At 48.3% G+C, this 142,923-nt stretch overlaps 1 protein-coding gene across 1 annotated transcript; it reads left to right on the top strand.

The window, feature by feature from the left end:
• The first annotated feature begins 32,084 nt into the window (after nt 1–32,084).
• FGFR2 (fibroblast growth factor receptor 2) lies at nt 32,085–134,373 on the top strand. The gene is given in 15 exon segments (NM_001003336.1): nt 32,085–32,345; nt 67,200–67,369; nt 78,556–78,679; nt 95,723–95,913; nt 97,043–97,190; nt 100,613–100,815; nt 110,134–110,285; nt 113,620–113,741; nt 116,055–116,165; nt 117,775–117,965; nt 125,185–125,307; nt 125,860–125,930; nt 127,593–127,730; nt 129,329–129,434; nt 132,673–134,373. Coding segments are annotated over 15 exon segments (2,124 nt in total). The 5' UTR covers nt 32,085–32,236; the 3' UTR covers nt 132,838–134,373.
• The last annotated feature ends 8,550 nt before the right edge of the window (nt 134,374–142,923 follow it).

Here is a 142,923-nt window from a genome sequence, read left to right as displayed (position 1 = left end):
GTCATGAGGAACAAAGCCTAGATCCAGAAACCAGGGGTGTTCAGAGCCCGGCAGCTGCCAGAAAGGGGCTCTGAAGACTTTAACACCTGCAGGCTTTAACATTTCTTGACTTACCCCACCCCAGGCTTTAGGCAATCCCCCCTGCTTCCATACACTTTACCCACATGCTCTGCAGCATGCTTTGCTTTGAGTTAGGATAACTAATGCACAGGTGTTATCTCCCTCCTGGATTGCACCCCTCCTTGTCCTGCATTTGCACCCCCTTGAGCAGCCAACACAACCCCCAGTTTGTACAACCTGTCCTTCAGAATGAACGCGTCATGGGAATGGGTGACCATATGCGTATTTAGTTGTCAAAATAGAAAACTTCTTTTCCTCCTCCTTTTCCTCATGATGATGATGATAGTGGTAGCGGTGGTGGTGATTTCTCTTTTAAGATTTTATGCGCTTATTCACGAGAGACACAGAGAGAGGCAGAGACATGGGCGGAAGGAGAAGCAGGCTCCCTGCAGGGAGCCCGATGTGGGACTCGATCCCAGGACCTCAGGACCACACCCGATGAGGGCCCCAGAGGTGGTGATTAATGATGCATTTCTTTCCCCAAAGTTGGCTGCATTGATCACGCAGTTCATCTGAATCGCTGACACAGAATCACTGAAGAAGTAGGGTTTTCCCAGCCAGTCACCTTTGTCTCAAAAATGAGTTTTGTTGTAAACAGAGGTTTCTTTGTTACATAGTATGAAAACCTGATCCAAAGCTACATTCATCTGGGGGTTCTCCAACCCGGGGTCCCGGGTGCTCTAGGCAGGCGCCCACCACAGTACTTATCAGTTTCCACAGGACCAGCCAAGACCGTGCCCAAAAAGGATGTAACAGTCCAAAGACAGTGGGACGCAGGAAAGCATGTGTTCTGCTTGCGTGGAGGCCTGGGGGACACTTGACTCCAAGGGTCCAGCTTACAGTGTCCCAGGGGGAAGGTGACCCCAGAACCACAGAAGCCAAGCCAAGACCCTGAGAAGCAGCAGCCTCCCTTTAGAGATGTGACATCCCAACTCCGGGGGTGGGAGGTTGTGAAGAAGGACGAGGTGGGGCCATCAGGGAGGCCACAGCAGGCTGGAGGGAGGCTTCTGCTCCTGGCTCGGGGCCTCTGTTTCCAGCTTTTGGAAGGAAACTGTTGAAAATGAACCTGTGGGGCCCCTAGGTGGCTCAGTCGGTTGAGCGGCTGCCTTTGCCTCAGGTCATGATCCTAGGGTCCTGAGACCGAGTCCCCCAATCGGGCTCCCTGCTCAGTGCGGAGTCTGCTTCTCCCTCTCCCTCTGCTGCTCCCCCTGCTTGTGCTCTCTCTCTCTCAAATAAATAAAATCTTTTTTTCTTTTTAATGCATCTGAATTTACTTATTTCTTTTTCCTGCACATAAGCTCTGCTCGCCCTGGTGGCCAGCGCTGACCTAGAAGCGTGGGGCGTCAGAACCCGTTCCCACCCCAACTCAGACAACCGCGGTGCTCTGTGTTGACTCCCACCCTCTGGGTGGCCTCCCTCCCCCTGGCTCCCCTACCGGGGGTCCCCACCAGCAGCAGTGGCCTGAAGGGAAGCCCACATGTGCAGGTTCTGGCTGACCGGGGAGAAGAAAGGCAGGAGGGTGGATCTGCTGAGAGCCCAGTGCTGGAAACCCCAGGTCCCCTCCGCCACCAGAAAGGAACAGAGGAGTGTTTGTTATTCTTTAAAATGTGTCTTTCTAAGCATCTGGCAAGTCACCATCTATAAAGTAAAGCTCGTTCCGGTGAGGGGAGGGTTTGAGTGATAAAGCTGACTATTCACCGTCTGGCCCAGTGTGTTTGACTTGAACGACCGTCAGAAGGATGAGTGTGTACTTGACATTTCTCCTCAAGTACAGAGTCTAAAGCGTTGCCAATCCGTCTCCAGGATGGGAAACTAGTAGAAACCTCTGTGTGTTCACCAGGGACTGTTCAGCTACAAGTCACCCAGCATGGAGCCACTTTCCGTGAAAAAACTCAGAGATCTGAACTTGTTTCCCAACCACACTGGGGTGTAGACTCCCAGCTCCCGATTCGAGTTAGGCCACTTGATCACTGTGTCACCATGGACAGGTCGCTTGGCCTCTCTGTGCCTCAGTTTGAACACTCGTACAGAGCAGAGGGTCCGACTCGCACGTGTGCAAACCTGCTTTAGATGAGACTTGGGCAAACAGTGGGTCAAATCTAGCTTTTGCGTGGCTGGCGAGGTAAGAGAGGCTTCTACACTTTTAAATCAGTAAAAAAAAAGTCAAAAGAAGAATATGTTGTGACATGCCAAAATTACATGATTCACATCGTGCTAAGTGAAATACGCCAGACACAAAAGGATAAAATACTGCATGGTTCTGCTTATAGGAGGCAGGAGAGGAGTCAGGTCCACAGAGTAGGATGGCGGGCCAGAGGCTGGGGGCAGGGGCAGGGGAAAGGGGGGTTAGTGTTGGATTTGTGTGGAGTTTCGGTTTGGGAAAACGAAAAAATTCCAGGGATGGATGATGGTGGGTGGAAAACAATGTGCGTGTGCTTAATGCCACGGAACTGTGTGCTTGGAAATGGTTAAAATGGTCCATGTATGTTACGTGTGCTTTATCACAATAAAACAAGGATATGAAATTCAAATTTCAGCATCCATACATCAGGTTTTATTGGAATAGGACATGGCCAGCCGCACCCAGATCATCTATGATGATCCTTTCACTACAACTGTAGACTTGAATAGCTGCAGCAGAGACCGTGTGGCCCACAAGCCAAAATTATTTCTATCTGGCCTTTTGCAGGAAAGGTTTGCTGAGCCCTCGAGTCCTAAAACACACTCCTCTTTGGAAAGGGGGCAAACCTGACATCAGGGCACTTATTCGGAAGCTGTAATCCCCCTTGGGGAGCCTGGGTGGATCTGTCGGTGGAGCATCTGCTTTCGGCTCAGGTCATGATCTACGGGTCCTGGGATCGAGCCCCACATCGGGCTCCCTGCTCAGTGGGGAGTCTGTTTCTCCCTCTGCTCCTCCCCTCCGCTCTTTGCTCTCTCCCTCACGCTCTCACTCTTGCTCTCAAATATATAAATAAATCAAATCTTTAAAAGAAAAAATGGAAACCTTAACCCCCCATATTCGGGCATCTCTGAATTCAAGACATCGTTCATGAAGGCCGAGTGGTGAGATAGAAAGACATGGTGCCATGGCAGGGGGGATGTCTAGCTCTGCCATGAGCCACCTGGGTGGCTTTGGGCAGGTCCTTTCCCTCTCTGGGCCACAATGTACTGAGAGAGGAGGGGGTGCATGCGGACCCCAGACACACAGGTGTGTATCTATCTCCAATCAGAGCCACTTCTGAGCTGCGGGATGTTGGGCTAGTCATTGTTCCAGCCTGTGCCTCAGTTTCCCCATCCTCACAGGATTAAGGAGTGGATCTGTATAGTTTGGGATGATGAAAAAGTTCTGGAGACAGGTGCTGGTGCTGGTTGCACAACAAGGCGAATGAACCTCATGCCCACGAGCTGCACACTCACAATGTCTAATATAATACATTTTATGAGGTGGACATTTTACCACAACAGTGAGAAAAGAGTGGATTTCGTACACTGTTCAGCCTTGTACCTGGCCTGCAGCAGGCGCTTCATAAATACGGATCATCTGTGCAATGAAGGGTTGAAACCAGACGATGAAGAACTATGGTAACACTTGGGATCTGAGGGGGGGTGTGCTCTTTGGGTCCCAAATTTATTGCACGATCGCCCTCTCATTGATTGCTGAAGGCAGACTCTTCCTGCCAGCGCATTCTCCCGCAGGGCTGGGGCTCAGTGATGAGCGGGGAAAATTGGGCAGGTGTCAGGACTTTCCTCCCCGTCGAAGGGAGCCAACAACTGAAGGAACGTGCTCGGGTTCTTCCGACTTCACGAGACCCAGGTGGCCAGAACGGCTTCCACCTCCCTTGGGCCCACCTGCGCTTCCTCGATGAGACTCAGCCAACAGCCAGCGCTCAGTGGCCCCGCACGAAGAGTTTAGGATGGGGAGTTATGGGCGAGGTCCTTGCTCACTTTCTCCTAGTAATAGGAGCAAAAGGTTTCCTTCGGAGAGGACTAAGAACATTACTGCTACAAAATTAAATGTCCTAAAACCAACCCTGCCAATGCAGTGACTATTTTTTGTAAGCTTTACCAGCCTCCGCATTTTTTTTTTTTTTTGTTGTATTTTGTTTCTAAAATAATCAGGTTACAGCTCAGGGCGTCTGGGTGGCTTAGTGGTTGAGCATCTGCCTTCGGCCCAGGGCGTGATCCTGGAGTCCCGGGATCAAGTCCCGCATAGGGCTCCCTGCATGGAGCCTGCTTCTCCCTCTGCCTGTGTCTCTGCCTCTCTCTGTATGTCTCATGAATAAATACATAAAATCTTTTTTAAAAATCGGGTTACAGCTCAATTAACAAGGAGTGATCAGTTCATTTCTTTGAGAGGCTGGCACCGTCTCATGGGTCCGTCCTGCCTAAACACGGTTGGAACAGGCGGGGAGGACAGTAGAGTTGAATAAGGCTTCTCTTCCTGGTAAGCCTTTATCGCTGGTTTTTGAAATCATCGTAATGATCGAGGAGAGAGCCAGCTGAAACCCGGCCGCACCGCATCATTACCCAGGGAGCCTTCGTGCCTGGAAGCTGACCAACGAGAAAGGTAGGGCTGAGATGCGCGCTCCTCAGTTGGAGCAGGCTTAGCTGAAAATCACAATCTGGGCTTGCAAAACGGCAGCTCAGATTTCAGGCTTAGAGGCTGCCCCAGTCTGTAACCATCCATGTAAACAGGTCGTAACCTAATTCTGTAGATGAGCATTCCTGCAAAGGAGAACGTATTTAGCTGGGAGGCCTCTGCCCAGACTTCCCCGGCAGCCTGGCTTGGGAGTGCTGTGCGCCTTTCTCTGTCCTCGGATCCTTCAGGACAGGACCAAATGCTGAGAAACTTTAGCCCGTTTAAAAGAAACTCAGTCCATATGTAGACCCCGGACAGGACCCCGAGCAGGCTGGAGATTTAAAAATGTGGTGATCGCACTTTGGGCCATGGGAGGGGGAGTGGAGGGGGACTGGATAATTTTTCAACAAGTAAAGGCATGTGTAAGACGTAGATCTGAAAGAAATTTTATAAAAGCATTTTTTTTATGAGCAGCATGCTAAGTGGACCCGTGTAGGGGGGAAATTTGGTGGTAAGGGATTTTCTTCTAGATGGTACTTCGCGCCTCTGTAACAGAGCTGTGCTGACTGGCCACAGCTGGCAGGGGAGGGCAGCAGGATTGAGAGAACAGGTAGGCCGGTGGGGACAGTCGGGTGGGGTTTGGTGGCAGCAGTGCTGTGCTGGTAAATGTTTAACAACTGGCTCTCTACAAGGGGCGGGGGGGGGGGGGGGGGGGTGGGGAAGCCCTGATTTATAGCACTTGCCGATGTCTGTGGTGTAAATACTGCTGCCACAGCCACATTCAAACTGTCCATGTGAGCTCTTCGGACAGGGCCTCGGCGCGAGGTGACCCAGGAGGAGCCAGCTCCATCACACCCATGACATAAAGAGCGATTCTCCAGGATTTCAGAAAGAGATGGACGTGTGCACAGGGGAAAGAGACCTGGCTGAGGAAACCCACTGGCTGTGAACCGGAAAGCTGTCGCCCATCACTTTTCCATAGAGGTGTAGGACATGCCAGCAGGGATGCTCGGGGCCCTTTCTGAGAATCTTCATGTCTCGACAGGGGAAAGTTGGGTCACTGTCAGTTTGGATTGTCGGCAATGAGACAGATACAGAGAACGGTGACGTTCAGCGAACTTGTGTTAGAGAGGCAGCACGACCACCGCGGTGCCAGGCATAGCTTCTCCCTCTACAGAGCTCAGACTCCAGAAAGAGACATAGAGTTATATTAATTATGCTATGATACAGGGGAAGGAGCAGTGATTTCTGCCCAAATGTCTGCATCGTGCACCAATGATCACGACGCATTGGTGAGCTCTGAAACACGCACCCCAAAGAAGAGGCAAGAAGTTGTTGGAATTGGAACCGACATCAGCATGCCACCCACCACTCGACTGTTGGAAGCCACACAGTGACATCCCATACTTCAGTGGAAGAGAGTCCGGGAGACCGCCTGCACTTACCGCTGTGTGGCCTTAGGCAAGTTTCTTAACTTCTCTGAGGTTCACTGTCAGGCTTTGCAGAATGGGACCTTGCAGAACCGCAGGGCCAGAGACGGCCTCCTCAGAGCGGTGCTCAGCAGCACTCCTGTTGTGGAGGGCAAGGAGCTTGACACCTGCAGCGTGACTCTGAGCTCATGCCCTGCTAACAGGCATTGTGGCTTCGTCCCTCTTCAGATCCCAGGAGTCACTAACTTGATGCATTAAATAAATAGGCTGGTTCCGATAATCTCTAGGATCTCTTGTATGAAACAGTGACAGTGGGGGTGGCCCCATGCCCTCCCTTACCTGGGACAGTCCTGGTGGACACCTGCTGTTCTGGTGTAATTGTTAAGGCGCCCTATTTGCTACCCAAAGTGTCCCTATTTGGCCAATAGTGTATATGGTCACCTTCCACAGCTAACATTTTTCAAGTATTTGCTACTTGCCAGACCATATGCTTTATAAATTTGATTTTGTTTAATGACGTTACTTTCATTTAATCATTTAAACTTATGAATACATAAGCTTGGGGAATGTAAAGTCATGCAAAGTGGCAAGTGATCACTGAAACACAGACCCAGATCCTTCCGTCTGAAGCCAACGTCTCAATCCCTTTCAGCCACCATGCTTCACTGCCTCGATGTTGTTCAGTCACTCAACAAATATTTATAGAGTGCCTGTGATTCTATTCTAGTCCTGTGGTTCAGAAGACTTTTCCAGAAATAAGTTCAAAAGGCTGTGCATGTGAAGTTGGTTATTGCTCATAAGTAAAAGCATCATTAATTAGGTCTGTGCCCACAGCACACACTGGAGGCTTTTGTGCACGTGTGGTGCCTACACGTAGCACATCTAGGCTTCAAGGAATCTTGCAGTAAATGAGCTTTGCCTTTTCAACTTGGTGCTTTGGAGAGGCCAAAATAATGTGAAACATTAGCTTAAGTAAAGTACCAATTAAGTAGGTGTGTTTGGTGCAAGGCATGTTTCTGCTTGATAATTGTTCTTTATCATACACAGATGTGGGTTAGATTCCCAGAGATGCCCAACCCTGATGCCAAAGGAAATCAGGGAGACCTATCGGGGCCTTAAAGAGACAGAATAGCCTTTTCAGGTACGACTGGTTTTGCGTGATGTTTTTACAAGGCTTCTCTGTGACTCCCGATCGCGGTCTTTTTCTCCGACTACCACAGATTCATTTGTGCTGCATTGAATCCATACAACTGCGTGCCAAGGCTGACTCTCGACTGCTTCCTCCATTCAAATCCCCAACCCAGGACCCCCATCTGTTGGTCTGCTTCCAGGCTGGGTCAACTCCAGGCTTCTAGATCTGACTTCTCATTATATTAATGTCAGTTTCCTCTGATTGCACCAAATACTGCAAGGAAAGCAGGGCTGCATTATTGGCCCCACGCACAGATGGGCCTCTAGGGCCAGGAGGTTAAATGCTTGTTAGAGATGTAGCTGGAGCTTGAAGCCTCATCGAGCCCAACCTGCTGCTCTTTCCACAGCACCCAGAGCACCTGAGGACCCAGTACACAATCAGAGACTCAGTAATGGAAAGAGGCAGGTCCAAGTGGATAAAACGGCTGGGTGCTGAGCTGCTAAGGACAAGCTAGTTGGCTGGGGTTTGCAGCGTGTACTGTGTTCCGTGGTCCCTGGACCAGCAGCAACATGAGCTCATCCGAAACCTGGTGAGACAGGCAGCATCTCAAGCCCCCGCTCAGAATTAGTGTATCAGGCCACATTTTTTAACAGGATCCAGAGGCACTTTGGGTGCTCATTGTAGTTTGAGACCGTCTTTAGACAGTGGCTGCCCACCTGCAGAAAGGTGGGGCCCAAACCACAGGGATGAGGCCCTGCAGGTACTCCTGACTTCCATCATTTTCTTTTCTTTTTCATTCTCGTGATCTGTAATTATCTTGCTCACTTATTTACTTGTTTACTGTCTGTCCCCTCTGGAACACAAATTTTATGGGGGCAGCAAAGACATCGTCTTGTTCAATGCTGAGTCCCTGGTGTCTCACCCAGAGCTCTGCACAAGGCAGGTGTGCAAAAAATATTAGTAGGCTGACTGGTCGGTTGGATGAGAATAAATGAATGAACGAACGAATGGACAATTGAATATGGAGAGAGGTGATAAGGAAAGGAGGAGGGAGGTGGATTAGCAGACAGGTGGCCATCCTTTTCTCAAATCCCCTAAAAGCAGCTCTTGTTGCTTGTGAACTATTTGTCACTATTTGTCACAAAGCTGCCATTAGTAGAAATGGGTGACATTTACAGATTGTAGGAGGTACAGAGTTGTCAGTAGGATCCTTCAATCACCAAGCATTGTGGTTGTCACATTTATCCTAGCAGGGAAACTCCTTTGCAAATGAAATCCGATGCAGAAACCCCACTTAGATGACATACACAACCAGGGGCAATAGGGTTCCAGATCAGAGGACAGGTTCCAGATGCCCGGTTGGGGCTTACCAGGTGCCCTGCATGGGGGCTCACCCCGGCATCTCCTCACTTCCATCCCTCTTGCTCTGACCCTGGCCTTCTTCAGAATGCAGCACAGAGCACCCCGTTTCCCCTTCTGTCACGATGGGGCTCGATGGTCTGCAGAGTGACGGCAAAGCTGACAATGCTCCTCAGCACAGAGCAGTGAGGGCAACAGCCACGATCTCTGGGGCCAGCAACCTTCCCTGGCCTGCACAGGGTAGGCTTTTACCCTGCTGACAGGTCCCCAGATAACAGTGTGGTTGGGGACCAGCCCCTGCACCCCAAGGGAAGCCTCCCCCTGCCCCCAGTTGCCTCCCTGTTGCTCAGTGAAAGAGCAGGGCCAACCGGTCCTTTCCACTCACATTTGCAGATAAGGAAACAAAGTCAGAGAAGGGCAGTGGTCTGCCTTTGGCCCCCAGTGACGAGCGGGCATGAGAACTGCCGGCCCCTGGGACAGGCCCAGTTCTTCCTCCACCTCCCCAGGCTGGGCCCCTCTTCTTCATAGGCTAAAACTGAATCCCCAGTGTGATGATATCTGGAGGTGGGGCTTTTGAAAGAGGATTGGGTCATGAGGGTGGAGCCCTCAGGAATGGGATAAGCGCCCTGGTAAGAGGCCTGACGGTGCCCTCCGTCCTCTACCACAAGAGGACACAGCCAGAAGGTGGTCATTCAGGAAATAGAAGATGGGCTCTCATCAGACTCGAATCTACCAGCACTTGATCTTGGACTTTCCAGCCTCCAGAACTATGAGCAGTATGGATTTGCTGTTCAAGGCACCCGGTCTAGGTGTTTCTGTGCTAGCGGCCCGAGCAGACTAAGACAGCGGGTCACCAGAATGATGGGCTGTAGAGAGGAGTGACGGAGGAGGGGCTCGCTTCTTCTCCATGGTCAAGTGTCCATTTACTGGTGTGAGATTTAGATCGTTGTAGGATATTTGGTGGCTGGGTCATTTTATCAACACGTAGCACTGTGCCGACCAAAACGCAACAGCAGACCGCATTACTCCTCAAATCACTTGTTCATGATGTATTTGTTACTTTTTCAGACAGGACTTTGGCCTATAGTTGCGGAACCTTGTTAGAAGAGAAAACTTTTCTCTCTGTAGTGTTCCAACTGTTCTCTCTTTACATCTCAGGTCGAATTCGTAGGTGTTCAGGATGTTTTGAAAGTTATCTAGGTAAGTCTGTGGGACCAGCGGAGTTGAGGACCCCTACTCTTCTGCTATCTTGCCCCGGTCTATAGCCGCAGAACCGAATAGGTGGTGACTTTTTGTATTCAGACACAGGACTAACGACACGATTCGCATTTGCAGCAAGAGGCCGTTCTACGAGGCTCTTCCTGCTTGGAATTATTTATCGAACACCTGTGCTCCCACCTGACCACAAGCTCCAGGACGACGGGCTCTGGCTGCCCAGCTGCTCAATAAATGTTGATTGAATGACTGAATAAACAAATCTAAGTCAGTGGAAGTTGTCTGGAGTTTCTTGGTTATTCATTGCGTGTTTGTCCGTGCGTTTTATCAAATGCTCCAATTACCTCCCAGGTATGCCTTGACATAGAGACCAACCGTCTTTTTTGTTTCATTTTGTTCGATTTTAAATGTGCTTTGGGAACACCTCGGAAAGGAAGGCAGAAGAATATATTGAGACAGCTGGCTGGTGACACCATTAGTCACTGTGGAGAGGGGGACACATGGCTGCTGTGGCTGTCCCCGCACCCCTGGGCTGCAGTCAGCAGCTTTGTCTTTATGTGCTCTGGAATTGCCTTGTGGATGAGAAATCGCTTTCTGGAAATATAGTGTGGTTTTCACATTACCGTTTCGGAGTCCTTTGAAGCTATTTCTGATACCCACACCCATCCCCCCTGCTCTTCCCAGGAATTGATTGGATTGGCCTCCTGGGCATGTGGGGCAGGGGGGAGGTCCTCAGGGGCCCAGCTCAGAGATCCCTGCCGAGCTTAAAGTCGTATCTGTAGTCCGGGTACGTGAAATCGGGCAGGGATGGGAGAAAGGAGGTTTTTTTTTTAAAAAAAAAAAAAAAAAAGGAAGTGTGTGTCTCTTTCTGAGTGTTCTTTCTCAACGCAGATTTAAATTTACGCGTGTATCCAACCCTAGGCTTCAGCTTCACTTGATTTAGATCACAGCACTGCCACATAGAAAACGGCTACTGGAACTCGTGTTTGGAGCTTGGGACTGGAAGGTGTGGAGAGCAGTGGGGTGCGGTCACTAGCAGACCAAAGTGGGCATTGACAATCAGTGAGAGCTCCTCGTTTGCATCAGGAACCTCCAGATCTAACGGAAAAGAGAAAAAGTGGCAAGGCCAGGACAGTGGGGCTTCAAAGCCAAGCCATCTCTCCCCCATTGAGGGAAAGGTGGAATGTTTCCTTGTTTCCATGACTTTGTGCCTCCAGCCATTGGTCTCCCAGCCACTTCAGTGTCAGTCCAGGACAGCTGTGTGTCTGATCCTTCCACCCAGGCTGCTGTGAGTCCTCAGCCACCAGTGGTGTCTTTCGCACCATAACAGCATGGCCAACGTGGAGTATCACTCTCCATCCCCCAACAGCGGCCTCCTGCAGTGGATTGAAGATGGCCTCAAATTCTCTGCCATTCCTCCCATCAAGGGGTGAAGTCCCTTCCCACTCCCCTTGGCTTTGGGCTGGCCTGACTGCCTTGGATGGAAGGAGGGTGATGGAACCTCTGGGGCTGGGCTTCCACAGGTCTGGAGCTCCTGCTCAGAACCTAGCACTGCACCATGAGAAGCTCAAGCCCGATGGGAGTGAGTGTAGAGAGGGAAACTGAGGCTCTCTGTTGACAGCCCACCTGAGCTCCTGAACACACTGCCATCTGTGTGAGTGAATGGGAGGGTGGGCTTTCCAGCCCAGTGAAGCTTCCGGATGAGTCCACCCCTGGTGACACCACTGGAGAGCAAAAGACCCCCCAGCTGAGCCCAGCCAACCCACACAACTGTGAGGATAGCAACCAGCTACTGTTTAAGCCACGGCATGTTGGGACTGTGTGTCCTGTAACAATGGATCACTGAGAAACCCAAAGATGGGCTTGCTAAGAGGATTTCTGAAGGCTGGCAAAGGATTTTCCCCATTTCTTACAAAGGGCAGTGTGTGGCCAGGATATACATTTCCTTTTTTTTTTTATTTTTTTCATGATATACATTTCCAATGAAAACCATACCTGGATGGTGAGTTCTTCAAAGTCAGAGCCAAGGGGGTCTTTGTAGACCTCATCGTCCATCTTTCACTTCACAGGCAGCAACGTTCCCGGTCCCCGTGCCACTTGGCAACCTCTGTCCCCACTTTGACATCAAGAAGCCTTTCTTTTACTTGGTGATCCCCTCCAGCTATTTTTGTGATATGGATTGCACGGTACTTTCATACCTTCCTCCCCCTCCCTCCAATCAGCCAGCAACACCCGGATGCTCTTGTCAGCTGCACCGTGGTGCCTATGACCACAAAATGCCAGAGGTTGTCTTTATTCATCTTTGACATGAGGGAAAGTTGGGGGAGGCTCGGGGGGAACCAGGACCTCAGTGCTGTCTCCTCTCGGTTGCACGTCTTGGGGTCCTCTTTTAGCAACAGCCCAGATGTCTCTGCCAATTCAGGGATGACCCAGAGTCCCCAGAGCTAAATGGATATTAATCCAGTTTCATATCGAATAAGCCTGCATGGGCAGGATGCCTGGGAAGGGGAACAGCAGGCTGGGCATCTTGCCTTCCTTCTTGCCCCCTGGGTGAGCCTCCCTATGATGTCTGTTGTATGACCTCGACCTTGATGAGCCCCTCGACTAGCCCTATGCTGCCAGACCCAAATGCAACTTTTGCTGTTGTCTTAGGTTGGATTCTTGGTGCACAGGAACCTTACTTTGGCATGTCCTTGGGACTCACATCCATGGAGGAGTGTAGGCAGTAGGACCAGAAAAGTCAACCGTGATGTGGTCACGGCAAATCCCTCAGCCGATGGCTCACGTAACCCTGGAGGTAGGTGACTCCTCATAGTCTCTCACTGGGTGAGGGGCTGGGCCTTCCTGGGGCCCGCTCCAACAACTAGGGTAGCCAAATGTTAAAGGACTGAGGGGCTTCCTGGCATGCGGGCCTTTCAGTCCCTAAAGGAGTTGGTCACCCTGCCAATGACCAGCCATTGGATATGGGCTTCCCAGGAAGTGTCATGGCCTTGGGAGGAGAAGGGATTCATGTCTTCAGCACCATGAGGGGCCTGGTTGAGGGTCATGGCCACCAGCACTCACAGCACAGGCTCCTGGGTCCTGAGGGAGGACCAGGCACCCCTGCAGTCCCCACCATGGCCATTTGTTGCCTCACCGTGCTCCTGGCTGAGTGTGAGGAGCAGGTGAAGATAAAGTAAGAGCTGTAGCAGCCCAGGCTTCTCTCTAGGAGTTGGTGATAGTGGCCCTTCTGTGGGCACTGTGGAGGGGTGGGAGTCAGGGTCTAGGTTAGCAGAAAGGTGAAAATCTCTGTCAAAATCATCCTTGGAAGTCTCTGGACGAGGGTCTGTCAGCCGGTCTTCCAGCACCAGGCTTTCCTCTGACGGGAGCCGACCTCCAGTTGTCTGAGCACCAGAGGCAGTGGTCAGTTTACATCTTGGAGCCACATTGTCAAAAAAGGAAAAAAGAACGTGAGGCTCTTCTCAGGGCCCTGAGGTACTGTGATGTGGCGCTCAGGAGCTGGAGGTAGCGCTTCTGGTCTCTCACCTTCTGGCCCAACACCTGGAAGGGTGGGGCATAGGGCCTGCATCATTCAAACCCTCTTCCCTCCCTCCTACTCTCTTTTCTCCTTTCTTTCCTCCAACCCCCTTTCCAACACAAAACGCCGACTCCTAGGTTAGCAGGTGGGTAGGATGCGATTCTGCTGAGTGGTGGGAAGACCCTCCATAGAGGCAGCAGACCCAGACTCAGGGGGCTCTTCCTACCACCGACTAGGTGAGACCTTAGCCAAAACTCCCAAGACTTCTCTGGGTTTCTGTTTCCTGAAAGCTGGACTCTCTACCCCTTGAAGGCAGCCACTGTCTACAGCCAAGAGCAGCCAGGAGCAGGGTCAGGTCCCACTCAGGTCCTCAATAACCTGATGACCCCATGAATGAATGAATGAATGAATGAATGGCTGCCCTATAGGGTTCCCGGGGACTCCGTAGGGAAAACGCACTCTGCAATCTGGTGCTGTAGGAATAAATGCACTGTCTTCATGATGGCTCAACTCAAGGCAGGAGGTGATGAAATCTCCAGGTGCGTTCTTCTGGCCTGAGACTGAAAAGGAGTAAAACCCAAGGCTGAATCTCTCCCCTCCTCCTCTGAGTGGAGGTCCCACAAGGGAACAGAGGCAGGCGAGGCAGGCAGATGTGGTCAGAGATGTCTCAGGGTCGCGATAAAGACGAGGCTCCCGGCTCAAAAGCCCCAGGTGGCCCCTCACCTGGCTTACCCGACCTCACCTGCTTTCAGCGGAGCTGAGGCCATCGGCAGCAGATGTTGATGATCACCTCCTGGATCGTGTGAAGAGTCACCTGGCCTGCCTGGATTGTGCCTGGAGATATACTGGAAGGATCTGGGGCTGGGACTCTCCCTCCCCCACATCCTAACAGGGAGTATTTCCTCTGAGCGGAACTTCCACACACAGGCCCATAGGAGGGGATCCATAAACTAGGTTTATTAACCAGCTGAAAGGCGAGCAGCTCAGGACCCCGGGCTCTGACGCTAGGAAGATTCAAACATCACCACGTTTGTTTATTTTTTTTAAGTTTCTGAGCGAATGTATATTTCTTTATGTTTAGAGATTGGCAGCCCTGGAAAATGAAGTTTATTTATCTACCAGATACACATCATATAAACAGCTGCAAACGGCCCCCCCCTGACCCCCCGCGGCTGTGGCTCTCGGCTCTGACCCATGGGACCCCACGCTCTTGCAGCTGAAAGGTGCTTGCGTTTTCTCCCGTGCTCTGCCCTTGGCCCGGCCTTGGGGGGGCGGGGAGCCTGCATGCGGGGACCCAGGTAGCAGGGAGAGCAGGTCTCTGCTGCAAGTGGGGGCGGCTTCTAGAATCTTATCCGGTTGCCTCAAGTCACTTCCATGTCTACACTTACTTGTTCATTCAACAAACTGATGTGGATCTTTCTTGGGCTCTGAGCAAGCCCCTGGGGGATACAGAGATGACCAGCCCAGACCCCGGGATGGGGGGGACCCTTACCCCAAAGGTGAGAGCCTCGGGGTGCAGCATCTTGGGGGAAATGGTGACTTCCCTCTGCGGCATCTTTTGACCCCAAGCAAGCCCACCCGCCTCTTTTACTTCCCCAGCAGCGACAGCTGTCCCATGTCCTCCCAGCCCCGTTCCCATCTGCGCTGGGGGAAGTGAGCTTAAAGACGTTTCCGGAAATGAGGAGAGGTCAGGATGCTGAAGTGTTTGGAAGTCATCCTAGAGGACGCCCGCTGAGGCCCCTGCTCTCCACTAAACTTCGCTTGTGGGACTGCTCTGGCTTTGCACGTGTTCCGATTTATTAAATGTGGAGCCCTCAACAACGGGGTGAGCTCCCCGGGCTGCTGATGGGATCCATCAAACCTTCCTCCGCTGCATTCGGAGGCAGGCGGACAGAGCAAGTGCGCGAGGGCGGTAAGCAGCCAATACCCAGAGCCTTGCATGCAATGCAGATCCCCAAAGAATTATGGCTCCTGGAAGGCTAACTTGGCAAGAGTGTTTGGATGTTATTGTTTTTCTTTCTAGGAAGAGCAGTTCACGTTTACAAGATGGATTATTATCGGGCCAGGAGCGGCAGAGGGTGCAATTTCTTGCCTGAAAATTACTCGTCTTCTGAACCTTTCAGCCACTGAGTCAGCACCTTGCTTTGTCTTTGCCTTCTCCCTGGTGGGGCGGGGCTTTCCCTATCTGCATTTCCTAATAGGAAGGCTCTTTTCTTGGCCAGCTGAGCAGTGGGATTTCCAGGCTGGTGCAACCTCTCCAATCTCCCTCTTTCACCAGCACAACCTGCCCATGGGCTCAGCACCTGAGGAGTGGCCTTCCAGAACATGTGGCATTTGAAGAGTGGCCGAGATGTGGGTTTGGACAGCCCCAGAGAAGGGAGGGGGGCGTCACAGGCAAGGCGGCAGCCTGGGTAAGGGGCTGGAGGGACTGCTGAACCCCTGATGGGAAAGAAACAGTCGGGAAGGCAGGATGGAAGGAGGTGTAACTTCTCTAGCTCTTCCCACATGTGCACCAGCCAGCCCCATCCGTGCCCACTGGGACCCAGAGCCTATGACAAGACAGTGGCCCAGTGCCAACTGCCCTGCTGATTAAGCACCAGGAGAGGTCTGGCCCCACCCTGCGTGCTTTTCTGCCATTACCTTGTGTTTTGGGTTGAATTATGTCATGTTGAAGTCCTAACCCCAATATCTATGAACGTGACCTTATTTGGAAATAGGATCTTTGCTGATGGAATCAAGTTAAAATGAGGGTCAGTAGGGACGACCCTCCTGCAGTAGGACTGGTATCCTCAGGAGAAGAGAGAAATTTGGACCCAGACACACAGGGAGAAGGCTGACTTGTGACAGAGGCAAAGCTGCAGGCCCAGGACTCCGATGACTGTCAGCCAGGAGAGGAGAGAAAGGATTCTCCTCTAAGGTTTCAGAGGGGGCATGGCCCTGATGACACCTTGATTCGGGACTTCTAGAAACCAGAACTGTGAGACAAGTCACCTGGTTGGTGGCACTTGGCCAACAAGCCTGGTTTTACGTGACAACTTCGTTATCTGACCTGTGGTTAGCAAATAATGGCCCCTGCCCTGAGATGGCCATTCTCAATCCCCAGAATCTGGTGACAGGACTTGCAGGGGACATGACATTAGAGTCACTGAGGTTCAGGTATGGCGAGCACCTGGGTGGACCCAATCTGATCTCAGGAAGCCCCTGACCGTGCTCTCCAGCTGGAGCAGAAGAGACGAAGCAGAGGGTGAGGTCACAGAGACCCATGGGGCTGCGGGTGCTGGACATGTGTGGCTCTGAAAATGGGGGTTGGGGGAGGCTACTGGGTGCCGGCCAGGCCAGGAAACAGCATCTGAGTCCTGCAGCCACAGGCAACCGCCTTCTGCCAACAGCCCGAATGCACCTGGAGCAGCTTCTTCCCCTAGAGTCTCCAGAAAGGAGCACAGCTCTGTCGGTGCCTTGATTTCAACCTGAGCCCTCCTAGACCTCTGACCTTCCAGAACTGTGACCTGCGAAATGTGTGTTGCTTTCAAGCCACTGGGTTTGTGGTCGCTTGTTCCGGCAGCCCTAGGACACTCATGTACCATTTATAAAACAGACAGAAGAACCATAAGCACACAGAGAGAGGTTAGTGACCTTGCCCAAGTTCAGACGGAGGTTCAGGGGAGAAGCCAGCATGGGGACGCAGCTCCGACTGGAACCAATGTCCACGACTTACCTGTTGGAAGCCGAAGAAATTTGTGGCAAAGGTGGATGACAGGTAAAGTGAGTCCAGAGACAGTGTCACCTGATGTGACGTGACAGGGGCTTGGCAGGGGGACCATGATCCCCAGGCTGGTGGAGGGGGTGGTACCCACAGCAGATGGCCACACTGACAGGGTCAGAGAAATTGCTGGGAACCCAGCAGGCTCGAGCAGAGAGCTGGCCCCTGACAATCAGAACCAGGTAGAGTGGCAGGAACGCAGCCAGAAAAATGGGCCAAGTGTGTGAGGGCAGCACTTCCAGCAGGAGGGTTGTCTGCCTCCATCCTGCACCAGAGTTCTGTTTTCCCCATAAAGGAACTCCCCGCAGGATAGCTGAGACCAGGTGGGAAACCACAGTGATGGGAGGGCTGTTATCACAGGCTTTGTGGCCACGTCCTCCTGGATCCACGCTAACCCTGGGCAGGAAGGCGGGAGCCAGGATGGCCAATGAAGTACCATTCCTTGGTGACATGGTCACTGGGTTCTGAGAAGTGGATGGTGGCCAGGATTTCTCCCCAGGGGCGGCCACGAGAGCCTGGCTGCTGAGGACCTGCCAGGAATGACTTCTCTGTCTGGCTCATGGTGAAACTGCCTGGTGCCTTAAATGTTTGGGGACTCATGGAGATTGTTCACTGTGGCAAGACTCTGCCCAGGGAACTGACCACAGCCACACATTTCATGTACACACTAGATGACCAAACACCATAGCATCCTCATACCGCAGTCGACACCCTGCTTACTACTTCATTCAAGAGGAAACATGCCCGGGGCACCTGGAGGTCAGTAGGGAGAGCCTGCAACTCTTTTTTTTTTTTTTTTTAAGATTTATTTATTTATTTATGATAGACAGAGAGAGAGAGAGAGAGAGAGAGAGATTGGCAGAGACACAGGAGGCGGGAGAAGCAGGCTCCATGCAAGGAGCCTGATGTGGGACTTGATCCCGGGTCTCCAGGATCACGCCCTGGACTGAAGGTGGCACTAAACCGCTGAGCCACCCGGGTTGCCCAAAGCAGTAATTTTTAATGTGGGTATGTCCCATGGAATACTTGTTCATACAATATTGGGGAATGGTTCTACTTAAAAAAAGTGCCTGTGTTTATCTGAAATTCTAATTTAATGGAGTGTCCTGCATATTATTAGCTCAATCTGGTACCCCACCCCAGGTGTTCTGGGTATCTTATTTGGAGGAGACAAGGCAAACACATATCTTGATTCCTATTTTGAAGCAGAGAGGATTTTTTTTTTTTTAACAAAGAAAATGTCCTTGTCCTCAGACGATAGAACAAAACAATACTTCAGTTGGATAAATGCAGAATCTGCCCATCATCATGATGAGCTAACACTGGAATGAATCTGTGATATTTAGAAGACTTTTATTAGAAAGTGAGCAGGGCACTCGGGTGGCTCAGTCAGTTCATGGTCTGCCTTCAGGTCAGGTCATGATCCCAGGGTCCTGGGGTCGAGCCCCGCGGTGGGCTCTCTGCTCAGCGGGGAGCCTGCTTCTCCCTCTCCCTTGGCCTGCCACTCTGCCTACTTGTGCTCTCTCTCTCTCTGTCAAATAAATAAATAAAATCTTTAAAAAAGAAAAAAGAAAAAGAAAAAGAAAGTAAACAAATCCTCTGCCCTCGATAGCTCCAGCATCTGCTGGAATCAAGACTCTTCAAGGTGAGTCTGGGATATGGTTACAACCAATACTCACAACCTATGAATAAGGTCACAGAGAGTCAGAAAGGCCAAGTAACTTACCCTGGTCACTAAGCAAAGGTAAGCAGTGGGAACTAAGGCCAGGGTTAGGACAGGGCTACAGAGAGGGAGGTCTGAATGCCTCTAGTCTGGAAATAGTGATACCAGCTAACACATACTGATCATTTGCCATGAACCAAGCACCTTACATGAAGCTGCCCATTGGATCCACAAAAACTCTGGTAAACACATTAAACGGGTATTATTCCAGTTTACAGAGGAAGATGTGGTAAGAAGGGACAGACACGAGGCCCCTTAGCAGGTGACCTGGCCGACAAATCCCATGTTCTTAGCCACCTCAGGACAGCAGAGGATATGACCTGCAGACCCACAGATCTCAAAAAGCTACTGTCTAAAATTTGAGACAATTACCATAATCTAGATGGGATGGCCAACTTCTCTAGAAGGATCGGAAGAATGGACCCCACTGGCCTACATTCCCAGTCCTCAGCTGCTGCACCACCCTGGACCTTCCCCCAGCCCATACCACCTGCTCCGGGAAAACGGACAACATAGCTAAGGGAAAAGCACAGGCTCTGAGGTCAAGCTCCCTCCGTCATGACCCTATGACCTTGGGCAAGCTCTGAATGTTCTCACTCCCCAATTTGGAAAATTGGGGTCATAGTGGTATCTACTTCACAGAATCCTTGTAATCAATATGTGATAATTCATTAAAGGTCATGATCACAGTTGTTTGGAACATAATAAAAACCCAATAAATGTCAGTCTCCACGCACCCACTCTGTGCCGGGAGCACTTGTCATGGTTCTTGCAAAGGGGGAGCCACCAAAGCTCTGAGTGACCTGATGGAGGAGCAGGGTTGTGGTCCCCCCTCTGGACAGAGTGGCTGGCAAGGAACAAAGATTAGACACAGAAGCTGCCCTCGAAGCCTGAATGACGGTCCCTAGGGAGCCAGGACAGCTTCAGGGATACTAGGGAAAAAGCCCAAAAGGATGGGGGTGCGTGGCTTTCAAAAGTCAGCCCAGATCTAGGCATGGACTGGCCTTGGTGGGAGGGAAGCTGGTCATCCTCCGCCTGGAGGGTGAAGGTAGCTCCCTGGCTTGAGGATCCAGGTGGAGAGACGCCCCGAGCTGGGGACAGAGAGGAGCCGGAGATGGCTTGGGGCCGGGCCACCCCACGCCCTGCAGGACGGCCTCCCAGCTGCGCTTCCGGAGGCACCAGGGTTCCTGCTGCGGACGCGCCTCCGCACTGATGGCTCATCACCTGCGCAGCCCGAACGAGTTGGGGGAGGGGAGGCCGGGGGCAGATGGATCGCCCCCCCCACCGCCTCCCCCCACCCCCCACCCCCCACCCGGGTCCCCGCCCCCGCCGCGCGCGCTCCCCGGACCCCGCGGCCACACGGGGGCGCTGACGCCCGCCGCGCGCGTACCTGCGCGGATCCCGGAGAACAAAGGGCCCCCTGGGGATGGAGCTCGGCCTCCCTCACCTGGAGCCACCTGCTCCGCACCCGGCATCTGGCCCCCGCGAAGGAGTTAATTTTTTTTGCTCAATGCTGCTCTTAGAAATCTGTTAAAGAAATCGCTCCTCCCTTGATGGCCTTTCTCCCCAGCTTGGGGACAAAATATAAGAGCTCTGGGACTCTAAAAGGGTTACTGGGTTTGTGGTTTTATGATGCGTCCTGCTCTGTATTCTCCGTCTCCTTCCCGGAGTTTACCAGGATCCTGGCAGCATCATTTTTCTCCCCTTTGGTTTATTAAAGTGAACTTCTTTTCACGTTTGGACCAAGTAGACACAGGCTGTGGGGAAATGGTCTAACAAACTAAACACAAAATGCGGGGTGGGGGGGCGGGTTGTGGAGGGGAGGGAGGAATGCACCCTGGAAATCGGGTCATTGCAAGGAAGAGAAATGTCCACCACGCAGCTCGGTCAGCCTTGCCCTAACACGGCTTTTTATTCTCTAACTTCAAAATATACCTCATCGACTAGGTGCAAAGCCCTGAGCTAACGTACCCGGCTGCCTTAATTGGGAAACCCCAAAAGAGGCTAAGTTACAATCACCATCAATCAAGTATCTATTGAGGGCCTGTGAGCACAAAAGGAGCTTAATAAACTGCCAGAGGCTAGCCAGGCAGTGTGCCCGGCCCTGGAACAGCAAGATGGGGGTGGCAGGCTAAGCTTTCTGGGTGTTATAATTTAGTGGTCCCCGATTAACCCCTCTCCCCCCAAACTGATGCCCGTGGTCAAATTCAAAGGGCTTTTTCCAAGGGCATTGCTGTCTTGGCTCAACCAGCCTTTCTCACTCTGGGTTCACGGCTCTGAGCATACAACTGTGAGTTCCTGAGGACTTGAGGGAGCAGGAGGCCTCCCAGAGAGGAACTGAGGCCCTCCCCCTACAGTAACCCCCACTGCTTCGAGTGGACCCCAGAATCAGGAGGTGATACTACAGACACCATATCACTGACATTCAGTCAACAGAAATATTGCAGTTGTCCAACGAAGACCTTTCCTGGGAATGTCCAGTCCATGCTGAGGAGTGGAGTTCCTGCTCCTAAATTCCTCAGGTAGCATGATAAAACAGCAGGAATACATGGGAATGTGTGTGTGTGGGGGTGGGGGGTGGGGGGGGAGTGTGGGGCTTGGGAGGCAGAAGCAGTTTCTGGAGACCCTCCTAGTTAAGGAGATCCCGGAGGAGAAGAGGAAGTCAGGCGCACTCTCCAGTGACAATTGCCTGTAGTACCAGCACCACGCAATTTGGTGGCCCTAGCCACGGGGTGAAATGTGGTTGGTGTTCCTGAAAGGCTGAAGTGTAAGTTTTGTTTAGTTTTAATTGATTTAACTTGAAATAACCACACTGGCCAGTGGCCACCGTATCAGATAGTATCAGTACAGCTCTAGGTGGGGGCGGTGGGCGGAGGGTGGGAATGGAGCAAAAATTGACAATAGGACATCATTGTTAATCTCGTCTCAAATGCCCCACATCGGCTAAAAGCACCTGCATATTTTCTCTCCAGTCTGCTGGGAGCCATTGTCCTGGTGGAGGTGGTGGTTGAGTGCAGGCTGGGGGTGGCAGGAAGGCACAGAGTCTTGCAGCCAAGCAGTGACATGCCATAAATTGTCCTTAAGCAGCAATGGGCCAGGGATTAGAGGACTTGACCCGGTAGATACCTACCGTTACCAGTAGGTGACTCCCCCTGGGGTCAACAGCAAGGTTCCTAGACTATGGTTTCAAAATACTTTATAGAGGATGTTGACTTCCTCTAACCTGGTTGCTGTTTGGTGATGGGTGAATGACAACTTTTTAGTTTCTCTGGAGGCAGCGAATGTTCAGCGCTTGGAGGGGCTAGAGATCTTAGACAAATTCATTTCTAAAAGGGAGACCTTAATTATGCAAAAGAGGGTGAGGCCAAGGAGTGCGAGTGCTTAGGGGGCACGTTCAAGGACCTTCCCAGAATCGTATGGTTCTTGGCAGCATTGGGGTAAAAACCCAGGTCTTGGATGCCCTGGCCTGGCGCTGTTTCTACTGCACAATGTTGCTGGTCAAATACCCTGTGACTTTGGGCAGTGTAGACATTACATGTGGCTGGTTTGGCCAACCAGTGAACTGACCAATCAATTTTGCTTCACAGATGGGCAGGTGCCTGGTAAGAACTCGCAGCATTGGGTGAGGGGGTGGAGGTGGGGTGTACCTGGGGGCAGTGTTGAGGCCAGAGTAAAATTTCCCCAATTATTCCCCCTCCCACTACTTTTATAGCAATGTTTGCTTTTCTTGAACCAGAATGCAGTCAGAGTTCTGGAATTGCCCGTTCATTGCTCTTTGAGTAACAGACCTGGTTACTCAGTTTTATGTAGCAAATATGGGCAGATTTTTAAGCCTTAATTCCTCAAACACAATTCTTTAGAATTTTCCATTTCTGTTTGTTTTCATAATATCACTGTTAAGAGTCATTTTATGAACCACAAACTTTGGCCCTTACCTCCCCCCCTATTTTGAAGACTGCAAATTCAGTTGACGAACTATAGGTGTGTGAAAGAGGTATAACAATCTTACGTACCTGAACTTGAAGGTTCTTGGAAACGTTAATATCAACAATGGCCCTAACCAAATTCTTAAATCATTTAAAGTAGGCCGAACCCATGGTGAGTGGGTAACTGTTCTCTTGAAATATTAACATTTGGGGAGGCAATAAATTCTAATCAACATATTTCAACTCTGCACTGGGTTGAAACCACCTAAAAGAAGCCATCACCTGGCATGGATAGATGAAAATGGTTGACTTGAGCTGATGACGATTGCAATGAATCCAGCCCCATTAGGAGACCAGACTTTGAGTTTCTCTGCCCTTAACTGTGGTGAGACCTTGAGCCCACCACTACCCCTTTCTGTACCCCACCCTTCTCCCCTGTAAAATGTGAGGTGTCAACGTGATGGTTTAACACATACTTCCTCACCTTTGGGTCTGGTCTCCTTAGGAAAACCTACGGATGTCACGGAAGCCACTTGGAAATCAAATGAACTGTGTAAGCAGAACATAGGGGCAATTTTAATTCAGGTGCTTCTCACGTTTATTTTATTTATTTATTATTATTTTTAAAGATTTTATTTATTTATTCACGAGAGAGAGAGAGAGAGAGAGAGAGAGAGGCAGAGACACAGGCAGAGGGAGAAGTAGGCTCCACGCAGGGAGCCCGACGCGGGACTCAATCCCGGGACCCCAGGGACACACCCTGGGCTGAAGGCAGGCACTAAACTGCTGAGCCACCCAGGGATCCCCCAGCTTCCTCATGTTTATAAAGAAATTCTTTCTTTGGGGCTGAATTGTTCACCAGTGTTAAAACATCTTCTATCTGACCTTACCCCTGCCTCTCTTGCCACCCCCACTGCTGGGGAGCACTGGGTACCAAGAAGCATCGCGCTGTCTTCCATTTGGATAATGGTTTGTAGGACTCAGGCTGCCTGCCCAGGCCACATTCCATCTCAGGAATCTCCAGGTAGGCACCACCAGGTCCTTCAGCCAGGGCAGAAGGTGAGGATGGGGAATTCAGAAGTCATGGCTCCAGACTGTGTTAAAACCAACTCCATAATAATATCCTGGTGGTGCCAATGGGTTCTAGACCCTTCAATGAAACACTTGAATCCTTCCAATAGACCCAGGACGGAAATATTAAGAATGGCTAATAATAATCATAGAAAACACGTTGCATTTCCAGAACCATGAGGAGTATTTAAATAAAAACAGGTTTTATCACACTTTCATTCACTTAAGCTTCTCAGTGACCCTATTAAATAACTACAAGATAGGTACCACCATTGTCCTCTTTTATCTGAGAAAATGGAAAACTCAGAGAACTTAAGTAACTTGTCCAAGGTCACACAGTCACTGAGCAGAGAGAGCTGCACCTGGCCTGTTAGAACCAAAGCTCCTTCACCTCAAAGTGAGGCAGGTGATCTGGAAAGACTTTGTCCCCAGGGAAGTCTTAGCTTTAAGATTCTGTTCTAAGTTTAGGAGCACTGCGGATGTTCGATATTCGATGCTGGGATTTATGATGTTGCTTGAGTTAAATGCCATAAGCTCCCTGAAGATGGGACCGAGCTGTCAGGGGATCAGGCCTCTCTCCTCCTCCCAGGAGTTAACTATGCTAAGCACCGTCCTTGGACTATTCTATATTTCTCCTTTCAAACGTTTCTTTTATGCTACGGACATTATTGAGATGTAGCCTAAAGAATGAAATTCATAGTTTTGCAGGGAGCTCAGAACAACATCAGAAGGGCTCATTAGCACTTAACACCAGCGGCCTTTATTCATCTAACTTTTCTATAGGGTGAAGGAACAGCCACCCATTAAAAAACAAATTATTAAAAAAAAAAATTCAGAATCTTTAGAGGAGAATGGCCCGTGGCTGTGAGGGCTCCTACCACCTCCCCCTCTCTTCCCCTCCCCTCTCCCATTCTCCCCTCCCCTCCCATAACTGATGGGTTAGCGACACAATTTGTTTCTTGAAAGTCATGGGGCATCGGAGTTCTGGTGTCCTCATTTTTCTTCCTTCCATTGATGTATCATTACTAGAGTGAAAGAAAGAAGGGCGTCTCGAGGGCTTTTGAAAAAAAAAAAAAGGTGGCTACTCAAGACATTTTGTAAAGGGGGAAAAATTGTGAAGAAAAGGGACCCCGGTGGGGGGTGGAGGGGTGGTGAATGTGGCCTTGTCTGGCGGTTCTTTCAGCAGAAACCTGGTGCTAGCGTTGGTAGTTCAGTGCAAACTGTCACCTTTAGTTCTCGCTGGCTTTTCTGCCCTCGGCCCTGAACCTCAACAGATTGGGGCTTATTTACCTATTCACACTCGGCCGGGGAAGCTCATTAATAGGCTTATTAGCAACACCATTCACGGGAGGCCATTGACAAAAGGGGTTCCAGCCACTTGAAGAGGGAAGAGAAAAAAAAAAACTGTCCAGAGATTATTTTCTCATTCAGAAGCCTCACTGGTGTGAAAGCTTTCCTAGACCCTCTGAGGTCACTTGAAGCCTAAATATGATGACAGAATTGGTTTTTGTAAAAAAAAGAAAAAGAAAAGAAAAAAATTCCAAACATGCTTTTGCTTCTCTCAAAACTGAAGAGTTTGCTGCTGTGGGCCTGTGGGCTTTGCTCCCTTAAAAATGAACACTCTTAAGGGAATAAGGGTCTTGTGATGGATTGGTGTCTTTTCATCCCTATAAAGAATAAATTCTGCAGACTGCATCTGGACATGAAAGTAGGTGTTCTGATTTGTCATTTTCGGCGGAAGCCTGCCTTTTTATTCAGTGTACATAAAGCTATTGATGAATGGGGTTAGGGACGATGGCTTCCTGCACCAGTAATTTATGTGAGAATGTGTTAACAGCATTTTCAATGGCTGACGGATAGGTCGCAGGCTGAGAAGGGAATCAGTCCCGAGACTCTTGATTTTCCCATCGGGGGAGAATATAAAGATGTAAGGGCCAGTGCCGGGAGCCCGCAGACAGTCAGCCACCCCGCTTCCTTGTGACCACGGGTCTGAGAACTGGAAAAGGTACTGGTGGGCGTGTTCAGAACCATCCAGGTGTGAGTGGGCAGCTGAGGCTCACCTGGCTGAAGTGTCAGTTAATTAAAAGGCTTTTTTTTGGGGGGGGGGGTGCAGCTGGGTGGCTCCGTGGTTGAGCGTCTGCCTTTGGCTCAGGTCCTGATTCCAGGGTCCTTCATCTGCTCTCTGCAGGATGGCTGCTTCTCCCTCTGCCTATGTCTCTGCCTCTCTCTGTGTGTCTCTCATGAATAAATCAGTAAGATCTTATACATAAATAAATAAATAAATAAATAAATAAATAGGCTTTTGGGACGGATCCAGGTTAGAAGACTTGACCTGGTTAAAAAACATAACCCAGCAGATGGACCGATAATTTTGCTTGAGATTCTATTATTTTTACTGTCGGATTTCCAAAATATAATTTCACAGCCATTTGCCCGAAGCATTTCAATGGAGTTGGTACTCCCAGCATATGTCATTTACATAAAAGTTTTCTGCGATGTAGTGTGAAGCATTATTTTCTCACGACCCGGCACCTTCAAAAAAAATTTTTTTTCCCCATCAATGTTATTGAAGTGCTCTATGTCGGTGACCCAGGAGCAACTGAATTTCTAAATGCTGGAAAAGTCGATTTTCCAGGTCAGTTTTGTACTCACTGCTCCACCTATCTCCAGGCCTCAAAAGCATTCTGAAGCACTTCTGGGCTTAATGACCTTTTCCAAGGAAAAATAATTAAGGTCTTTATCTATATTGTCTTGGACTTAAGCACCAAAGCTTAGGAGCTGGATGAGCGAGGAGAAGAGAAAGTATATTAAAAAATAAATTATCCCATAGACACAGCCACGTGAGAAAGGTAAATGGAAAATATGAACTTTAACCAATTGCAGCCTGCCATTCAGTCGAAGAATCTGATTTTGCAGTTGAAGAATCTAAGATTCAGAAGGAGGAACTGCTTTGCTCAAGGCCACACAGCTATTTATAGCAGAGTTGAGTCTTTAGAATCTTTCCAATTTCTTTTTATTGCTCCAAATATATATTACTACACACCCCCCTCCTCCTTTTTCTTTTTTTTTTTTTGGTTGCAGTTTTTGACTGCCGGATTTCAAAGTCAGCCTCTGCAGATAACCAGCTGTGTGGCCCTGGACTCATTACTCAACCTCTCTCCTCCCGTTTCTTTTATCAGAAACTGGGACTATTACTCTGCAGGGCGGTCGTGCCGAGAAAAATACCCTGCCCCGGGGGTGCCCTGCCCAGAGCAGGGCCTCCGTTTAGTGAGTGCTGGTTTCTTCTCTCACTGCTATTGTTTTTGCAGGACAGAAAAATGCAACGCCCTGCAGACGTTCCCAGGTTGCTTCCTCTCCTGCAAAAGTTTCAGTTGCATAAAATTTCCCCGCGCACCCCCCTCCGCCGCCGCCCCCCACGGCCGTGCAGTGGCTCCGGGGGCAGGGCGGGGCGGGGCGGGGCGGGGCAGGGAGGCAGGGAGGCAGGGAGGCAGGGAGGCAGGGAGGCAGGGAGGCAGGGAGGCAGGGAGGCAGGCATCCGTTTCTGGGGACTTGAACTAACACCAGGCAGCGCGACCGGCCGGCGGGGCCGTCGGTCCCCGTCCCCCGGGAAGAAGGGGCCGCGGCCGCACCTCTCGGGGCCGGGCTGCCGCGGTGTCGGGCGGCGCGCGGGCGTCGGGAGCCGCGCGGAGTCGGGGCTGCGGGGCGCGCGGCGCTGATTGGCCGAGCGGGCGCCGCCGTCCAGGAAACGGCTCGGGTTTCAGCGGGGGCGTGACCCGCGCGGAGGGGGCGGCGGCGGCGGCGGCGAGCGCGGCGAGAGCCGAGCGGGCGGGCGGCGGGTGCGCAGCGGGCAGCGGGGAGCGCGGCCGCCTCGGAGCTCGGGCGCCGCGGGGTGTGCGCGGCGGCTGCTCTGCGGGCCGGCGGGGCCGGGCGCCCCGAGGCCGCGGCTTCGCGGGCCGCTCGGAGCCTTCGCGAGTTGCAGCAAAGTTTGGCGGCGGAGGCGCGGAGGCGCGGGGGCGCGGAGCCTGCGTGCTTCTTCCTCGCGCTCCCGGACCCGAGGGCAGCCGGCGCCGTCATGCCCGCGCTCCTCCGCAGCCCGCGGTGCGCCTGAAGCCTCGGAGCCTGGGCGCGCGCAGGACCCGAGGAACGAACACTCCCCCCTTTTTTCCCCCTTTTTTTGGAGTTTCCCCCGACTTCGTCGCTTGCTCCATCCCGACTCACGCCGGGCGCGGGGACAGACCGGCCGCCGAGGAGCGTTGCCATTCAAGGTAATCGCCGCGTCGGGAGCCCCGGGGAGCCCCGGGGAGCCTCGGGGAGCCTCGGAGCATCGGCCGCCGGGGAGGCAGGCGCCGCGGGAGCCCCGTCCCCGGAGCGGAGGGCGCGGGGGGCCGGCACGGTGCAGCCCGGTCCCTGCCCTCCCTCCTGGGCTGCGCGGGGGACGGGGGCGCAGGGAGCGTGCTGACGGCGGGCACGGCCAGGTCTGCCTCCCACGCATCACCCCCGTCCAGATGTTGACATCTGCCTGTGGCGCTGACACCCACCCCCCTCCCTGTCAAACTCCGGCCGGCGCGATCCCGCGACCCGGGGCGAGCTGGTGGTTCGGCCCCGCAGGTCCGGGGTCCCCGGGGCGGGGGGGCGCATCCTCGGGGTGCCTCATTCCGGGGTCCGCGCGCCCTGTCCCACCCGGGCCGGGCGGGGGCGGGGACCCGTCTCCACCCCCCCCGCACCCCGGAGGGAGCCGCTGCAGGGGGGGGCGGCGACCCCTCCGTAGGGCCGGCTGGGCACGGGGTGGGGGCACCCTTGGGGCAGGAGGCCGCTGGGGTTCCCGGGCTTCAGGACCGGCGCCCCTCGCCGCCGCCGCCGTCGGTGCTCCTGGCGGGAGCGCAGCGCGCCTGGGGCTAGGGGGCGAGCTGGACCGACTTTTTCCAGCTCAGCCGGCGGCAGCTCGCGGGGGTTGAAAGCGCAGGCGAGTTCGAACTTGCGCGCTCGTCCTTGCAGCGCCGGAGCCGCGCCGGGGAGCCAGGCCGGGCCCCGGGAGGCGCCGGTGGGGCTCGGGGGGTCCCGGCCGGGCGCGCCCCGCCGCCGCCGCTCCCCTCCAAGCCGCGCTCTCGCCAAACCCTCCTGCGGGCCTGCCTTCCTCCGGCCCGATTCAATAAAACCTAGCCTTAAAAGCCAACCTGCTTTCACACTCGGGGCACCCATTATGTGTTTGGTGTGAAACGCTATCAACATTTAAAACCCCATTGTCCCCCTGGTCCCAAATCCCTGTAAATCTTCTACTGGCCGCAACTCATTTTCATCTGAAAAGCCTGTTTAGTTTGAATAGAAAAGCAATCAGGCGCCCCTCTCCCTCTCTCTCCCTCTCCCTCTCCCTCTCCCTGGAATGTCAATTAAAATGCAGATTTCTCTGAGCTCTTTAGCGCCCCAAGAAGGGGGAGAAAAACAGGATATTCCAGGCCAACAAATGAAAGAAATGCTACAATGGGAGCGGACCTGCTGGTGGTTAGGAGTTCCCCAAAGCTGCTGCAAGTTCTCACTGGCTTGCTGGCGTTAACCGAGGGGTGGGTTGTCGCCGGGGTCAGCCTGTATGTTGTGTTTTTTTGAGATTTCGGTATGTTGAGGACCCTCCTCTCCACCCCCTCTCGCCTCCGCCGCCCAGATTTGACCCCTTGATAGCTCCCTCCATTACTCAGCTCAAAAGACAAGGGGAGCAGTAGGGAGGCTTTGAGCTGGGAGATAGGTCTGCCCCCTGGGGGGGACCCCGGCATCCCAACCTTGCTTGGCACTGTTGACTTTCCTGATGTAAAATCTGCCGGGAACAAAGCGCCCAAGTGCTCAGCGCGGCTGAGCCAGCAGAGGCCAGATCACCGCTCAGTGGTAGAAGCTCAGTTGAAGCAGGCGCTGCGTCGGTTTGCCTTCTTGGAGCGTGGGGGCTTTGGGGATATTTTGGCTAATTGAGGAGCCCAGCACAAACCTGGCACGGGGACCACTTGGCCCCCCAGGCTCTCTTGCTTGTCACTTTGCCTGTCTTTGGGGGCAGGCTTGTGCCCAGGTGAAAACGGACCAGGGGAGCGGGTGGCCGTCAAGAGCCAGCCGTCCATCATAGGGAGGGTGACAGCTCCTCCCGGGGCCCAGGCTGAGAAGAGAGTTCCCTTTCAAGGGGAAAAATAAACACGCTGGGGCTTTCACTGAGGCTCAGACTCCAGGAAGGATTATGGTATTGAAGGCAGGAAGCCGAGATTGTGGCCGCCAGCAACCTGCTGGGCCTGTGTTCCCAACACCGAGCCTCGGGACCTAATTATCCTGCCTAGGAGGTCCCTCCGTGCCTGTGTCCACTCCGGTGAGGAGTTGTGCAGACCTCTTGCCTTAGGCCTCTGCCTCCTAGAGGTTTGGGAAGGGGGCGGCCTGGGGCCTGGACCTGGTAGTGGCTAAAACTCAAGTTTCTGGTGCAAACTGATGGGCTGAATGAATGGGCTGAGATTTAGCTGATTTGGGTCACTGGCCAGCTTTCTCTGCCTGGAGCAGAGGAAGCCCCTCTGGGCTGGGACAGGTGGGTGATGAGGCCAGGGAAGCAGCCTGGGCTGAAATCTACTAGGATTTAAGATTGTGCACAAAGTTGTGTCAGAGGCAGAACGTTCCCATGCATTCTGGAAATGCTTAGTAAATCAATGAGAGCGCTTGTGTACTCTCCTCCCACACGTATGTAGAAATAGATACGAGTTATCTTTTGAGGCTCTTAACTTCAAGAGGAAAGAAGATTTAGGGGAAAACAACATCCTTCAAGCAATCTGAAAATAAGAGGGTGTGCTCACATGCACATGCACACGCTTTCCTTGCTTTTCCTGTGAATCACACCGTTTCACATGTGCTCTCTTCTGAAGGCGAGGTGTTTTTTTTTTTTTTTTTTCTCTCCTTTTCAGGAACTGGTTACAGCATTCTCTTTTCCCATTCTAATCCCTAGTCAAGGCTAACAGGAACAGTTTTTCTGATGTAGCTTCGGAGAGGCTCAGGCAATGATGAAATCTTACAGCAGGATTTGAAACATCAAGTTGGCATGCCAAAAGCCCGGGCTTTAGAGATTATTATATTAGAGGTCTCACCCTCAACACCCCCCCACCTCTCCCACCCCTCCCACCCAGATCTTAAAATGTAGTTCACAGAATCTGTGATTCTTTTCAGCTTTTCTCAAGTTTGTGCATTTCGGTTCTGCACCTAGTAATTGCGGATAATGAACACATTTAAAGTTATTTGGAATCCTTAAGCTTGGACGATTCTCTTTGCTTTTGGGTCACATGGGTGAACAGACCAGCAAGTGGAGCAGCACCCCCTGTAACATCTACTCTGAGGTTTTAGCCAATTGGTGAGCGTTTTGAAAGTTGTCGGCCCAATCACGCACCACGACAGTAATTTACATATCACCATCCTCGCTAATAAACACCTGCGTCAGTCCTCAGAGTTCGCACCCGCTCCTCTCCTTTCGGTAACCCAGCCTGTATGGGCTGAAGACATTTTCGAGGCCCGGGCTGCCAGTAGTGACAGTGGAAGGGGATTCAGGCTCTGATCCTCTTTTGGGAATCCGCCGCCTTGAATGTATTTGCCGTCCCGCTCATTCTCCGTAAGTGGCTGCTTGGCGAACGATTGCAATACGTTTCCGCATTGGAAAATGAATCCTGACCAGTGTAAACTGGTGGGGCTTTTTGGTAGCCTTCCTGGGGTCCCTTTTATTTCGCCGGTCCCCTTTCTTGCTGGGTACTACGGTGCAGCCCCAGGAAGAAGTCTGCAAGCAGCCGCCTCCGCCGTCCCCATCCAGCTGTCTGAAACGGCCCACTTGGCCTAAGAGAGGTTAGCAGGGCCGGCTCTGCCAACCCGAGCCTTGGTCACTTGCCTTTGTAGTTGCCCTTGAAACTAAGGTCACGTTGCTTCTGCGTTCGGAGGGCTGTGGAGGTGACAGCGGATGGCAGAAGAGAGTGCACTTTGCCTAAGTGAAGTGGCCGCTCGGAGCCGCGTCCCGGGGCTACTCTTTCATCTCCGCTTCTGAAAAGTCTGCTTCCTGGAGATCAGCCCGACCCGGGGTGGGCCGGCCTGGTGGGAGCACCCGCGACCCCGAGGCACGCGTGCATTTGCCGCTGATGCAGAGGAACTGCTGGCGCATATCTATTTGAAGAGGCCCAGAAACTGTTTTAGCCCCTTGGGTTTCAATGAATTGGCCTCGGGGAGGAGGATTTCACTGACTCGCCGACTCTGTCTCCCCTAGAGGCTGCAGCGGCTGCGGCAGCACCTTGGCTCCGTAGCCCACCGCAGGCTGGAGGTGTTGCTGGCGGTCCATGCTCGCAGAGGAGGTGTGCAGATGGGAGTGACGTCCACATGGAGATACGGAAGAGGACGGGGGATTGGCACCGCCGCGGCCATGGTCAGCTGGGCCCGCTTCGTCTGCCTGGCCGCGGTCACCATGGCAACCTTGTCCCTGGCCCGGCCCTCCTTCAATTTAGTGGAGGACACCACGTTAGAGCCGGAAGGTAAGTTGCTTCGCCCCACCTTTCGGGGTGCCAAGTTTGTTTGGGGAGGTGTCTGCAGAAGTGGCACTTTAGGTCAAGGCCTGTTTGGGAATCAGCTGCCCTTGCATTGGAAGTGAGTCTCTGTAGAGCAAGGAGAGGGGGCTCTCTTCTCCCCTGCAAGTCCGAGATTGCTGCCTGCCTCCTCCCCCCACCCCCAACCCCTAAGTCAGAGATTGTGAGAAAAGGTTCCTTGCTGTGACACTGCAGGCAAAACGGTAGAGTTTGGTGGTTTCTTGGTGTGTGCGTTTCTCTGCACTGGGTGAGGGAGGCAGCCGGCACTTCAGCTTTTTCCAGTGGCCCGGGAGAGCTGTGGGAGGGGAGCCTGCAGGTGAATGCCATCTAGAGCCTTCCTGCAGGAGCATTCTTAGTGGAGGGAGAGTCTTGCTTAGGATGTAAAGAATTGCTGTTTTCCTGCAAAAGGAGCCATGAAGGGAAATTGCCATCATCTGAAATGCTGACGTTTTATTTTCATTGTCTAAGGAGAAAAAAGAGGCTTCTGAAGTTCACAGAGATGCTTGACCTATTACTTTTTTTTTTTAAGTCATTGTAATTCCCAATACCTAAGCAATACGTCACAGAAGCTGCAAATTCTGTTTTAGGTAAATTTGCAAGTGGAGGTGCATGGGCGTCTCCCACGTCTGTGAGAACTTCCAGATCGAAGAGGCCACACGCTGGTATTTCAGCTTTGGAAATTTTAATTGTAAAGGCAGAAAGCCAGTTGTGAACACTCAGTGGGGCTGAATTACTCAGCTGGGCAGGTTTGGAACCTCCTTCCCGGGTCTTTGGGGGGAGACGACAGTAGCCAAGCCTCCACTTGGGGCGGCATTGAAATCTGTCATCAGCAGGGAATATTGGTAGCTGAGTTATTTTTCGAGTGGTAATCCGAGAATAAAACGGCAGATCCCAGCACTCATCGCCACTTAATGAACCTGTTTGCTGAGCGCCCACCTGGTGCTTGCTTAGCTTTGGGGGCCGCCGTGGGTCCTGAGTGGTCTGGGGTCAGCTCAGCTGTTCTGGCCAAGCACCCCGTGCCACAGGCCAGAGAAGGACAGAGAGCTGCTTGGGGACAACAGGGGAAGGAGGGCTGCATTCCCCTTTAGATGAGAGCACTGAGAAGGGGGCTTCCAGTGAGACCCTGCACACAGGTTGTGAAAAGATAGGTTAGGGTAGCTGTTTTCCTAAAATAGCTGTGATTACCCAAAGCGGTCAAGCACCGGTGAGATTTGAGGCTGGGGGGCCCTGTGTCACGCAGAGGCTTGGCGGCTTTACCAGAACAGGTGCGGTGATGTCACAGATGTCTCCGGGAGGGGGAGTCTGGCGAGGGTTTCTGTCTGTGGCACTTACAGGCTCCAGCTACGGCGATAATGGGACAGCCACCTTGTGACATGCGCTGTGACTTGAACACGCATATGATTTGCAAAGGCGATGTTTTTAAAGGGCTTCATGTGAGAGAAAAGGGTCCTGGTTTCTGAAAGTCATGCCTGTACTTCTTTAATTTTGCTAATAATTAAAATAGATGTGCTTCCTAATTGCTGGTTTTCCCTTGAGTGCATGGCTCAGCACATAGCGAGGCAGCTGAGCCAGGATTTCCTACCGGGGGAGCCCAGGAATGGCCCAGGTTAGGAAGAAACTGTCATTTTTCATTTTTACCTTCAGGGCGGCATTATTGGGAGTTTATCTCAACAAAGTGCGAAAGGGTCCTGGAGGACTTTTTTTTATCGTCCGTAATTACTGAAGAAAGTCTAAAATCTTCAGGAAGAAAGAGGTGGGGCAGAGAGGGGAAGAAACTGTGCACAGTGATAAAGTCCCCCCAACGGTTCTTTGTGTGGAAAAAAATCATGACCAACAATGGGAGTATTGTTGAAAGCAGGTCTTCCCAACCGGGATCTGTGGATACTCTGGGGGGTTGTGGGGGAGGGGGGTTTGCGAATTCCCCCAAATTATAGGAAATAACTTTGCAAAAGTCATTTCGTGCATTTTTCTGGGTTCACAGCTTCTGTGAGGTTTGTGTCCAGGGTTGTGAGACGTTTTAAACGGAAGATGCGGACCTGCAGAGGGGTGGCTTCGGAAAAGCATGCGAACCCCTGTACCCATTTGCCTTTCTGTCATCCAATGGTTTGCTAAGATGACCATGAAGGTCTTCATTAATGTTAAATGTATATTAATGTCCTTGGGAGCTTTTCTGGTTCCTCACCTCAAAAGGTCACCAGGAGATTTCAGGGTCCCTGGTAGCAGACAGCAGTCAGCACTCGGCCTGGCATCTCCTGAGCACCCGGGACACCTTATCATCCTTGTTCCCGGTGACATGGGCACATGTGTCTGCTCTGTCCCGTGGGGGCCAGGTGTGCCAGTTGCTACAACATCAGGAAATGTGGAGGCTTTGGGGGACAGCTGAGAAGAAAGTTCTAACAGAGAAGGCCCTTGGTGTCTGCAGGCAGCTGTGTTTGCTTTCTGTAGGGTCTGTGCTGTCCTGGTCTGCTAGCACCATATTGGCAACCCATTTGACTTCTTCCATTGCAGGAGTTTTGCTTTGGTGTCAGTCTAATTCCAGATGAAAAAGGAGTTAAGTGGAAGCCGACCAACTGACTGGGACCGCTCCAGTTTAGGCCATGGTCCTGCCGAACTGGGGGGAAAGAGGGTGGGAGGGAGGATGGATGGATGAGTGTGTGTTAATCCCAGTGTGTCCTGTGTGGCCAGTATAACGATAGCTTTGGGTAACATAAATTCAGCCTTAAACTTCTACTGTGCCAGGCCCCATCTTGGAAGACTTTTTGGTTTGTTAATTTGGAGGCTCATATTAGATGATGTCTATTGGGCTGGACCAAAGGAAAATGTGTCCAGAGAAAAATGCGAGTAAGTTCCAGGAAGGAGCCTGGAGCCCTAATACTGGAGGATCCTTTTGGAGTCTTCTCGGCTTTGTACAATATTATCCTATATCATCCTATCATATCATCTATCACATACCATTTGTCTTCTGGACACTGTGAAGTGATAACAGTAGGGTTGGATCTACTCAACTGACTTGACAAGAAAATAATCTCCAGGAGATTTTAGTTAATATCCCAGATTAAAAAAGAATATTTTCAGTTGGTCATTCATTTGTTGGAGGGGAATGGCTGAAGGCTATAAACTCAGTTATTGACTCAAAGGGCGGGGTGAGGGGGCAGTGAGGGGGCAGTCGTCAATGCCAAGTACTGTTCTGTTGATTAATATTCTAATTATTTAAAGAATAGTCAAGCTTGATTATCCTGGGGAGGAGGTGACTCTTTCAAGTTCTTTCTGACGTTGTCACCTACTCCGGTTAATTAAGTCCTTGTTGACATTAATGATATCTTTGTTTACACCAGCCCAGTAGGAGCTAAAATAAAAGGGCTTTTCCAACCCCAAACCCCTAATTACTTTCCCACCCTCCACAAAGTGTGATTCTGGAAAGCAACAACCTGGGAAGAAAGTAGTTTGCATTTTTTTCTTTTTTTAAACCAATTTTTTGGCCACCTTCTAAGAGATGATGCTGTCCCGGCCCAATGCGAGTTGGTCCAAAGCTCAGTGGCAGAGTGGGTGAGCGAAGGATGCACACGGAGAACTTTCTAAGTCCGATTTTTCCAGCATGGCTTAGTCCTTTGTTAGAAGTCTTGTACATGCCGTAACATCAGCCATACGCATTTAATTGCAAGTTAAAAGAAAAAAAGGATATATCCGCATACCAAGAGTGAATGATTTAGAATAATCTTCTGTTTTGTATTATCTGCATCTTTGTTTCTCAGTACGAGTGTTAATATTTAAGAGTTGACTAGAACTTGAGAGTTAGTCGAGGAACGAGGACTGAGCTCTTGGTCAGCTAAACCAAATGCAGGCTTATGCAGTTACAGACACAGTGAAGTACACATTCTTTATTTGTGTATAAAGTATTTCACAATTCAGAGACAAAGAACTGTGCTTAATATTACTTCGAGAGCTATAATTGGGCAAGCTGAGAGAACTGGCGTTTGTGTACTTTCTATACTTGCTCTCTGATCTGAATTCAGTGTGTGTGTGTGTGTGTGTGTGTTCTGTTTATTTTAACCAATCAAAACAGTGAATACCTACTATGGGGACAAGCCCCCCCTTCCTCCCCCCCACCAAGGAACCGTGAGTGGTTCTGTTCCAAGTCCTTGGGACCCAGCTGAGGGTGAGAATTCAGATAACCAGAGCCATCCAATAGGAGATGTTTCCAGTATCAGACTGAGTGAAGGATTAGTGGTTATGGAATACCTAGGCTCGCCTTTAGACAGGAAGAGTCTTGTTCAGTGTTCACATTCTGCATAAAATGTATCCAGTAGCCCTGCAGCCTGCAGTCTTCTTGTTTGGGTGTTGACTTACCCAGGGTAATTGTTAAAAGGCTACCATTCTTTCTCATCAGGGCCTGGCTTGATTTTCCATTTCTGTGGAAGCTGTCTGAATTTAGTCTTTCAAGGAGAACATGAGAAATTGGCTTTTGGGTGCCAGGTAGGAAGTACAGCCAGTGTGCTCATTGGATTCCGCTGTCCTGATTGGATTCTTAGCATGGTGACTTGCCTCGGTAGGCAACTCAGATTATTTTTGGCAAGTTTTTCAGGTGATCCCACAAACGATTCCCATCCGTTGGTTTTTACGTCGCTGTGCGGAAATACCCATGATTTTATTATTTGTTTTCTTTGAGGAGGAGGGATGACTTTAGCCTCAGGTTCTGTATTCTTTTTATCTATTTATCTATTTGCTTTATATCTTTTTATCTATTTGCTGTGTCCACTTAGATTTAGCCATGGCTCTGCTTTTCCAGCTTTAATGGCACAGAAATGCTTGATGTTGCACACCCTGCCACACCTTTGCCCCAGGTTCCTCGCTCTGATTTGCCCTTGTAGAGGGGTTTCTTTTAATTGACGGTGACCCTGTTCAAGCCTGTACATGGCTGAGCAGTGAACCTGATGTAGGGGCTGAACCTTTGGCCTCCACTAAAAAGGGGAGTTGGTCTGAGCAGCTACACTGCAGCGTCGTCATATCCAAGGTGAGCATTGTTGTATCCAAGATGAGCAAACGCCTAAGAACACAGCTTTGACATGTTAGAGGCTCTTGGACTTGAGATTTTATAATTTTTATCTTTATTTTATTATTTATTTTTTTATTATTATTATTGTTTTAATGTAAGCTCTAGACCCAACATGGGCCTTGAACTCATGACCTTGAGATCAAGAGTCATGTGTTCTACACATTGAGCCAACTAAGGGTCCCGGATGTGAGATTTTAAAGCTATGTATAACTCATGTTCCATTTTGGGGAAAATGTTTATCTTCACACGAAGCCTTAAGGCTTTCTGGCAGCCGTGGAGTCTCCACAAATCGGCCACTTCCTTCTGCTTCCCCAGGTAGACCTGGAGTGACCCTGCTGGTTCAGCTGTGGCCTCCTTGAATTTGAGAATGTGTCAAGGGGAGGGAGGGTAGGGAGCCTGAGGCCAGGCTCTTTAATGAAGTCTGGTTGAACAAGCTGTTGGCCACTTTACTATAATGATCCCATGTGTCTTGGAGGTGTCTCCTTCTGAAATTAACAAAGGTCACACTTTTCCCAAGTGTTTTTTTTTTTTTTTTTTCCCCTTCCTTGCTCTGATCTGTGACTACTCTTTTCTAAAAGGCCAGGATAGAAAATCCAAAATGGTAGCCGGCTCAATGCTGTGTGATGCTTTTGGGCTTTCACTAGGCTTTATGAAAGTTATGTAACTTCAAGGTTTTACTATTTACATATTCATGCAAAAGGATATTTAATTATTGGGACAGACTGTGGTTGTGTCCTTGAAGTGTGTATGTTATGTAAAATAGGCATGCTTTAGGTTTTCCGTGATTTTGGTTCTGGGAAACTTTGCACCATGATGGAGTTGTAAGATGTTGGGTGTGAACCGTTGTCATTTATTCCACTTTGGAATACATAAGTAATTACGCCCCATTCTGGATTTTTGCCACTTCATGTGAATATTGAAAATCTCAGATTCTTTTTAGACTGAGTCAGGGAGCTAAGCTGTGACATATTCTTTCTTTTAACCCTTTGTCCAACTGAAGAATGGCGAATTCCAAGTCCTGTACGAATGGAATGCACATATTTGAAATTTCAGGTTCTAGTGAATATGTTTTATGAGGAGGTAAAAAAGCAGCCTATAAGGAAAGTTCTGATCTATTCAGGAATGAGGACAAGGGACATATTTATTTGTATGATTTATGTATCACCTTTCCTAGAAAGAAAGAAACTCTGTTCTGACTCTGATACTGAGAAACTCTCCATGAATTGTCATATTTATATTCTAACAGAAGAAGTCCTTTTTTGTTCTATGTGGTCTCTTTTTACATATGGCTGTTTACTGTTCAGGTGTTCATACATGACCAGTTGTAATGCTTTAAGAATATGTAGACCCCATCAAGGCCAGCTTGGTGTGTTGGGTGGGGAGCGGGGTGGGCAGGGGCCATAGAATGAAAATAGGATCTTTGCTATTTTCAGTATCTTTACTGTGATAAGTCTTTGGTTTAAACTCTTTTAGGAAAACTCAAACTTCAGATTCTTAGTTGACAGTTAACGGTGAGATTGCCCCATAGGAGTGTGCCTGCCTTTAAGGGCCACCTCTTTGTCTGTCAAGCCTCCTGGGTTTCCACCAAAACATGTTGCATTCCTAGCTGTGGGAGAGGTAGGTGCACAATTGATTATGGATCCTAAATGTTATGGATGTTTCAAATTTAAAATCATTCAGATCTTTAAAAGACCAAAAAGCCTCTATAAAATTAACTTAAAATTTTCAGCTGACATTGTTTCCCCCATAAAAATGAATGAAATAATTTTGAATAGCATGTATTGTGCTTTCTGGAGACAAGGAATTTGGCCTAGAGTTGGGCAACTCAGGCTTGAATCACTGCCTTATCTACTGATGCTGTGACCTTGGATCAGATAGATAATTTCTCTGAGCTTCCTTTTATCTAAAATGGTGCTGATAATGTCTATGTGAAGGCGAGATATGAAGATTAAATGCAAATAGACGTAGAATCCTTACTGTAGTTCCTGGCCTAGAAGAGGTGAGGTGCTTAGTAAATGCTACTTTTTTCTCTACCCATCCCCACTTTCTTGGCAATGTAAAAACCTGATACAGGATTAAAAAAAAAAATTCAAATGTTTTATTTCTTAAAGTGGGAGGGAGAAGGCCAGAGGGAGAGGGAGAGAATCTTATGCAGGAGCCATGCCCAGTGTGGAGCCCAGTGATGTGGGGCTCCATCTCATGACTCTGAGATCATGACCTGAGCTGAGACCAAGAGTTGGACACTTAACCAGCTGAGCCCCCCAGGAGCCACTGATAGAGGATTTAAAACTAATATTTCAGGTATAGTTACCCTGCAACGTACAATGATAAATCTGATGAGAGACATTTACCTTAATTATGATCCAGGCCCTGCTTTATCCATCCCTTGTTATTATCTTGGGTCTTTGTGAGTCTGGACTTGAGAAATGTGATCTGATCACTTTGCTGAGGGCAGTCCAGATGGTTCAGGGTTGATCTATTTTTTTCCCCATTGAAAAAACACAGTTGTAGCTCTGCAGTCATGGTGGGACCCGCGCTTTGTGGAGAGCAGTATATTTTGGCAAGGAGAGAGTTTTCAGTTGGAGGCCTCCAAAAGATTGTCATTAGGCCCTGTGAAGAACGATGGAGACTGGGTTTTGGGGTCAGGGGGTGGGGTTGGGGTGTAGCATGCTCTGCCTTTGCTCAAGCCAGTGAGGGGAGCACCATTATGGACTTCCTGCCATGTTTGCCCATAGTGACTTCCCCTGGACAGCCTGCTGGGCATTGCTTGGTGCACAGGTAGCTGGGCTTCCAGAACTTAGGGAAGGTAAGGAAATTGTGAGGGGACCCTACTGCTAAGGGAGAGGAACTGAACAGTCCTTTGCATTGTTACGCCCTGATGGGGTCACTTGATAGGACAGGTGGGGGTGTGAGGGGGAAGTGGTCAGTTGGATGGATGGGGTCATATTCTTTAGCCCATTCCTCGAGAGGATAAGGATGAAGATGGTAACAGTAACTCAGTACCATTTATTAAGTGCCTGCCATGTGTCAGACACAGTGCTAGCTAGGTACCTTGACCTGCACTGTGTCTCATCTTTTCTTCCCCCCCGTTTTATTGAGATACAATAGACATAGAGCACTGTGTAAGTGTAAGGCATACAGCATGATGCTTTGACTTATTTATATCATGAAATGATGATCACAGTAACTTTAATATCTGTTATCTCCTCTAGACACACACAAAATATTTTTCATTGTGATGAGAACTCCTAAGATCTATTCCCTGATCTACAGGCACATGCACGGAACAGCCTGGTGATTACAGCTGTCATGCTTGTGTTATGTGCCTAGTGCTTGTGTTACAACTAGAAGTTTGTACCTTGTGAACACTTTCCTCCACCCTCATCTCTAATCTTAATAATCCAGCTGGCCCTAGGTACCCATAGTCCCATTTTATGGAGGAGACCCTTGACCAAGACTCTTGGAGATGAAATGTTTCTTCCAAGACCTCATTGTTAGCTTGGGCCCAGGCATTTGGGTGAATTTATTTGTGTCAGTCACCAAGACTTTATCATTGGATTTTCCTTCTTTTTCCTGAGCAGGAGAATCTTTTGTGGGATATGTGGTGGCTCCCTCGTTCTTTCCTAGATCTGTCATTTGACTATTAAACGTGCAAGGAACACGCTGCTGGTCAGTTGCACTTCTCCATTGTCACTTCTCCAGACATCCACATCTATCTTCCTAAAGCTATTTAAAGAAAAGTCATGGGCGATAAAACCTCTCCAATAATTACCCCTTTGTCATTCTTCTAGAATGGCCTCCAGTGGTTATGTAGCTTATTAGTGAAAACTCAACTCTTCTCCTGCCCAGTAGACTGGAGGGAGATGCTGAGAGTCCTGGTTAGTGACCCAGGCTGAGTCACACGGCAGGAGTCTGGGCAGGTAGGGCTGGCCGCCCTGGTATTTGCCCATTTTCTGGCAGTTTGCCCTGGCACTGCTAACTGTTTGCCTTTTTGGTTGTCACTTTGATAGTATGTCAAGCTTTTCTTCAGCATGTCTGATTTTCGACTGGGTCAAGACCCACCTGCGCAGACTGGTGTACCCGAGGCTCCTACCACCTGCAGTCAGGGATATGACAAATTCCAAGGCCTACCTACCTGGCCCTTATGATGTCAGAAACTAGGAAAGAAAAAAAAAAGTGGGAAAGGGGGAAAAAAATCTAAGAATGAAAGGCCAGAAGGAATAATACCTATACCTTCTGTTGGCTATGAGGGGCAGCCCAAAGGGAGGAAGAGGCTGAGGAGTAGAGGATCTTGAAAGCAAACAAAGTTCATTTTGGGTGGTTAAAAAAAGGTAATTTCTGAGACGCCTGGGTGGCTCTGTGGTTGAGCGTCTGCATTGGCTCAGGGCATGATCCCAGGGTCCTGGGATGGAGTCCCACATCGGGCTCCCCGCAGGGAGCCTGCTTCTCCCTCTGCCTATGTCTCTGCCCCTCTTTCTGTGTCTCTCATGAATAAATAAATAATAAAAAAGATCTTAAAATATATTTAAAAAGAACTTCTGAGTGGAGCTTGCTGGACATGGAGGTGAATTGGGGCTGGTTTTAGTCTGCTGGGCTTTGCAGTGAACTTGTACAGTGACTGCAGAAGGCCCAGGGGTCGTGGCATTGAGAAGAGGGCCTCAGTGTACGACAGAAGGTTCTGAGAACTTGGCCGGAGGAGACCGTGCAGCTTTCCCTCTCAGCCTCGCAGCCCTGGTGGGGTGACACCTCTCAGAGCCTGGCAGAGACAACAGGAGTATAATTGCCGTGGCTTCTTTGACTGTCCCCCCAGATATATTTTTTGAATCCCTACTGTGTGCTGGGTTCTGTGGGGAGAGCACGGCAAGCCAGAAGTAGTCTCAAGTGCTGTTGAGTGGGTGGACACAGACCTTTGTCACGTAACTACAAAAATGGGGCTCCAGTTCCAATCTGGGATGCAGGTGCCCTGAAGAGCAGCGTGGGGAGTCTCACAGGGAGGCAGGAACCCTAAGGAGGCCTGAGTGCTGCTGCGATGGGGGCCAGGGGCTCGTGTGAGGCTAGAGGAGGCCGCGCTAGGCTGGGAGGCCTGTGGGCCATGTTGAGGATTTTTCTGGGTCCTCTGACTATGCAGCTTCCTAAGGCTACTCTTCCTGGGGAGGTGGGCACCACCTTGATTGATCAGCATCCCCCCTGAACCCCACTTCAGCCCTAGTCAGTATCAGCCAGATGCTTCCTGCACAGCTCGAGAACTGTCCGGGGCTTGGCCCCTCTGCTGTCCGCTGAGGCTGTCTGCCAGCCTTCACGTGTTGCTGAGAGGTGCTCACCCTTAAAGGTAGGGCCTGTGAACAGGTGGTCAGGGCTAGCTCTCAGCCTCTTCCTCGTGTGTCTTTTCTGGAGCTGTGGTTTCTTACCAGGCTAACGTGGAAGCAGGGAGATGGTGGAGGGTAGGGGAGCCCAGTGGACCTGGCCTGGGTAGTGAACACTGATTGTGGGGCCTCCCCTGATGACCCCCGGGTGTGTCCTCCACAGCAAGCCAAGATGCTTGGGGTCCCAGCACAGATGAGATGCTCTGGTGGGTTTTGCCAGGGGCTCTGCCTGGAGAAGCGGGATCTCTTCCAGGTTTGTTTTGGAGAAGGTTTTATTTCTATGCAAATATACAGCTTAGGGCCTAGGAGTAAGGTTAATAACCCTGGTGACACCTGTCTTAATTTGGAATTTCCTGAATGAATGTGGTTTCAGTCCTGGGGCACAGGGCACAGGATCGCCCTAGGGGAACATTTCCTTTTCTCTGTCAATCACTGGAGGAAAGTATCCCAGGGCCGTGGACCTGTAGTTCTTGGTCCTGTGGGGCGAAGCCCCCTGGGGATGGGCCCCGCCCGCCGCGGAGGCTCCCTGCCCCCTCTGACTTGAGCAAACCTCCAAGAGGTCATTCGGACCCAGCTGCCTGCTAAAGAGCCCTCGGGCTATGAATCTGTGCCTTCAGCCTGAGCAGGATTTCTGCCCCGGCTGGGCCCGAACTTGCTGAGGCCTGCGTTGCCAGATCAAACCCATTCAAATGAGGAGGGCCATCTGTTTCCCCGTATGCAGCTGCTGTCTCTTCATTTGTAAATGGCCGGGATGCTGCTGGTTGGGGGGGACCGACCAGTCCTGGGACACAGCTGCAGACTCTGAACAAGTGTTGGAGCTGGGGTCCTGCTGAGAGGGAATGGTCCAGCCCTTTAAGTAAACTTGCTGACCGGTACCAGCAAAGGCAAAGGCTCCCCCACCCCGCTCCCCCCAGCTGAGCAGGAGGCGGCCAGGCCCTCATGGAGTAACTCTTATTCCACCCTCTTTGCCTTTTCTTTTGTCCCTGGGGAACTATACTCACATATCCCAGAGTACTCCCGGAGAGAAGGCCTGGGCGAAAATGTCACATAGGATTTGGCCTCTATCTGACTTTCCAGGGACTCGCAGGGCAAATGTACCCATTTTAATGTGTACCGTGGGCTCTTGATGCCCATGTCCGCACGTGACCTGGTCCCAGAGAAGCTTCTAGGAGCCAGGGGTAACTCACGGGAGTGTGGAAAGGTGACTTGCCACCCCCGAACTCTTGCTTCTGGAATGTGATCAGCATGCTGGCTTTGGGGCATGCTCTCTGGAAAGCCAGCCAATTACCCCACTTGCTGTAACCTGGCTCCTCAGGCTCGGGAGCTGTGCAGGGCTCGGCTTGGGCCCCTTGCCCGAGGGGTTTGCTGTTCAGGGTGGGTGACACCTGGCATGCTGTGGGCTTGTGATGAGGCATCTTGGGAAGGGAGCCCTGCTGGGGCTTCTGTGCCCTGCATGTAAATATCAGATATCCCCGATTTGTTGGATGGATGAACAGTAGATGCTATTTTAATAAGCAGCGGGCCTCTTCCCTCAGTAAAGCCATCAAACAGGTGTCATTGGTGTTGCTCTTTTGCAAGGTGCTTCGGGGTTTAGTTCCATTAGAGAACATTCTAGAAATCCCCACTTAGGTAACCTATATAGATACCAGGTGACAGATTTGCGCATTTGAAAGAAAACCTGTCTTTAGGTCTGAGGACTGCAAATCAGGGTTCCCATGTGGCTGGGGAGGAAACAAGATCTGCTGCTCAGTTAGGATCAAGCTGCAACCCACCTGGAGGCACCCAGGCTGGCCCTGGCCAGAGCCCGGGGAAGAGGTGCTTTTGCTCACATGTCCCATGTCCCCCAAGCCCCAACCCGGCTTTAGGATTTACAAAGGCTTTCCTAGGCGGCCTCTTGGTTTGTCCTCCATGATGACCTTGACCAGCAACAGGCTAGCCCGGAGGTGTTTTCCTGTAAACTAGGACTCAGGCTCCACAATGGGAAGTCCATGTGGCTTCATCACTGCAAAACCGGAGTTCAGACTTGTCCTTGGACACTGGCACCGAACTTCTCCCAGGGTGGGCTTTGGACCAGCCGCATGCATGACCACTATCTGGGAGCTTGTGGGAAATTCAGTAGACCCCACTCCACGTCTACTGATGCAGAAATTGTGGAAATGGGGGCCAAGGAGCTGTGTTTTAATACTCCATCCAAGTGGTCTTTATGCAAAATAAAGTCTGAGAAGCACAGCCCTGATCCCCTCCCGCAAGAAGCTCAGTTGGAGAGGGTGGGTGGGGAGGCAGGCTGTATTTGGCTGGGTAGGTACAGATGTATAAACAAAGGCTGTAGTGTCTTGGAGATGAGAGCGGTGTTAGTGGGGATCAGGAATTTTCACAGAGGAGATGATATTCGAGCTGGGCTTTGAAGGCTAAATAGGAGCTTGCCAGGCAGAGTAGTGGAGGTAGGGTGTACAGGTCGAGGAGAGAGTGCCCATTAGAACAGACAAGTCTAGGATGTGAGGGAGAAGGTGGAGAAGGATCTGGGGCCTGGGCCAAGGCCTTATTGTGGATGATGTTCTTTGGGTTTCACTCTGTCAGAGTGGAGAGTGGTCTCTGCCTCCTCCCCCTCCTCCCCCTCTTCCCCCCCCTTCCTCTGTCAGATTTGCTTTCAGAAGCTTACTCTGGACCATGGCGGGGAGTTGTAGAGGTCTTGGCCTTGCTCTCTTTTCAGAGCTGTTTCAAAAAAAATTTTTTTTTTTTTAAGATTTTATTTATCCATGAGAGACACAGAGAGAGGCAGAGACACAGGCAGAGGGAGAATCAGGCTCCCTGCAGGGAGCCTGATGTGGGACTCAATCCCAGGACCCCAGGATCACTCCCTGAGCCGAAGGCAGAAGCTCAACCCTTGAGGCACCCAGGCGTCCCAGAGCTGTTTCAGAATTATTATTATTATTATTATTATTATTTAAAGATTTTATTTATTCATGAGAGACACAGAGAAGGGCAGAGACACAGGCAGAGGGAGAAGCAGACTCCCTGCAGGGATCCCGATGTGGGACTCGATCCCAGGATGGCAGGATCACGCCCTGGGCCAAAGGCAGGTGCTCAACCACCGAGCCATCCAGGCGTCCTTGTTTCAGAATTAACAGGAGAGCAGATGTGGGGCCTAATAGATGGAAGGCAGGACGGAGAAGTAGGGCTTGAGGGCCTACTTGGAGCTTGAGTCCACATTATGTGGTGATTCTATTCAGCAAGAGGCTGCAGGAGGGGAGCAAGTGGCAGGGCCCTTCCTTGATTTGGGTAGCACCTCTGTAGACATGCAGGTGATGTGCTCCCTCAGGCAGGTGGGAGTGGGAACCTGTGAGCAGGGTCCTGAGTGTCATTGACCTGGAGTGGGTGGGAAAAGCCGCAGAGATGGAGGGGAATGGAGTGTAGGGAAGGGACCACAGGAGCCAGGAGTGGGATTGTGCACATATTCGTAGATATAAGGGGTGTGGAAGGAGGAGGTCCCAGGAAGGCAAGAACTCCACCCCAGGGCTCTGTTCTTAGGAGCACTGACACATGCACATAAGCAGAAAACTGAAGGACACTATAGATGCTTAACACTAAACTAGGGTGTCAAGGGCACTAGAAATATAATAGAAGGTTCCCCTCTGTTTTCTTCCATCCCCATCCTTGCATGTTGAGAGCACCTGGTTAGGTGGCTTTTCTGTCTTTCATGCTGCGTCAGGAGCGGTGATTTCGGCTGGGAGGTCTTCCTGCTGGCGGATACACTCACGTTCTTGCTGCATGCGGGTGCCGAGCTGGATGCTTTTTGCCTGCTCTCTCTTTTATTATGTTCTTGGTTTGCAGGTGAAGAAACAGGAAGTGATGACAAAAGCAGAGAGGCTCCTCTCAGGTCACACAGTTTGTAAGTGGCAAATGGGGACTTAGGTCTGTGCTCACTGTGTCCTTTTAACATCTCCAGCATGTCCTTGTGTGAAGAGTCACCAGGGAGGGGACAGAGATGGGCCCGGAGCCTAAATGCCAGGGCTCCAGGAAGCGCTCAGGGACCAGCTATGGGAATTGAAGGAGTATCCAGTTAGGAAGGTGGCTTAACCCCTTTATATGAGGAACAGGGCTGTGCTGTTGTCAGGGCTCGGGGGGTGCTGAAAACACTGTGGAGGCAGAGAGGTTTTCAGAGCCGGAGATGATGTGCTCATTTTAGAGGCGATACCTCTGCAAGGCCACTCCTGATTTTTTTTTTTTTAAGATTTCCTTTATTTATTCATGAGAGATAGAGAGGCAGAGGGAGAAACCGGATCCCTGTGGGGAGCCCGATGAGGGACTCAATCCCAGGACCCCGGGATCACACCCTGAGCCAAAGGCAGACGCTCCACCACTGAGCCACCCGTGAGGTGCCCAAGGCCACTTGTAATCTTAAAGATTGTGTTGATAAATGATAAAGGTCAGGCAAATCCCATTCATTCCTTTACTCATTACCTTCTCCTGAAGCCCTTTTCTCCCCCATTGCCCCCTGTTTCCCTTCCTGATCCAGGGAGTACAAACCGCCCCCCCTCCCCCAAGAAATGTCCTAGGATTCTGGGTCAGTCAGGTAGGGCCACCAGCATCATCATGCCCAAGGAAGCCCTGAAGATCTTGAGAAATGCCTGGCAAGTGTGCTTCCGGAAGGCAGGAGGCTCGGGCCCGATGACCAGGCGGTCGAGCACATAGACTCCTCGTTGTACATCCGACTGGGGGGTGCGGGCTCCTGTGACATAACTTGTAGTGCCAGTTTCTGCTTCAGATAATCTAATGGCATGTTTGGGAAGTGCTTTTTGACCAGAGGGCTCAGTTTTGAGGCTCTTGCTCAAGCAGAGCTGCTGGGACCTTGATGCAGATGACCTCGATCGTACCTGCATCCTAGTGGTCTGGTGGAAACTGCTCTCCCCAACAGAAGGCTTTGCTGTATGTGTTGTGACTGGGGAGAAAACCTTCCTTTGGGTGTCCCTCAAATATGAAGGAAGGTGACTTCCTCTGTCTCCCCTTTGGAGAACGTGACAATTAGCAGCCTAAAACATCGGGATCAAAAGGAGAGGAGCTGCAGACAACAAAACGGGGAGTGTGACCGTTTCCACTTTGGGTCCAAATCTTGGGTGATGGTGATGACTCCGGAGATGAGTGCATTCCTAGGCACTTCGCTGTTTCTACATTTTGATTTTTCTCATGGGCACCAAACAGCATTTCTTTTCAAGCTTGGAAAGCTGTTCGCCGGGTATCTCCAAGATACAGCTAAATTATATGAGGGGTGTGCCTAAATATATAATTTTTAATGGTTACCATATTGGAACCATATGCCATCATCCCATCTGATCATGAGGAATGTGAGCCAGTCCAGAATTTCTGGAACAGGCAAGCTACTGTGGCAGAGGTAGCTATTAGTGGTTGTTACGGCCCCCGTGGAACCGACAAGGAGAGTTTTAAGTGCTGACGTGTGTCTCTAAGACACCCCGACAATTGGTCGGAGGGAGGAATCTGCAGCCTTCCAGACTGTTTACGTATCTGCGTTCCGTTGCCGTGACTTCCTCGTACCCCCCGTTTTTATGTTGGCAGTATTTCCCGAGGTAGGGAACTTTCATCTTTATATTGTGCAGCCTACTCGGCTCTCCCTCCTGCCTCTTAAAGAACAAGTAGTACCCATGCCTTATAAGGTCTCCGCTGGATGCCCCGAGTTTTGTCTTCTGCTGTTCTTGCGGACGGGAAGCTCTGAGGATGTCCGCGCCTTGGCTGTGTGTGCAGGGGTCTGCACAGGCCCCCGGGCTGGGGCCCGCAGGGGCGGCCGTTCCCGACGTCACTGGCCGCGGGGGGGACCCCGGTACCTTTATGTCGTCCCGTGGGTGCGTCTCGGCGCCAGGCAGACTGGTCTGTGCCATCGCCCTCCGGGGCTCGCGGAAAAGCTGTGCCGTGGTGCCCAGCGTCCTGACTCCCCAGACTCCCCGATTCCAGCTTGTAAAAATACTTGAGGAGTCCTGTCTCACACGAGGGGCTTGTGTTCCATTCCCGTGGACAGAAAGTTGGGTTCGGGCCAGTTACAGCTCCTTCCCCGGACCACAGCGTGGCCCTCCAGGCCATCCGAGACCCCGAGGGCGAGCCCGGGCGAACCGGAACGGACGGGCTCAGCCGCCACTTAACTTCCACGTGTCTCGTGCCCTGTGACGTTGCGGTGACATTTGCAGCTTCGGTCTGTGTGCGGTGTCCTGTCGGTGATTCTCCCTCCTCCTGCGCGGCGGAGGGCTGTCTGGGAGAGGCCACCAGGAAGCCCGGGCTCTTTTACTGCTCTTGCCCCCAGGGCTGCTGTGACCTTCCCGGGGGGAGCCTGGAGCTGAGCCCAGCGGGGTGGGTTTGTCCCTGCAGCCCGCCCCCTGCCCCCCGCCCCCCCCAGGCCTCTGCTTGGGCCACACCCCCGGGGGTGGGGTGGGATCTGATTCTGCAGTTTGTTCTCTCTCTCTCTCTCTCTCTCTCTGTCCCTTTTTAACCCTTTCTGGGGGATGTGTTTGGGGCTCAGCCACCCGGGACTATCGGAAATGCGGGGGGCTGCGATCCAGGGGTTGCCCCTGCGCATCCTCAGAGCCGGGTTCCTGTCTCTTAGCCACGATTATCCTTTCTTTTTTTTTTTTTTTAAAGATTTTATTTATTTATTCATAAGAGACACACAGAGAGAGAGAGAGAGAGAGAGGCAGAGACACAGGCAGAGGGAGAAGCAGCTCCACGCAGGGAGCCCGATGCGGGACTCGACCCCGGGACCCCCCCCCGGGACCACACCCTGGGCCGACGCAGGCGCTCCACCGCTGAGCCCCCCGGGGACCCCCATTTGACTGCAGCCGCGATGATCTTGACATCGGGGAAGCCACCGTCCCGCGGACACCCCACGAAAGGCTTAACTGGCGCCGTGTGACGTCGTGGTCCTCCCGCTGGCAGAAGCCGCCTTGTTGGCCCGTCGGAGTTGACGTCCGCGTCCACCCTGCGCGCCCCGGGCGGCCGAGCGGGCCCCCATCTGTTCCCTGTTTGCCTCCGGGCGCCATTTCAAAAACCACACGGGCAAGTTTATAGGCAAACGTTATAAAAAGTGACAGTCTGAAGTGCTGCTACGGCTGGCTTGGCAACAGCGCGTTACCTGAAATAGCTCACTGTTCCAAACTCCCTCCCCGTCAGCGGTCCCCAGACGGGCCTGCTGGTGACCCTGCGAGGGGTCCAGGGACGGGCACTGGGGCACCGGGGAGTCGTGAAAGTCCCGGCCTACCTGACTTTCACGGGATGTGACGTTCCCCCCCCCCCCCCCTTAGGCTCTAAGCATATTCAGCCGGGATTTGCTTCCCTGGGCTTACTTACCCAGGGGTTGACACCTGTGGCCTGTGGCTAGTGACGTCAGCTGATGCTGCTGCCGAAGCCCGCGGCCCCTGCCCTGACCTGCTGAGCGCTGGCCCCTGCCTCAGTTTCCTTCTCTGCCCAGAGGAGGCCCCTCAGCTCCCCAGGAGTGAGGGCACGAGGCCTTCCTGAGGGTGGGGATGGCACAGACTGCACGCGGGGGACACCGCTCGTTTGGTGGCAAGCTGCAGGAAATGAGCAAGCTGCTCATTTCTTACCATCCCAGTGGTCATTTTATGGAGAAGAAGCCTTGTGACCACCTGCTGCTGACACTTCTCAGGGTTTGAAACTTGAGGGCAGCAAGTTGACATCGGTGCACCCACAGTGTGCATGGGGTGCGTAGAAACCAGCACGGTGAGCCATCCCAGGGCCTCATCTCATCCTCTTGCCCTTTTAGGTAACAGTGACAAACAGTGTGCGGCGCTAGAGTGTGGGTCTGTGCTCGCTTTCTCACGTCCTTGTGAACTTGAACTTCTATCCTGAAAGATAGGTGGGAACGTTCCCTGTCTGTGAAAGAGTATTCGGTGTATGTGGAGCGGAATGGCTTCTGGAACCTTCCCCCTGTTGTGTTTTGGCAAGGTCAGATGAGGGACAGCATTGGGCTGTGCGCTCCAGGTGGCTCCCCCCCCCCCCCCCCCCGCCAAGAAAGGTTAAAAGTAAGCTGTAGCACCAGGAAAAAAAAAATTGAGGAAATGTTAATATGACTATAAAAGGTATTGTTTAAGTCTCCCGGGGAATACTTTGCCCTATGTCAACTGTCGTGTTTTACAGACCAGGCCAAGCAGCTTGTTGGGAGTCAAGGGGAGGCACCGGATCGTGTCCGTGGAAGCTGATCGACCTCAGTGGGAGGCTACCAGGGCATCACAGATGCATCATCGAGGGTGTCAGAGGACTTGGCTCCCCACAGAGCCGTGTCAGGGAGATGCCCTGTGCAGGTGTGGGCAGAGCGGGCAGGGAGCATGTGTGCAGGGTGCGGGCAAGAAGGTCACCTGTAGGATTCAGGCACAGAAGAGAAGCCCAAGCCCCCAGTGGCCTCTTGGGGATGGGCAGGGACAGAGTGGCCTCCACAGTGCCAGCTATTGGGGTTCCAGGCAAAGCACCCATGACCTTGGCACCTTGTCCCAAGGTGTGTTTGATGCAGGAGCCCACAAGCCGGGCGGGGGTGCTCCTGGGTGGTGTGGCAGTGCCTGTGTGTCACCCCTTCCCTCCCCGTGCTCACCTCCTGCTCCCTCCCCCAACGGGGTCTTTCTTTTGGTATTGTTTCTACCCAGACTTCTTCCACTCTCCCCTTTTTATTCACCTGTTCTTTCTCCCTGAGCCTTGCCTGCAGTCCTCCTGGTGGACAGCCCCCCCCTTTCCCCTATGAACTTTCTGTGACCTGATCCTCAGGTGAGGGAGGAGCCTGTGCTTTCTGAATTTCCTGTGTGGTAGTTAGGGGTTCAGCATTGAAGTCAGGTGGCTTAATCTTACGGGTGAACATTGTTCTTGATGTATTGGGGGAGGGGTTATTTTACTATCCTTGAAGCTTTTCACCCACCTGGAAAACTGGGTGATGGTTTTGACCTGGTTTTACTAGAAATAAAAACCACCTTTAGGAGAAGTCCTCTTCCATTGAGATGGGAGCCCGTCAGTAAAACTGTCCTGCGTTCTGTGGAGATCCACTCATCTAGATGGTCTCTGAGTAGCCTCTGGGAACAGTGGTGCTTGAGTCACTGCGAGCGCCTTCAGCCTTGAAGGGTGACAGCAGTTGTGCCCGTCACGGGCCCCACCAGTTAGAGTTTGGACAGTGAGGTTCCTGTTGGTTGTCTCGTTGGGTCCTCACAGGTGACACTGTGTTCTGTGGGCCTTCCTGCTTTTCAATGGCTGAGGGACCCGGGGTGGGGAGAGGAAGCAGGAACAGAGTGGAATGGGGCCTCAGGGCTCCATCCCCTTCGCATGCAGGGTGGCACCCGTGTGCCCAACAGCTCCTGTGGCCCTTGCGGCCTCACTGTGTCCTGTTCCTCCTACAACTGGCACCTCTGGTTTCAACGACACTTAAGTGATTTACCTATTTCCGATGACGCAAAGGATTCTCAGTGAAGATGCATTCCTTTAGAGACGGAGAAATCATAACTCTACCTTTGCCAGGGGAGAGATTTTTCTGCATCATACGTGCAGGTATCTTGCTTATTATTATTATTTTTTAAGCTGTGTCAGCGCATTCCACTGCCTGCATGAGATGAGGGCCAGGGCAGAGGCAGGCTGGCCGCATGGGTCCCAGTCTTTCCTGAAGAGGGGATGGGGGAGCACTGAGGTTTGGGTCCAGCTTCTCTTGCTCAGTCATCTCCTGATGACCAGTTCTGGCTCACAGGAAAGCAGATTTTGTAATATTCTCAGTGACTTGCTGATGATAAATATTGGTCATAATCATAAACATTGATTATTTTATGACCCAGGCTAATCTGCTGTCAGTTTGTTCTAACGCTGTGGGTGCTGCTTGTTAAGTATTTTTGGGTTATAGGGGACCCAGATGACACCCGATCCTTGCTCTGACCAGCTCCGAAGGGGCGTCGGGCCAGATGGCCTTTGGGACACCATCAGTTCTGTGACTCCAGGGGCCAAGCTGAATTGCTTTTTCCTCCTCCTCTTCCTCCCCCCCCCTTCCCACGTTTTTCCTCCTTTTTCTTTCCTGCTCAGGCCTCAGAGCTCAAGAACTTTCTATCAGTCCCCCCATTTAGCTGCAGGAGGCCTTCCGTAGCCTCAGGAAGAGTGGCCCAAGGACCGTCCAGCAGAGTTCCCAGCAACGTCACTTTGCCCGTCACTCCCTAGAGCATCCTCCTCTGAGCATCCCCTTAAGCAGGGGTTGGCCGTCTTTCTGTAAAGGGCAAGGCTTTACAGGACATAGGGTATCTGTCACCGTAACGCATCAGCTGCCCAGGAGATGCTTCTGGAATGAACATGGCTGAGTGCCAGCGAAACGGTTCACGAAGTCGGGCGATGGCTGGGTTTGGCCTGGGGGCCGTAGGCAGCTCCTGCTTTAGAACGAGCGCTCCCCGACCGAGTGTGCTTGTGCCGCTGTCTTGCTGTGTTTGGCTTCCTGACACTTAGGACCACCTCCTGTACTTCAGATTTTTTTTTTTGGGTGATTTTTAAAAAAAATTTATTGTCTGTCGTCCCCGCTGTAAGTAAAGTTCCGCCAGTGTTGCCAGGATTTCATCGTCCCTGTTGCATCCTGAGCCTCCAGAGTGAAGCGTGGCCCATAGTCGGGGTTCAGTAGGTGTTGAACGAGAAAAACAAACTTACTTGGAAAATGTAACCTGCCTGTGAGCTGGGGTTTTCTGCCTTTGTTTCCAGGTGTGTTGATTGTTGTTAAATTTGACTTCCATTTTCTTTCTTTCTTTCTTTTTTATTTTTTAAAGATTTTTATTTTTTCATGAGAGACACACAGATTAAGGCAGAGACACAGGCAGAGGGAAAAGCAGGCACCCTGTTGGTCCTGGGTCTCGATCCTAGGACCTCAGGATCATGCTCTGAGCTGAAGGCAGACGCTCAACCACTGAGCCACCCAGGTGCCCCTGACTTCTGTTTTCTTATTTTTTTGCTGGGATTATCTTTTTATGTCTCTGTCCTATTCAATGTCTGGGCCCATCTTGGCGTGTATGTGCTTTTGGAGACACCCCTTTGTGGGGCCCTCGCCCTCCCATGTTGGCTAGTGATGGTGGTGTGGAGGAGGATTTCTAGAACCAGATGCACACGGTCCTCACTGTTACTTCAACAGTGGGCCTAAGGCACAAAGGGACTTTATTCCATCGTTACATGGGAGATGTGTCCAGACGATACACGAAAGGACAAAACAGTTGCCTTGTGAGATTTGGAGGCAGCAAATGGAAGAGCTTCCCAGAGCGGGGAAGCTTGATGTTTCCTGGGCCTGGGACTCTGGGTACCATTCATAGTTCCCATTGTGAAGGATGAAAACCCATTCATGGGTCCTCGTGGGTCCCAGCCAGTGCCTCTAGCAACTCTCCATATAGTAGGCCTGTGGCTTTCTCTCACCTCTGCTTGCACACACTGCCTGGGTGCCCTCTTGTCCTGGGGATGCAGTCATGTTCAGCACGGACCCCTTCCATGTGTATGCTTTGGGGTGGGGAGGGACGCTCAAGGACACCTGAACTCTCCGTCTAGATCTTGCCATCTCCCTGGGAGTCAGGACATGGCTGTGTGATATGTGGTGCTTCCCCAGAAGCGGGCGAAGCTGGCAGGTGAATGAAGAGGGGAGATCCACTTCACCCCAGGCCGGGGGATGGATGGCAAACTCACATCCAGCAGGATGATACGAGCCTGGAAGGATGAGTTGGGTAAATGGGGAGATGAGGGAGGAAGGAGTACCACTAAAAGGACAAGAGAGGCAGAGGCCTGAGGAGGCTGGAACCGAGGATGCGTGGTGGGGGCCTGGTGGGCAGGAAGGGACCCAGCTATGACTGTGTTGGAGGGTCAGGTGTGCGGGGCTCAGCAGCTTCCATTTCTGTGCAATATGGAAGCTACCTCTTGGCTGTCTGGTGGGCGTTTTGTCCTTTTTGGTCTTAAGAAAAAAAAAAAAAAAAACCCATGAGCGATCCAACTTACCTAGCACAGAATTAAGTCTCCAGACAGCAAAGTACTCTGAGTTTGAGAGTTTTGTAGAAGGAGCCATTAGTTTCCCTTGAGTTTGAGGCATTTCATGTTAAGAAACTCAGTTTTGAGATGACAAAGTCTAGCAAAAAATAAACAGGTGTGTGTGTGCGTGTGTGTGCATAGATGTAGACACACAGCCATGCAATCGCATCGAGTGAAAAAAATGGTAAAACACACGTCCTTATGAATTAAAAAAAAAAAAAAAAAAGCCACACAAATAGAACTTCCCGGGTGTGACAGTTGCGAGCAAGCTTTGGATGAGCAGTCAACTGCAAAGTTCTCTTGTACGCTCTCATTCCATGCTGGGTGTCGGGTCCCGTGCACACTCGGTGGGGCAGCTTCTGCTGGGGGCCTCCTCTGGTCACGTCTCAGACGCAGCCCGCTCTGTGCACGAGGTTGCTTCCTGGCTTCCCGGGTACCATTTGCAAACCAAGAACTGCCTCTCGGAGGAATAAACTGGGCCGCCACTGACCTTTGTTGGACGTTCTCTCCTTTTCCTCCTTCCCATCTGTCTCCATCTTCTCTCTCCTACCTTTCTGCAGAGCCGCCAACCAAATACCAAATCTCCCAACCTGAAGTTTACGTGGCCGCGCCTGGGGAATCGCTAGAGTTGCGCTGTCTGTTGAGAGATGCCGCCACGATCATTTGGACTAAGGATGGGGTACACTTGGGGCCCAACAATAGGACAGTGCTTATTGGGGAATACTTGCAGATAAAAGGTGCCACGCCTAGAGACTCCGGCCTCTATGCTTGCACGGCGGCTAGGCCGGTAGACAGCGAGGCTGTCTACTTCATGGTGAATGTCACAGGTGAGTTGGCCTGCGCGCCCTCTGCTCTCTCTCCTCTGTAGCCAGTTTTCTGGGTCAAATTGTATCGGACAAGCAAAATCATAGCAGGAGCTGCTAATCGGATGCCACGCACAGAGCTTCATAGCTGAAGTTCTTTCCCCAGACCAGCTCAACCAGAGGGGCTGGTCGTTAAAAATGACACGATTCTCATGTGCAAAATATAACATTCTCCGTTTAAGGCAGTATGCTTTTCTAGAAGTAAAAACCCAGCTTTCTGCCCCCGTGCCCCCCGCCCATACTGCCTGGCATCCTTGGCATTTAGAATACAGGATTAAAATTCAATGTGGAAGATTTCCGATTCCGTTTGTTAAAATTTGAGTTTCTCTCCTTGATTTTTAATTTTTTTTTCTGCCGTGCAGTTGGGGGGAACTGCACGGGCCCCCTTTGTGGCCGGGGTTCAAGGTTTGCTTTCAGAAGTTAGTAAACGGATGGAAGGCCACACAGGGGCTGAGTTTGGCTAGGGACTAATCCCCTTCTCGAAGGGGGATCCTGAGCACTGAAGGGTGGTGTTGGAAAGAATCTTTGGATAATAGCACAATCAGTGAGTCTGCTGGGGACTTGAATGTTGTTTGAAGCTGAAAACCCAGTTTCAATATATCCAACTTGACAGTATGTTTAAAGAACGTGAAAGCAGAAAGCCTGGCGAATCGTAATACAGACCAACTGTCACCACGGAGAGAAAATTTAAGCCATTAAAACCATCTTCACTAAACACGGTCTCAGACTTTTTGCGTGGGCTCCTGGGTTGCGGAATGCCCTATCCAGAAGAACTAAGTTGTACGTGATTGCAGCCTTTTGCCTTGCAAAAACACAACCATGGATATATTCTTTTGAATACAGATGCCATCTCATCCGGAGATGATGAGGACGACACAGATGGCTCCGAGGATTTTGTCAGTGAGAACAGTAACAACAAGAGTAAGTAGTGGCCGTCTCGGAAGGTCCCCGAGAGAGCAGAGCCTGGTGGGAAGTCCGGACTCTAACCTGTCGTCTTGCCCACTCTTCGGGATGCTGTGTCCTGCGGCCCTCGCCTTTCTCCGCTGTGTCTACTCTCCTGACTTTCTAATCTGAGAATAAACCAGTGTTACTGTACACCCTTTTCTACTGTTTGTCCTTTCTTATTGTGTCGGAAGCCCCTCTCTTCGGAAAGCAGTCACGATTTCTCTTTCCTCGATTTTCTTTTTCTCTCTGGTTTCTCACGGTTCGGTTCGGAGACATGACCCGAGTAGAACCACATGCCATCTTGGTTTGCTTTGACGGTCTGCGGCTTAGCTTCGTGGTTCTCCCTCCCCTGGGGGACATTGGGCAATGTTTGGTTATCTCAACAGGGGGAGGAGGGATGCCAGTGACATCCAGTGGGTGGAAGCCGGGGGTGCTGCTCATAAACATCCTGCGATGTACAGGACAGCCTATAACAAAGAAGGATCTGGTCCAAAATGTCAGTAGTGCTGAGGTTGGGAAACTGTGGCCTTTTTAAACATTACTGCGTGTCGAGAGGAAGTATGGGGGAGTGTGCCTTATTTTGCAGACAGTGATAGAGAAGCGAGTCTGCAAGTGCTGTTTGCTTTTTAAAGGCGGGTAATGCCGAGCAGTGACACAGGGCGGCCTTGGGGTAGAAGCACGTGGCCTAACTTTATCACTTCTGAGTTGGGTGTCAAGTACTTCAACTTCATGCCTCAGTTTCTTCAGCTGTAAAATGGGAATAGTAACAGTGTCTGATGGGGTTGCTACAAGGATTAGATGAGTTTGTATTTGTCCAGCACTCAGAAGAGTGTGTGAGTTTGTTCAATAAAGAAGATAAAACAGAGCCTTAGATGTATTTCCAATAACATGGCTTGCGTGCTCCCAAAGTGATCTTAACACCGGTCACCAGCATTCTTGGCTCAGGTGTTAGAGTCTACATTTTTTCAAAAGGATTTTAGTCAGTTCAATACATTTAAACAAGGCCTAAACAATAAGACAATTAGTTGCTAAAATAGGCGCAGAACTGTTTGAGGGAAGACAACGAAACTGATGCTGTTAGGGACCTGGTTAATGTGGTAAGTGGGGAATTGCATTTGTCCCCGAGTCTCCTAGTACCTTAGGCAAAAAGGGAAATATTTTGGTCTGTAGTTTTCATTGTTTTGGCAAGAGAAAACTTAGGACCTGGACCACTAACATTAGCATCATCTCTAAGAGCTTATTAGAAATGCATATGCCAAGGCCCCACCCCAGATGCACTAAATTAGAAACTCTGGGGGTGGTTCTCTTATACAGTGAAGAATGAGAAGCTCTGACTTAGGGATTCACATGTTGATGTGCCTTGAGCAGGAGTTTACTGTTAGAGCTCTTCTTTATAAAGCAGTGGGTGAGTGAAATGGTCTTCTGCTGTGATTTGTACCAACCCTCTAACAAAGTTATTATGGTTAGTACTTAATAATTAAATCCTGGTACGTCCTCACTCCCTATTAGTTCTTAGGCTATAGCAGGGGAGGCAGTGAATGACCCGGCTTTGGAGGTCCTGCTTTGGGCAGGCTCTGTGCTGGTTGCTGGCTCAGGCAGTGCCCCCCACACCCCCGACACCATAAGGTAGAGAGAGGTGCTATTCCTGTTTAATTGATCGGAAATCCATGATTCAGTGAGCAGAAGGCAAAGCTACCATTCGCTTGTAGGCTTTGTTGCATGTCGAATCACAACAGCCCTCTTCGGGTCCCCAGGGTGACGACTGGGGTGCAGTGAGATGCTTGCCTGCTGTTTACAGCTCTCAAGTGGTGCCCCCATGTCAGAATCTGGAGGCAGCTGGGTTGTGTTGGCATGCCTGCGAATTGCATTGTCCTGGTCATCAGTACCGTGTCGGATAGCATGTTACCAGGAATACTTGGGAAGGAGTAACATGTAACAGCAAGGTATAGGTTACGTAACAAGTAGGCTGAGTGACCTGAAGCTCTTTCTGGTGATTGGGAAGGATTACCTGCCATGAACCTCCAGGTTTATATCCTGAACACTGCTCCTAACTGCCCCCAGTGCCTGTGCAGACGGTCCAGGGAGTGGAGCGCGCTTAACGAATGCCATGCCTTCACCCTGCGACCAGGGTTCTATGTAATTAGCTCTCGAATGACACCAAGTCCGCCCCGAGTTGGGTGCTCTGCAGTGATTAAGGGCTGGTGTTAGCTGTACCAGGGAGATACTGCTGTCGGGAACTGCCTCTGTTTGGTGCCTGTGAAACATTAGATGCGATTTAAAGTGATAGCAGTTCTTAGCTGGCTACTTGGCCTCTGCCATCTGTTAGTGTGATTAGGCTGGTCTGATTCACAGGTGCAGCCTGGGGCAGCAGAGATTAAGCAGCTGTGGCCTGTGTGGACAGAGGAATGCCATGGCCAGGGTAATTGGCAAGGCGGGGAAGGGGATGTTGCCATTAAAACAATTTTTTGCCACCTCCAGTGTCAAATGCCTGACCTGATTAATAGGGAAAATTGTAGAAGCACCGAATTCCATGCATTTTCAGCCACCTGGAAAACACCCATGTGTCCAGATCGATTCCTTTGGTGCCTTCTGATTGTCTGGAAATGCCACTGGGGTGTGTTTGAAAGTTCCTCTTCATTGAAGTTAACAAATGATGCTCCAGTGACCCTGTGCTGACAGGGACATTTCTGGGCTTGTCTGAAGTTTTTTTTCTCTTTTTGGGTTGCTAGACGTTAGTTCTGCAGCCGATGGTTTGAAAACTACATTGCGTGGGTCATTCCCTCTGCTGGTGTGCTAGATTTTTGTTTATCTAATTTGGGTGGTTAGCTGTAAGAAGGTAAGCTTATCTGCCTGGTGGGGTTCTTAAATTTTGTACAGAGTACAAAAAGCACCGTGGCCAAATACAATGGCAAAATTAAGCCCCAAATGACGGCAAGATTGTTGAATGTTGGCCATGAAAGTAGGTCTGATCTCATTTTCATAGGAATGTTTTGCAATACTCAGGTTGACCTTACAGACTCTCACACCATTGTACAAAACACAGCTCAGCTCAAAAGTGGGCTCCCCTGTAGAGATTTCCCCGCTTACACAAGCTGATTGAGTGGCTTGATTTTGAAAATCCACCTGTCCTGTTCCCTAGTGTCTCTAGCGTCACGGGCTGGTATCACGTTGTATCTCAGACCCGCCTTTCCTGGTAGACCACTTTGGGAGGCAGGGATTAGCTTGGATGTTGAGGGAATATTTTATGAAATTACAGTCCTCACATACATCTTTTACAGGTCTCATTACAAACAGTAATGCTCCGGTCTGATCTGCACATTAAGAGAATCAGCTGGTGTTCCCCAAAGTCTGTCCCATGGAGCTCTAGTGCAGAATAATTCCGTGCCAAAAAGGAGTTGTATTTTGAAGTGAATTTGAAAAATGCCTCCTACTCTGACCCTTTCTCAGGGACTTACAGTGTCCATCAGCTAATACAAACTCTGCAGTGTTCAATGGTAAAACATCTGTTTAACTTTGGCCTTACCCAGGGTTTTCCAAACTCATTGACCATAAGATCCTTTTTAAAATACAGCATTTATTAACATCCTGTTGTACATGCTTTGAAAATCCCTGCAATGGGCAGATTTGATTGACCTGACTTTTCTCTTGCCTTTTAAGTCAAGTTCTTCCATCACAGATGTGAAGGGCATTCTCAGGTCATATTTTAGCAGCTGACTAGCTGATGACCTCACACCTTACCAGCGCTAGACGTTTCCCTGAGCGGAACAATCCCGTGATGTCATTACAAGCCTGGCTGCCAGGAAATAATGCTGCTTACATATGCCCTTTAGTGAAACAGACTTTCTCGGACAGAAAGTTAACAATTTCAAATGCTAATTTTTGAAATGCATCCAGGTTGAGGGTTTTGAAAAGTTCAGAGTTTATATGTCAGCAGGAAAAGCATAACTTAATCAGTCCTTGCCTCCCCTAGGTACAGGTAGCTTAATGGGTTATCTGGCAGCCAATGAGTAGACGCTCATGTCCATTTTTTTTTTTTCCTCCGAGTGATTTTTTATTACCCCAACCTTGTGTTTAAGTGATTAATGTTTCTGAAGAGCTTGAGACTTCGTTCTTGGGAAGGCCATGATTGACACAGTTCAGGTTAACTGCTGAACTAGAGGGAATTGATGGTGAGGCAGCTTTATCAAGATTTTTTGCTCCTGGAGTTGTTCTTTGAGTGAAGACATAGACAAGCGCAATTTTCTATTTTGGTTTCACTCCTGTTGAGACCTGCAGATAGATGCCCATCCTCCGTGTCAGGGAGAAAGGCATTTTTTTTTTTTTTTTTTTTTTTTTTGGAACTTGCTAGGGAAAATGAAGGGACTTGGCTTGAGATTCCATACTCCTTTCATTGATAAACTTGCTGATAATAACATGTTACAGTTACCTTTGGTCTAATTGGGATTTTTACTTGGTAGAGATTATATCTAAGTTGGTGAATGTTGTGTTGCAGTTTCCAGGAATTGAAAATAATAGTAGTAGTAGCAGTAATAATAATAATGATAATTTTAAACTTAACCCAAAGCACACAGGATTCCTCAATTTTTTGATGTTCCTTTGTAATGAAAATTTCATCCTGAATTGGTTGGAGTGTTTTATCACACAAGCCAGGGATGGTGTTCAGTCTGGAAGGTTGGATTGAATTATCTCTTTTGGCCTCCCCTGTGGTCAACCAGCATAACCAACAAGTGGAGGGGTGGGGGTGGGGGGTTTCTTTTGAAGGCAGATCCTAGGAGCTCCCACAGGCAGCTGGTCTCCCAGTGGGCTCAGGCATTTCTAATGAGGGTCACTTGCCTGGTTTGTTGTAATGTGTTTCTTATCAAGTGTCTCACTGGTCAGCAAGTTGTTGTTTTTAATGAGATTCTCAAATAAAGCCCGCTGCCCCCATAATCACGCACTCACTCACATCTCTGTATTTTGTTAGAGTTGTTTTCTCTTAGTGTATGCAAAACTGAAAACAGATGAACCTCAGTCTACTGGAAGGATGGGGGTAGAGCTCAGAGACATCCTCCCACCCCTACCCCAGTCAGGGTCAAAGCATTCAAATGTCCTGATTAGTGATATTTTTAAAGGCCCTAATTATAGACTTAAGACAGAGGCCTTAGTAGGGCTTTAGGGAGTTTGTGAGACTTAATCTAGGAGCTGAAACAGGCTATGTTTTTTTATTTTTGCATCAATAAAAATACAGTTGGCAGTCATCAGTGTCCACAGCTCACATAAATCTTGAACTTTTGACTTAATTACCATGGGAGAGTTCAAAGGGCAGGCTGGAATGGTTGAAAGAGCATTGCCCAGGGAGCTGGAGGCCTGGTTCTAGCCTCAGCCTGGCCTTGGCCATGCAACCTTGATCAGATCGCTTGACCTTTCTGGGTGACATTGATCACATCAGCCATTAGACCAGATGGTCACTGAGGCCTGTTGGTACAGTGGTAATGTGACTCTTTGTTTTTCCTTTAAACCGCTGGGCTGTGTTCTCTTTTTGATTCCAGAAAGAGAGGAGACCATAGATCTTAGATGTCAATATTGGGATACGTAGTGGGGCATGTAAGGGCTACTGTGGGGGTAGCCCATGTTTTCATTTGCATGGTCAAAAGAAACCCTCTAATCCTACCATTTGTTGACACAATCAATATCTGCCTAGAGAATACCTAGACATAATGTTAGGAGGGTGAGGGACCTTACTAGAACATTCAGTTCAACTCCCTCATTATATAGCTCAAGCTTTTAACAGTTATCTGGCTGGTACATATGTCCGTCTGTCCATCCATCCATCCATGCATCCATCCTTCCAATAAACACTTGAGCGTCTTCTCCATGGGCCAAACACAACTTGAGCTGTACCCTCCAGGTGCTCTACTCTTGTTGGTCAGCAGACCTTGAAACGGATACATTTCAGTATGGAGACAGCCTGGTGATGGAAACACACATAAATGACAAAGAAGTGGCCCAGCGAAGGAATATGATGTATCTTCACTGTGAGGTGGAGGTGATGTGTCAAAGAGACTTCGAGGGAAGTTTTGTGGAGTTATACATCTCTGTTTAACCAGCACATCTTGAGAGACTACTGCTATATTAAAAGTAAAGTTTTATTAGCATTTTCACTAATAGACAATAACTGTATGGAAAATGATATTGAGTAGGTATAGTATTCCTTGATGGGATTATTTATTTATGTATGTATGTATGTATGTATTATTATTATTTTTTTTTTGGCTGAGTTTTACTGTTCCTTTAAACTCACTGTTAGTATTCAATGACTAGGAGAGCATCATTCTTCTGTTACATGTTACATTGGAAGATCTGAGAAGGTCAGAGCAGAAAGGACCCACATATACTATAGTTCAATTTGTTTACCTCTGATTTAGCAGAATTCATTTTTTTATGCCATCTGAGATTTATATCACCATTCCTTTTCTGTTGAGAGAGTTTATTTTTATTTATTTATTTTTTTGTTGAGAGAGTTTAAATTCATTCCTCTTATCATCCCTAAGATGATGCCAGGGAAGAAGACCCATTAAGTGGGATCAAAGAAGACACTTCTTTGAAACATGTTGTAGCCTTTGCTTGCAGTTCCATCTTTTATGAAGTTGTTGAGGAAATGTTTGTACTGAACACCTACTATGTGCAAGGGTCATCTTGCTTTTGTAAATCATTGATTTGTGAAGTGAGTTCCTTCTCCAAATGAAAGTTAACACTGTTCACCAGCCACTGTATGAAAAGAGGCTGCCTCAGGTAGAAGAGCCTGGTCCTGGCCTCTTACCAACTGCTTTATTGTGCTTGGTGTATATGTGTGTGTGTGTGTATGTGTGTGTGTGTGTTGGGGGGGGCGGAGAGCAGTGGTGTCTGGCGTTTCCGTGTATCCAGACTGCAAAAATGGCAGGAAATATCGAATACAAAGTTCGCAGAGGACATGAGGCCACTGATGAAGGAAGCGCACCTAGGGCTAGTCACAGTCTCATTATTTTTCTAGACCTTCTCGATTGTTCAGACTTCACATAAAACTAGTTTATTTCAGGAGGAGCCAGTATAAAATAATTCCTCCCTTCCAGCATCATGCTCATTAAAAACAATTCGTGAGCTCAACACCTTCTAGGAAAGCCTAGTCACAGAAGTGTGTTGTCCCGTGTGATGTTAGCACTCAGCCAGAGTGGGACGGAGCAGAGCGTTGGGGTGGCCCATCACTGCCTCTCAGAACTTCGAAAACTTGACAGCTTATCTGTTGAGTCACTATTTACAGGTATTCAGGGAAAGAGAGTGTTGCAGATGTAGGTTTAAATAGGTAACCCTGTAGGCGGTCTGCTTCTACTCTGTTGATTGGCTCGTACACTGCCCTGCCCCACCTTGCATCTCTGTGGCTTTTTTCTTCTTTTCTCTCTCTCTCTCTCTCTCTCTCTCTCTCTCTCTCTCTCTCTCTCTCCCCTCTGTGGCTTTAGATGACAAGCTTGGTGCCCATACTCTGCTTCATGGCCATGTGTCTATTTTGCACGAGCAGATTTTATAGGTGCAGTTTTGACGATTGAAATTTTACTGCAGGGAAGTGGCTTCCTGCCAGAAATTCCAGCAAAATTCTTTCACCCTTGTCCTTAAATCATTTCTTAGGTGCCAAGACAAAGGTGTTGGTTGCCAGTGTGCTGTTGCCACAGGCCATGACCATACGGGCTCATGTGGTCTGGGCTGATCCCCATGTGGGTTACAGCCTCCCTGACAGCTTAGCCCAGTGAGGGAGGAACACAGCAACATTCCTAGTTCCTTTAACTAAATCCTACTTTTTAACATTTTAGGGAATGTAAAAATCCTGCCCCGTGGAATGTAAGCACATATCTGTTGATTTCTTTTATATAAAAAAGAAAAGACATTCCAAAGGATCAACTCAGCCATAATTGATGTTATCTCAAAGAGTTATTACATTAATATTTAGCTAATTCATATGAATAGGCTATTGTGTTTACTTAAACAAATGACATGAGTACAGACACCTGACAGCATGAGGTATGCTTTTCATTTAGGTCAGATTTATAAAAGTCTTTGTGTAGCGACAAAGCTCATTATTTATTTTGTGCTCTTAATGGTTTCTTTTTAGTGGCTGTGGCTGTGGATGGATTTTTCTAAGTAGAAGCTTTTAAAATGAAAGATTATTGAAATTGTTCCAGTATATGCCAGGCTCTGGGAGTCTTGTGATGAATAGCAATCAAGTACTCCCTGGTAAACCCTCAGAAGAATGAGTGTGTTCATGGGCATTTGACAGCCAAAGCCAATGGCTACCAAGTTGCCTACCTCATTGCAGATACAACTGGATTCAGAGGAAAGTGTGCAGCTCCGTTCTTATTCCCTTGGCCCTCCTCCTGGCTCCACTCTGGCTTTCTCTCCTACACATGACCGACCACCTCAGTTTTGTCTTGCTTGCACTGTCTTGGCATTGAGTAGACACCATCTATATCCTACCTTGATACTTAGATAAACAAGGATAAAGAAGATACAACATGCTCTTGTTAAGAAATCTCGGCCCCACCTTTTATAGCCAGGTTTCAAGAGCAAGGGTGAGGCAAACAGGATTGGATTTTTAAAAAAATTTTATTTATTTATTCATGAGAGACATAGAGAGAGGCAGAGACACAGGCAGAGGGAGGAGAAGCAGGCCCCATGCAGGAGCCCAATGTGGGACTCGATCCCAGAACTCCAGAATCACATCCTGAGCCGAAGGCAGACGCTCAGCCGCCGAGCCACCCAGGCGTCCCGGGTTGGGTGTTTTGAATGCGTTTTTCCAATTTCTAATTCTGCCGTGGAAGTCTGGCTATTAAGAAGGGGATTGTTACCCCGCCCCCGGGAGCAGGCTGTGTCATCCACAGAATAGAGGAGACTTGTAAATCCACATCACAGGCACAACCCCTGTCTGGACCTGTTTGCCTCTGGCTTGTGAAGTGTGCGTGCTGCTGCTCAGTCTAAGCCTCATCAGCAGTAAACACAGTTATGAATCTGCTTCTAGAGTTCCAGTGTTCTAGAATGTTCTAGAACGTCCAAGGCCCTGTTGAAGTTTGTTTTAGGGAAATTTTGGCTACTAGTTTGCTGAGACAGAAACATACATGTGAAAAGTTAAATAGGTATACAAGATTTCTCTGGAACTTTTGGGCAGGTAATAAAGAAGGTGGTGTGCCTTTGGCCCGGGCTGGCTGTTCTGAACTCTGGTCTTTAACATCAGAGTGGCCGAAGGTATGGATTCCGACCCCTTGGAGCAGCTGGTTCTTACCAGCCATGGAGAGTAGGGGCAAAGACTGTGGGCTCTGGAATCGGACTGCTTTGGCTCAAATCTGCCCACACCTCTTCCCAGCTTTGTAGCTTCTCTGTGCGTCAGTTTCCTTGTCTGTAAACAAGGATTATAATAATGCCTTTCTCATCAGATTGGTGTCAGGGATAATATGTTAAACACGGGAGAGTTTTTAGAGCTCTGTTTGCAAATAAGCCCTCGGTCAATAGTGCTCGTTAGCCATTGTTGGCGGGCATAAAGAATTTATGGTGGTATTCTGGATCCATGCTGTGGTTCTTACTTAGATAAAATGTCCTTCATTTGGCAATTTAAAAAGTTCTCTCTTCTCTTGAGTTTAAAGATTTTATTTTTTTAAATTTTTATTTATTTATGATAGTCACACACAGAGAGAGAGAGAGGCAGAGACACAGGCAGAGGGAGAAGCAGGCTCCATGCACCGGGAGCCCAACGTGGGATTCGATCCCGGGTCTCCAGGATCGCGCCCTGGGCCAAAGGCAGGGGCTAAACCGCTGCACCACCCAGGGATCCCTTCTCTTGAGTTTAAAGAATCACTTGTATCCAGGACTTTGCAGGCCATTTAGAGGGCTCAACCTAACCTAACATGTAATCAGCAGGAATCTGTTAAATTTGATCTGTTTAGATACACGATGATAGAATTAGGGCATCCACAACCACCGAAAAATCTTTTCTCCATTTAAAAAATTAATACCTACTTAGTGATAGGGTGCTGGGAAATTAATGATGCCTCCTTGAATAATTGATCATATCAGTATGGGAAGTAATATTATTGATTATCCTTTACAACTTCAGTGGGTAAGTTGACTTGGCCTCAAGAGCGCACTTGGTGTGTGTATGTGGTCACTGTGTGTTTGTGACCACTTGCTAGGTGTGCTGATCTAAAATGATACATTTTGGAGGACTCTGCTGTTGTTAGTTACTGTATGTGTTGTCACTGTTTATAGAAAGTAGCATTTGAAAACATGATTTCCCCACGAATTTATATTCTGGCACCAGGAAGGAGGGAGAGAAGGTACCTCAAACACTTTTTTCCCCGTTAAGAGACACAGACTAACGAGCAGTGCATCTCCAGGGACCTTCTGCTGGGCCATCTGCTAGACTTCAGAAAATTTTTTTCCTAATGTAAATATTACCCAAGGATTTTTGAGGCTGTCAGCTCGCTCACATACAAAATAACATTATCTTCCCTGTTATGGAAATGAAGCTCTCCTTCTCTGTACATTGTAACGTTGTTTTCCACCCCAGGGGCGCCTTACTGGACCAACACAGAAAAGATGGAAAAGCGTCTGCACGCTGTCCCTGCGGCCAATACTGTCAAGTTTCGCTGTCCAGCTGGGGGGAATCCAACACCAACTATGAGGTGGCTGAAGAACGGAAAGGAGTTTAAGCAGGAACATCGCATTGGAGGCTATAAGGTAGAATGAAGTTTTCACAATGTTCTGTGTCTCCCATTTTTATTAATCCATTTTTTAAGGAGTTGCAAGGTAACAGGAACCAGAAGGAGTATTTAAAAAAAAAACCCAAAAAAACAGTGATTATCCTAATTGGTCATTTCCATGGTTGATATTTTTAAAAAGTTTTCCTGGACTCGCACGTTCTTGAAAAGCATAATCTCCATTTGCATTGTTCTTTATGTGAGAAGCGTTTAATAACAGAAGGGTAGAAAGTTGAGAGTCTGTTTTCTATATGCTTTATAGTCTGTAAAACTGAAACTGGAGCAGAATCGGAGAAGAGTAAGGGTACTTGCCCTGATTGAGCAGGATTGTACGAGTGTGGATGGACTTGGTGTGGACACTGGGTATGAAATGTTACTTCTTAAGAGAGAGTGCTTCTGTGGTGACAGAGGCGATCTCTCTGTCCCCATCTGCAAGGGTCTGGAGGGCCCATCACAGAATGTGGTGAAGTTTAGTCTCATCACTCGAGCGGGAGGTGGAAACGGACAACCATCTCCCTAAAGAGGCCTGTAAATGCTCCATTCAGGGTCTTGTTTATGCATTTGGACATTGCTGAGCATCCTCAGTGGCTGGCATGGTCCAAGGCGCTGGACGAGGCACAGCCCTATCTCACAGGGGTTCCTCGCCCTTGGGAAGGCCGACCAGACAGCTGTGATCTGAATGCGCCGAGGCCAGAAGAGCATGTTGTCCTGTGGATGTGCAGGGAGGGAATATGTTGGCTATCTGGGATGCCAAGGATGATAGAGGTCAGGAAGGGTTCCTGGGCTGAGTTTGAAGGAAGGGGAAGAGAGACCTGGATTCTCTACATTACTTAGCGTGGAAGGGGAGGCCTTGAGGAATTTAGTCTATGAGGAAGGCTTATGGAACTTCACTATGACATTCTTTGGTGTGTTTGGAAAGCAAGCGTAGGTGCATTAGTTACCTATTACTGTGTAACAAACTACCCCCACGGCGCAGTGGTTTTAAACAACATTTATTATCTCACAGTTTCTGTGGGGCAGGAATCCAAGAGTGGCTTAGTTGTGCCTTCCATGGCCAGGTCTGTCCTGGGACTAAGATTTCAGCTAAGTCTGGAGTCTGATTTGTAGGATCAGCCTCGGGGAAGGACCTGCTCCCAGACTCGTTCCTGTGGTTGTTGGATTCACTAATTTGCAGGTTGTTGGGCCGAGGGCTTTAGTTCCTCCCTGACTGTGGGCTGGAGGCTGCCCTCAGCTCCTTGCCCTGCAGGCCTCTTGGTCTGGTAGCTGGCTCCCTCAGGGAGAGCAGACACGAAGAGGTAGTGTGTGAACAAGACAAGTCACAGCCTTTGGTAACCTAATCGTGGAAGTGACCTCCTACCACTTTGGCTGTTTTCTCTTATTAAGCAGATCATTAGGGGAGGAGACAAATTCCCCAAGGGCATGAACATCAGAAGACCGGGGGTCAGGGAGCCATTTGGGCAATCTGCAGTGGGGCTAAAATAGATAGAGGATGCTCTAGCCCAGACTCCAGGTCCTTAAGAACCAGGTAGAAGAGGATTTCTTGGTGGATGAACTTCTCTGCTACAGCTGTGTCCACCACACTGTTGTCACTTGGGAGGGCACGTGAGCCCTGACCCCATAACTCGTGTGATTAAATGGGCCTCCTCTCCACAAAAGCATGCCCTGGAGCCCTTTCCTAACACACCATCCCCAGTTCTCATCTTGAAAGTGTTGTTTGCTTCAAAAATGTTTGACTTTTGTTTTAACATTTGAAAATACCAGAAGCTGAAGCCTAGTGGACCACGGGAGGAAAGCCTATGAGTAAATTTCTAAGTGCGTGCATGGGGCAGTTTGTGCGTGCAAACAGATGTGAGGCACATCTGCTAGGTTCGTGCCTTGGAAGCTGTGGAAGGAGACACAGTCGTGCCTGTCTTGCATGACTCCTGCTTGTTGGCGGGAGCAGTAGGCAGGAGGGTGCTTTGTCTCTTTGCTCTTAGATCAACGCTTACACCAGGCACGGTGAGATCGGAGGGTTAGCTTGCTCTTTTCTTTCTTTTTTTTTTTTTTTTCTTTTTCATAAAGGATGATTAGACAGCGATTTCCTTAGGTGGGTGCTGGTTGGAAAGGAGGAGTTAAAACCACTACAGTTGTGGCCTCAGGACTGTTCTAAGAGGCACATGCTCTCCGAGAACATACTTGATGCAGTTCCAATGGTTCATTTCAATACAACTGAAGTATAAGATCCTGGTGGTTGATGAGTTTCCTCACTTAAGACAGCCTTGGAAATAAGGAATAAGAATTGATGAGCTCCCAGAAAGAAACTCCTGGTCTCAAAATAAATAGGACCAACATCATTATTATGGGTAAGGAGCTTTTTGCAAATCTGAATTAGTGATTATAAATGCGCTAGAAGACTAAGGGTGCCTGATGAGGAAATGCTGCTTGATTTTTAACAGGTGCAGTTCAATTTTAATTATCAAGGGCGATACTGCGCTAACGGAAGAGCACTGTTCTAAAAGCAGACCTTCAGTGGAATACTGTTAGCCTGTTTCCTTGGAGGTGCAGATGATGGAATGATTTTTCTTATTTCCCATTTGAGCCATTTCCGGGGTGAGAGAGAATGGGAATTTGAGTGCATGGGAACAAAAATCTCAAGTATTTTTTGCCTTAGGGGCACCTGGCTGGCTAAGTTGGTGGAGCATAGAACTCTTGATCTTGGGGTTGTGGGTTTGAGTCCCACACTGAATGTAGAGATTACCTAAAAGATAAGATCTTAAAAAAATAAAGTATGTATTTCCATTGAGAAAAAAAGAGCAAGTTGGGCAGAGTATTGACCTTTGGACTGTGGTATGCTGGCTTGCAGTGATGAGGGCACATTTCTGGTCCTGCTGGACTTTCTCTGGAGAAGGGTCTATGAAAATGCTTAAGCACCCCTAGGGTGTGATGGGGGTGTCACTCCATCAAATGCAAAGGTGGTCAACCTGGGTTTAGGAAAGGGTTTTCACAACAATTGTGGCATTATTGGACATTGATTTGGGGATGCTGGTTCCCTCAGGAATCCATTGAGCTTCTGGGACTCGAAAGGGAAAGAGATTGCTCATCTCCTGGGAAAACATAGTTACCTAAAGCCTAAGCCTTACTATTGATGTGTTGGACTCACCACAGGTCCCCAGGTCTTGAGTCCTGGGTGGTCACAGAGGCCGGCAGCCCTGCTCCCACCATGAGTTCAAGCTGTCTGACTGGTGCTGGCCTCTTCAGGGCCTGACTGGGGCAGTTGGGAGCATGGTTGCTACAGGTGGGTCTTTGTTACCTACAGAGACTTCTGCTTCTCCCAACATTCGACCTGAGGGAATCAGGGTACAGTGCAGTCCCCACAAAGCAGAGACCCCATTGACATGTGGACAGCCTGATGTCCAAATGTCCCTCTCCCCTGCCTCCCATCCCTTTGCCACTTTATTTAACGAAGAAGCAAAGTGTCAAGTTTTCCAAGATATATTTTTCCAGAAAGCAAGACCTGAAAGTTTCCACAAACAGATGTGTGTTATTTCTGTGATTTTTTTTTTCCTTCATAAATCTCATTCCATAAACCGTGGTTGCTCTGTCTAGCTCAGCTGTCGGTCTAGCTCTTTCTGCATGTTTATGGATCAGCCACCTTGGCCCTTGTACACTGTGTTACAGCTTGTTTTGAAATGGTGTGCATATGGAGGCCAGTGAAGGGAGGAGGGAACAAACATAAACATCAAAACAAAATGAAAGGGAATTATGAAATGGGACAAAGCTCATTTTAATTAAAATGACCAATAGAGCTCTTTGGTATTCTGTGGTTCAGTCTGATTTATCAAAGACCTCATGCTGAGCCTTCTAAGGTGATTTAACAGTCATATTATTGTTTTCTTAGTATGTGGGCAAAGGCTGGTGGGATGTTATTATTTACAGTGATAAGGGTTGACTTGAAGCATAACTATATCTCCCTAATTGTAGTCACGCCTGGGCTCTTTCATCAATCTTGACTGTGGGCGAGTTGTTTAAGCTCTCCTTGTTTTAGGTCGCCTAGCCTTAATATGAAGTTTGGATGGATAGTCTTGAACATCTGATCCCTTCCAACTGTGATTTAGTAGCATAACCACCAACCATTTTTTTTTTTTTATCATAAACAAGAACACAGATTTTTTTTTTTTTTTTTTAAAGAAAGCGGTTACCTTTAAGGCTAGATATTTCAAAGGGCTCTGAACAGTAATTACAATCTAATGCAGAAAAGCAAGAAGACCAAGGTAATTAGTAGACCACCTCAGTTCCCAACTCATTCCTAGGTAATGACTCAAGCATAGAGGGCAAGAGTAGTCTTAAAACTGCCTTGCGTGCTGCTAACTGCAGAAGAACCCAGAGAGATCACAGAACACAGCACCCCCTCAAGCTGGCCATGGAAGTGGCACCTGAGCAGGTGAGCTTCAGGCATCCTGGAGCTGAGAACTCCCATGGAGCCCCTGAGCAGAGTAGGGCATTGTAGGGTCTGTACTGTCTGTTCCCTGGTATGTTTCAGGTCCAAGGAGAGATGAGGTGAAACCCGTTTCAATCACAACTAAACTGGTGGTTTTGCTGGGTAGGTTAATGAGATTTACATTTTCCAGGTTACTTAGATGTCGTATTAGAGACTTTTGATTAAATGTTATGCCTAATCCTGGGGTGCCTGAGTGACTCAGACGGTTAAGTGTCTGCCTTCAGTGCAGGTCGTGATCCCAGGGTCCTGGGATCAAGCCCCATGTGCCCCCCTGCCTGCTTCTCTCCCTGGTTTTGCTCTCTCTTTCTCTCTCTCAGATGAATAAATAAAATCTTTTAAAAAAAATGTTATCCCAAAGTGTGTTTATTTGGAAAAATCACTATTGATGTCCTTATCAATATATTTATATCTTGTTGAGCTCTTTTTCTCAGCCAAGGCATTTCAGCTTTGATCCCAGATCAGGCCATCTGTGATGAGGAAGCTGATATGTGTTGTTTTCAGCCAGCAGGCACTGACTGCTCACCTATCTTGTGATTGTACTGGGTGCCTCCCTCCCGTCTGCCATGGGTTTGGGTCCCCGTGCAGCCCAAAGAGGGGGGCACTGTTATTTCGTCCCTTTTACAGATGAGGCTTGTCACGTGGCTCCTCAGTGGCGGAGCTGCCATATGGACCCAGGTGGTTTTCCTCCAAAGTTCATGCTCTTACTAAACTGTTTTCTTCAAATGTGGTTCCATGTTTTTATTTAAAAAAACAAAAACAAAACAAAAAACAACTGTGATCTCTTAGAAACATGGAGGTAGTAGTGGCATCCTAAAGCACATGTAAGTGTCCGCCCAAGGTACACTGTTGGGAGCAAAGTGCAGCATGTAGTCCATGATCTGTGTAGGATTTTTCAAAATCGCGGTAAAATACAATATAAATTTTGTCATTTATTTTTCACCTGAAGCAAAACATTCTCCATTAAGCAATAATTTTCTCTTCCTCTTCCTGCCAATCATCCCCCGCTTCCCCGGCCCTGGTCCCTCTAATTTTTCTGTCTCTCAATTTGCCTGCTGCAGGTATTTCCTGCAAGTGGGATCCTAGGATATTTGTCCTTCCATCTGGGTTCAGATGTGTTGTAGCAAAAATCATACCTTTATTCCTTTTTAGGGCTGGATAATGTTCCATTATATGGATAGGCTCCTTTGATTTATCCATTCATCTGTTGATGGGATTTTCCCACCTGTTGGCTCTTGTGAATGATTCAGCTATGAACATGGGGGCACAGGTATCAGAGTCCTTGCTTGCAGTTCCTTTGGGTGTATACCTAGCAGAGTGATTGCTGGGTCATTGGGTGATTCTTCATTTAGCTTTTTGAGGAAGATCATGAGATTTTTATTATTTTTTTTATTTTTATTTTTTAAAGATTTTATTTCTTCATGAGACACACACAGAGAGAGTCAGAGACATAGGCAGAGGAGGAAGGGAAGAAGCAGGCTCCCTCAGGGGAGCCCAGTGTGGGACTCTATCCCAGGACCCTGGGATCACGACCTGAGCCTAAGGCAGATGCTCAACCTCTGAGCCACTCAGGTGCCCCGGTCATGACGTTTTTAGAGTTAAATTTGAAAGGCAGTGACCCTGCTGGCAGTCTGCCCTCCCCCCGCTCCCCCTTGCCCAGCCTCTTCCAGAGCCCCTTTCAGGCATCTGAGGACAGCCTTGCATTTTGTAATTCTCTTCTGACTCCTCTGGGAGACCCATGCATTGTTCACTGAGTGCAGGAAAGTTTCTGCAGTTGGGTGTTAGAGGGTCAGAGCTCACCTCGCCCTGTTCTGTGGACACCTCCTGAAAAGCAAACTTCGGGAGTTTAAGCATTAATCAGATTGGCATTTGCCTCCACATCTGCCTGGTGATAAGCAACAGTGAGTGCCACAAGCCCTTGAAACATGTAAGCTCGGTTTGTGCACACCTCCAGAGCCCTGGTTTAGAGACCCCAGGAACCTGCTAGAAAATGGGGTCTGACATGGGATAGTAGGGCTCTCTGCATCCTAATGACTACTGGCTTATGTCGTTTATGGGCTGCCTTTATAAAGGCCAGGGTTCAAAGGGATTGCTGCCTTTCTTTATAAATTGGGCCCTGGTACTGGTGAAAGGAAGTCTTGGGGGTATTGGCCATCACATGGGCATAGTATTCATTGACTTGGCATAGAGCAAAACTTTCCATCCAGCTTCTGGATGTTTATTCTGCTTATTATCGAACACCTAGGTATTTGGAAATGTCCAGATTTTTTTTTTTCTTTTTTTTTTTTTTTTGTTTTGTTTTGTTTTGCACTGTGGAAACCAAACATCCAGGTGACAGCCTGGGTCTTTGGCCTTTCACCTTTCACCAAGGTGTTTTGGTATCGTATCAAACTAAATCTACATTCCCAGTTGTCACCTGAAGATAGCTGGGGTTTAGACATGCACCTTGGAAGACTTAGGTAGCAGAGGAATTCTGAAAAAACCTGTCTGGGCCACCTTTGGTCTTTGTGACCACGGGTGTGGAATGTTTGTGGAATCCACTTTTTGTGTTAGGAGCAAAAGAGTTTAGGCCATTCGCTTCAATCTGCTTTGTTTCAGTATTGAAATGTTATTTTTACAAGTCTTTAGTGAACATAGTTTTGAAGCCTCATGCTCTCTAATTCTGTTCCTTGGCAGATGAAAAATAATGATGAATTCCACAAAGATTTGGCCATGGGCAGGAATGAGAAGAAAGGACTGTGCATGTGGCCGCTGGTGCAGGATTTCTCTCCTCCCTGGCCCTCGTGCTCAGTCTGCCAGAGAGTTCCAGACACGGTGGTTTTGCAGCATAGCGGTTACTACTGAAAAGGGGAGGTGGGGGGTGGGGAGCAGTTTTATTTTACTTTTTTGTCAACTGTGTGATTTCTGTTTAAATGCAAAAAGTGAAAATGAGAAAAAAGTCAACACATGCGTAATCCTACCACTTCATTATATAAAATGTACTGCTAACAGTTTAGTACATTTTTGTTCTGATTTTAGCTATGTTTAGACAGTCATGCTTATAAATTCAGGGCTTTAGGCACCTGTAGGGTTGTGTGTGTGTATTTCTATAAAACAGGATCCTGAATACACTTCTTTTTAATCCCACGTATTTCCCCCATCCCCGCCCCCCCGCTCCATGTAGCAATAACTACTAATGATATCTTACCAGGTTGAATTTAAGAATACCTTGCTCTTTTTAATGACTGTATGCTATTTTGTTGGAATGAATTAAGTACACATTCGTTCATATAGGATGAGCTGTATATTATTAATGACTCTCTTCCTGATGGGTTCATTTTTGCTGTTACAAACAGTGCTCAAAGCAACAGTCTTGTTCATGTGCCTTGAAGTAATCCTGCTGTTTTCTGTGTAGGCTAGATTTCTAGACGTGGAATTAACTGGGTAGAAAGAAAAAAAAAATGCGTTGCTAATTTTAATAGGCCCTGCCAAATTATTTTACAGGGAGGTTTTTCTCTCTGTTCCTGTTCTCACTTTGAGTCTCTGTCTCCCTACACCCTCACTAAGTACTCAATGACGTGGATCTTCCTAATTTTTGTTAATCAGCTGGTGAATAACAGTGTCTCATTATTGTTTTAATTTGCATTTCCCTGATTGTTAATGAGGTGAAGCATCTTTTCATATGTTTATTGGGGATTTACATTCCCTCTTCTGTGAAAGCAAAGAAGTGCCTTCTACCAAACTGGGACCTAACTGGCAGTAGGATTGTTGCACTAAGAAGATGAGGCATATTAAAAAAAAAAAAAAGAAAAGAAAAAAAATATATATATTGGAGAGGATGTCTTATGTTTTTGTTGGAAGGATAGAGTCTTTAGGTTGACACTGAATCGTGGTATGGAGATGGAGAACTTAGAAGAGAAACTCAAGAAGTCGTCTTTGTTCCCCATCTTGATAGAGTTACTGTTTGTACTCTTTGAGCTTGTCATTAAGCAACCGCTAATTAATGGTAGGATATCCCCTGTGAAAGTGTCAGACATTCCCACTGTTGGCAGCTTCGAAGGGTGTCCATTTGGAAAATGCCACAGCTCATAAAATTTGGGACTGGTGGTATGTCAAGTAATCAAATACTGGAATGATGGTGTAAGAAAATAAATATTAACAGCATCGCATGGGGCAGTATTGATCGAGTACCAAGGTCTCTGAAAGGGCAGAAGCACCTTGTTTGGTAAATGTGTCTCTCATTGTGAAAGCATTTTATAAATGTTAACTTATTAATATTTGTAGTGCATCTCCAGGAAGTAAATAATATTCAGGGAGCGCACGCTCTTGAGTGGGGAATCTTATGTGGAATGCCACAGCCCCGACGAAGAGATTGGATCTGACCATATGATGCCCTGGGGTTAAAAACAGCAGTGGTATGCCGAGCGGCATATGCCAAGATTTAATGTCTTGGGCAGAGGCAGACGATGCCCTCCCTGGGCAGTTCAGGTTCAGCTCCATTTGGAGTGCGCTGTGTGCCAAATCTGGATCCAGGCGCAAGAAAGACATTGACAGTTTGGATGGGGTCCAGAGACAGGCACTAGTCATGATTAAGGGCTTACGGGCATGACATTTGAGCGGGGGCTCAAAGAACTGAATATTTACAGCAGGGCTAAATGCTGGATTACGTGGCTTGGTGACGTTAGGGCCTGTGGCTTTCATCCCTAAGTTACTCTCCGTGTGATTAGCTCTTCAGAGTCCAGGAAAGTCCCATTTCTGATGCCCCTGAGAGCTTAGAGAGGGAGGGTCTCAGTGTGTGACCGTCTGCCTCAAGTTGAATCAAAGAGTTACTGCCAGCATCTTTCATGCTCTTAGCACACAGCTCCCGGGTAACACTCAGGGGGCCGGGATTTGGGCAGAGAATTCTCATTGCCCTGGAAGGCTTGGCAACCGGGTCTTCTCCTTCACATCGTTCCCTCTATATGCTGTGCATGCAAGGCTCATTCCTCCTAAGTGGAGACCTGGCCTCTTGGTTTGGTTCTCCTACAAGTCTACGGCCCGGCCACGAGCAGTGAGCACGTCTTCAGTGGAGAGGACAGACTCTCTCCTTTGGGGTCTGATGCCTTCAGATTGAGTTTACCGCCAGACTTTTCACCTGTGACAGTGAGAATGCACGTCCCATCATCAACCCCATGACATTCGATAGAAACAGTCGTCAGGGTTATTTATGTAGGGGAGGCGGTGAGAGGGTAACAGCGAGAACAAAGTGACTGTCTGCCCAGAACTCACTCTTCAGTGCTTGCACAAGAAGAGTCCAGCCCTCACCCCGTGATCCTGCATAAGACTGTCCGTGATGAGCAGTGGTCTTGGTTTTGAACTCAGCGTCAGGAACTGTCCTCTGTCACAGTGGCTCCCACAGAGCTGAACATCTGACGGGACACGAGTTGGGTGGTAACAGGCTCTGATAACCTCTTACCTCTGCTGGTGCCACTTTTCAACGTGGACAGCTGCTCTGCTCTCCCCCGTTTTTATCGTGGAGCATTCATGAGATGGTTTTCTTTATTCTCCAGTTCCTTGACTCACTCATGTGCTTGCAGAGGCTCTGCTGGCATTATCGGTTTTTATGTGATTAAGGCAGAAAACACTTGCAGTGCTCAGGGAATCATTCAGAAGGTCAGTTGAAATTCCTGAAATCATAGTTAAGACTAGTAGGGCCCTGGCTTTTTATTTTTTCTCTCCATTTCTTTAGAGTGCCTTGCCCAGAATACCTTTAAAACGTGATTTGGAGTTGGAGAACCGGCAAGATAAAATCTGCATTTTGACCTTAGTCAGGAAAAGTCATGCTTGCTTGAAAGTTTGAGTCTATTAAAATATTTTAAAAGCAAGGTGGGAATGTTAGAGTCTAGTCTGTTTGCATGTTGACAGAACTGTGGGTGGGAGTCACAATAACTTATTTTCACATATGCTGCTTATCTTTGAAAAGTCTCAAGGAGTTTGTAAGCAGATGGATATACAACTTAGGTTTCCTGAGGATTCATTGCTCCCATATTTGGAATTCTGAGTATATCTCTCAGGAATATGTAGCATCTATTTGGCCACTGCCAGAGATGGGAGGGGCAGACCTTTGTTCCCAGTTGAGACTTCTTGAGACTTCTAGACAGCATCTGAGGGCCATGGGGAAAGAAATGACAGGCTTGCAAACTGGAAGGCTCGAGGAACAATACAGAATCTAGCTTGTGGGCTCCTTGGGGGAATCACATTTGCTAAGGCTGGATGGGGGTGCTCAGAGCAGTGCCTGGCATATAGTAGTGCTCATTGGTGTTGGCCCTAAGTGGATCATTGGTGCTATGGGGCCTGAAGGTACCTAGTGGTTGGGCAACCTTTTAGCCCCTGTGCTCTGGGGCACTGATGGGGTCGCAGGCTAATGTGCAGGTTCCTCCGGCCATTTGGTAGCTCCTGGAGGAACCCTCAAACCATGACGGTGACAGACCCACTCCACGCACTTACGTATCTAAACACATTCGTATCCCCTTGCTAGACATTCACCTTGATGATAATGATCATTTTCCTTTGTCTCCATTCTGAGTACTCAGTATCTGAGGGCAATCTAGAATAAAGGTGATTCTTCTCTACCTTCCTTGTCTCCCCCAGCTTCTGGTTAAATCAAGGAAGCAAAGCACCTGGTATTTTGTGCCAAGGTTGTGAAATAAGCACCTTTACTTTGATCTTTGCAGGTACGAAACCAGCACTGGAGCCTTATTATGGAGAGCGTGGTCCCATCCGACAAAGGAAATTACACCTGTGTGGTAGAGAATGAGTATGGCTCCATTAATCACACGTACCACCTCGACGTCGTCGGTGAGTGTGCTTCTCCCAGAGGGGCGGCTGTACGCCAGCCTGCTATAGCCTGACTCCTTTGACATCGTGAAAGTGAGTCTTGTTTCTCCCCGTGGTTTAAGGAGAGTTGGTCTTTTTCCTTCTTTCTTAAATACAAGCTGTCATTTGAGGAGGATTGACAATGTTCTGTTTCCCGATGAGCCATGTTTTATGCATTTTGTGTGATCCTCTTAGTTTCCTCGTGTTGGTTTCATCTTGTGCAAAATGGACATGATATGAAATGTGCTGGTGTTCTGGAAGCTGAGATTTACTCTGAGAAATGTTGGTGTCTTCAGGGAAAGGGTATAGATATGCTCTAGGAGAGCTTTGTCTTTTTTTTTTAAGTTCTTTATTTGAGAGAGAGTGAGAGATTGAGTGCAGGGGGGAGCGGGAGAGGGAGAGAGAATCTTCAGCAGACTCTATGCAAAGTGTAGAGCCCGATGTGGGGTGCAGTCCCACACCCCTGAGATTGTGACCTGAGCCAAAACTAAGAGTTGGATGCTTAACCTACTGAGTTACCCAGGCGCCCCTAGAACTTTGTTTTTTAAAAGAAAGACAACATGATCTAAAGAAGGGCAATTGTACTAGCCAGCTACAGAGTAAAGGGGAAGGTATCGCGATGCCTGAGCTCATAGCTGGCTGGAGGAAGGTCAGTGTCAAGGCGCCCTTCACTTCCATCAGAAGGAAGTCATTCAATACTGTAGGTTCAGCATTTGTTCCTAGAAACGATGTCTTCTGTGAAAAGAGAACTGTTATGTGGGGTTGTGAATACCTTTTTATCTAAGTGCTCAGATAGACTGTTTTAATTAAATATCTTAGGACCACATAGCCTGTTGTCCTGCTATACAAATTTCTTCCTGTCTTGCCTATTGTGATGGGTTTTGTTGTAACTGATAAAGGATGTTTCTCTGTCATGTTGGAAGGTTGGTGATACGTAGGGTGTATCTCACTGCTGCAGGAATGGTGGGCTAAGGTCTTTTCTTTGTATAATCCATTTTTTTTCTCTGTATTGTCATCTACCCGGACTCTCAGAATAACCGTCAGAATCACCACTTGACTTTGAGTCCTGGCTGGGGGTTAGCTAACCAGTTTGTCCTTCTCCACTTGCAGATTGCCAGCTCCTGCTAACGGTCTCCACTCCAGGCTCTCCCTGCTGGATTTTCCCTGAATGCGACCCTATGTAACTTCACAGATTCATGCCCACCCAACATGTCTATGAACAAAGGGTTTCCTCCATCATTTTCTATGCATGGGTCCCTACCATTATTTCACATGTGGGCATTTCTTCTCCTTCAAGAAACTATAAACTCTTTGAAGAGAGGCTCCACAGCAATTTGAATTTCCCAAAAAAAACCATTAAAAAACCTTCCAAAAGCTTGATTAACCAATTACATAGACTTTGGTTAAGTGAAGTTTTAGGTTAACTGAATATTAAATGGAAAACCATTTTGATTGTCTATCGTAAGTCCAATGAAATCCATAAGAAACTCTTAGAAAACATGAGATCGTGTTCATTTCCATGTGTATATGAGGATTCAGTGAAAAGAGTATTTGTGACATTTTATTTTTGTTATTCAGGAGCCTTAATGTGAAATTTGGTAGCCTTGACATTATGTAGATCCTGTGGACATTCATAAAAGACTGAGTTTTGGAACATTCTTTTTGCACAGAGGTGTTTGTGGAAGGTTTCTTAGTGGGAATTACTATGTACGGATATTTTACGAATCAGACAGAAAGAAGTAACACTCAAATATGAGAAGAGAACAGTGAACATTTATTTTGGCATTGACGTGCCATAAATCTATTGATGAAGCACACAACGTGGAGTTCACATTGGGCCTCACATCTCCTGAATTTGACATCAGAGTGTTTCTATTTAAGGAAAGAGAGATTTGGGGCTAAAAGTTCTAAACACTTAAATTTGAAACTAAGTAATTGATCGTGTGAATAAAATAATTGTGTTGTAGCAGTCGGCGAGGATTCTGGCTGTGGATAGGTCCACAGATTGTTCCCTGGGATTGGTTGGGGACCGTTCCAGGAATCGGGAGTCGGCTGAGATGCCATCTCAGCCAAGGGCTCTTGCTCATAGCAGGTTTTAGGTTGAGTTGTTATGTAAAACATTCAAAAGCCCCTCACCCACCTCTCCTTTGAGCTTTCTGGCAGCTCATCTCTGTGAAGCCCTGAAATCTCTCTTACAGTTTAGGGCTGGATTTGAATCGGGCTGCTGAATAATGGAATTGTGCTGTCTAATGTTAATCCCCTGGCAATCAGTCTTGTTGAAAAGAGCGAATGATTCAGTGGTGTAATGTAGAGGGAGCATAGAGCGTATGGAGTAATGCAGAGAAAGGCCCGATTATGTCACAAATTTGGGAGATTGCCCAGCCAGACGTGAGCCAATAATGACACAATGCTGGTTGGGAATATCCATTAAAGCTCAACCCCTAATAATTTTCCAAGCCTTGAACCTTCTTTATAAATAGAAGCCAAGAGTCAGTGGAGTATAAGACATTTTCAGGAGAGATGGAGGTGTGAAATACTCTCATCTTTGCTCAAAACCCCAGTAATTGCTTTGAGAAGCACTAATAAAATAAGAATTGAGTCAGCTCGAGAGCCTCATGCAGACTTACAGGGTTGGCAGGCGGGCGTTCTGAACATCTCAGCAAGTGGCAACAAAAGGGATTCGGGCTTGAACCACGATTTTCTGGTGGCCCACAGTCCAAGGGTAATACACCGCCACATGATAACAAGCTTCCCAGCTACAGCTGTGTTTCACAGAAAATCAGAGACTCTATCCCAGTGAAAGTGAGGTCCTGCTCTCGTTCACATTCTTCGAGGGTTTATTTTTGTTGCTATGATACATAGATTGGCGGTTCAGATATTACGAAGCATCAAAATGGGTGAGATCTTTTTATTGAAATTCTTCCTTGGAAAGGCATTCCCATAAGCACTTTAATGTAAAAGCCGTGTAATTTAAGTGACATTCTTGTGTTCTGGAATTAAACAGCCAGCCATTGTTGGGTGTGAGGGAAATGCTCTCGTTTATGGGAGCCCTTTTAGGAGCCTTGCTTGCTTGATCCTCATTAAAATTGACACCATTACTTTTCAGCCATTTACTTGCAAGGGAAAATTAGTGTGAAGCTCCGCATCTCAGTAATTGTGACTGTAATAAAACAGGCTCCCCCGAAAGAGCTGGCTCCGGGAGGTGGCGAGTCTTGGCCATCGTTCATCAGCGAATGAGGCTGAAGTGCTGGATTCTGATTGCTGTGCCACCAAGAAGCCGCAACCTGGGACACGTCCCGTAACTTTTGGTGTCACGGGTCCTTGTTTCTGCAGATGAGAAGGGGCCAAGACTCACCCAGCCTTCGCCAAAGGCAGCCTGGTGTCCTGGGGAGAGTGGCAAGTCGGCCAGCCCGCATGCTGGGGCACCGAGTGAATTGTGACAAGTCGGTTAGCTTTTCTGAGCCTCTCTGTCCTCCTCAGGGAAGTTGCAGTGATGGTACTTGGCTCATTCCTGTGATGGTGGTGTCTGTTTCCTAGGGGCTGCTGTGACAAGTGAGCACAAACTGGATGGCTTAAAACAACGGAAGTTTATTCTGTCTCTGTTCTGGAAGCCAGACATTTGAAGTCAGGGTGTCAGCGGGGTGGGTTCCTTCTGGAGACTCTGGTGGCGGCGGGGGGGGGAGGGGGTCTGTTTCACGCCTCTTCCCCAGCTTCTGGTGGCTGGTGCCTGCCCTCGACTTGTGGATATGACACCCCAGTCTGTGCCTCCCTCTTCCTGTGATCTTCCTGTCTGTGTGTCTCTTACAGGGACACCTGCCATTGGATTTAGGGCCGCCCTCAATCTGGATGGTCTCATCTCAAGATCCCTAACTTAGTTACAAACACCTTCTTTCCAAATAGGGTCACATTCCCAGGCTCCAGCATTAGGACGTGGACTTATCTTTTTTGGGGGGGGGCACAGTTCAACCCACTATAACGGTTATGAGGAATCTGTTTGGGTTACCAGATAAAAAAAAAAAAAGCACCAAATTGGCATCAGGTGGCCAACAACATATATCTGGTTTTCTCCCTTCAAATCTGGACTCTGGAGAGTTAGAAGGCATTTTTGTTTTTTTAAAGACTTTATTTATTTGAGAGATAAAGAGAGAGCTCAGAGGGAGAGGGAGAGGCAGGCCAGCGGGGAGCCCGATATGAGGCTCGACCCCAGACCCCAGGACCATGACCTGAGCCCGAAGCCAGACGCTTAACCAACTGAGCCACCCAGGCACCCCTAGAAGGCATTTTTAATAGCTTTTATTAGACTCCATCAGAAGTTTTGTTAAGTAAACTAGAGGCCGTGTTGGGACCGACAGAAGGGGCCAGTGGCTGCCGTTCACGTGTCCTGCTAGATTTACACCTTTGGTTAATGCAGGTGGTCAAGGCCACCCCAGGACCCATCTGGTCACAGAAGAGGATTGTGGCATTTGAGAGTTCCAAGTACCTGAAGCTGGCCTCCACCCTCCCCTCTCACCCTACTGATAATTGAGGAACATCAGGTTTAGGGTGGGGGGGCAGGATGAAGGATTTATTTGCCAAGGACTTAACACCAGAGCCAGGGCCTCCACCTGAGTGTCCTGGAAACCTAGATTAATGCTCCGTGCACCTCACATGGAGGTCTCTGTTTTAGGTGTCCTGTGCTGTGGACCAGCAGGGACCCCTGCAAGACACTGAAAAGAGTGCTGCTGTTACCCCGCCCCATGCTCAAAACAACAGAGAGAGAGATGAAAATATTTAATGGACCGGTTGCTCCTCCTCCCTCCTAGAGACCCTTTGGCTTTGATTTATGAACTTTTTCTCCCTTTGGAGGCTCCAATTCGGGAATTCCAGAGACCATGAGATAATTTTTAGCTTTTCACCTGGCATTGGCTATTGCAGGGCAGAGTGCAGGGGAGGTTGGAAACAATGGCTCCGGATTTGCTGAGGCCGGCCATGCCCTTGTCCTCTATCAGTCTGACTTGCAGAGGTTTGTCCTTCCCGGGACAAGAGCTGTAAGCACCAGAGCAGGTCTCAGTAGATGGTTGGGAGCCAGTCAACGGCCAGGCATCCCTCTGGCTGGGTCGGGGTTCCTCAGGCCTCCTCACCAGCCCTGACTTGCTCAGTGGCAGACCAGCATGGTGCTGTTGACTAGTCCTTGACAAAAATCTGCTGTAACTGGGCCCTGGACATGATGGGACGGAGCCTGAAAGCACGAAGGAATCTGTCCTGGTGCTAACCCACCCCTCTGGTGTGTGCTCACCAGGAATGAAGAGTCTTTTATTCCAAGCACAGATTGAGAAGCCTGGCTGTGGGGTTGACACCTGGCACTGAGCTTTTGGCAGCCCATCCTCAGTGGGAGAAGGAGAAATTGCATAAATTGCTTACTGCTTGGGGCAGCCTCTGTCCGCAAAGACAAAGCCTCCAGTGTGATCCCTGAGCAGAAGAGGGGCTGATGCAGGTTAGAGCCCCTCGAGCCACACTTCTCCAGGGTGAAATTTGGTCTCTTCTTTTTGGTGGTGGGCGGGGGGGAGGAGGGGTTGGAACAAAGTCACATTTAAGTAAATGAAGATGTGGAGGCCTCATTAATTAACTGGTTGTTACTGAAACTGTCAACATTAGGATCATGCCTGTTCACTCGCTCCTCACGGAAGACACCTGTCTGTCCTAGTTTCCGTCACACCAGGGCTTCTAGGCAGAGCTTTTGTTTCTGTCTGATGAGGGGTGGCCGTGATGGTGTAGATAGTGTTACACTACATGAAACCGTGCACCCAGAGATTTTAACGCCTGGAACCCTTGACTCTCATGATCAAGAGTTGCCACACTTGTGCATTTCCCTGGCATCCACCAGCCTCAGCTCCACAGAGCCCCCGACAGTTCTGCACCTGAAGCCTCTGGTTCTAGAGGTTTCCTGGCCAGGCCTTATTCATCTTCTTGCTGCCAACTGATTCTTTCCCTTTCTTGCTCTGAGGTTAAGACTTGGTGTGTTTACCCTGATGTTGGACCTGTATGCCAGCTCTAGAGTTGTGAAATCTCATTTGGGGGGCAGATAGAAAGCCCCCTTGTTGACACTGGGTTGGGGTACCATGCCAGGTAATAGGTGCCAGTGAGTGCTAAGTATGTAACCTTGTTTAGTTACCTTAGAATCAAGGGATTGGGCAGGATTGAGTAGGAAGCAAAGTCCTGCTGCTGCTTTAGTGGCCCCAGAGCCATTTCTCCCTTTTTTCCCCACCGGAGCCACTGTGTCAACCCTCATGGGACTCCACCCCTTACTGGAAGCACCTCTAGAGGTTCTCATGGGAATTACATGGTGGAGGGGGTTCCCATTCCATTTCTAGCTTGGGTAGTAGCTCCGCGGCCTTGGAAGGTGTGGAACCTCTGAGCCTCAGTTCTGTAAAGTGGGGGGAATGACCTTGTCCCACTGTGGGGTGGGGTGCGGTGAGGTAGTAAGGGGCAGTGCTTTTAAATAGCAGAACCATGTGATGGATTGTTAGCCACTCCTGTTAGGTGGTTCCCATACCTCCTCTTGGATCCCTAGGCTGAGGCACCTGCACTCAGCACAGCCCTGGTTAAAGGAAGTGGTCTGTCCTCTTCTTTCCTCCGGGACAGAGATTTCAAAACTTCCTTTGAGCTACTGTTTAATGAGCAGATTTTTATACCTGTTTCACAACAGGGATTCCAGGGGCAAAAGCTGGTCAGTGAGTGGCTACGTCACTCCAGATGTACTGACCGGCAAGTAAGTGCTTTCCCAAAGGACCAAAACCAGCCAGAAGTTTCCTCCTGCCAGGCGCTGCGAGCAGGTGGTGTCTTGTGTGCTCGCACTTGAGGTTGGGGCCAGACACAAGCCGACGTGGACGGGGCATGTCAGAACCTTGCGGTGTCAGCAGTTTTGCCACGTTCCCTACAAGCCATCAATTGCCCTCTGCCCCGTACTTGAGGAAGGAAGCCTTATTGATTGCTTGAATTTCTGGCAGGGGTCCCGGCCGAGGTGGCTGGGGAGAAGGCTAATATTTGATCGCTTGTCTCATCTTTGGCATTGAGTCTATGGTGTGGGCAAAGAGGATGTGGAAGTGTCACAGACCAGTTAGTGCCTTTTGTAAGAAGATGGTGTCCCCCCCCACTCCCCCCACACACACACCCATACCTGGCGGTGTTATAGGTCGGGGCAGGGGCTGGACAGAAAGCTGCTGCTGTCCAAGAGTGGGCGAGTGGTCTTGGCATGAAAATGGAAGGCGCCGATCGTAGTCACGGTGCCCAGGATGAGCTAGAACTTTCTGAGATTTCTATCTGTGCGTGCTGAGTTGGAAAAATGAAGAAAAGCAGTTTAACATGTGACTTTTTTTTTTCCTTAAAGATTTTATTTATTTATTTGAGAGAGGAGAGAGCACAAGCAGGGGGGAGAGAGGCAGAGAGAGAGGGAGAAGTAGGCTCCCCACTGAGCAGGAAGCCTGATGTGAGGCTCCATCCCAGGACCCCGAGATCATGACTTGAGCCGAGCGCAGATGCTTAACCGACTGAGCCACGCAGGTGCCACTAATGCAGGACGTATTTTTTAGAGCTCGTGGTTCTTAATCTGGTGACTCCTGAAGCAAGTCCTCATTCAGAGCTTCTCTCTAAACACGTAATACAGCTTCAATTTCCAGTCACCTTTATAAACCAGAGGACCCCAGTTGGGAAGTATTATGTCAACTTTCCTTAAAATGTGAATATAGAAATGCCGTGAGATTTTCTTTCTTTTTTCAATGATACTCCAACCAGCGTGCCTTTATGGACTCCTCCTCCCTCAGAACAGCCCACTGCTGTGTGCCCTGACTTCGTATTCAGTATATTTTCACATCAAGGACCCGGGAGGCAGAATGACCTAGTATTGTAAGAAGAATGTGCTCCCAATCTAGGGAGCAGGCTTGATTAGGAAAGGGAGCTTCTGGAGTTCTGTCAACATCCTTCCACCATCTTTCCACCGTTCGTGACATCAAATGCAGGAGGAGGTGGGGAAGAGATGGCTGGGCACTGGGATTGTAATGGGATGATTTCTTGTTTCTCTTTCTGAGAAGAGAGAGGTGAGGAGGAGGTGAGAACCTCATTGGCTTGAGCAGAGTACTCTAGAAGGGACTATCCATGTTAACTCTATTGCTCTGATGAGCCCTTGGTCTGTGAAGCAGCCTGTAGTTGGCCTAAGGGCTGTCAGGCAGTTGACTGAGACAGGGACTCTACTCATGTCATGGCACAGAAGACCCTAATACTGCCACAGTGAGATGATGATAGATAGGGAATGGAGATTTCAGGATCTTTTTTTTTTTTTTTTAATGTATTTATTTCTAAGACACACACACACAGAGGCAGAGACATAGGCAGAGGGAGAGGCAGGCTCTATGCAGGGAGCCTGATGTGGGACTCCATCCGGAAACTCCAGGATCATCCCCTGAGCTGAAGGCAGATGCTTAACTGTTGAGCCACCCAGGTGTCCCGAGATTTCTGGATCTTGATAGAACTATGTTTTCTCTCTCTCTCCCAGAACCTCCCCCTTAGAGGGTTCTCTCACATAAGGATTCCTGTAGGAATCCTTTCCATCCCAAATAAGTGTAGAGATCAACAGGTCAGATTGTGCCCCAGACATATTTCCCCTCATATCAGGTTGAAGGTGATATTTTTTTTTAAACTTTTTTTTATGATAGTCACAGAGAGAGAGAGAGAGAGGCAGAGACACAGGCAGAGGGAGAAGCAGGCTCCATGCACCGGGAGCCCGACGTGGGATTCGATCCCGGGTCTCCAGGATCGCGCCCTGGGCCAAAGGCAGGCACCAAACCGCTGCACCACCCAGGGGTCCCAAAGGTGATATTTTGTAAGACAGGCACTGGATAGTATCTGGAAGGATCATTTGGCAGTTGTGCTTTCTTTGAAAAAAGAAGTTAAGTCCTTTTTTTTTTTTTTTTTTTTTTTTTGAGAGAGAGAGAGTGCTTGAGCAGGTTGCGGGGGCAAGTAGAGGGGCAGAGGGAGAGAGAATCTTAAGCAGGCTCCATGCCCAGCAAAGAGCCAAAAACGGGGCTCAACCTTCTGACCCTGAGATCATGACCTTAGCTGAAACCAAGATTGGACACTTAACCGACTAAGCCACCCAGGTGCCCCTAAGGGAGTCCTCATTATTTTTGGGTACTCTGGACTGGGGCTAAAAAGTAAAGGATTCAGTCCTTTGCATTTACATTTTGGCCAACAAAAAGAAAACCGTTCTGTGTATGAAACCATCACTGAATGTTCAGTAGGGAGTGGGCTGGGTGGCTTGAGGCATCCCAGCAGGGTCAGACAGTGAGAAGCAGGCAGAGCCTTTCGTGAGCTGGGTGACGATTTGGAAGCTTCTTCTTTAGGTGACGCTTACAGCAAGGAGTATCAAGAATCACTTCTATTTTCACTGTCTGAGTTTGCATCTAAGAAAACAAATGAGGTTTTACCGTTTGACTTCTCATGTAGTTTGTACTAACGGGGAGGCATTTCTTGTTTGCCCAGATGGCCGAAAGCTTTTACTTCTGCTTGAACCACCCTGGGGAGCAAAATAAAGCATCTAAGAGATTAGTGTGATAGATTTTTCTAGACTTCCTCTAGAAGGAAGGCGTTTTCATGGTGGAAGGTGATTAACTTGTGAACCTTATTCTTGTAGATCTCTTTCCATGCCTGTACATGTTGATGATCTCATTCTTATTCGTGACCCGTATGTTCTTTGGTCATGGAGATAGTGTAATTTATTTAATCACATCCCCCCTGGGTGGGCGTCCAGGTTGTTTTCCAGTTACAAAAGAGGCCAGGTCCCTGGGAGGCTCAGTCGGTTAGGTGTCCGCCTTCAGCTTCAGTCATGATCCCAGGGATGTGCGATCCAACTCTTGCTTTGAGCCCCCTGCACAGCAGGGAGTCCGCTTCTCTGTCTCCCTCCACCGCTCCTCTGCTTGTGTGCACCTTCTCTCTCTCAAATAAATAAGTAGTATCTTTAAAAAACAAAACCGAGGCTACCATGGCAGGCTTTGTGCACACCTATTTGTTGGCCACCCGGGTGACTATTTTTCTGGGATGGATTTCTAGAGGTGGATAACTGGATCCTCCTGATGTCAGTGAAACATTTTCAACCTGAAGAGCTTCATTTTCAGTCGTGCTGTCTTTGGGGGCTCCCCAGTGATTTGGTTTTTAGCTTCTTTGCAAATCATTTGAGAGAAAGTATTCTGATTTGGAGTCTAGCAGAAAGGTATGTTTAATTCCGGGACTTTAAAAAAACACTTCCAGCATGCTCTTCCCATGGAAGCAACCCAGTTCTGCAGACACCAGCTGATAATCGTACATTCCTGAAGGATGTTGCACCCCCCGTGGCAAGTGGCGGGGTGCTGAGGCCTTGTGCTGCGGCTCCCAGCGTGACCGCTCTCAGCTGTGTTTACCCCAGCGCCGTCGGAGCGCGCCTGGGGAGATTGACGTTTGAGTTTTACATCAGCGTGGAAGCCAGGCCCAGGCCCAAGACAGGGAGGGACTTTGTGCGGAGTCTTTGTGTCAGAACGGAGGAAAGCTCTCGGTAAACGCGACAAGATAAATACACGTGACTAATTGAGGAGGCAGGTTTTCCGTGACCCTAGAAATAGATCTTGTTCATTCTGTGATAGTGTCCCCTTTGCCTTTTCTCCCCTTAAAAAAAAAAAAGTGGCAAAGTATATATAACAAAATGTACCATTTCAGTCGATTTTGAAGGTGTAGTTTAGTGGCATTAAATACATTCACGTGGTTATACGACGATCACCACCGTCTATCCCCAGAACTTTCCATCGCCCCAAAGCCACGTCTTTCTTGAACTAAAGGAAAGGCACTTTTTTTTTAAGATTTATTTATTTATTTATGACAGAGAGAGAGAGAGAGAGAGAGAGAGAGAGAGAGGCAGAGACACAGGAGGATGGAGAAGCAGGCCCCATGCTGGGAGCCCGACGTGGGACTCGATCCCGGGACCCCAGAATTGCGCCCTGGGCCAAAGGCAGGCGCTAAACCGCCGAGCCACCCAGGGATTCCCGGAAAGGCACTTTTGAATCTAAACTTTGACATAACTTTGTGGTCACCTCAGAGTCTTCAGTTCTGGTTTAACTTTCGAAGGCACAGAGTTCAGGGTATGGTAAACATTTGGGGTGTAAATAACACACAGCCCTGCTCCTGTAATTTGCCCAAGAAGACCTAAATTGACACCCAGCTGGTAGAAGCCACTCAGGCCCCAGCCACATAATACAGTCTATGACATTAATTAGGGAAGGCACTTTGCCTACACCTGCTTTGGTCTTCCCAGGCCGCCCAGCCTCGGCCAGCACTTCACTCCGCTCTCCACCTCATCGAGCAAGCACAAAGGAATTAGTGGTGTTTTGCTTCTAGCATTTCACATGGTGCAGCCTCCATAAGTCACTGAGGGACTTCAGCGCTGGAGGGAAGACACTTTGGCTTTCCCCAAACCGGCTCGGTCTGCAGACGTTGCTCTCTCTATAGGAAAAATGTGTATGTTTTGGGGGAAGCTGGATCCCCACCCAGCCCAGTTCCGCAAGACTTTCAGAGTCAAATGTCCAGGCAGGAGGAAAATGAGGCTCAGCAAAGCTTAGGACGGAGAAAGAGCAACAAACCAGTGACCCTCTGCAAAAAGGCATTTTTCCTTGTTTTTTTTTTTTTTTTTTTTTTTAAGTTATTCTGGGTGCTCAGTATCCCAGGCCACTCCCATCTGTTCTAGAAGGTGACAGGCCCAGAATATCAGCTACCAGGTACTTGGACTCTCTAAAAGTGTGCTACTTCCTCTTGTCTTGCATCCAGACCTTACCTTTTCCCACTGATCATTTTTAATTCTGACCTCCTTTTGTGCTAGTTTCTAGAGGCTGGAGGAAGTTTAGGGGAAACAAAACTCAGAACCCAACTAGATCTCTCCTGTCTGTGCTGAGTGCATTAGGTAGAGTCTTGACAAGGCAATGAACTCATTCTACTAATTGTAATTAGTGTGAGGTCTTTGGCAGGTTATTGGGTTCCTCAGACTTCAGAGGGCTTTGATCGCCTCTTGCTAACTGGTTTAGTGCGTTTTTATGCAACAAAAGCAACCACTACCTACTCTTTGGAAAACAAGCTAGGCCAGGAATTCTTTTAGAAAAAGATTTCTCTGTTGTTTTCACTTGTCCTCCAAATCGTAGAACGTTCTTTCCCTATTCAGTGCCTCGGAGTTGCTAAGAAACTGCCATTTTAGAGGAAGGGTAATTAAATTTTGATTTCAATTTAAGGACAGGGCAGACAAGGTTCTCTGCACTCCTTAAATGAATGGGTGCCCCAGAGCAGGAGACGTGCTCTTTCCAGATCAATACTGGGCACTCAGTGTGATTCAAGTCTCTTGGTGTTTGGCTGCCGAGAGAATGGCTTTGAAATGGTTCTTTGTGGCCAGCTCTGCTGAACTTTTGGGGAGAAATGCTCAGGAGACCAATGTGTGCTGGGAAACCAGCAACTCTGGGCTTGATTAATTTATAGGTGTAATTTAAGAACCCGGTCTCCTTCTGATCCCCGGGATGCGTATTTACTGAGCCTGTAGACATGAGGCCTCTCTGCTCCACGGACGTTTTTTATGGCCTTTGCTATGTCAGAGCAAAAGTTGTAGATCTCTTATGAGCCAAGCATATTATTATGTCCAGAGGAGGACTGGCATGTTATAAAGTTTCAGTGGTCAATTAACAAAGATTTATTCTTTGTCACTCAGGTATTTTTCTCTTGCTCAATAATTACCTCTTGGAACGAAGCAGGCTGCTTTCTGCCTGCTTTTTTCTGTTTGTGGCTCCCAGCTTCAGGGCAGGACTTGAGAGGGTCAGTCCTGAAATTTAGACTTGTAGCAGCTGGGCCTTCTGCTTTCAGAACGTGGACTTGCTTGGAGCTCTTGACAAAAGGGACACACACACACACACAGAGAGAGGAGAGAGAGAGAGAAATCTCAGGGGAGAGAATGTGTTTTTTAAAGCACTTCAGTCTGTGTTTACTACGCATCGATTCGGTGGAACCTCATTCCAGCAGAGCAGCCAACTTGCCCCATCGGCAGCAACCGCACCCTCTGGGCTTCTTTCCCTTCTGTCTCGAGTTGGAATTCGCGCAGGGGCCTGAGTGTCGCTCTGTTAAAGGTGTGCAGGCACTGTCCTCCTGCAACCTGCTCGCTCACAGTGTGTGTTTTGAAACTCGCAGTAAGTTCGCAGGGGTTGAGCTGCTTGTCAGCTTTTCTGCTTTCCATATATTTATTTCCCGGCCCCTGGAAAGAGAAAAATCTGTTTTCTATCAGATCTGAGAGTTAAACATGCCGTAGGAGAACCTTGCCTGAAACTGTCAAGGCTTCCTGGTGGAGAAGCTGTGATTTTTGGTATCACGAAGATGGCCGAGAGATGGGCCAGCTCGGAGTGTTATTTCATAATCCAGAGATAATTCACCGGCCTCTTCTTTTTATATCAGTTTGTCGCCCGGCACTTTGGGAACCTGAGGGGTTTGCTCTGCCCAGGGTCTGGGCAGGTTCCAGGGGGAGCACGTTGGCTGTTGGGGTGGGAGTGGGGGTCGCCCATCATCACCACCCTGTTCCTGCTGTTTTCCAGGGTCCCTTGGGGAGCTGGCCACAGAGGTCCCATCCCCCCGTGCAGGAGCTGCCGCCTGCACCCTGCTCTCACCCCAGGGGTTCAGGAGTTCTAAGTTCCGTCATCCCCTTACTGCTGATCACTGTTCTTTCGGGTCTGGCCGACCCCAGGGGAGCGTGATCGCCCAAGGATTTGAGAAGAGGCACACGGTGCTCTGCAGATGCTGGCATCCCGGGACCCTTTCCAAAATGTTTGGGGCCTGGTCTCTGACTTGTTTAAGGGCAGAGAATAAGGTTGCAAAGGAAATCAGAGCCTGATGTGGAGAAACGAAACATGAGGCCTACTGACTTTTTAAAAACATTTTAAATAACATTCTCTAAGGTTTCATTTTATACCGAAGGCAGCTGTAATAAGTTTTTGGAAGACGGTGTAAGGTTTCGATTACAGAGCAATCCGACTTGCAGTTTTTGTACCAAAAGTGAGAAAGGGCTGAGGGAGGGTGGGGGGTGGCTAAGAGGTTATTTTGTATAAGGTGAGAAAATTTGAAAGGATACATTCAGGACTGCGAGTGGTAACATTTGGGAAGCTGTAATTTGCAAATGCAATAACATGAAACCATTGCAGTGGCCTTTTTTTTGGGGGGGGGGGGGATAGTCGGGATAGCAATGGCCTAATTTAATAACTGGAACGTAGCAGCACGCTGACCACAAGTAAAACAAGGCCGCAGCTCTGTAGTGGGTCCTGCCAGTGTTGCCCCAGTGACTATGTTCCCTGCTGCAGGCTGGCGCAGGCCAGAGATGTCGGCGGTATGAAAGCACTCATTGTTCCCAGGGCATCATTATTTGGTATTACATGCACAATGTTTGCTTGTGAAACGATTTATTGGAAACAAGTATGTTTAAGAAGGAGAACTTGGTTTGAAATTCAGTTGATCTGGCTTATGACATTTAAGATTTTATAGTACCTTTGTTTCTAAGAATAAATGCTGAGGTCCACTGTAAATATTTATCTTAAAACACACCAACTCACACACACAAAACTGGAGAACCGAGCCAGAGAAGGAATTGATACCGAAAATTCACTTTTCTATGGGAAAGCGTAAACCACCTCAGTACGAGGTACGTATAAAGGAGTGTTATTTTGTGAGCTTGGCCGGCAGCATCCAGCCCAGAGGACAGATCCTCCACACATACACCCCCCCCCACCCCAACTGAGTCTCTTGGGAAGAGGCCTGGTGAGGACAGTTTGTGTCTGGACTTAACTCTGTTCTTCTCACGTGGATGGGGCTAGCCAGGATTAAACTGGACCTGTCCCTGCCAGCTGCAAGCTGGGTCCCCGGGGCATCCAGCTGGCTGCCAGACCAGACCAGGAGCCTCACAGTGGTCCATCTCAGGGATGGCGCGTCAGCCGAAGGGTGAGAGGCTTTCTGGTGATGTTTGAAGGGACCCTAGGTTTGAGATTTTCTGCCCACAAAAGTAGGACTTCTGGGTTCTCTGCTCAGCCTACAGGGTAATGTCGGGCAAACGAGTGACTTCTTTGGAGGCTCTGAAATCCTTATCTTTTTAACGTGAAAGTGTAGATGTCTGTAAAGTGATGGGAAGTTCTGGAAGGAAAGGTGCTAAGGGTAACCCACTAGCTTTCTTTCTTTTTTCTTTTCTTTTCTTTTCTTTTTTCTTTTCTCCTTTTCTTTTCTCCTTTTCTTTCTTTCTTTCTTTCTTTCTTTCTTTCTTTCTTTCTTTCTTTCTTTCTTTCTTTCTTTCTTTCTTCTTTCTTCTTTCTTTTCTTCTTTCTTTTTCTTTCTTGTTTTTAAAGACCAACAGGCTTTTGCAGTAAAATCAATTTGCACATGGTTTGGCTTGTGTCCAACAAATTCCACTAAATGATATTTTAATCTGAAAAGCCCAAATATAGAAGGGTTTAGATATCTATCATTGTAATCTACTGTTTCCAGCCCAGTGCATGGGGATACTCAGGTACAGGGTGGAGGCATCCTTGGAGTGTTGGGTTGGCTGAGATCTCCTTCTTTCCTTAGATCATTTTTTTAAAAATATTTAATTTATTTATTCATGAGAATACACAGAGAGGAGAGAGAGGCGAGAGGCAGAGACACAGGCGAGAGAGAAGCAGGCTCCATGCAGGGAGCCTGACATGGGATTCGATCCTGGGTCTCCAGGATCAGGCCCTGGGCTATAGGCGGCGCTAAACCACCGAGCCACCAGGGCTGCCCCTTTAGGTCATTTTTTAAGGTGGGGGTTAAAGGCAGTGGGATCTGCAGGGTGGGGAGATAGATAGGGAGGCTGGCTTGTACATGCAGGTACGTGGGGATGGGATGATACATTGTTGGGTGGCTGGCTGACTGGTTATGTGTGGCTCTTGACCCAACTGCCACATAGGAAGATGGCAGTTGGCTTGTGATTCTAGTGCCTTTGTGGACAGGATCACGCAGCAGGCTGGTCTGTTAGCAGATTCTTGAGGACTCTGGTGTGCAGTTTCTCATGTCCCTTGACGTGGCTGCCTCTACAAAATTTTTGTAGAGACCACCTCTAAACCAGAGAGGAACTTTTTTTAGGTGTAAGACAAGAGGTGTCGTTTGTTGAGAACTTTTTGCCTAGAGAGAGAGAGAGAGAGAGAGAGAGAGAGAGGCAAGGCAAGCAAGGGTGGGAAGTCATTGCTAGCATACCCTCTATGGGGCTTCCTTGAACATGGCCTAGAGCACCACCAGGATTGGGCAATTGGTGTCTGGTTGTGTTTCTTTCAGTGCCACATCCGAATAAGGATTGTCTATTTGTGCATCTAGCATTTGGCAGGTGGTAACACGTAATATGTATCAAGGAGATGAATGGGTGAATGATGAATAAAAAGAGTGAATTCCATAGTAAGATGAATCCACTTGTTCAAGTCAGGCTGTTCATAACCTTGAGCTCCATCTTTCAGTTTTTCTTTTCAAAGCAAGAAACGGAGGTCTTGTCCGAGCAGCTTAGAGATATTTCTGGAGACACCGTGTATGGGAGCCATCGTGGTGTTCAGAGTGCCCTAAATCTTGTCCCCTGCCCTCCATGTTACGCTCATGGTCAATGGGAGTCTCTGATGTTATGCCACGTGGGACAAATAAAGGGGCCCCCTTTCCCCTGCCATTTGTCTTCTCGATCGTCAAAATAACGTCTTTCCCCTTGTTCGGTAGGTGGCCACAGACAACCAATAACTTGAGATATCAGAAGTTCTTCTCTCTGTTTTCTAAATAAGTATTCTTTTTACAAGGGTCGCGCTCCAGCAGTCTCCTTTGAAGTCGGTTTTGTTATGCATTGGGCCGCAGTGTTATTTCAAAGGAGTCAGCCAGCAGACTTGAGGCCTTTTTGGCTTATGTTCACGAGCAGCCTTCTGGACAACACAACTTATTTATTCGTCTCCCCCCTTCCCTCCCTCTCTTCCCCAGAGCGATCGCCACACCGGCCCATCCTCCAAGCTGGGCTGCCGGCAAATGCCTCCACCGTGGTCGGAGGCGATGTGGAGTTTGTCTGCAAAGTTTACAGCGATGCCCAGCCCCACATTCAGTGGATCAAACACGTAGAAAAGAACGGGAGCAAATACGGGCCCGATGGGTTGCCGTACCTCAAGGTTCTCAAGGTGAGGACTTTCTGAATCTGAAGGGACCCACGCCTGGGGTCTCCGCCGTGGACTTGGGGACAGGTTCTTTGATTTCCTGTCGGATCTGTGAGAAGATGATTCTCTTTCTTGGACCGGCCAGGAGGGAGTGTGTTAGGGAATTAGCGGATTATTGGGCTCACTGGTAAAATTGCAGCAGCGAGCTCTGGGGTGGTGGAGGGGCTCTTAAAGTGGGGGTCAGGATAATTCAACTGTCCGGCAAGACATGCAGACTTAGTGGCCCATCCATAAAAGTGGGGATTGTGATGCCGTTCCCCCCTACGGGGCGGCTGTGCAGAGTCCACCGGATGGCATGCACTGGGAGACCTCTGCAAACTTGAGGCACAGTACCAGTGTCTACTGTTAGGCCAATGTCGCCTTCGTCCGATGTCAGGCTCAAACTGGAGCAGCCACTGGTCAGAAATGATTTACATTTTACTTTTAAAAGAAATCTTTTAGCCTTTGAAATGGACTCCCATGTGGCTTAGACGATAAACTTGAAGAAAATGTTCTTGCACTGGTGAAATGTTGAACAAGGAAACTTTCTTTCTCCTGGTATTTCTTATTTGGTTCCTTGCAAATCCCCATTTAAGAGGGGCCTTGGTGATCACATCGGCCTCTTTAATTTTTAGATCTGTCTTGCTCTTCAGGACGGTGAGAGCAAGCAGCAGCTAAGTCCGTACAGCCTCTTCTTAGCCATTGCCTGCCACGTCTGCTGCATCTAGGTGCTCGTGGAGAACGTCCTTTAAAAGAACGGTCTTCCAGTAGAACCATAGGCAGCTCCACTAAAAACTCTCAACCAATGAGGTATTCTTCTCAGCTGAGAATGCCGATGATCAAAAGAGCTGGAAAAAGAGGACCAGCTTGCTAGGTATTGAGTACACCGTTCCGTCCCTCTCCACTGGGTCACTTCCTTTGCCATCAGTTGGCATATTTTGTTCTATCGAAACCCACAACCCTTGAAGGCAGCTGCTTAGACCTAATGGAGAATGTTTTTGTTTTTGTTTTTGTTTTTGTTTTTGTTTTTTTGTGGTATGTTGGTGGTGGGACCCTAGGCAGTGCAAAGTCCTTCCTGGTTGGCCGTTATATTGTTCTCCTGTGTCTGTTCCAGCACTCGGGAATAAATAGTTCCAATGCAGAAGTGCTGGCTCTGTTCAATGTGACTGAGGAGGATGCTGGGGAGTATATATGTAAGGTCTCCAATTATATAGGGCAGGCCAACCAGTCTGCCTGGCTCACTGTCCTGCCAAAACAGCAAGGTAACAATGTTTTGTGTTTTTTTTTTTTTTTTCTTTTTTTTTTAAAAGAAGGCTGGATATAGAAGCTGAAAAGACTTGGTGCTTTGGGAGACGGCAGGCAGCTTATAGGATGACTCTGTGGCCTTGGTATATTTGTAATAATCTCTCTTCGGTGATGCGGCTGGTGTGATGCCAGCAGCCATGGAAAAATGCCCACGATGTTCAAAGTGCTTGCTCAGATTTTTTCTAAAGATTACACTCCACCCCTCCCCCACCCAGTTTTTAAGTGGTTCCTTCTGGTTTATCTTGTTTGGGCTGCACATTCCCCATCATTACTGCACATCATCAGCATTTTAAATGCACACAGGGATGCCTGTTGAATTTGGGACATTTGCATATTAGCAGAATTCTGATCGAATACCTTCTTCTGCCCCCAAATTGGTAGAGAAATATTGGCACTATGTAATTTTTCCAACGATATTTTTTCCTCGATTGCATAATTGAGGCATAGGAGATACTGTCCTTGACCTTGCAATCTCCAAATTGGAACACAATCCATTTAATGAACATGAACACTATTGAAGGCAACAGGTTGGCGTTCTTAGTTTGTCACGACTCACGTTCAAATGTTTCTATAGAAGGAAAAAAACAAACCCAATTTCTTTGCTACCATGATCATACTTCTGTTTTCTTTCATGCAATGTGAGTCTAAATGGTTACACGGGAGTGAAAATCAGTCTGCTGGCTGACACAATATTCCACCCTGGTTGGCTCCCACAGGGCTGGAAGGATGTGCAGGTGTCCGCTGGGGCGTGTCTCCAGGGTTTTGCTTTATAACCCAGTAATTCAGACAGAACCGTCCTTTTTTTTTTTTTTTTTTTTTTCCCCAAGGTGGGAGTCTGCAGCCAACAGGACAGAACCCAGCTGGGGCTTTGGGTGCCATACTTTTGGAAAACCACCCCCAAATCCAAAGCAAAACAAAGGCCAAGAGAACGGATCTCTGTGGGTCGATTTTTCCATGCGTCTGATTGCATGCATGTCTAGGTGGTGAAGCCGGTGTGGTGACGGGCCTGTGGAGGCGAGCTGCTCAGTGTCGCTCAGTGTCTCTCGGTTGTGGGCTTTGTGGACGGGCTGCGATCGGAATCTTCTGGTGGCCAGCACCTGCCGGAGCCCCCGGTGCGATGCCTCATGGTTCCACGGCCCCCTCCACGATCATCCCTGTGTTGTCTAGCCTTTTCTCTTGCTTCCCTGTTTTCTAGGCCGCCGGTGTTAATACCACGGACAAAGAGATTGAGGTTCTCTATATTCGGAATGTAACTTTTGAGGATGCTGGGGAATATACGTGCTTGGCGGGTAATTCTATTGGGATATCCTTTCACTCTGCATGGTTGACAGTTCTTCCAGGTATATACTGCTCTTTCTCTCCATGGTTTTTTTCCCTTTTCTTGGTTGATTGCTATAAAATTAACACGGCTTCTGTTCTCAGAAATGGCCCCTTTTATCCTGGCATAAAGATTTTTAAAAATGTTGGAAATTATCCCCCGGGGATAAGAAAGTTGCCTTTGGAAATTCACTTACAATGAGATCCCACACTCAACGTTTATGATCAAGTGAAATTTCATCCCGAAAACCCAAAGGGATCTTATATTTTTACTGAGTCACTGAGTCGATGATGTATAAATTCGCCCATCGTGTTTCTCTTAAGGAAGAAGTTGAAATTACTTTGTAAAATTCAAAGTAATTTTTTTTTCTCATTTCGAATTCCATTTCATTAAAATCCCATATGTACTTTTATTACTTTGTTCCACTTTTCTCTTTTTAATGCTATGTAAATAGATGGATGTATGTTGAGGTACCAGGGGAGAAGCCCCTCTGCATGTAGGGCGTACAGAAGCAGTGTGTTACCTACCTCGGGAATCGGTGGCTTGCCGCATGTCGCAATAAAACGGACCCCTTTCCTGCAAAGCATGCTCTTGCCATCTTGGGCTTGATGTTATTTCCGCCCTGTGGGGAAATCGTCAGCAAAGCCCTGTTGCCTAAATACTGCTGCCTGTCTGAATCTTTAACTGACATCTCTGTCCTGGTCGAACTCTTCCTGATAATCACGTTCTACTTTGATGCGTCTGTCTCTGTCATTACCTTTGTGAAACTGCATTAGACTGGTTTGCTAGCTCATGATGTTCCACTCCAGTTATTAATTCCTGATTTTTTTTAGATTACAGTGTCTACCTGCATGCTTATTTTATATCTAGTAAAAAGAAATTGATCATTTCATTTTGTGCTGTGCTGCTAGGAGTTTTGACTATCTTGCAAGTATTTTTCCGATTAAAATGTATAAGCTTTAAATAATACCATCGCATCCATTTTCCTTTTGGCGTGAGTCTGCTCTGTGAATATTTGCTTTGAGACAATGAGATGCCTCTTACGTTGAGCTTGCTTTTTACTTGCAGTACTGCATTCTGCAGGTGCCTCATTGGCCCTTCTTAACCAATTTGCCTGACAGTACTAGCAACTAAGGATGCAGTTCGAGGAAAATACTGTTTGGAAATACACTGCTTGTAGCTTGATGACCATTGAGGACTGAGGAGGGAGCAGATATTATTGGAAGTTGATCTAAGAGCATGCTACCTTAAGTAATTTTATGGCTACTCACATGTAATACCATTTCTATTTTTTCTTTAAGAGAAAAGTTATAGTGACATCAGTATAACCAAAAACATAAATCTTAAATGGTCATTGATTAAGGAATGTTACAAACTTTCCGTGGCACGGACACAATGATTCTATATTAAAGACGATTTGGTCTTTAAATCAAATGCATTTGTTTATTTAGTTGGATAATAGGCTGGACTGTATTAAGAAATTTGGAAACCTTTCCGGACCAGCCTACTAGAGGAATATTTATTTCATTTCATATGGAAGTGTGTTCATGTGGGGTAAATCACCCTGTCACATCTTCCTCTGGAAGAGCTTACCCAAATAAGAGTGAGGTACCATCTCTTCCGATGGAAAAGTGGGCATTATTTATACTTAAGAATTTTTAGTTTGGTTTGCATCAGAGACTACCACAGGAAGACAGTCCTTTTTTTGGAGATATGGTTGACTGTCCTGCTCTGCCCAAATGTCTGACAGAATGTGGCCTTGTAGCCTGCCCTTTGTGTCTTAGTGGCAGCCGACCTATCACAATGACTGGATTGCAGAGGCCCATTGAGGCTAGAGATAGCGGCCGCTTGGGCTCTGGTGGTCAAGTGAGGAGCCCTTGGTTACTCACCTTCATTTGGGAGAGGTGCATGGCAGGCCCATAGCCCATGCCATTTTGCAGGATGGAGTCATTGGGAAGGGTCATCACCTTGTGATTCGTTAGCTCTGCCAGTATGCATCAAGCCCATGTCCTAACCTTGTGGCCTGCTTACCTGTTCTTCCCCTGTGATCTTACACTCTAGCTCCTGTAAGAGAAAAGGAGATTACGGCTTCCCCAGACTACCTGGAGATAGCCATTTACTGCATAGGGGTCTTCCTAATTGCCTGTATGGTGGTGACAGTCATCCTGTGCCGAATGAAGACCACAACCAAGAAGCCAGACTTCAGCAGCCAGCCAGCTGTGCACAAGCTGACCAAGCGCATCCCCTTGCGGAGACAGGTAACAGAAAGTAGATAAAGAGTTTGAAGAAATTTATTCCTCTCCCATGCCCCAGCCAGCCCTCCTCGGGTCTTTTGCTCGGCTACAATGCCATCTACTTCTGTGAACTTCACTGTGCAAGCAATCCCGACGTGCCTCTCTAATCAGTCACTGGGGCCCAGAGAGTCCCGTCCCGCCTTGGGGCATCAGTGGGGTCAACTGAGTCAAGTTCTAAGGGCAAGAAAGCATGACAGTATGAGACTCTGGGAGCTAATCAGGTAGGACTGGCAATGACACGGGGAGGCAATGCCCTTGTGTGTTTGAGGCTCAAGTGCAGCGGTCTTTTTGAATCATAGACCATTTGTCCCCTGTGATCTAATGCTGTTTTTGAGACAGGCTTATGCCACTAGTTGGAAAGGGAGGGACTCTAGTTCTCTTTGACTTATTTTTTTAAATCAAGGTCAGAAACTTATGCTCTGGAGATGAATCTGAACTACTGCTTGATTTAAACCAGACTATGATGTCTTTCTTAACTGGGTTTTGGCTCGACCTCTCTGATTCTTAAAATAGAAATATATGCATATATTATGTTATTGTTAATTGTTCGCAAGTGTGGCTCTGGATTTGGTGGTAGAATGATTTTTATATTGAACGAGCAACAGATTGTTCTTAACCCCATGTCTGGTCTTTTTTGCTCACATGTGCCTCCTGATTGGGTTAATTTTGCTTTGGGGAGACAGGGCTTTAAACCAAAGCAACAAAGCTGAGTGGGATAGGATATGCTTTGCCTCCTTTCTCTGTGCTCGTGAAGGTGGAAGGGGAAGGTAGATGTGAACGGAAAGTGTTTACAAGTAAAGTGTACTGGGAACTTTGTTCAGGTAAAGGTATTTCTATTGAAAGAAGTGAAATGGCTAACTCACTGGCTCTGTTGCAGTGTGTGCTTTAGTAAAATTTACAGGGCATTTGTTAAAATCGCAGATTCCATAGTCTTAGCCCCAGGGATTCTGGTTCAGTAGATCTTGAATGGGACCAGGAATCTGTATTTTAAGCAGGTCTTTAGGTGATTCTGAAATGCACTCTGAGAAACTCTGGGTTAATCCCAGCGCAGTCCCTCCTGGGACTTCAGGTGGCGATGACATTTTCTGGATCAGGCATTAGCACGGATTAGGAACCAGTTGGCCAGCCGCAGTTTTGGCATGGCTCTGAGTGTTCTCAATCCAGCTCCAGCCTCTGAGCTGAATGGGTCCTTGTTGACTTCTTTGAAGTCATGTATTAAGCAGCTTTTTATTCTCTTAGGGGCTACGGATAGCATTTGGAGTGTGTGTCAAGTGCAGGTGATTGCCCAAATTGTGTTGGACCACTCCTGCCACCTAGAATGCTATTGTTACTAAAATGACACCACTATCATTCTTGGGGCCTTCTAGAGAAGCAGTGATGGGGCCACTTGCCTGACTCTAGTGGAGAGTCCAGTGTGAAGGTGATTCTTAACATGGCCAGGTGGGGCCCTTCAGGTGCTATGGCCAACCCTCCCCGCCCCTCCTCCTTTCCAGTTACTTCTGGGCCATTCTTCTAGCCACCATCTTGAGAACCTGACCTCGGGGAGCTGAAAAGGGGAATGGTTCCAATCTCTATTATTCATTTTTTTTTTTCTAATAGGGGAAAATGCTACGTTCTGGAGGAAAGCTGCAATTTGGTGTAGCTAGACCATTGGCCCATCATGATTTCATCATCTTTTCTCCTGCAACTGTTACAAGTGCTCTTCTTTTTACTCAAATATAAAAGACATAGCCGCCCTTAAAATCTCCTTGACTCAACCCCAGTCATCGTACTTTCGTTTCTCTTTGGCTGACTGGCCTTTCTTCTTTGTCTCCACATCGGTTGGGCATTCTTCCTATACAGAGGTCTTGCCCTGTGTAACCAAAGGGAACAGTAGGTTTTCTCCTTTGTTCTCCCTTTCTTCACTCCTTTATCATAATTTCCTGAGTGCTTGGTATAACCCAGGTTCCATGCAAGATATAGCCTGTCACCTTCACCAATGGTTCCAAGGTTATTTGGGGGTCATCATTTGGAATGTGGTTGTCTTGGGTTTTCATAGGGTCAAGTAGAGTAAGAGAAGCAGAAGAAAGTGGTCAAATACCAGTCCCTTGGAAGAAAACAGATCTCTGAGAGATTAATTTATTTGGGGGAATGTGGATACACCTCAGCTTCTCATATATGTCAAAATGGATGTGTGATTCTTTACAAAGAGCACACTCACTCCATCAGTAAGCACGGCCCCTTTGGCGGGGCAGGAGATGTCTATCAGGTATCTGGATAAAAGAGGGTTATTGGACTGTAGCTGGAATGAAAAGCCCCAACAGATATGTTGATGACAGAGAAAATACCACAGGGATGCCAGGCATGCCTTTACCTGGCGACAGGTGAACCTGTAATCAGATGTCTTGAAGATGGCTTCTTCCTAGTTTTTTGCAAGGCCACTTTTCATGCTGTATTTGCCCAACCTCCTCTACCACACAGGTAACTGAGTGTTTTCATGATGGAGTTGGAGGGTTATCTTCTTGGCCCTGACCCTCGCCCCTCCCCCAACACATACACACAACATCTCACTCAACTCAATCCATCATTGTTCTCTTTTTAGAACAAGAGGAGTCGTGTTTTTTCTTTTCCTTCTTTTCTTTTTTTCTTTCTTTCTCTCTCTCTTTCTCTCTCCTACTGTGAATTTTTCCTTCTTGACATTTACTAATTTGTACTGGACTTACTGTCATAAGATAGACATTTTAGGTTTTTTTGGTTTTTTGGTTTTTTTTTTTTGGTTTTTTTTTTGAGTCAAAAATACTTTTCTCTGGTAGCTAAGAAATTCCTTGTGTTCATGTCCCAGTGAGCGTGAGTTTTTTGAGGCTCTTTATGCATTTTGATGCTTGAGGAAAGAGAAAAGAACTTTTTGGTTGGGGGAGGCAGGTGGCACACAGCGTCTCTCTTTGTCCCTTGACAGGAGCTCCTCGTGCTTTCAGTGCTGGGGCTTAGGATACCATGCCAGCCACTGGCTTACCTGCTCCTGCTCCTTTGGCATCAGTGTGATCAAGGAGGCTAGGAGGGCTAGGCCAGAGAGGGTGTCCTCATGAGCTTATCAGCTCTTGTGTAGGAGTCCAGGGCTGCCGGTGGACAGCCACAGTCACTGGGAAGCAGCCTGTGCACATCCGTGAGTTCGAGAGAGGGCCTCAACCTCTCGCGTGCTGCAACACATCACCAGTTGGGTATTGGTGGGAGAGATGTAGAGGAGGTCAAAGATGTTTGCTCAGGAAGCATGCGGTATTGCTGGGTTCAGTGGATCCGTTTTTTAGGGGGTACAGCAGCTTCCTTCCCTGGAACCAGAAGTTTCCATAGGGCAGGATGGAGATTTAACTCTTGCCATAAACAGATAAACCCATCTGCTGGGTAGGGGCGCACATGCATGCAGCACCCACTTGTACCGCCACTGGCCTCTGAGAAGGGCCCAGAGGGTGATTTTTTTTCTGAGACTTTAGTTTCATCCTCTTGGTTGCTGTTTTGGGTAGATCAAGATTATCTTTTATAACAGTGTCTTTGAGGCGAGTGGCATGTTCCCAGGCACCTCCAGAACGAGACAGAAGATGTGGGGGTACCGGCTGGGTGCAGGTGGTTCAGGAGCCAGTTCTTGGGGCTGCGCATTCTTGGTTATGAAACACACTGGATCCTGTGAGGAGGGAGGGTTCTACTCCTAGAAGCTTATTTGCTGTCTAGCAGCCAAATACCATGATCTTGGAACATTCTCCATGTTTTGGCTAGTCAGGTGGTCTAATGAAGCCTCCCTGGTTCCAGAACATACTTGGGTAATGAGGGCAGCTCTGGATGGCTAACTGGGTTCCGCCCTTCCATGTGGGTGCTTCATCCTCCCTGGCCTCCCCATTGGGCTGCTCCCTCCTCTCAGCCTTCCACAGACAGGGCAGTATGAGATCTGATTTGGATTTGGGCTACTGGGATCTTCTAGGAAGACCCAGCCTGTCCAGGACTGGTGGGTGAGCCATTGATCCAATGGGTTTATTCATGGGGGAGGCAGAGACCTGTTGGAGGAAAGTGATAAACCACCTCGTCTGATGACTTCAATTATGTTATGGAGGGAAACAGAATCCAACCCTAGAAACCCCTTCAACCTTTATCCCAGCCACCTGGTTGGAAGTGGTGAAAGCATTTTGTTTGGATGTCAAGGGGAGTGGTGGGCAGGGCTTAGAGCTAAAAGTATGTTAGCGCGGGGCCTTAGTTCTGGCTTGGGAACGTGGATCCACAGCCTCAGAATCAGGAATTAGTGTGGCCATTCGTCACCCCTCCCCTCTTTGCCTCTGCCTGCCCTGTTCTCTGTGAGGTCCCCTACCTTGGTCCTAACCCAGTGTGCAGAGATAACACTATTTCTTGGTGGCCCTTTAAAAAGAAAAGGGGGGAAAAAAAAGCCCTATTCCCTACTCCCTTGCTTAATCTCCCACATACACTGTAGAAGTATACAAAATGCACAATTCATTAAAAGCTTGATTTATGGCACGTGTTAAAGAGATTCCGGAGAGTGAGGAGTTGAGACTGCAAATACACAGTAGAAACGCGCCTGCTGGGATGGAGGGGTGCTTTATTTTAGGGGGCTCGCATTCATTCTTTATTGGTAATTTAATTATCACCACCAGTGGAATATTTTTTAGACTAGATAGAACATGTGATAGGGAAGATCATGATTTTGTGCCAAAAAAAAAAAAAAAGTGATAATTTAATAGTGCTGAGTTAGTCAAGGGGTTCACGGGTGGGCAGTGGAATTACTCGAGGGACATATTCGGAAGGAAAGACACTCCAGCAAGATGCAGCGTTTCATGGAGGAGTCGCCAGCAGAGGATGGCGGTGCCAAGCCCCGGAAACACGTTAGCTCTCAGCAGAAGCGGAGTGAAGAGAAAGCCAGCCACGGTTTACAGTCCCAGAGGGGATTTTAAAAGCTCAGTAAAAATGCATGGAGGTAAAATTAAGATATACCTCCATGGACAGAGTGACCAGATTCTAGTTTCTTATACTTCTGGCATCTTCTTACCTTTTTTTTTTTTCACCCCCCCTTTGTGCAAAAGTATTTTCCACATTTGTGCCTTGAATCTAAACCTCCACATCGAATCTGGACAGAACTCTCCTAAGTAATCCTTTTTTGCAAGCACGATTTTCAAGTTTTCATAAGTAATGATAACGGCAGGGTTTGCCAAGGGTTTCTGTTTTAAAAGCTTTCACGTTAAAACCTCGTTGAGATTGTTTGGAGGGGGATGTGAACTTTTGCCATGGGTTTGTGGGCAGAGATTCCTCTCGGGTCATAGGCTAGCCGCAGAGCAGTTAACGTCCGGCTCAACGTTAAGTCTTTCTGTTCTTAAGCAGCCTCTAAGCCACATTCATCATGAGGACGTTCTCACGCACCAGCTCTCCCCCTGCCCTGGGACTGACCCCTGACACCCCGATCCTTAATTTCTTAGCTTTGCTCTTTCACTTGCTGGAGCCGCAGCCCATGCTGGCTGGGAGCAGAGGGTGTCCTCTTCCAAACCCATCAGGCCTGTCCTGTTGTACAGTCAGCCCTTAATGCCAGCGGAGCTTCGTTCTTCCCCGAGCACACAGTAGGACAGCATCCACCCACACAAAAGCAGCTGCGTGCTCCAGATCTCCTGGATTCCCCAGAGGCAGGTGCCAGTCATAAACTCCCTTGGATCTGGGCAGCACAGGATTCTAAAAAGGTGCTAGGAAAAACAGTTGTGGTGTCGACAGCAAATACTAACTGAGCCCTTCACAAGGGCCCAGCTCAGCACTGAAGGCTTTATGGGTGTGACCTCATTTTACCCTCAAGGTCACTCTGTGGAGCGGAAACTTTCCTAGTTTCCTTTTAACAGGTAGGAAACTCTAGTTTAGGATGGATAAATGACTTCCTGAAGCTCTCACGGTTGGCCAGCATGGGAACTGGGGCTTGGCCCCCGACCTGCCTGGGGCCCCTTGTCATGAACAGGTAGCAGAGGAAAGGTACCATCTCGGGTTAGCTGCTTGGCCAGGGCCGGTCGCTAGGTGCCCACGCAGGAGGGTGCAGAGATGCAGCAAAACCCAGCCCGGTAGCCCAGGGAAAGAGGCAGGGGCCGTGTCCTCGTCATTCCTGACTCCTCGTAGAAGTCACTGTGTTTCAAGCCTGTGTGCTTTGCTTTTTCCCCCTCCCCTCCTGTGGCGGTTTCACCTTCCTCAGTTCTGATCCCTGCTCTTCTAAAAAATATTTTTATGTTAAAGAAGTGCTTCTTCTAAAATAAAAAAGAACTACGTATGCAGGGTAATGAAATTCAAGTGGCTTGGAAAGTTCTGAGGTAAGACGAATTTTGCCCCTTCCCTCAGCTGTGAGTCTGTCTTCTCTGAAGGTAACCACTGTTAGATGTCTTCTGTATCCTTCCTGAAAGTTCAGAAACAATGCTATGTTCCCCCCACCCCCCCAAGGGAAGGCTGCTTTCCCACATCAGACTCTCTAAGCCTTGCCCATATGAGCAGAGGTTTTGGAAGACCTGCTGTTTCACCCAGAACCCTGCCCCTGTTTTTTTCCCCATTGGGTTGCCCCTCCTCTCCACTGATGGCAGCCCATCTGGTACTGATAGTGGAATTCTGGACATCCCATGGGTCCAGTGGTGATAGACTACCCAGCTGTCCTTGCAGAGAGTCATGGCAGCATACTGTGCCAGACCACAGCCATTTGGGGTCTGTATCATCAGCGAGGCTGACTTACTAGTGTGGCCGCTCCTTGTTGCCTGTGATCCTCAGGTCCAAGTTCTCGTGGCAGTGAATGGTGATTTTTGCCTCTCTACATGGGAGAACTTTCCAGAAGACCTTCTTGTCTTTGAAAACACCAGCTTCCTTTTGTGTGCATAGCACACGGCCTTGATGCAGGACGTTAGGATTTGGGGAAACATCTTTGGCCAAACTCAGTCCTGAATCTTTTGTGTCTTCTCTATGGATGGAGCACAAGATGTTTGTGTGGTCACTGGAGACTGTGTAGATCTTGATGCTCTTTGAAAGGCCGGGTTTTGGATGAGTCCTACAGCTGAGTCAGTGTCGTGCAGTGTGTTGGGCCCCAGGTGGATTCTGGAGGGGTGTTCCAAGTTGTCTGTTGGCCAGGGTGGGGTCCCTTGCCTAGTCCCTGGTGTTAGTGGGGAGCAGGGGTGGGTTCTCTGGGAGTCCACACAGTTAACCTTTTGTGCTTTCCTCCTTCTGCCATTTTTTTTAATATAAGATTTTATTTATTTATTCATGAGAGACAGAGAAAGAGGCAGAGACATAGGCAGAGGGAGAAGCAGGCTCCCTGAGGGGACTCCACTGTGGGAATCGATCCCAGGACCCCGGATCATGCCCTGAGCTGAAGGCAGACGCACTACCACTGAGCCTCCCAGGCGTGCCCTTGCTTCTGCCATTTAAGCGTGTGGACACCTGGGTGTGAGGCCTCAGCCTCTTGGAGCCTAATCTATAGACAAGGTTCTCTCAGTTCCAAAATTAAAGATTCTTTAGCTTATTTTTAAGGAAAATGTTTATAGTGCTCTTGTTAACACTGCTCATACTGTCTGCATAGTAAAATTTAGGAGTGACTCCCCCATCAGAAGGTTGCTCAGAAATGTTCTCTTGTACGTTTTATTTTTATTTTTAAAGATTTATGTATTTATTTTAAAAAGAGAGAGAACAAGAGCATGGGAGGGAGGGCAGAGGGGGAGGAGAGCATCCTCAAAGCAAACCGGGCTGAGTGGGAAACCCAGTGTGGGGCTCCATCTCATGGCCTGGAGCTCATAACCTGAGCCAAAATCAAGAGTCAGGTGCTTAACCAACTGAGCCATACAGGTGCCCATTCTCTTGTGCAGTTTAAAAGGTAATAGAAATCCTGGATTAAACAGCACATACAACTAGATTTTAATACGGAAACCGGCTTCTGATTCCTAAACTGATTCTTCCCCCAGTTCATTCTTGGGCATCTTCTTGGGTTTCTGTTTGCCTTAAGGAGACTTTGGCCTTCCAAAGGAGAGAATGAAGGGATTCCAAGCAGGATGTTCCCTGGGAAGTAAGTACAGGTCTTCTGGTTCCCAGTGGGAATGGTTCAGGCTCTACTTTGTGAGTGGTGACCCCAACTAAGTTTATTCTGCGTTCCATCTTTGCCACCTTAATTTAAAAGGTGTTTGTCAGCACAGCTGGGGAGTCCCATTTACCAGGGCAGTCACGCAGGGGACAGAACCAGGGAGGGAGGGTGGGCCACCTTGTTGGGCCACGTTAAGCCTGAGGCTCCAACTTCTGTGAACTCCAAGTCTCGTTCATGGTTTTGAATAACGTAGTGGTCAAGCAGCCGATGATGGTACCAGGATTGTGAGTAATTCTCAAAATTAGTCTTCAGGTAGGCTCCGCGTGTGTTTTCCTTTACAGAAACCATCACAGGAAAGACGCTCTGTTTAAGAAGTAACCATTTTATCAGATGCAGATGGAAACAAGTGAGGGTGAATGAGAAAATTCGGGGCAGCCCTTGCGTGCTGCAGGTGGGAGAGGCGCTTTCCCACAAGATGATAAAGCAAGGATGTGGGGGTTTTTTTGTTTTCGCTTTTTCTTTTTTGCTCCTTGACTCTTCATCCCATACGTTCAGTCCACTAGTTTCTGAAAGCAAAATTAACAAGAGGTAGTTGATGTCCACCGAATGGCCTGGGCATCCACCAGTTCTCGGAAGGACTGGGGAGCAGCAGAGAACGGCCCCTGGTGCCTGGGTCTCCAGTTACCTGGAATTAAGGCACTTGGAGCTCCTGGCCCTTCACATTCAAATCCTAGAGCTGACATTCGGCTTTTCCTTCCAAAAGGCAGACAACATATTGAAGAGCTGATTTTCTAAAATGTTTTCATGGAGTTTCATAGGCACAGAATTGATTCACGATCTGAGCTAGTCTCCAGGGAGATTGATTGGTCATGCAGGGCTCTGGGACAGTTCTAGGCGAAAAGGCAATAATGAATCCCGTGGGGTTGATGCTCTGTCCTCAGCTGCTTGTTTTGAGGAATTAGGTCAGAAAGCTGACTTCTGTTTTGCTCAGATCCTATCTAAAAATGTTTGCAGACCTGGTCTTAGGAATGTAGGATGTGGGTGAAATCTGGTAGCGCCTAGATGGGAACAGAGGAGTTGGAATCCAATGGTTTTGGTCCGAAATTCTTGACTTTGGCCAGCACTCCCACTTCTCTTTCTTTCTAAGAATCGAACATCTGGCTGGGCTTTGGCCGGCCGCCAAGCTTCTCAGGTGGAGCCAGGATTACACCTGTGTCTTTGCATTTTGTATCCAGGTGTCTGCTGAGTCCAGCTCCTCTATGAACTCCAACACTCCGCTGGTGAGGATAACCACGCGCCTCTCCTCAACAGCAGACACCCCCATGCTGGCAGGGGTCTCCGAGTATGAACTGCCGGAAGATCCAAAGTGGGAGTTTCCCAGAGATAAGTGAGTACTTCTATTGGACGCATCCTCAAATGGAATCTTGGTACAAATGTTGGATTGACATTTTCTTTTTCTGATCCTTAACTGCAAAGATCACGTCTGACGGTGGTAACAGGAGTGAGTGAGATTGTATTTCTAAATAGCCAATTCCTGAAAAAGGAAAGAATTTATTTTCTCTCTCTCTTTTACTAGCTCCTTTAAAATAGCAACTAGGCATGGCTAGTCCCCAAACTAGATAGTACCTGGTTAGTACTTTTTCACTTTTTTAGATAATTAAAACCCAGTCACATGGACTAAAAGGACAATATCCCGTTTGTAAAACAGATATATCATTCCAGCTTCTGCTTATGACATGACTGTTCTGTAGTTCATTTCTTTGGAGAAATTGGGTATAAAATACAAACGGCCTTAAGAATCTTCAGTCCATGTTGCTGTTTTAAGGGTTGTTAATGTAATATAGGGCTGCAGAAGGTTTGACTGTGGTACCTGCCATCAGATTTCCAGTGGTCCATATATTCTTCATTGGATGATGTGGAGGTGTTTCAGTTATATGCTCAAAGCACAGCCTCCAGGCCCTGTTGAAGGCATTACTGGGAGCTGTTTATCTCTTGATCTGGCTTCAGTTCCATGTATTTGGGCTCTCCTGGACTGGATTTGAATCTTGGCTTAGCTTGCCCCAGTGGCTGGGCAACCTTGATTCTCTGAATTTCGTTTTGTAAAGTGATGATCATGGTACAGGCCTCCCAGGACTGAGTACAAATCTTAGCTCTTGAGTTTCCCTGTCTTCTGTTTTCCTCCCTGCAGTGGTGAGCTGGGAGCTCTGAACTGCAGACCTGACAACTTGGTGGCGCTAGGAGGAGAGTGTGTGAGGCAGATCTTGTGCTCCCAGCCCTCCCACTGCTGGGCGGGACCAGTTCCCAGACCTACCTTCTGAAATAAAGCATGATGGTCCTCGAAGACTGTTGGCTCACTTCCGGGGTACCACTTGTAGCCCCTCGAATTTGAACCTTGGGAGTAGTGGAAGGTGGAAATCACGGACTGTCCATCTACATCACATCAACCGGAATAAGCTTTTGCTTTGCTTCTTTATAGCTTCTCCTCCTGCTTTGTCTTGACATCTGTAGTATCTCCTGAGATTATGTCAGAGAGGTGTTTTAATTACAATAGAAGAGACTCATACACAAATTTAGAGGTACCAAGATGAGCTTTTCTAGAGACCCAAGTATTATTTTAAATTAAAAAGGTTTTAAAAATTTTGTATTGTTTTTTAAAGATTTTATTTATTTATTCTTGAGAGATACAGAGAGAGAGGCAGAGACATAGGCAGAGGGAGAAGCAGGCTTCCCTGAAGGGGGCCTGTTGTGGGACTCGATCCCAGGACCCCCGGATCGTGACCTGAGCCAAAGGCAGACGGTCAACCGCTGAGCCACCCAGATGCCCTTAGAGACCAAGTCTGATGAGCTCTATTTGGGAGAGGTAGCTTACGTGGCCCCCTGTGATTTTGATTTCCCGCAACTCCACGCCAGTTTTGTCTCCCAAAGGCTGATTTGGAGATACTGGTGTGCACCATAAGCCAGGACCAAATAATTGTACAGGTACCTCTCTGTCAAGAGAGTTAATGGAGATAATTTCCAGTGTATTTGTGTGCCCTAGTGAAAACATCATTCATTCATTCATTCATTCATTCATTCAGGATTTGCTTATTGAACAACTGGGAGAGGCATCGGAGAAAACAGAAAGAATGGTTTCTTTACCTGGAGAATGTGGAAAGAGAACGGAATGAGGTTGTTTCTCATGGAGTCACCTTGGTCCCAACTTTGAGTGTACAAGTAGGAGGGTTCGTGTGCACATGCGTGTGCATGCACAGGGCTGAACTCGGAGTTTTAAGAAATTATGCTCTCAGGATGCCTGGGTGGCTCAGTGGTTTAGTGCCTGCCTTTGGCCCAGGGCGTGATCCTGGAGTCCGGGATCAAGTCCCACATCGGTGTTCCTGCAGGGAGCCCGCTTCTCCCTCTGCCTGTGTCTCTGCCTCCCTCTGTGTGTCTCTCATGAAAGAATGAATGAATGAATAAATAAATAAATAAATAAATAAATCTTAAAAAAAAAAATAGCAGTTACTGCTCTCTCAGGTTCAGTCCACAGTTTTTGCTGCTGTGACACTGCAGTCAACAGTGGAAGTCTGTATGTGCCTAACTGTTAGCTCCCACCTGGCAGGGGGTGGGGGTCCCTGAGTGCGGAAAATCTGAGTGCTAAGCATTTCAGAACAGAGTTGAGCACAAACGTAGGTGGAGCCGATTTCCAGTGAATGAAGGCTATTTAGAAGCAGTTTATTAGATTGGAGGCAGAAGTGGTACAAAGAAAGGATTGTTATGCTTGTAGTAGCAGGGCAATAGGACATAAATTAGCCATTTTTCCAATGCAAATGTTTATTTTCTGCCAAGATATGAAATTTAATTTTAGTTCAGGAGAGAAACAGAATGACCTCAGCACAGCCTACACTGCCCTAAGTCTTTATTTAGCTTTTGTAAACCATTGTGTACTTACCACAAATACGGTTTATTTACGAAGGGCTACAAAATACTTGGTTGCGTCGTGCTTAAGTGGAAAAAAGAACCCCACATTCATGAGTATTCCAAAGATTTCTCCATTCTGTCAGCTTCTAGGATATCCAAAGACAATATATGGCTATGAGTATGACATTGCATCCGAGCTTTCTGAGCTTAGAAATACAGTTTCACTCTGGATTTTCTTCATTATTAATTTTGGGTAGTTCAAGAGTTTCTAAGCTGTTAGGTCAAAAAACGATTCCCCTCGATTTCTAGAATTTTCTTTGTTCTCTAGGGAAAAATTAGGGATTCCTTGAAATGTGTTTAAGATTCATATCATGTAACTTGGCCAGGAACATGACCGTAAAATCCATTGGTATTTGAATAATAGTGATTTTTAAAGACGTCACTTCACAGAGACAAAAAAATAAGAGCAGCTTTAACATTTTTTCTTCGAGACATTCTAAATTGCGAATATTCAACTGGCTCAAGATCAAAAGCTCCTCATTGTTAGCACTTAAGAACCCTGACCACCTCACTAGCAAGGATACCTTCCACAAAGAAAATAAATCGTGAACACAAATGTGAAATTTAATAGCTGTCCCGCCTGTAATTGACATTCTCTACAACGTCACTAAGAAAATACTCGAGCGCGTGTATACCCCGGGTCTCATTAGTTCCATATGATAAATGCTCCATGCTTTTGCAAGCCGCTGAAAGATTTTTATATTTAGTTCTGGAATTTCCCCTTCACCAGATGCTGTGTGCTAATCCCCTATTTACACATTTAGGCTGACGCTGGGCAAACCTCTGGGGGAAGGTTGCTTTGGGCAAGTGGTCATGGCCGAAGCGGTGGGAATTGACAAAGAGAAGCCCAAGGAAGCAGTCACGGTGGCGGTGAAGATGTTGAAAGGTGCGTGGGGAGGGGGACGGGGGACGGGTAGGGGTGGGAACGGGGTGGGAAGTCTTATCAAGAATGTTCCTTTTGTGGCATGTGAACTCTATCATGGCAGGAGGTCAGAGAGCACATAGTTGACCTAGGGGTTGAGGAGTTTTCAGTATAAATCAGCATCCTGGACAGACGATTTATCTTGAGCTGTGTGTACTTACAAGAAAGAAAAGCCGGTTTTGGTAGACAGTGGTAGCCTTCCAGATTGTCCTTCATCAGCTCCTTATAGATGACCGTGATTTTTTATTCCCTCTGTATTTGTATGTGCTTAGAGGTATCAGCTCACCTTGATTGGTTCATTTAGATGCCTGCTGGTATGTTGCATTTGGGGACCCGAGCCTTAACTTACAAATAAAGGAAGGTTGGCCTTGTGGAGGGAGTGAGGAGGCGAAGGGCGAGGGGGACACACCTTCTCCTTTGTAAGAGACTGAGCAGAATGGACACAGGGCTGGGAGAGTCCCTTAGAAAGCTAAAAGGGAAAGGAGCGGGATCGGTGACAGGATCGGAGGCCGGGCACGTTCTGGGATGTGTGAATAGTCACCCCGAAATGCGAGCATCACATGATGTTTGTGTGACGACTGTGCAGCTCTGCTTCATGCCGGTGTCCGAGGAGCTTACAGCTCTTCAACCTCTAACTTTCTCCTCCGCAATGTTCTTTTGTGAGCAGAGCTCCAGGGGACGGTTGTGTTCCAAGTCCTGCGGTAGGGCTCTTAGAAAGGACAGAGTTAAAAAAAAAAAAAATGGACAGAGTTTTCTCCGTGTGTCTGGGCAGAGACACCTGCTCTTGGATGGGGGTGACTGACTGGCTGTGGATTCTCCTGAGTTGGGCTTTTTTCTGTTTCATGGGCCACCATGCGATGGTCTTTCTGTCCTCGAGTGGGGAGGTAGCAGGGTGGAAATAGTCAAGAAGATGAATTTTTGTTAGCTGTTGAATGGCTCCCAGGGAAAACTTGGGTGTTTTGAGCTCCTCCCCTTGGGATTTGATGCCATGGAGGACTGTGTTCGCTCACCCCGTGTGTCTCAGCTCCACCTCCACCGACAGAGGTGACCCTCTGGCTTTTGTCCTGCGCGGCCAGGGCCTGCCTCGTGTGCCCTCACCCTCCTGCGGGGCAGGTGTGCTGGGCTGTGTGCCCTGCAACAGCCGACCTCAGCAGCCCCTGGCCACGTACCGGGGCAAGCGTGGGGAAGGCCCGGGCTTCTAGCCTCTTTTGGCAGAACTTTTGTTTGGTTTTTGGAGCTCCAAACTGGAGATCTGGGTGTTTATTTCTCTGGATATACTCAGGCTGGCCTTCCCTTTCAGGATGGAGAGGGACATTAGCCCCAGAGCCCTGGGAGGGCCCTGGCTATTTTTACAGCCAATGGGTGGCTCATAGCACAAGTACAGCCCTCCTCGGTCGCTGTGTGGATCTTGCCTTCCAGCCAATTGCATTGCTCTTCCTTTTGTGAAGTGAAAGAGCTTTTTTTGCAACATGGCCCCTGTGCATTTCCTTATTTCATTTTTTTAGTACATGCAGATTTTTCTATATTGGATTAACTCGAAGGGAGGCACATGGGAAAGAGTCTTGCCACTTTCTAGAAGCTACATGTCCATGAATGTGGAATCTAGCCTTTTTTCTTGCAATTACAGAACAGAGGTTTATAAGACTTTTATTTTTTTTTAGGTTTGGAATCACAGCCCCCCTTTGAGAAAGCCCGCCATGGAGGGCACGAATCTTTGCCTGCTCAAAATGCACGTGTACACACACACTTTTGTAAACAGTTATGAGGTGCCCCCTGAACCTGCCTATAGATTCTGTACGGGCTCAGATTAGCAGTATTTGGTCTGGAGAAAGCCTGTAGTGATTTGAGGTGCCTCCTTCTGCTTCTTCTCCTCTGCTGCCTCTTCCTTTGTGTTGTACTCACAGTTGCTTCCAGACACACGGTTTTTTTGAGGCAGCTTAGACCTGCCAGAGGATGGACTTATTTCACAATAAAGTTAAAACACCCCCACATTTGTGAGGTTTGCTGGAAAAGAATTGGCCTTAGCATCAGACGCCTATATGCTAGTTCTGACTTTTGACCCCATTGGCCCCAAATTAGCTATTTGACACGGATCAGGGCAGTTCCCCAGCTGGGCCTTTGCCCCCTTACCAATAAAATGAGGGAGGTGATTTGGAAAGTGTTTTCTGGTTCTAAAATTCAATTTCATGGTCTTTCAACTAAGTTTTTGGCAACTAGCAGCAGCAGCTGATGGGTGAGAGAAAACTAACTCGTTTTTAATTTACCTCATGTTTGTAGACGATGCCACAGAGAAAGATCTTTCTGATCTAGTGTCAGAGATGGAGATGATGAAGATGATTGGAAAACACAAAAATATCATAAATCTCCTTGGAGCCTGTACTCAGGATGGTGAGTAGGAGGAAAAAATGCTTTCATCTAAATAATTTACGCTTCAATGTTAACATCATTTTAGAAACGGTTGGACTCTTGGATCTTGCTCCTAGGGCACCTCAAGTGCATGTTTAAAGTTCTCTTTAAAATCCCCTTAGGAAGATGTTCCTGGCCGTGAACACAAAGGGGGCTTTGTGGCTGCACTGGGGGGCTGGGGAAAGGTAGGCGTTGGGTGACTTGGATGGGAGGGCCTTATAGAGTCCTTCTGTTCTTAGGGCCTAACCCGGAGGGTGCTGGGAAAAGACAGTCTCCTTGTTTTTGTTTTGTAGCGTTAAGAGGGGATTTCCCAAAATAAGACTATGGGGGTGCCTGGGTGGCTCAGTCGAGTAAACGTATGACTTGGGCTCAGGTCATGATCCTGGGGTCCTGGGATCGAGCCCCACATCAGGCCCTCTGCTCAGCGGGGAGTTTGCTTGTCCCTCTCCTTTCGGTTTTCCTCCTGCTCATGCTCTCTGTCTTTCTCTCTTTCTCTCAAACAAATAAAATCTTAAAAAAAAAAAAGGAGGTGGGGAAAGACCCTATGTTTTGGTTGATGAATCCCTCAAAATGATGATTGAAGAAGTCGTGTCTTGCTATGAGCAGTGATGGGTTACCAAGAATAGGGAAGGAGAGAGAGAGAGCGTGGAATGAAGGGACACTTTATCTTCCTTAAGAGAGAGAGAGAGCCCTGACTTCTCTTGATAATTAATGAACTTGAAAACGCCTCTCTTTGCCTCAGCAACTCCTGTTTTAGGTCTGTACCAGAAGTTGGGAGACTTTCTGTGAAGGGGGACTGTAAATATTTTTGGGTTTTGTGGCGACGACTCCTCTTTGCCATTGTAGTGAGAAAGCAGCCACAGACAATACAGAAGTGAATGGGCCTGGCTGTGTGCCAATACAATTTAATTACAAAAACAGGCGGTGGGCAGGATTTGGCCCTGCAGGCTGTAGTTTGCCAACCTCTGGTCTACGCCACGGAGAAAGGATTGCACGTGTGTGTAAGGAGGCAGACAGAAATGTTCGCTGTGTGCTGTTACAGCCCAATCCTGGAAGCAATGTAAAGGGAGATGAGTAAATAAAGTGTGGTATGTTTATAGGATAGGATACACATAGCTCTTAAAAGGAATGATCTAGATTTATTTTTATCAGCCTAGCTGGGTTCCACAAAGATAATAAGTCGGGGGAAAATGCTGCAAAGCTGTCTTTATTATTCATTTATGCGATTAAAGATAATAACATTTGTTGATACTTATATGTATGTAAAATCATTAAAATGAACTGGAAAAGGCAAATTGGTGATGACCATTGCTCTGCAGGAGGGCACAGGCGAGCACGAGAGTGATTGGGGAAGGACACTCATTGTGTGTCTGTTTCTCTAAGACTTTTGAGGCTCTCTTGACCCAAGTGTCTATTATCATTTTGGGGAGATTAGAATGCAGGTGTTCTATTTTTGTGTGTGTGCTTTTCTGTATGTTGAAATAAAAAAAAAAAAAAAAAAAAAAGGACTGGGTTGTAAGAAAGAATACTGGGCTTCCCAATGGTAGATCTGGGCGCGTAGCCTCAGTGAGCTTGTCCTCTCCATCCACAGGCCCACTCTACGTCATTGTGGAGTATGCCTCGAAAGGCAACCTCCGTGAATACCTCCGAGCCCGGAGGCCGCCTGGGATGGAGTATTCCTATGACATTAACCGCGTTCCTGAGGAGCAGATGACCTTTAAGGACTTGGTGTCGTGTACCTACCAGCTGGCGAGAGGCATGGAGTACTTGGCTTCCCAGAAAGTGAGTCCTTCACATTCTCCTCAGTTGGGTGCATTCCAGTTAAAAAGGTCTGTGAAGAAAACAGGCAGTTTGGATGTGCTCATTTGCTAAATCAAGCCCTTGCATGTCCTGTACAACCTGGAAAATATGTATTGCGTTATTCACATTGGGGTTTAGTGAACTCTTCAAGAGCCGGGGCAGCCTCAGAAGTCTATAGTGACACTGCATAGATGGGCAGAAAAGATCTTCTCCTGGGAATTCAGCTCTCGGTAGACAACAGCTGGTTTAGGGGGTGCTACCTTTAATTCTGATGGGTTTTGGGGGGACTTTATTTGCTTTGTGATGAGTTTTTGGACATAGACTTTCTTGTGTTTATGGTTTTCAGTTTGAAAGGGCATTAAATTCTAAGAATAAAGGTCAAGCGGAGGGATATTTTAGTAACACTGAGTCCTGGGTATCCTCTGGGTTTATTTTGTCTCATTTAGCGGGGTGACCCTCTGGTTAGAAGTTGGCCAGGTCCCCTGAGGTGAACTGTCTGCATTCCAAGCATGCCACTTGCAATGGAACTTTAAACATCTGAGTTATTCTGAAAGCAGTTAGACAGGTGCCCCGATGTCCTCTGGGGCATTTTGGATGACCCAAGGCACCCTTCTGTAGCTCACACTTCCGAGGGGAGGGTTGCAGAACTTCCTCCTTGGGCAGAGGTGGGGTCACTTCCTACCTGCAGCGGAGCTGGATGCTGATGATTGGGCTCCCCAAAGAAGTGAGATTCTCTTGTGGGCATGGAGCCCTTGTCACTGGGGGGCCCAGCTGGGTCATGGCCATGCCCAGTCACGTGGGTGAGTGAGGCAGCCCATATCCGACCACGTGGTGTCAGGGATTCAGGGAGGGGTGGCTATACCTCAGCCCCTTCTTCTGTGGCCACATTAGAACATGGCCAGAACTACCACATGTTCTGCTTTTTGTTTTCTTTTTAGTTTCCTTTTTTTATTTGTTTCTTATTTGTAAGACAGTCCAGAGTTGAAGACTTTTTCAGATTCTTTTTCCCCCCTGGGAAAGCTCTTAATGCATAGATTTTAGAAAACAAATGGTTTTGTGTGCATATGCACGTACACAGGGGAGTCTGCCCACTGAAAGGTCTTTGACATGAGGAAATGGATCAGATCCAGAAGGTGAGACATTTGACAAGCCTTCGCTTCTAAATGTCCGTGTCATGAGAGACAAAAAAAAGCACCGAGGAAACTGTTCCAGATTAAGGGAGGCTTAAGAGACAGGACAGCTATGTGTCCACGTGTGACCCTGGACTGGGCCTTATTCAGGGTTGGGGCAGGCAGCTTTTATAAATTTTTTATTTTTTTATTTTATTTTTTATTTATCTATGATAGTCACAGAGAGAGAGAGAGAGAGAGAGGCAGAGACACAGGCAGAGGGAGAAGCAGGCTCCATGCACCGGGAGCCCGATGTGGGATTCGATCCTGGGTCTCCAGGATCGCGCCCTGGGCCAAAGGCAGGCACCAAACCGCTGCGCCACCCAGGGATCCCTTATAAAGAACATTTTTACGAACAACTGAAGTTTGAGTATGGTCAACGTTAGCTAATACGACTGGATCAATGTTAAATCTATAGGTGGTGATCGTGGTCTTGTGTTAGGGTAGGAGATCTTTGCTCAAGTGTTTAGGTGTGAAGTATCAGTGAGGTCTGCAATTCACTCTTATTTTATTTATTTATTTGTTTGTTTTTAAAGATTTTATTTATTTACTCGAGAGTGAGAGCATGCACATGGGCAGGGGGAGGCTCAGAGGGAGAAGCAGACTCCCTGTTCAGCAGGAAGCCCAACATGGGACTCGATCCCAGGACCCCGGGATTGTGACCTGACCTGAAGGCAGACGCTTAGCCAGCCGAGCCACCCCGGTGCCCTGCAGCTCAGTTTTAAATAGTTTAGGCAGAAAAAAGTATGTGTGTTGGGGGCTGAGATTGTGTGTGAAGAGAAAGGGCCAGCGTGACAAGCGATCCACGGACCTTCCTTGTTCTACTTCACCTCTGCTGTAGCTTTCACATATCCCTCGCTAAGACCCTGGGGAGCATGGCCTGCCTGCAGGCTGCCTGCTGTGACCCTCAGCCCGGGTCACTCTGTGTCCTTCCTGATATGGGAGCGGGGAAGTGGTTTTTGGACTCTGCATGGCTCAGTTACTAATAGAAAAGTGGTGGGCGAGCTGGCTTGGTCATTTTATTAATCCTTAAGTGAATATCCCTGAGCACTCTGGACTCTGGTGCCTTGTGCCCTAGGTCAGGCTCCCTTAGCGGGAGTTGTCCTGGACTTCTTGGAGCAGGAACCTCGCGTGACAGCAGGAGAGACCAACAATTAGTGTGGGAATAAAAATAAGTATGGAGGGGCACCTGGGTGGCTCAGTCGGTTAAGCGTCTGCCTCCAACTCAGGTCATGATCTTGGGGTCCTGGGATCAAGCCCGTAGCAGTCTTCCTACTCAGTGGGGAGTCTGCTTCTCCCTTTCCCCTGCCCCCTCCCCATTGCTCATGCTCTGTTTTTGTCTCTGTCTCTCTTTCAAATAAATAATATCTTTAAAAAAAAAATAGGGAAAGGTTAAGCATGCTGTGCAGGAAACAAATTATGTGAGGTCAGTGTGGGTGGTGGTGGTGGGGGGGGTGGTTCGGGGGGCAAAGGTGGCTGGTGAGCACTCCCGCAGAGGGATAGCATGTGCAGCGTCTAGGGAGGGACACAGTGTGCAGAGAGCAGGGCGTGAGATGTGGCTGGACACAGGCCGGCCCTGCTCATTGAGGGCCTCGCAGACCCAAGGCCAAGGCCTCTAGACTGTTCCCCTGGTGCGTGGCAAGCCACCCAGGGAGAGTGATAGGATCAGGTTTGTGCTGTAAAGCTCCCTGGCTCTGGCGCTGCTTGCAGCTGGTGGGTTGGAAGTTGGGTGCTGGTGTTTCGGGCTAGGGCTTGTTGGCTCCCATGGGCACTGGAGAAGAAGACGGATTTGGATATATTTTGCTATTGGAATTGTTAGTGATTCCCAGCTTGAGAGGTCTGGTGGTGGTGCAGCTGATCAGGATGAGGAAGGCTCCCGGGCGGGAGGTGGGTGGGGGAGGGGGAGGGGAATAGATTCTGGTGGACAATTCAGGATGCACTTTGAATATGTGTGCGAGCTGTTCAAGGGCCCATGCCGGGCAGGAAGCGCAGGGCGGAGTGCAGCTCTGGGGGCTGGGTAAGACCTTGGGAGCCAGCAAAGGAAGTACCAGGGCTTGGGAGGTCATCTAGCAGGGGAGAGGCGGAGAAAAGGGGGAGTAAGAAAAACTCTCAATTCCTAGAGCTTGGCTCAAAGCACCTGATGGCAGCAGAGGCTGAAGGGACATGGTTAGGAGGCCAGGCAGGATGTGGTTCACAGGGGCACCAGAACGGGTTTCTGGAAGGCGGAGTATCTCTCTGCTCAGAATAGGAGAGAAGGATGTGCATTGCACCTGGCTCTCGGAGCCCGTGTAGAACCCCCCCCCCCCCCCCCGACGCCCCAGCCCTGAGGACTCTGGGGTCCTTCCTCTCTTGGAGCTGTTCAGTATAGTGATGAGGGAGCCAAGAGTCAGATGAACTTTGTGAAAGGGGGCAGATGGAAACCTTTGAGGATGACAGACGGCCAGTGCCCTTATTAATGCTGTGATAATAGCCACTCTTGGCATTAGTCATCAGCACTGATTTTTGGGAGCTCAACATTGACGAGGCCTAGGACAAGCATTTTACATACGGTATCCTCCTTAACCTGAGAGCACCTCTGACGTAGGTGCGATGTTAGGCTAAGGATGCTGAGGACCTTTAGGAGTTGCCAGGAAACCTTTGAGCCCGGTGTGTCTGCGTCACTGTCCTCGTTTCCAAGATGGGCACTCCTGGGTCTCTAGAGAAAAGTACTGGCCCCAGACCAGGCCCTTTGGTTCTCCACTCACCCACACTGCTCCGCAGCCTCCCCCCTGTTCTCGGGTAATCCCTGCCTCACCCCAGATGGAGGGGGAACCGGGAAGATGCCCTGTGCCAGGGCTTTGTTCACTAACGGAGTGGGCTGCAAGGGACAGAGCTGTTTCGTTAGGGCTTGAAGGGTTCCAAAGCCCTTTGCAGAAGATCGCCTGCTAATTAAAGACTTGGCACGGGTTTGAAGCTGGTGGTAGATGAAGATCTTAAAAATGGTCCCCTGCCTCCAAAAATGGAGGGTTTATTCCTGACCGTTGGGGATGAGGAAGCAGGGCAAGGGCCAGATTCGGGCCTGCTCACACTCAGCCTCCCAGCCGCTAGCGATGAGCTTGCTGGAGGCCTGCTTAAAAACTGTCAAGTGAGCTCTCTGGCTCATTATGATGGAATGCAATTATGAATTCGGCTCGGCAAACGTTTACTGGGTTGAGGTCCATGCTCGGTGCTGGGAATATAGGGATGAACGTATAGGGCCGTGTAGCCTGGGTGGCTCAGCGGTTTAGCACCGCCTTCAGCCCAGGGCCTGATCCTGGAGACCCGGGGTCGAGTCCCGGTTTGGGCTCCCTGCATGGAGCCTGCTTCTCCCTCTGACTCTCTTTCTCTCTCTTTCTTTCCTGAATAAATAAGTAAAATCTTTAAAAAAAAAAAACAAAAAACATACATGTAGGGCCTGTCCTTAAGCTGCGTGTGTGTGTGTGTGTGTGTGGAGAACCAGGGGGATGGATAATTAAAGAAACACGGTGATGTACACAGAATCCAACAAGGTAACATGGGGTATTTGAGCCTTCTATAAATCATGAAAGCTCTTCCTGGTTTTAGTTCAAAGCACACTAATTTTTCTTCTTCCCAGACCCCAAAACCAGTTAAAACTCATTCTAAGATGTTATGCGTAAGTGGGTGTTTTTTGTTTTTTAAAGCAGGTGCCAGCTTCCCCATCTGTAAAATGGGTGCAGTCGTACCCATCTCATGGGTTGCCATGGGACTTGAACTCGATCAGCCCCGCAGAGCACCCGTCACACTGTCTGGGCCGCAGGGGGAGTTAGTCGTCTTCCCTTAGTGACCCGTTACTCTCCACTCACTTAAGAAACGGATACCAAACGGGCTGAGGGCCCTAGTTATGTAAATGGGCTGCTCTGCGCTGGAAAACAGCTCCAATTTCTGCAGATGATGGGAATTTGGCTTGATGTTAATTATTTTCTTTCTCTTGCGTGTTGGTTCCAAGTCTCTTACTGTTCAGCCCCGAGGGTGGGCGTTAGTGTCTGCTAGCGTCGAGGGATGTGGGAGGTTGGTGCTGGATCCCGGCTCCCGCCAAGAGGATGATGGAGGTCGCTGTCGTGGTATCTCTGAGTCCGGGCCCTCCTGTGCGGTGGGAGCCCAGCGTGTGGGAATCCAGATTCTTCTGACCACACAGCTTGCCAAGCGCACAGAGCTCGTGTCGGCAGGGAGCACGCCGCCGGGAGAGTTTGGCCGAGGGCTTGGAAGTTCAATTTGAAGAGGCCTCCAAACTAGGAACATGGCTCCCGCCCCGGCCGGATCCCCAGGCGGCTTCTGGGAGCTCTCACATTTCCTGCTTCCGTTCTGGCCAAGCACAGGCCTACTTACTTGCGGCGCTTTCCTGCTCCCCCTTTCCTGGTCTTCGCCCATCCAGGGGACCACAGAAGCGTCTGAAAAACAAGGAATCGTTGGGCACTGGGCAGGAGCAAATAATCCCTAATTTCTTCTTCAGAGAGAGTTGGGCTCGCTGCCTTTCCCTGGCCATTTCGTGGCGAGCCTGTCTACGACCAGCCCCATTTCACCCTTGTCAGGTGGCCTGATCAGACCTCCTTCATCTAGTAGTTGACTGGGCCAGGAGCCTATGTAAAAGCATTTGGTAGGGATATTCGTTCACTCCCTTAGACCTTGCCTTTTCCAAAAATAGGGGATGATGATGTGGGATTGTCGTTACCATGTGTCATGATGAAATCTTGTTATATTGAGGTGTAACACTGTGCAAAAGTCTACCATTTGTAGAAAGGACAAAATGGGGAGTTCTAATGACTATGTCTTTCTTGAGACCAGAGTGAGTAACAGAACTATAAATTAGCTGTCCTGTAGTGAGCACGTCCGCATCACCCCCCCACACACACACCCCGCCCCACCCACTCAGGTGTTTTGCAGACCTAGGTTGGGCCCTTTGTATGGGCTGGTGTCCTCCAGGCCTGGGCGTGGGTAGACGGGCGTTGGTCATGATATGAGTCGGGGAAGGACGTGGTCAGTTCTTTGAGAGACTCAACTTGTGGGAAGCATAGCAGGTACTGTAGGGCTGAGTTTGGAGGTGTGAAGACCAGTTAGGCAGGTGGTGAGGCTCTCCGTGGGGATGGGGGTGGGCAGTGGCGATGTCCTGGGCTCCGTGGTTAGCAGTGGGGACAGAGCTGGGTAGACAAATTGCAGAGGTATTTGGGAGCCAACATCAACAGAACTGGGGAGGAGTGTGCAGAGAACTCTGGTGACTACCTCTCGGGACTGAGAGAGACCAAGAGGGTAAGGATTAGGGGAGCAGAGACCTTGGATTTGAGGTGCCAAAGGGATGTCAATGTCGAAATGTCCCGTAGCCTGTGGAAGATGACAACGAGGGTCCTGGGAGAGAAGTTAGGAAAGGGGTAAGGATTTGCAGATCTTTTGTGTGTATCTAAGAATGGAAGCTCTGGGGATATGTGGGAATACACACAATTAATGGGACATTTCTCCTATTTCGAGGGACAGGGGAGGAGAGGAGCTAGATGGAGAAGGTGAGCCAGGAGAAGGGATGAGGGGGACCGTTTTCTGAAAGGAGCACCGTGTCCAGAGCTGCAGAGGGAAACATTGAGGCATCAGAAGCGCTCACTTAGGTCTGACATAAACTTCTGGAGGGGCAGGGATGGACTCACAATATTTGCGGACTGACCAGGAGGGAAAGACAATGTGGTGTTGGAGTTTAACCAGCTCCGTTGAATGTTTGGCTGTAAAGGGCAGGAGAGCAAGTGTTGAGAGAAAAGATTTTAGAATAATCTAGTACAGATCTCGTAGGAAGGACTCCGTATTGACAGTCGATGGTGCGTAAAAGAGAATTGGCTGCTTGCTGTAGCTTTGCTCTTTGAAATGATTGGGGCCTTGTTTTTTTAGTTACTTCTAATTAGAACAGAAATACCAGTTTTTGATTAAGATATATTTTCTTTCTCTATTCTTAGAAGTGAGTATGTTTTCCCCTTTACTCTTGAAACATTCTGAAATGTGTCCTTTCTGGATTTCAGTGTATTCATCGGGATTTAGCAGCCAGAAATGTTTTGGTAACAGAAAACAATGTGATGAAAATAGCAGACTTTGGACTGGCCAGAGATATCAACAATATAGACTATTACAAAAAGACCACAAATGTAAGTCCATGGCAGCAATGTGGTGGAAGGGAGGGGGTGGTGGTGGTGGCACGGAATGTTCCAGATGAAAGATAATACGCGCTCATTCCTCTGCCCTTTATCCCTGTTCTTTTGCCATACTCTCGACAAACTTCTCAATAAGCAAATTGAAACTCTATTTAAGAGACTTTTAGTAAATGGGAAACAGTCTTCTGTATAGAATAATCAGCACCCTCTCTGGTCTTCATCGGGCTCTTTGCCAAGGACTTCTCTAGCCAAGACTAGAGCTTGGGAGTTTCTGGATTAATCTTTGCCCAGAAGGCGGTCAGGGTGTGTTTGTGTGCTTGGGAGGTTGATAAGAATGAGAATCCGAAGAAATGGCATCTTACTAACCTGCCCAAATCTGTGCATCTTGCACATTAGGTGTAGGCCCCCTTGGAGCTTATTTCTGCTCTGAGGACTGAGCAGTGAAAAATCATGAGTCAGTCAGCTCTAAATAGGGCACAGCCTCTCAAGCCAGCTAAAGGAAACTGGTTTAATATAGTGGTTTTTACCTGTTTTCCACACTTGCAGGGGCGACTTCCGGTCAAGTGGATGGCTCCAGAAGCCCTTTTCGATCGAGTGTACACCCATCAGAGTGACGTGTAAGTAACTCCCGTTTCTCTCTGGCTTCTCCATCGGGTTGAGTTGCAAAAATATTGTATTCACCTTTCATCATTCTTTGCGGCCTGCCGTATTTCACATAATTCTAGAAGGTGCAGGAGCCAGCCCTAGAAAGGACGGATTTTATGGTAGGCTGGTAACCAGTGCTCTGTTACTAATCTGCCTGGCTTCAAAGTACATGGGAGGTGCAACTGCAGACCTCCTCCTGCTAGAGCGGAAGTACCGCCCCCCACCCTAAACCCCCCTACCCCAATTCACGGACGTCTGACTACAAGGCCGCTATCTAATTTGCTAGGCTGTTGGCATGTTCTTTGCTCCCTGAAAGAAGGAATTTTGAAACTTCTCCTACCCGAGGGTGGTTCGTCATACCTCATCATAGGTTTGCCCTTGTGGGGAGAAGCTGAGTGGGGCACAGTCTCTATTATGATACACTTAAAAATATTATCAGGGTTAGGCTCCAACTGATATTTTAGGATTTTAGGTTTAGAAAATAGGTTGGGACATGTTACCATTGTGGGAAACTGGGTGGAAGGTACAGAGCATCTCTCTGTAACTGTTTTTTTCCAAGTTCCTGTGAGTCTATAATTAGTCCAAAATAAATAGTTTAAGAAAAAAATCAGTGGATCTATTTTTTATTTATGTGAACGGGAGGCTCTCTGGGGTGGGCACTGATTCCGTTGCTGTCACAGCCGGTCATGTTTAGAAGGAATGAATTAGGAGTCCCGTTTTTGTAATGAGTCAGCTGCCCGCATTATGCTGCCACTTTTGCTCTATACAAAACTGGTTAGAGTTTCATGTCTCACCCTAAACCTGAATAGAGTCCGTGAGGCTGTTTTTCCAAAGCCACAGTGACATAGGTCCATGCAGGAGTCTTGGCTTGATTATATCAGGAGTTGTGAGTGTCCTGAACGAGGCTCAGAAAGCCCAACCGTGGGTCTCCACAGGGTCAGGTGCACATGGGACCCTGAGAGATGTTTTCAGTTTCTGCTCTGAGAAGCCTGTCTGGGGCACAGGATTCCTTGATCCTCATCCCAGCCTGATGCTCACTCCCATCGTGACCTTAGTAAGTCACAGACCTTCTGTGTCCTCAGACGTTCCACCGGCCTCACTGGGCAGCTGTTACTCGCAGAATTTGCTTTCTGGGCTTAGTCTGTCAACCGCCCATACTGGTGGGTCACAGCCTGGGCGGGTGGGGTCAGGCACCCAGGCTGGTGGAAGAGCTGGAACAGGAGGAGCATGAGGAGTTTTGCAGCTTAGGAGTGGAGATCCTCACATGGCTCACATCACACTGCCTTTAAGGCGGAGTAACCTCATTCAGTGTCCGAATAAAAATAGCAACCCCCCCAAGCCTACACCCCCCCCAAAAAAGAGGGATGGCTTCCCTTCCCTACTCTGTTGTCTGGTGATGGGAAATTCCGTGGGAACATGTCTCAGGTTGTCATCACTGTGGGGGGGGGGGGGGGGGCGGGCAGGGAAGATACTCCTTCGGGGCAGGGAGGGGCACGTGGGATGACCTGCAGGAGACTTCAGGCCATTAGTCTTGGAACGGGAGAAGCGAGTGGGCGTTTGCTGTATTAACTGGGCACACTGAGGTTTTTGTGATTCGGGTGGGTCAGTAACCCTGTTTCCCCTCTTCCTTGCAGTTGGTCCTTCGGGGTGTTAATGTGGGAGATCTTCACGCTGGGGGGCTCACCATACCCAGGGATTCCGGTGGAGGAACTATTTAAGCTGCTCAAGGAGGGGCACAGGATGGACAAGCCAGCAAACTGCACCAATGAACTGTAAGGCCCGTTGTCTCTCCTGGTTCAGTGCGGGCCCCCATGCCATTAACTCTTCTCCTGACTTTTTGGGTTTCCCAAGGCTCCAGGCTTCCTATACAGGCCCCAGGAACCATTTTTGCTAATAAGGTTTTTCTGGGCCCGATCCCAGGACAGAGGTGGATGGCTACTCTGATGGCTGTAACTGCCCGAGAGGGAGAGCATCGTGGCAAGGTGTACAGAGTGAGCTTTCACTCAGGGCATTGGGCTGCCCAGGCCCCAGGGCTCCTGACTTGAGAGCCTGAGCCAGGGCTGATCTTCCCAGGCCTCTGTGCTGTGCTATTATCTCTGCTCAGAGAGGCAGGGAGATAGATCTGGCCTTTTCTCCTACACAAGCTAGCAAGCCGTGGCCCTGCCCCCACCGAGCGTAGCATTAAAGAACCAGCACGGCCTTTCTTCACTGCTGGAGTCGACCCCCAGCACGGCCAGTGGGAATGGATGCTTTAGAACTTGTTCGTGACCATTGAAAATTACTCTTCGGGATTAACGTTTCCCACATCTCTTCAGAGAAGCTAGTGTCTGGTTACCTATATTTTGCCCCTACACAGAGAATTAAAAATGTGTCCAGGTGCCATCCATAGAGTCCCAGATCGGACTGTAAAAACCATAAGCCAGTTTCTGGAAGAACCGAGCCCACACTTCAAGTGGAATTATGTTGTGTTGGTGACATACGTCTTGTGCAGTAGAACCAGTGCTTTGAAAAGGAGTCTCTCTTCCCAACCCCCCAGGATTAGCTAAGAGTGATTGTCCCGGAGACTGTGGTCTATTGTGTGTCGTTTCATGGGGATTTTCTATCCATAATCCTATGAGTGCTTTTCACTGTACAGTGGACATCTGATGAATGGCACATTTTATAGTATATTATATAAAGGTATTTATTGTGCTGCCTGTCATTCCTATTGCTTTTTCTAATATGGAGGGTCTGTCGAAACCCGTAATCAAGATAAGGCCTGGGACCCTAGGCCTGTCCAAGAGTTAATCAGGAAGTTAATGTTCAGCCCAGTGATGGCAGATTAATTCATAAAAACCTTACCTTAAAGTTGTGGTTTTCAAAAAAAAATTTTTTTTTTTTAAACGGAAGAACCTTTGCTGCAGTCATTAAAATAAAACTCAAAGTGTCAGGGAGAAGAATGTGTCGTGGCTTCGATGGGGGCAGGAGTGGGGGGTAAGGAAGGGTGTGCTGGGGACAGACTGGAGACCCAAAAAGGCTTTTCCTGCAGCGTCCAAAAGTGCCATAAAGGTGTGAGACCACTGTGCTGTGTCACTGTCACAGGAATGCAGAAGTCAGCAGCGATGACATGTAGAAAAAATGGCTTTCCCGATGGCATAGATACTGTCCTCAAAGCTTTGGGATAAAGTGATGTTTTTGTAGCTGCAAGTGCCTTTCAGAGGAACCGAGCAGTGAATTTTGGGGGAAGGCAAATAACTGCCTTCTCATTTAGAAAGTTCTGATACATTTTCATCATTTAGGACCTATTCTTGTAGTGCCTTTTAGTGCTGGCTTATAGCCGTGTGCACCTAGTGCTTAGAAAATTAATTCACCAGGAAATCCATTTCCTCAGGTATATGATGATGAGGGACTGTTGGCATGCTGTGCCCTCACAGAGGCCGACGTTCAAGCAGTTGGTAGAGGACTTGGATCGGATTCTCACTCTCACAACCAATGAGGTAAGAACCCTCTTCCAGAAGCCTGTGGTCCTTTCTTGGGAGGCCAGTGCGGCTTTTTCAGTGCAACCTCCCCTGTCGGAGTCTGTGGTATAGATGATCATTTTTCCACAGGGGTCACGCAGAGTTAAAATATGTGTTTCTCCTCAATCTTGATTTTTCTCAGAACTGCATTTTGAGAGTCTGACTCATGAAACCAGACGGAGGGCCCTACTTGAGGCTCTCTGTGGCCTTCGAGTGGTGGGCCTCGGCTGTGGTCTGTTGGAGAGTCGGGAGGGAAAGAAATGTCCAACAGCAGCATTTGGGTTTGCACGTGAGGAGCTTGGGCTCTTGTGCTGGTTGGATTCTGAGCTCTAGTGATTAGTGGAGGAGCAGTTGGTGTTCCATTACTGGGCTCCATTGGAAGCAGTGAAGTTCTGCCATGACCCTCCTGTCTGGTAATGGCATGTGGCATGTGGTCTTCATCTATGTGTATATGAACGTATACACAATTTCCTATAATGAAGGACTTAGGTTTTTTTTTTTTTTTTTTAAAGATTTATTTATTTATTTTAAAGAGAAAGAGCAAGAGAATGAGAGTGAGGAGAGGCAGAGGGGGAGAGAGAGAGAGAGAGAGAAAACCTCAAGCAGACTTGGCCCTGATATGAGGCTGGATCTCATGACCCTGAGATCATGATCTGAGATGAAATCAAGAGTCAGACCCTTAACTGACTGAGTCACCCAGGCTCCCCTGGACTTGTGATTTTTTTTTAGTATATGGGCTGCTGAAGTGAGCAATGGACTTGTGATTTTTTTAATGAAAACATGGACTTTTTGTTAAAATATTTTTCTATAAAAGATTTATAATCCATACCAAAGAAAGAAACGCTCTGTCACCCACTGACCAAATTCGACCGTGGTAGTGCTTCAGCATGTCGATAGAGTGGTCTCTGTGGTTGTGGAGAGTAGATGATCTGAGCAGGAAAGATGATAAAACCCATCAAGTTCAAAAAAATCCCAAGGAAAAAGATTGTTAATGAATGACTTTGAGAGATTTAATGAGGGTGTAGAGAGCAGCCTTCCTTCAAACAGGAAAAAAAGAAGTCCCCCAAACCCACCGTTGTCTTAACAACAAAAAGAGGTTAAGATCGTTTGAATAAAAATAATACATCTAACGTATTTTAAAATACATTTAATAGTTTTAGAAGGAGTTAAATAATCAAATGTTGTGATGGGAAGCCTTAAGCCAGCAACATTATCTTGTGCGTCTAACTGTAGCTGATAAAAGGAGAGATTGCATTTAAATGAATACAGCTGACCTTCAGAAGTTGAAAGGAAAGGAACAGTTCAAGGGGAAAAAAGCAACTTTCTTCTCTTGCCAAAATTGTTGTTTCTCGTGTAAGTTCCTTTAACCCTAGACTTGGAATCCACTGATACCCCTATTCTTTGCCCTATCAGATCTGAACATTTAAGTGGCTGCATTTAGAAACTGGGAAAGCACTAATGTTCCATTTTAATGGTCCTATGTCCATGCTCAATGCTCTTTATTTATATGCCTGTATTTAAAGTGGGCCCATTCATACTGAAATTTTCATCGAGCATCCTAAAATAAAAAAGCAGAATGCCATATTGTCTAACGGATATAAAAATCGAAGTTTCTTTCCTTCTGAAAATCATTACCATATGCTTGAGAAAAATGGTTCCATTTAGGACAAAATTTCATTTTTATCATTGTAAGCAAAAAGTTCTCTTTTGATGTGGTGGGCGTGTTTGTTTCCAGGCGTGTGGTTAATGCTGATGTTGTTGGAACTGACACATCCCCCATTCTGGGATGGGGACTCTTTCTCTTGCCAACCCTGGTGATGAATTATAGTGCTTTATATTTAAAAAAAAATTTTTTTTGGAGGGGGTCTTTCAAAATGTATAGTCGCCAACATTCTGTGGGCTCTTTTCTGATAACACCGGGGCTGGTTGTGCTGTGGTCTGCACTTTTTGCCTCCCCTCTCAGCAAAACCACACGTCCTGGAATGTCACTGGCTTCAGGGTGTGTGAGCAGAACAAGCCCAGTGAGTGAGCTCTGGGGAGGCAGCGAGACCCAGAAGTTCCTCAGTTTAGAAATCTTTTCCGTAGTTTCAGACCAAGGGTCTGTGAATCCCTTCAGTAAAAGGCCAGATAGGGAATATTTTTCTTTGTGAGCTAAATTATTCAGTTCTGCCGTCAAGGCAAGAAAGCGGTTATGGACAGTGCATACACGAGTAGTGCATCTGTGTTCTGCATAAAATTTGATGGATCCCAATATTTAAATTTTATGTGAATTTTATATCATCTTATGTACTTTTAATGCCATGGGGTAGTATTCTTCTTTTGACTCCCCCCCCCCCCCAACCCTTGAAAAATGTTTAAAGCCATTTTTGCTCATGGGCGGTACCAGACCAGGCAGTGGACTCACCCCTAAGTGCCATAAGCTGGAAGATATGTTATCCCGGGTCACCCAGTGGGCTCTCTTCCCTAGCGACCCCAGCAGATGCTGGTAGGGAGCAGAAGAGCCCCTTTTGAATTTCAAACTCTTCTTTAAACAGTCCATTATGGATTTAATATACACGAGTATATCCGAACCTTTTCTGAACCTGTTTACATTTTCAACTCCGAGAGCTTCTGAGAGTAATGAATTACATCTGTGAAATTACCCGCTGAATGGAGACATATTCCCCTTAAATTATCCTAGAAACTGCAAGAGTAAAATGTAATTTGCAAAATAAATATTCATGGTGTCAACTATTTAAAGGGGGTCCCAGGAATCCCTAACACGTTACATTTTGCCGGAGCTCGGATTTGAACCCTGTGCGCGCTCTCTCTCTCTCTCTCTCTCGCTCTCTCTCTCTCTCTCGGAGGCATGTAGCAAGCTGCTTGTTTGGTCTGTGTCAGTGGACTTGACTGCCCAGCCTTTTCACGTTCCCTCCTTGCCACTAGTTTATTCATGATGGATCGTAAGAGAAGAGTTAAGGGCGGCAATCTAGAGTAAACCAAGGCGGGGGGCTCGAGGAGGCCTGCGGGAGCTGGGTGGGCCGGGTCCCTGAACCTTCCAAGGGTGCCCCTGTCCCATCTCAGCTCTGATAGAGCATCTCGAGAGCCTGCATTTGAAATAAAAGTCTTCTCTTCCCTTCTTTCAGGAATACTTGGACCTCAGTCAACCTCTCGAACCGTATTCACCTTGTTATCCTGACCCGAGATGAAATAAAACGTCTCTCTTCCCTTCTTTCAGGAATACTTGGACCTCAGTCAGCCTCTCGAACAGTATTCACCTAGTTATCCTGACACAAGGAGTTCGTGTTCTTCAGGAGACGATTCTGTTTTCTCTCCAGACCCCATGCCTTACGAACCATGCCTTCCTCAGTATCCACATGTAAACGGCAGTGTTAAAACATGAATGAGCTTGTCCTTCTGTCCCCACACGGGACAGCACCAGGGACCTAGCCACACTGAGCAACGGGGCCAGGCCTCCAGGAGCCGGTTGGCTCCGCTTGTATATATGGATCAGAGGAGTAAATAATTGGAAAAGTAATCGGCACACGTGTAAAGAATTTATACGGTTGGAAACTTATAATCTTCACCAGGAGAAGAAGAATGTTTCTGGGGCAATGGACTGCCATGGGCCACCACGCGCCCATGACCCGCTGTGGGTACTGGCTGTGGACCAGCTGGACTCAAGGCAAACCTACTTTCTTGCCTTCCTTGTGAATTTTGTAATAATTGGAGAAAATATATGTCAGCACACACTTACAGAGCACAATTGCAGTATATAGGTGCTGGATGTATGTAAATATATTCAAATTATGTATAAATATATATTATATATTTACAAGGAATTATTTTTTGTATTGATTTTAAATGGATGTCCCAGTGCACCTAGAAAATCGGTCTCTCTTTTGTTTTTAATAGCTATTTGCTAAATGCTGTTCTTACACAGAATTTCTTAATTTTCACCGAGCAGGGGTGGAAAAGTACTTTTGCTTTCAGGGAAAAAAAAATGGTATAACGTTAATTTATTAATGAATTGGTAATATACAAAACAATTAATCATTTATAGTTTTTGTTTTGTTTTTATTTTGTAATTTAAGCGGCATTTCTATGCAGGCAGCACATCGGACTAGTTAATCTGTTGCTTGGACTTAACTAGTTGTCAGATTCTTTGAAAAGAGAAATATTTACAGAATATGACTAATTTGGGGGAAAATGAAGTTTTGATTTATTTGTTTAAACTCTGCTGTCAGATGATTGTTCTTCTGCCACCAAAATGCCAGTAGTAAACAAACCCATCGATAGGAAAGTATTTTGTTTTGCTGTGCAGCTCTGTCATTGGGCCCATGGAGCGCGGAACTGGACTTCCCAAGACAAATGGTACCAGCGTTCTCTTAAAAAGATGCCTTAATCCATTCCTCGAGGGTGGACCTTAGTTGAGATGATAGCAGACTGTACTCCCCTCCGGCAGCTGGCCTTCTGCCCTGAGTTGCACGTTAATCAGATTAGCCTGTATTCTCTTCAGTGGATTTTGCTAATGGCTTCCAGATTCATTGGCGTTAGGGAAGCCTTTTAGAATCTTCACGTGTCATCGTCGAAATTGAAACACTGAGTTGTTCTGCTGATGGTTTTGGAGATACTTCCATCTTTTTAAGGGTTTGCTTCTGTCTAATTCTGGCAGGACCTCACCCAAAGATCGGGCCTCGTACCAACGTCAGACACGATGTCGCCGTGTTGTGCGTTCTGTATTTAAAGTATTGTGTTTTGCTTCGGAAACACCTACTCACTTTGCTATAGCCATGCAACATGAACGCAGATTACACTGATTCTACTTGTTACGAAATTGGAGAAAGTATTTAATAAAACCTGTTAATTTTTATACTGACAATAAAAATGTTTCTACAGATATTAATGTTAACAAGACAAAATAAATGTCACGCAGCTTATTTTTTTAATACTCGTGTCTCACCAAATGGTTTCCTGTGCTTGGAGGTATTGACTCAGTGCTGTTTGGTGTGATTGCATGAAAGGCAGAGCTGTGAAGGTCCCTCGTTTGCTACACACCGGTGACTTGCCACAGGGATTAGCCCGGGACCAGTGGTACTTGGGACAGGTGAATCCAGTGGAAAATCAGGGGAGCTCTGTTGCTTAAGCTCTGGCTCTGTTGCTTCTTGGGGCCCCAAAGGTATCGTTGTATCTTTCTGGGCTTTAACTTCTAGAAAAGCAAACGAGAGATGGCGTGGGCGAAGCTTTGCAAATGGGGGAAGTGTCCTGAGGATGGCAGGTGCTGGGTGAGAGAGGTTCAGATCTGGATACTGGGGAGGGACCTTGAAGCCTTTTAGGCTGGCTCCTCATACACAGAGAGTAGAATGTGCCTCAACATTTCAAAAAGATAGCTTGAACAAATTCTAAAATAATTTGACCTATTTCCATGCTACCAAGAATCTAAAGAGGGAAATGGTGTCTTGCCTGCTAACAATGTGAATTTATGACTCAAGGTCCCATTATACCTGCTTGCCGGTCTCCGTATCAGGAAGGGGAGACAGAAGTAGCTCAAATTCATCCAAATGTCAGGTCTCAGAACTTGATGGTTAAAAAAGTGCCATGTTTAGGCTCTTTATGGTGTTTGAGGCTGTTACTAGTGGAGTGAGGGTCTTGCCATCTATCTGGAGGTGGCCTACTGTCCTGGTTCTGTGTTTGCCAATCTCTGGTGCTACCCACCATTTATTCACAGGCAGAGCAGAGTTATATAATCCCACCCAAGACAGTGTGACTTTGGGCAATAATTGAAAGCAGCTTTTGTTGTTGTTTTTAAAGATTTATTTATTCATGAGAGACACAGAGAGAGAGGCAGAGACACAGGCAGAGGGAGAAGCAGGCTTCATGCAGGGAGCCCGACGTGGGGGACTCGATCCCAGGTCTCCAGGATCAGGCCCTGGGCTGAAGGCAGCGCTAAAGTGCTGAGCCACCCAGGCTGCCCTGAAAGCAGCTTTGAATCACCTGTGTACAGGGTGATGCTTCTGCAGCCCACTGGGCATTTTCGCTGGTGGGACTGCCTTGGCCAGGGTGGAGGGAGGACTAGCTGGTGCTGCAGTTTGAAGCCAGGCTCCATGTCTGCGTGCTTCTCAAGATCAGTGGTGCACGTTTTATGCCTTTGAGACCGAAGGGGCAGTTTATGGCTTTCTAGGAGATAATGTAGGTTAGAATCCCATGCTGGCTCTTGGCCATTTGGATTTTTGAATTATTTTGAAAGATTGGATATCAAGGGGAAGAAGGCAGTATGGTGCATGAGAAGAACGAGAAATACTTCTTTTTTGAGCCCTGCTCCAACTTAAATAGATGGAAGCAGGGTGTGATAGGATCCTGGAGCTTATGTGTGTCATCCATCCCCCCACCCCCACCATATGACCTAAGGAAAGCACTGGAGGTTGGTTGAACCACAGTGTGATTTGGCTTCATGAGGTGCATAGCAGTTCATTTACTTAGAACCAAAAGTCTCAGGCGTCTTGGTGAGAAGTGAGTAGTGTCTGGCTCTGCTGTCTCCCAACTGGGAAGGGTGCATTCAAGAAGCCGTACCTCACAAAGTAGCTGGTGGTGGGCTGGGCTGGGCTGGGGAGGACAGAGGAGCAGGGTGGAAGAGTGGGGCCTTCCAGAGAGTTCTGTGGATTCCCTTGAGACTGGGTCCCCTTCTCCACTGCTCAGCCTCTCAATCCCTCTTTCCCTCAGGGAGCTTCCCACCATCAGATCTTGTGGAAAGGTCCTTGATCCCACACACAGGAAACTAAAACATGCAGTTAGTCAAACATCTGGCAGATTGGAACAGCCGCGGATTGAGGACCCAACCAACCAGCCGGAAACAAGTTGGTCTGCTAGCTCCTACTGCACAGCCGAGGTTCCAGAAGGCGAGAGTCCAGAGGTCTCTGCTGTTACTACAGATCAGGAACTTGTGGTTCCTGAGGGTCACCTGGCTGGGAATGGTCTAAGTAAGGCTGCAGCCTCATGGAGCCGATGGGGGATTCGGACAGCATTGGATTGGTTTACTCCTTAAAGCTGGGTGACGTTGGGCAAGTCCGGGATTCTATCTGGGCTGTGATTTCTTCGACTGTAAAACGAGTGATCACCAACCTTGTGGTCTGAACGAGGAGCTACCTCTAGGAGCTTAGCTCAGCTCTGGGATGCCGTAGTGTCCTAAGAATTTGTTTTTGTACATTTGTGTTTCTGTGGGTTTTTTAGTATATGCGCAATGTTACGCAACCATCACCACCACCTAATTCCAGAATATTTTCATTACTCCAAAAGGAAGCCCTGTACCAATTAGCAGTCACTTCCTATTTTCCTTTTCCCCTGGAGCCCTGACAACCATCAATCTTCTTCCTATCCATAGATTTGCCTCTTCTAGCCATTTTATAGGCATGGAATGGTACCAGAGATGGTCTTTTGTGTTTGGCCATTCTTCCACTTAGCGTAATGTTTTCAAGATTCGCCCATTTTATAGCATGTATCAGTACTTCATTCTCTCTTTTTTAAGATTGTATTCATTGAGAAAAAAAAAAAAAAAGATTGTATTCATTGGTTGGAGAAAGCGCACCAGTGGGGGGGAAGGGCAGACTCCATTCCTTTTTTTTTATTGCCAGATTATATTCTATTGTGTGGAAATACACATATTTTGTTTTTCTGTTCCTTGGTTGATGGACATTTGGGTCCCCACTTTGTGGCTGTTAGGAATAGTGCTGCTATGCACACTCAGGTACACGTTTTTGTGTAGACGCACCTTTTCCTTTCTCTTGGGTGTACACCTGGCAGTGGAATTGCTGGGTCATAGGGTAACTCTGTGTTTAACCTTTTGAAGAACTGCCAGGTTGTTTCCAAAGTGGTTACACTGTTGTACATTCCCCACTAGCAATGTATGAGGGTTCCAATTTCTACGTGTCCTTGCCAACATTTGTTACTGGCCATATTTTTTATTATAGCCATCCTAGTGGGTGTAAAGTGTCTTCCTAAGGATTTAATAGCTGAAGAGATGTCATGCAGATCATGAATCAAAGATACATAATACCTTACCGGGTTTTCTAGAGCAAAATGCTTTACTGCAAATAATTGGCCGGCTTTTGCACTCATAAGATGGCCAAGATGCTGAGGGGGCTTCAGTGGAGTGGAGGGAGGCTGAGAAATGGATCGTTCTCGTTCTCCTCTTGGCTGGGACAGGAAGGAAGCACTGCCACGTGATACGAAGGCGTAGACATGCTTTCTGGCTGGAATCCTTGACTCTATCTCTGTCCCGTGTCCCCAGTTTTATGAAGTCTGGTGAGCTTGAGCAATCCACTGGGACTGATTAATGCACCATTACTTATGTATGCGCATCGGAGCCCTCCTTATCCAGCCTGCGTTTTGATGTTATTTATTTTTTGATGTTTTTAAAGATGAAAGCAAAGTTTATCTTCTCTCACATTTCATCCCCAGGAAGCCTTGAAGTGACTTGGCGGGGCACGGGCTGCAGAAGGCGTCTAGGGCTTAAGTGACATTCTGGAAAGGGGCCTTTCTTGTGTCCTTTCTTCCTGAGGGTCCTGGGGGTTTTGATGGGCTGCCCAAAATTGCCTCTAAGTCCCCGCTCCGAGGTCACACGAGGTGCTGTAGGAAGAAGACAGTGGCTGTGAGAATGATCAGTGTTGACCACCTTGCCATTATCTGGGGACGTTTGAAATAACAAGCTGTGGGGTTCTTCTGATTTGCAAAGCTGAATCCTGGAGTTTGTTACCAGCTGAGAGACAGAATGGGGGGCTTAAGCTAACAGGCAGGTGAGTGAGCTTTCCTCCTCTGGCTCAGAACACTGCCTCCTCTGGGCCGTGTCTCTTTAGTTGCTTTCTGTCTTCTAACTCCCTCTTCTAGGGTGCCTAACCAAACCTTGCCTGAATCCCTTTCAAGTCAAAGTCCGCACCATGACGTGTTTGGAAAGGGACAGAGAACGCTGAGGGATTTATAAATTCAGAATAGAGGAGGAAATGTATTCCTGTTGTGTAAATGGATGACAAATACCTCTTTCTCAAATGATTGTTGAATTAAATGAGATTTTACCTGGGAAGCCCTGAACCCAGTGCCTGCTATAGCCCTCAAATGCTGGCAGCTGTTTATTTATTTATTTTTTAAAGATGTACTTCTTTGTTAGAGATGGAGGCCGAGGGAGAGAGAATCTCAAGCAGACTCCCTGCTGAGCATGGAGCCCAACCCGGGCTTGATCCCACAACCCTAAGATCATGACCTGAGCTGAAACCAAGGGTCGGGTGCTTAACCGACTGAGCCACCTAGGTGCCCCTTAGCAGCTGTTTATATCTATCACTTTTTTAATGGACACAGATATAAACGAACACAGATGTTGATCAACAGAAAAGTAAACCTGTGTGTATAGGTTTATAGTTAGCACTGAAGAAACTGATCCATGAAATTGCTAGACAATTGTGGATTTTATGAGGGCAATGTCTCTTCCTGCTTTGGTAAACACCATGTAAGTTTTAAGTCACTGAAAATGGTCAAAAATTTTTAAAATGGAATTATACTTAAAACATTCAACCTGTTATGTTCCCCTTTTATTTATTTATTTTTTAAAGATTTTATTTATTCATGAGAGACACAGAGAGAGAGGCGGAGACACAGGCAGAGGGAGAAGCAGGCAGGGAGCCCAATGTGGGACTCGATCCCAGGTCTCCAGGATCACACGCTGGGCCGAAGGCGGGCGCTTAAACTGCTGAGCCACCCAGGCATCCCATATGTTCCCCTTTTAAACAAGAATCTGCTCTATAAACACTGCCAGGCAATGCCCTGTATGCGCTTAAGGGACAATTCAACATGCGTAGAACTGTATGGCCCAAGCTAGCGGATGGTTGAACTACCATGGTCTGAAAGGCAGACCAGATCAGAAGCAAACGGTCAGGAGGATTTTTGCAAGGGAAGCTCCTCTCTAGCTCTGCATGTGATGTTGTCACAAGCAAATCCAAATGGGTTCCGTGACAAAAGGAAATATCACATGGAAAAAAACAGAAGAGGCCAGATGCAGAGTTCTCCTGGGGTTAAGGTTGTACATTGTTTAGGGGCTGTCCCACTGAATCTTTGGGAATTGTGAAACGAGTGTAAGTTACCCAACAGGGTTGGAGAGGTTGAAAGACACTCTGTTCTGTTCCGTGGGCACGTTCATTAAGGGTTCTGGTCGACTCCGGGCCTATCTCGTTCCTGCAGTGAGTGCGGGGAGAGTGGAATGGGAGATGGCTGGATAGTTTCTGCAGGATGAGAGCTGCCCTTGCAAACTATGCTGTGACTTGATTGCCTCTTCTGGAAAGAGGCTAAGTGTGTCTGTGTAGACACTAACCCAGCAGGAGAGGAAGTCACAACCTAGTTTCCTTCCTGGCATCGTCGTTACGCCCCCATGAGACTAGCTGCCCTTTGGTTGCTTTGTATGGGATTTAGATTTAATCAAAATGCAGAAGTCCTTCCTTTATTGCTGCCCATCACTCAGTAGCTGCCAGAGCTGTGAAGGAAAAAAAAAAAGGCAAAGTGGAGACATTAAATCACAAAACGGGCAGCGATATCACTAGGATTCTGGGTGTGGTTGGTGGGGGAGCTTTCCTGCTCTTGAGTAGGTCAAGGTGGACAAACTGTGGCCCACAGACCCAATCCAGCCTGCCACCCGCTTTTGTACTGCCTGTGAGCTGTAAGAAAGCGCTTTTACATTGTTAAATGGTTGAAAGAAAATAAAAAAGCGGGACGCCTGGGTGGCTCAGTTGGTTGAGTGTTGGCCTTCGGCTCAGGTCATGATCTTAGGGTCCTGGGATCGAGTCCTGCATCTGGTTCCCCGCTCAGTGGGGAGTCTGCTTCTCCCTCTCCCGCTCCCCCTGCTTCTGCTCTCTCAAATAAGTAAATAAATAAAATCGTTTTAAAAATTAAATTAAAAAATAAAAGAGATACATCTTGTGACACAAGAAAACGAGATAAACCTTGAATTTCAATGTCCATTCCATAAATATTTTTTGGATTATAGCCACGCACCTTCATTTACGCCTCATATGCAGCTGCTTTAGCACCATGACAGCAATTGAAGAGTTTCGGTGAAACTGCATGGCCCGGCAAGGCTGAAAATATTTACTGTCTGTTATCCTTTACCAAAAGGTTTGCTGACCCCTGGTTAAGATAACGATATACGTTAGATGCCAGGCTTCACGCAGGTGGCTTGTGAGCAAGGACAGTAGCAGATAACAGGGTCCTGAAATTGATGTGTTTGAGAATGGGGTCCACTTGAAAGAGAGGCCTGAGGGTGTGGATGAAAATCATGAAAAACACCCTTTGGCCAAGCAGGGTGTTGTTCCAAGTTCCTTTGGAGACAGTTAGTGGCCAAGGTGTTGTTCCAAGTTCCTTTGGAGACAGTTAGTGGCCACTGCGATGTGTCTAAACGAGCCTTCCTGGCGCCGTTTCTCCCCTGGAGCGCCGTGTAGCAACATGCCCAGTGCTCTTCCAAACAAGGTTGCCACAGAGATCCACAGACCGAAGGCTAAATAGTGTGGTTCTTCCAGAAGGAGGGAAGGTGAGAGGTTGACATTCGGATTTGAATGATGCTCGTTTGGCAGGGAGTAAATCTGATCTCTTCCAGCTAAGGAGCACCTTCATATCGCAACGCTCTATGCCTCGGCAGGGCTGGGAACACCAAGGTCAGGGGGCGGGATGGCCCTCTCCATAATCCCGTTGGCCCGGTTTTATTTTCCATCACTCTGGTGTTCTTGCGTGATTTAGGATCTTCATGGAAGAGATGGTGGGCACACATCCTTGTCCAAATTCTTCTCTGAACACAAAGGCAATCGCAGGACAGATCACGTTGGGGCTGCCCTAGCTCACCTGTAAGCACACAACCAGGTGCGACTTCTATTTGCTGCCCAATAACTGGAATTCAAAACATTTCGAAAGGTCAGGCTTGACCTGACAGGGCCACTTGCCCCATGCATCAGCACGCAACTCCCCCACGTATACAGATCCAGGAAAAATCTACATATGTGATAAATGCATACAGGTCATGGAGACTGGTAATAAAGACACGTGGATCTGGTTTCAGCGATTCCCTTGTCTTCTGAATGAGGGCTAAAGCAAATCAAACACTAAGTCGTTATTTTTCTGACCCGAAAGCAGGTGAGTTTAGTCAAGTACAGGAGACTCGAGATGAGGGGAAAGGCAGGATGGGTGTGCATAGCTGCTTGGGCAAGCCGAGCCTTTGGCAGATCCCCAGGGTGAAAGCCTAGACCCTTTTCAAGCGCTGGGACTAGTGTGAGGGAGAAGGCAAGGGTGTAAGGGGTGTTCCTTGAAAGGTACACATTGTTGGCCTGGCCTGATTTACATGGCACCTGTGGACACAAGGAGAACCCGAGAAGGGGCTCCTGGGCAGGGGCCGGGCGGGTACGTGAGGTTGTGTGTATGTGTGCACACGTACCCTTGTAGACTCGGCTTTCACAGCTTTCCAGAACAATAACAACATTCAGAATCCCCCCTGGTTATTTAAGATCTCCAGCACATCTTCGAAGGAGAGCTCAGATCAGCCCCACACCTACAGCAGAGCACGCCAGCTATCGAGGAAGAAGAGGCTGGTCTGGGTGGTTCCAGAATGTCTTCGTTGGATGAGTTGAGGGTCTGGAGTTGGCGTGGAAGGGGTTTGGGGACTTGGATAAATGACTTGGAACTGCTGGACGTAGCAAACATGCTCCTTTTATGCAAATCCAGTGGTTTGGTTGTTTTTGCTGCATTTGAGGAATTGGAGGTTGGCGGGGAGTGTCGCAAACTACCAAGCCACCCCACACCCACCCTGGCCCGCCACTCCCAAGACTCCTATTAGCCAGAGCAGTTTCCTTCCCAAGCCCTTCTCCCCAGGAGCCGGCCAGACCCCCCACCATCTACCCTCTTCCGACCACCCCACCTCCCCCACCCCGCAGGTAGGAAGGAGCATTGGAGTATCTTTCCTCCTCCCTTAAGAAGTCGTGCCTCACCTGTGCCTGGAGCCGCAGCTGCTGGACCCAGCTCCACGTGATGAGCCCAGGACCCCGTCTGTCCTGAAAGCTGGAGGACTAACGAGTCTGTGCAAAGGGAGGCTCCGGTGGAGTGTTTAACCTAGCTCCCACGAGGCAGGTGTTTGGACATTTGGCAGAGCCGAGGGTCATGGTGCCTTCTGGAAATGTGTAGTCACACCTGCCTTCCGGCGGGAGGAAAGGCCATTTGGGACAAGTTGCCATTAATTAGGTAAGGAGAAAGGGGGACAGTGCCTTCAGAAATGGCTCTGTAAGCCAGTTTGTGAAGTCACTTTGTCAGGGGACGACCTCGGGGACAATTTCCAGGCTCATTCTTTCATTCTCAACCAAACCAGCCAGTCAAGTTATGTACTAGGGGGCCCAGTCCTGCACTAGGGATTGGAGGGCATATTAGTTATTATTCATTAACGAATTGGCCCTATAGGGTGCTATATTTTCCTATGGCT

Source organism: Canis lupus, chromosome 28, assembly GCF_011100685.1.
Source record: "Canis lupus familiaris isolate Mischka breed German Shepherd chromosome 28, alternate assembly UU_Cfam_GSD_1.0, whole genome shotgun sequence".
Taxonomy (NCBI): Eukaryota; Metazoa; Chordata; class Mammalia; order Carnivora; family Canidae; genus Canis; species Canis lupus.
The sequence above is the reverse complement of the archived record's forward strand: the minus strand, read 5'-3'. Positions and strand labels throughout refer to the sequence as shown.